Genomic DNA, 144,179 nt, shown 5'->3' on the forward strand with positions numbered 1-144,179 from the left:
TGTTGTTTTTTTTCATCTCAAGGGACCTGTACATTTTTAGCTTATAAATAAATACTTGTATGGTGAGGCTTTTGGTTGTTCATACCTGCACAAATAGGTCTTATTCTTATTTATGTACAATATGAATTTAATAGAGGTTTTACTCTGTAGCCAATACCTTCTTTCTCATCAATGACCAGACTGATTTTCTTTTTCTTTTGGAAAACTGCCTCCATTCTTTAAAAAGAAAATTGGTGTACAATCTATATTTATTTTTTAGTGTATCGTGAATAGGACAGATATAGGAAGTGTCAAAGTGACAAGGCCTGTGGTATTCGCCATGGGACCTGAGGCCAGGCTGAGATTTGGGGGTAGAGATGCTTAGTGCACACATGGCACTGGATTAAGCCTAATCACTCGCAAGCAGAAATCCCCCAAAATGGGGGATGGAGGTGAGGCAGTCCCCTGGGTGACTAATTTAGGCTTTGAACTAAACATTTTGTCTCTGTACACACCAGTAGGTTGCCTAGACACAAATTATAATATTTTGTTTTAAATGGGTATGCAAGGATGAGATTGAGAACAGGGCACCACCCACCTTTAGTTTGTCTGTTAACGCTTTGACCTGGTTGAGCTACCTTACAGTAAACCTAGTCATTTTTTCAATTCCTCCCATTTCCTAGTCCTGCAGTTTCTGGGGATTTCAGAGTTTTTCCATTGTTCAGTTTCCAGTGACTACACAATGATCTGGCACTCCCTTCCTTTCCCGTACAACTTGTTCCACAATTCTGTCAGTTGAAAGATATGCATTTTGCACATTCACATAAATTCTACTGAACAAGTACTACTCAATCAATTTCTATTTTTAGTAATGGGCCTGTTCATCATTTTATCAATGTTATAATTTTCATGATAACTCTAGCAGCTTCCTTTTTTGCCTAATAGATTAATCATCATAAAAATTGAACTTTCTGCAGACTAGTCTAAAAAACGTATTACCCCATTGGTTAAACTATCACTGTGCTGAAGAGAGAACAGCAGCATCCACAGAGTCAGCCAGAGGTCTGGATAGGACTGATAGTTGTTATTATATTTCCCTGAAAGCAAAATACACATTTCTGTGATCAATGTAATTGAATGAAGTGCACCTGCAAATATATTGGCATACAAATGTTAGTGTTGGATAGGTTTTGTCCTTCACAAGAAAATACACATTCAGCTCTTTAGCATCAATACCTTGAGAGGTTGGATCCCCAATGTTGTTTTCATCAAGTGGGCTTGCTATTTCTCCGACAACTGAAGGATGAATGCAATGTTTGTTCCAACGTTAACTAATTTGAATGTCCAGCATGAATACATTTTACAGTTCAGTAAATATTTAAACTCCTCTAGCTATCCTACATTCAATTATCACATTATTCAATCTTGAAATGAATAATGTGGTAATTGAGCAAGTTGAGGATGCCTAAACTACTTGGAGGGGGGCTCCAGAGTGACGTAGTGGTCTAAGGCACTGTGTCTCAGTGCTAGAGGCATCACTACAGACCCTGGTTCAATTCCAGGCTGTATCACAACCAGCTGTATTTGGGAGTCCCATAGGGCAGCGCACAATTGGCCCAGCGGGGCCAGGTTAGGGTTTGGCCGGGGTAGGCTGTCATCGTAAATAAGAATTTGTTCTTAACTGACATACCTAGTTAAATAAAGGTTAAATAAATACAATAAAAAATATAAAACTTTTGTAAACGATTATGGTCAAAACATATTAATACAACAGTAGCTAGGATGTGCAGAACTCTGTCCATAATAAAGTGCTGCTCTTCGTTCTTAACAGCACTATCAAAAAGGCAGGTCCTACAGGCCCTAGTTTTGTCACACCTGGACTACTGTTCAGTCATGTGGTCAGGTGCCACAAAGAGGGACAGGAAAATTACAATTGGCTCAGAACAGGGCAGCACAGCTGGCCCTTGGATTTACACAGAGAGCTAACATTAATCTCTCCTGGCTCAAAGCGGAGGAGAGATTGACTTCATCACTACTTCTATTTGTGAGAGGTCTTGACATGTTGAATGCACGAGCTGTCTGTTTGGCACTGGCACATAGCTCGGACACCCATGCATACCCCACAAGACATGCCACCAGAGGTCTCTTCACAGTCCCCAGAACAGACTATGGGAGGCACACAGTACTACATAGAGCCATGACTACATGGAACTCTATTCCACATCAAGTAACTCATGCAAGCAGTACAATTAGATGTAAAAAATTAAATAAAAATACACCTTATGGAACAGCGGGGACTGTGAAGAGACACACACATAGGCACAGACACATGCATACAAACCCACAATAACATACTCACTATGCACATGTAGACATGGATTTTGTGTTGTAGATATGTGGTAGTAGAGTAGTGGCATGAGGGTACACACTTAATATGTTGTGAAATCTGTTGTAAATGTATTGTAATGTTGATTTTTTTTTTAGAACTGCCTACATTTTGCTGGACCATAGGAAGAGTAGCTGCTGCCAATAATAAATATAAAATACAAATGTAGAACTACGTTTGCAGAGCAGAGACTGACAGAGCTTTGTTTATATGGACTATAGTTCAGCAGGTCCCGCATCGCTTGTACGTGGACAGTGCATTTGGGCAGGTCATGCCAGCACTGGCACAGAATAAATAGTGGGAAATTCGTCTTCTCTGAATTGGCTGAAGGATACAGGGGAGGAGGCAGAGAGTGAATGGATGGGACTGTGGACGATAAGGATATGCGGACCTAGTAGACAGCTTCGCTTTCTGGCCCCAATGGATCACTAGCGAAAGAGCAGCGGTTAATTTTACGTTCTTTATTCGTTTTAGTGGGCTACAGCCGGAGAGAACGCCGGTGGAATACTTTGTTTTTATCGCTGCCGGTAAAAAACCTTCTGTTCATACAAAAAGTTAAATTCGAACATAACGGCGGCAATAAAAAAAGGTAAGGAACTATCCAGTTTCTTTTCAAACGAATCAATCATGCTTTTGATGGTAACTGAAGCAATGTTTATCAAAAGCAATACTGATTGTGCTGGCAACCATCTGTAATTGTGCCATGCCAGTATCATATGATGTATGGTATAAGTTATATTTTCAACTGCATTGTAGGCTACATTATTTTTTTCTTCAACAATAAGTAAACCTATGTAAAACAAGCTCGTATTGCTAAATTGCTCTGTTATCTCACTCTGTTCTCATCCTTTATCTTGTTGCATTGTGCATTACTTGGCACATGTTATACACTTAAAACACGCTAGTAGCCAACCTATTGTACCTAGACACTTTATACAGTAATAAGTATTCCCCTAGTTTATAGGTTGTATTTAGTTTATGCCTTTTCATCATTGGAAGTAATGTTCATTTATTTGTTTATCTCAAGAAAGAGATAAGATCACCCAACAATATGAGAAAAAGAAGATAAGAATGCAATTCTTTCCATCACCTTCATTTACTTACTCCCACAGCTGCTATCAGGTGATGACCGACTGAGGTATCACACCAAAACATGTGTACGCTTGTTTTCTAATAGACATGCTGCTGTTAACATGCACACAGGGTGTTGATTATGTCAATACCATGTCCAGAGGGACAATAAAGACATAACAGACAACACACATTCACACACACACACACACACACACACACACACACACACACACACACACACACACACACACACACACACACACACACACACACACACACACACACACAGGCTGAGACACAAACAAACAGGTTTTAAAGTCACAGACTCACAACTTCTGCCTGAGTTTCCTGTTTCCTGGGAAAGACAAACAATGGGAGAAAGAATGTGATATCCTGTATGGGGTTTGTGTCACTCTGGACTCAAGTACCAAAATAGGCACATAAGAGGAATTAGACTGTAATGAATTGTAGGCTACAGATAGGCTACTCAAAGCATTAACTTTATAGGACAGAAAAGCCACAACTAACTGTAAACAAGATGGATAGGTAGCCTACAAAGTTTGATTAATAGACCTCGGTTTACCTCAGCAGCTCAGTTCACTCAGTTACCTCAGGTAGTTTAAATAGCTGTACATGCTGAGGACAGGCAGTGCTAATGTGCCTGTCCTGTCCCAGTCACTACACTGCATAGGTCTGGTTTGTAAAGGGGACAATATTAAATTAGAGGCTCATAAAAGAAGTGTCACACACAGATACACACAGACACACACGCACACACACGCACACATGCACACACACACGTACACACACACTACATTAGAGTACAAAAGCAGGACAGCATTTTGTTTACTTCAGTCTGGGATGTCCAGTTGGTTTTAATGGGGTCAGTGCTTCCAATTCAATAAAGCTATTAACCGTCACCTAAGATTCCATTGCTGGTGCTCCAACCTGGTCTCAGAGCATGTTGTATTATTCTGTACTTAAAATCTAAAACACTCCCTTTATTATTTTATGTTACATTTCGTATATTATGTATTAATTTGTGGATGTCCATCGCCCAATTCGTATTATATGTTACAAATTTGCAAAACGTACTATATGTTATGTATTTGCACAATGTACTATATGTTACGAATTTGCAAAACGTATGATATTTTACAAATTATAGCTAGGTGGCTACGTTAGCTAGGCTATGGGTTAGAGTTAGGGGTTAGGATTAAGGTTAAGTTTAGGAGTTAGGTTAAAGGGTTCAAGTTAGGGGAAGGGTTAGCTAAAATGGTTAAGGTTGGGGTTAGGGTAAGGGTTAGCTAACATGCTAAGTAGTTTTAAAGTAGCTCAAAAGTAGTAAGTAGTTGAAAAGTTGCTAATTAGCTAAAATTGTCAGTGATGAGATTCGAACTCGCAAACTGTGGGTTGATAGAAATTTGCGTTATACCACTTATCCACCCTGACCAACCATTTACTTTAGTTTTGCTTTAAGTAACCATCTGTCTTATGTAACCATACCAAACATAACATATCATACTGGTGGTTAGAGTGTTGGGCCAGTAACCGAAAGCTTGCTGGATCGAATCCCCGAGCTGACAAGGTAAAAATCTGTCATCTGCCCTGAGCAAGGCAGTTAACCCACTGTTCCCCGGGCGCCGAAGACGTGGATGTCGATTAAGGCAGCCCCTGCACCTCTCTGATTCAGAGGGGTTAAGTTAAATGCGGAAGACACATTTCAGTTGAATGCATTGTTGTACAACTGACAAGGTATCCCCCTTTCCCTAATTTCAGTGTCCGAATTTACATTTACCATGTTACATCTAGTCTATGAGACCAGGCTGGGTGCTCAGCCAGCACAGATAAGGTTTATTTGCTAATCAGAATACATTAATTCACGGAGCCATTCATACAAACCAGCCTTTCAGAGAGTAAACAGTAGAAACAGAGGGACCTTTTCTGTCTAGACGTAACTTAGCCTACAAAGGCAACACATGCAGAAACCTGGGTCTGAGAATAGTGTTATTATAATTTCCCACCTTTAGACCCAGCCTTTCTTTTGTCTTGAGATTTGGTTATCAGCATTTTCTGTTTTTCACACACATATCATTTGAACGTTTTTCATGCACAGAGCAGGAGGATTGGTAGTTATTAGATTCTGTGGTCATGCGGGTGTCGTCTGACAGAGTGAGCAGGTCCTGTGGAACAGGTTTTCCACCCAGGTCATTCCTCTAGTCTACAGGATATACTCTAAACCCCTTACTGTGTACAGATTTCCACAAAAAGACAAAATAGGAAAGAAAAGGAATAATGCAATAAATTGATGGCATCTCTCTCTTCGCAAAATTCTGTACATTCGTAGAGTTTGAAATAGTTTGTCTGTACTTCACTATGCTTACTTTTATGAATAGGCCTAATAGTGTGGCTACTCAACTTGATTATGGTGGGTTCTAATGTAAGTTTATGCCCCAAAGCAGTGCTGATCAATTCCACGGTAACAAAGTACATTTACATTTACATTTAAGTCATTTAGTAGACGCTCTTATCCAGAGCGACTTACAAATTGCTCTGTTATCTCACTCTGTTCTCTCACTCTGTTCTCAGTAATGCTGAGACTCCGATTTTTCACTTTAAAATGCATGCCAAACAAAAACCAATGATTGCAAAGTTAAAGAAACCATGCAACTCTATGGACAAGGATGCCTTTTAACAATTTCCACACGGTGCTCTACCCTGAACCTTAGTCACTGTTGCCCTATGTACAGTACATAGTCACTGAACACTGGCCACTTTAATCATGTTTACATACTGTTTTACCCACTTCATATACTCCCTAATGACAAAGTAAAAATTGTTTTTTGAAATTCTTGCAGATTTATTGAAAATGAAATACATAAATATCTAATTTACATACGTATTCACACCCCTGAGTCAATACTTTGTAGAAGCACCTTTGGCAGTGATTACAGCTGTGAGTGTTTCTGGGTAAGTCTCTAAGAGCTTTCCACACCTGGGTTGTGCAACATTTGCCCATAATTTTTTTCAAAATTCTTCAACCTCTGTCAAATTGATTGTTGTTCGTTGCTAGACAACAATTTTCAGGTCGTTCCATAGATTTTCAAGTTGATTTAAGTAAAAACTGTAACACTCAGGAACGTTCACTGTCTTCTTGGTAAGCAGTGTAGATTTGTGATTGTGTTTTAGGTTTTTGTCCTGTTGAAAGGTGATTTCATCTCCCAGTGTCTGTTGGAAAACAGTCTGAACCAGGTTTTCCTGTAGGATTTTGCTTGTACTTGGCTACATTCTGTTTCTTTTTTATCGTAAAAAATACCCCAGTCCTTAAAGATTACAAGCATACCCATAACATGCTTAAACATATGGTGAGTGGTACTCAGTAATGTGTTGTATTGGTTTTGCCCCAAACGTAACACTTTGTATTCAGGACAAAAATTGTTAATTGTTTTGCCAAATGTTTTGCTGTGTTACTTGTATTATTTGCCTTGTTGCAAACAAGATGCATGTTTTGTAATATTTGTATTCTGGGCAGGTTTCCTTCTTTTCACTCTGGCAATTAGGTTAGTATTGTGGAGTAACTACAATGTTATTGATCCATCCTCAGTTCTCTCCTGTCACAGCCATTGAACTCTGTAACTGTTTTAAAGTCACCATTGGCCTCATGGTGAAATCCCTGAGTGGTTTCCTTCTTCTCCAACAACTGAGTTAGGAAGGACGCCTGTATCTTTGTTGTGATTGGGTGTATTGATACAAAATCCAAAGTGTAATTAATGACTTCACCATGCTTAAAGGGATATTCAATGTCTTACTTTTTCTAGCAGTAGGTGCCCTTCTTGGTGACGCATACTAAAACCTCCCAGATATGCATCTGTTGGTCACAGATACCTTAAAATAAAAGTTATGGATGTGGATCAGAAAACCAGTCAGTATCTGGTGACCACCACTTACCTCATGCAGTGCGACATATCTCATTCACATAGAGTTGATCAGGCTGTTGATTGTGACCACCACTTACCTCATGCAGTGACCAAGATGCAGATCAGATCAAATTATATGACCAATTTCTGCAGAAATACAGGTATTTCCAAAGTTCGCATACTATTTCTTGCCACTGTACAATGCAAACAGAAAAATCTCAAATTATTTGTTCATATTGCCCTCTGTACTCCCAGTCTCTCAGAGAAGGCAACTGTCGCGAACATGGTTCACAATGTCAGTTGTGTAAACAGGAATATTTTCCTTGTTAGCGGTTTACAAGCAGTCCGCAGGCAGAGCATCTCTGGACCTTTTCCTTGTTGCCGGTTTACAAGCAGTCCCCAGGCAGAGCATCTCTGGACCTTTTCCTTGTTGCTGGTTTACAAGCAGTCCCCAGGCAGAGCATCTCTGGACCTTTTCCTTGTTGCCGGTTTACAAGCAGTCCGCTGGCAGAGCATCTCTGGACCTTTTCCTTGTTTTACGTCTGACATTTGTCCTTCCACAGGACATCCTGTGTAAAACAAATACTCTGTAACTTATTTTCACTTACAAAACCATGGACACACTGAACTGTCCCTTTGTCCATTTAGGCACAGTCTTTTGAAATACATGAATAAACAGAATGTTTTTGTTTGATTTAGCAGACATTTAGGAATTACATGTGTTTCTTTTTACTGGTTTCTTTTTTTTTGTGTTATGGTTTTTGAGTGACCGTACTCATCCTCATTCATTAGTGGAAGGTTTGAATACCTTGGCTTATTGACTGACGGTGACACACATTTCTTTCTCCTCTTTGACTACTCGTGTGTTTGGTGTTCAGTACGATGCAGAGAGCAGAAAGCAATGGGATTAGGCCAGACACGGGCTCCTCAGCTGGCAGGGAATTCCTCTGGGAGGCAGGGCCCATATAGTTTAGATCAGTGTTTCCCAACCTTTGTCGGTTACTGTACCACCAACTGAATTCTGCTCTGCCCGGAATACCCCTGAAGTACCCCCTCATTTGCATTTTACCAGTAAGGTAAGTTGGTCTCATGAGTTTTCTTAAGTACCCCCTGTGGATAGGCCAAGTACCCTTGGTTGGGAACCACTGATTTAGATTAAAGAGACTGTATTAGGACAACAAGCAATCTATTTAAGGAGGAGAGAGGATTTCCAGTTTGTTGACAAATTCCACCCAAAGTTGCCAGAGCACATGCACCTCCTTATAAATAATGTAAAAGATGAACATATGTTCATCTGTGTCAGTGGACATTGACTGAAGCACTCTACATTAAGTGCCCCTGTCTCATCGGAATAACGAGTAATGTCACAATTCCAAGCATCCAGATTCCAGACACTCATTCTTTGGGCATGGGCCCCAATTATAAACAAAATGGAAACAAAATTTGCTTGCTTTGGATATATCTTTAATTGGTCTATTTATGGGGAACTATGAGAATTATCAATGTAGCTAGCTTTGTTGACAAAACCATTATTTGTGTAAATTCTGGTCACTTTTCACCTCTCAGAGGATATTGTGTTGTATAGGAAGACTGTTTCTAGCAGATCATGGAGCCTGAGTCCCAGTGGGCAATGGTTGTGCAGTGAGGAATGCCCTGAGGCTGTAGCTACTGTAGTTCCCTTAAGAGCCACACCACAGTGTAGAAAGCACATTACCATCCTTTGGTTATTGTTGGTCTCTTCCTCTGCGTTGCAGACCAGCACTGAATTGCTCTGAGGCTTAGAAAATGAGAATAACAACAAAGCAGACCCCATCTTTAGCTTTTGCTCTGTGTCCGGTCTGCTGGCTGTGGATGCTATCCTGCTTGCCTGCAAGCTGTGGAAGCTGTCGATGATCCTTCCTGTAATTACCCTGTCTGTGTCTCTCCTCTTTATTACACAAACACACACACACACACACACACACACACACACACACACACACACACACACACACACACACACACACACACACACACACACACACACACACACACACACACACACACACACACACACACACACATCACAAACACACACACACAGTCACGTTACCCCTACCTACATGTACATGTATCTGTTATGATTAAACGTTGTTTATTTACTCCTTGTCCTATTCTTTTTTTCTATATTTTTCTCTCTACGTTGTTGGGAAGGGTCTGGAAGTATGCATTTCACTGTCTGTCTACACCTGTTGTTTACTAAGTGACAAAAACAATTTGATTTGATTTGACACACACATACACACCAGAGGAGCTGGAATGCACATTTAGGAGCTGTGTTTGAGGGCCTGAATGATAATGACCACTGAGAGGACTGTGCTGAACGGGGGGATGGTAATGAACGGATAGACCTGAGATGAGCAGCTATTATTCTCTCACTGAAGCAGCAATAGTGATGTGTGTGTAGAGCATGGAAGCAGCCGTGTTCAGGCAGCAGACATATCCCACAGCCTTGAGACCAGAGTAATCAATACTGCTCAGTGATTCAACCCCCAAGTGTGTGTTTCACAGAGCTACAGCTGGAGGGGATGGCTTGGTAAAGAGATGGTTAGCTCGCTAAAGAGCCCTCTGAACCTGTGATATATATATATTTATAACCTTGGTTTTTTGAGCCCTGAATGCTGATTGGCTGACAGCCGTGGTATATCAGACCGTATACCACAGGTATGAGAAAACATTTATTTTTACTGCTCTAATTACTTTGGGAACCAGTTTATAATAGCAATAAGGCACCTCGGGGGTTTGTTATATATCGCCAATATACCATAGCTAAGGGTTGTGTCCAGGCACTCCACGTTGCGTCGTGCGGAGAACAATCCTTAGCCGTGGTATATTGGCCATATACAGTACCACACCTCCTCGGGCCTTATTGCTGGTATATATATATATTAGTTTTCTCCTCAATATCTTGTCTAAAGCCTAAAGTGTGTTCTTTATTCTTATTTTCTATATTCTGTGTTTGCTCATATTGGCACTGTTCATTAAAGGTGTAGGCCATATGTTGTGGATTTAGAAGTAATTTCAGTGCTGTCTGGCAGATCGAAGACAATGTGTCATCCATGAGTGGATGAGCCCTGCATCATTAATGTTGTGTTATATGAGCCCTCCTCCCTCCCTCATTAGAGGCCATCTGTCCTGTTCCCCTCCACATAGCAAGCCACTGAGCAGGTAGCCAGCAGCAGTCAGTCACCTTCATAGCACCATGGCCTGTTATCACTCACCTCTTCCATCAGTGTGCATTGGTCTCTATATGGCAATACCCTTTAGTCACGTACAATAATTGGCTTGCAGTGTAAATGAATGTTTTCAGTCAATGTTGTTGAGTACAGCCCCTGATAATGTGACCTGGACATTGAAACAAACCTGATACAGTGGCAGTGTGCTCGGCTGTAAAGTTGGATCGTGCATAAGAGGTGAGGAAGACTGTTTCAGGCCTACCAGAGTTTCTCCTATAATCTGACAAGATAATGCTTATCTTTATGCAAAATATTCGGTTAGAAAATGTACAATTTACCCTCTTTCTGTACGTCTATCTGTAAAGCGGACACAAAAGCCATCTGACATAAAGAAATGCATGTCGATGTCTTAGCATGCCATTGGCATATACAGTATCTAATTAAAAGTAAAAGTATAAATCATGCACATTTGTGGCCTGCTGGAGGTCATTTTGCAGGGCTCTGGCAGTGCTCCTCCTTGCACAAAGGCGGAGGTAGCGGTCCTGCTGCTGGGTTGTTGCCCTCCTACGGCCTCCTCCACGTCTCCTGATGTACTGGCCTGTCTCCTGGTAGCGCTTCCATGCTCTGGACACTACGCTGACAGACACAGCAAACCTTCTTGCCACAGCTCGCAATGATGTGCCATCCTGGATGAGCTGCACTACCTGAGCCACTTGTGTGGGTTGTAGACTCCGTCTCATGCTACCACTAGAGTGAAAGCACCGCCAGCATTCAAAAGTGACCAAAACATCAGCCAGGAAGCATAGGAACTGAGAAGTGGTCTGTGGTCACCACCTGCAGAACCACTCCTTTATTGGGGGTGTCTTGCTAATTGCCTATAATTTCCACCTTTTGTCTATTCCATTTGCACAACAGCATGTGAAATTTATTGTCAATCACTGTTGCTTCCTAAGTGGACAGTTTGATTTCACAGAAGTGTGATTGACTTGGAGTTACATTGTGTTGTTTAAGTGTTCCCTTTATTTTTTTGAGCAGTGTATGTTTAGTTAATACACTGAAAACAAACTTAAAGATACCAAAATATCATGTGGCTGTCCATGGTACTTCTGTCTGTCTGTGTGTGCATGCTCGCGCAAGAAAATATATTTTTGGGGACTCACCCTACTTGTAGACTTGTTGAACACCAATTCTGTCCTAATTTCTTTCATGTTGGCAAATGGTCTATGTAAGCCTTTAGTTTTTGTTTTCATAGGCAATCTAGCTAAAATGTTTGCTAGCCTAACTTCCTCCCATGGGCAACAATGAACCAACTAGTTTAGCTAGCTAGCTAATGTGAGCCAACTAGGCTACATCTACAGTAGGCTACATATTGAACTTCAATCATCTCAGACCAGTGGCACAATATATTAAGTTATGGTTAAATCAGAATCACCATCATAATCATTGGCCTCTACTTAGAATTAAGTCATAACCACAATCCAAATCCCCATCACCGTCCATGGCTTAGGAAAGGGCCGATTTAGCAAGCTAGCTACTGCAGGACATCAACACAAGCAGACAAGAAACAGACATGTTTTTCTGACAATGATGGACGTTTTGCTCAGGATGTGATTTGATTGGTGGGAAGCCAAATCCAAACTGGCCTCCCTTGGTGGGTGTTTTGCTGCCCAGGACAACCCACAGTTGAGCTCAGCTGTCAACAGTTGATGCCACCAAATACTTGCTGGCATCAATTATTCAAATGCTACGGCGCCAACATGTCATACTCTTTTGTTCCATACAGCATCAGATACATGGTCTACACATACTAAGACAGAGGGGTGCTGTTTCCCTCGCTCTGATGATTTCTCAGGTGAGATTCAACCACTTGCGAATTTACAAAACAATTATGACAATCCAGAGAGACAAAAGATAAATCATTTTATACTTTAAATGTTTTTATTGGTCAAATATTTGGGGTAGCCTGGCTTCCTTTGGTATCCATGAATACACGCCATTGCATATGCACCCCCCACCAAAGCACAACTCAATGCCAAATCCTGACTTTCCATGAGCTCAGTTTGCCTCCTAAGTGGAATAGACAGACCCTGGCATAAGTGTTCACACTATGACAGATTGAGAGGTCCTCTGTCACATTGGTGGTTTGCTCCAATGGACCAATGGTGAGTAATCCACAGTGACTGCTGGGTATCCACTAGCCTTTTTCCCATAATGCCTCAGGGTCTGTTCTGTCTATAAAAACCACACATAGTGAAAAGTCCTTACTCTTTATCAAATTTGGAGTGGTAAAGTTCTGAGGTTTTCATTGCCCCTCTAAGTCGGGGAGGTCTTCCCTACACATGTTTTGCTGGCATGATAAAGCTGTGCAATTGTTCTGATTATGTAGTGTTAGAGGATTGTTTGACAGTGATAAGCTTAAGTCCCCATAGGGTCTCATTACATTATCCAGTAGTTATGGTAGTTATCAACTGACAAACACTCTCTAAAGGATGTACAAGAAAGAGCAGTGCATCAAATAAGTCAGTGAGTGATAAGACTGGGTTGTAGGATTTAACTGGAGCGAGATATTTGGTTATATAGGTCTTCGAAGTATAGATATTTTGCATTGATAATGCGACACATGTCCACTGTGTGTGTCTGCAACACTGAGTTCTCGACAGTTGGTTTAGCATTCAGAATAACCTTTTGACTGAGTCCCTATAGACCTTCCCCTGGGCACCATTCACATTACTGTGGAAATTGGATGCATGATGGTGGTAATTCATCTATATTTACTGAACAAGGACAATGTCATTGTCAAATATATAGCTTTAAATAAAACCAGGCAGCACAAACTTGTTTAACAAGGGCTGGCTCAAAGGAAAATAAAGTTTCTCCACAGATTTTTTTGTTTTTGTTTTTGTGTTGACTAAAATGAAAAAAGAAAAAAAGATTTTAAACACGACTGAACAGTGATGTGTTGTTGAACAGGCATAGCGTGACACTCATGTCATTTATAGAATAAAGTAAATTCCTCAATCATGAATATGTAAACAAAAACAGTACGTTAAAGGAGCTAGACAATCAAGCATGAGATATCAGCATACATGTTATATGAACCTCTCGCGCTCTCTCTCTCTCTCTCTCTCTCCCCCTTTCTTTATCTGTCTCTTAGGACCCCCGCAGCCATTCATGTCCTCCATCTCTTGCAAATCATATTAAAACCCTGCCGCTCCAGGTCATTTTTTCTCTCTCTAACAGCTCTGCCTTTCAGTGGTGTAAAGTACTTTGAAGTACGACTTAAGTACAGTACTACTTTAGATACTACTTTAGTACTACTATAGATTTTTTACAACTTTTACTTTTACTCCGCTACATTCCTAAAGAAAATAATGTACTTTTTACTCCATACATTTTCCCTGAAACTCAAAAGTATGATTCACATTTCGAATGCTTAGCAGACAGAATTTTTTCCATTCACACACTGATCTGGCGGACTCACTAAACACCAATTCTTAATTTGTCAATTATGTCATCAGTGTGCCCCTGACTATCCGTAAAATAATAAATCAAGAAAATTGTGTTGTCTGGTTTGCTTAATATAAGGAATGTGAAATTATTTACTTTTACTTTTGATACTTAAGAATATTTTAACAATTACATTTACTTTTGATACTTAACTATATTTAAACCAAATACTTTTAGACTTTTACTCAATTAATATTTTAGTGGGTGACTTTCACTTTTACTTGAGTCATTTTCCATTAGGGTATCTTTACTTTTACTCAAGTATGACAATTGGATACTTTTTCCACCACTGCTGCCTTTGCAAATCTCAGCAGCACCCACAATCCCTTGGGGCCGTGGGCTTATTTGATAGGGGCAGACAGTGTGCGACTGACACCATGGGCACTGTCTCACCCCCTCAGCCCCTTCAGCTCAGTGGCATCTGGGTTATGCACGCACAGTGTTTGTCACAGGCCAGGGCCTCCAGCAGGCCCCAGAGCAGTGTCCTAGGGTGCAGATAACCAGGCCCCACATCCCCAGCCATAACAGACATCTCAATGGGACGGTGGTGGCAGTTCAGACCCCCAGGCCCCTCTCCTCCAACCCCTGCCATGCTGCACAAAGCCGGGCTTGACTCTACCGCCCGGCTGCACACAAAAAGCTTTTCTCTCTCTCTCTCTCGACGTTCACCAACTAGAGCTTAATCACAATCGCTTTAATTGGGTATAACCGGGTATGTCCTGTGTGTGTATTACAATGATGTACTGACAACTTTCCTCAAGGAGTATAATGTGGACCTCTCATTCACAGACATGGTGGGGGGAGAAGATACATCCCTCTCAGAATCTATAGGTTCATCCCTGTTGATTAAATGCAGAATGTGTGCTTATGAAGCCACCCGTCTGAATAGGGAGAGCATATTAGAGCAGTGAGGAAGAGTAAAAGTAAGTGATCAAAATCCATTTAATTTGGTAAACACAAACACTACAACGTATGAGACGTAGCGTAATAATCAAGCAATCACTTATGCATAACTAGACTTGATTCTTTTACAGTTTTTATTTGATTTATTTTAATCCACTCATATTTGATTTATGACTACAAAATGCCACTACTGGAATGTGATATCCTGGAACAGAGGCAGCAGTCAGGAGGCTTTCCATGTAAAGCCATGGGACTGTCCCTGTCACTGAAGGCATGTCATGGGCGTCATCTCTGAGAATAAATGGAATGCTAACACTGTCCACCATGCGGCCCTTGCCTTGGACCTACTGTACTATATGTGTTTGTGTCCTAGCCTGCCTGCCTGCCTGACAGCTGTATCTCTGTATGTGGCATGGGGCTGTGCCCTGTCAGCCGTACTGTACTCTGTGTGTTCTTGTCCCAGCCTGCCTGCCTGTCAGCTGTAGCTGTGTGTTAACAGATGTTACCCTGCCCTGTGCTGGAGCTGTGTGTCTGCTATTGTGGGAGGCCATCCTCTTTTAGACAATTAACTGAGCGTTTACTGCACATGGTAATTGACATTCTAATGAAATTAGCTCAGGGACACAGACGTGTGATGATCTCGGTAGCACGGGCTGTACTGTCATGCCCTCATTATATTCTCTACAGACCCAAGCCTATTAAAACTGATGAGTTATGGAATTGGACTGAGAGGTATCTAAATTGAAACAGACATCCGCTGCCTCAGTACCAGAACCAGAGCATGCCTGTGGTGTGTAATCATCTCCTCAAAGGACTCACTAATCAGATGAGAATGCTATAGGAACATGAGAGGAGGATGGGCATGATTGTCATGAAGGTAACACCCAGGACATGATTGTCATAAAGGTAACACTCAGGACATGATTGTCATAAAGGTAACACCCAGAACATGATTGTCATAAAGGTAACACCCAGGACATGATTGGCTGAACATTCTCAGCACTAAATGTACTCCTTACAGATCAGGGGTCTCAAACACCTGTTCTAAAGAACGACAGGATGTGCAGGGGTTTGTTCCAGATCAGGACTAACAGTGGTCAAACTGTTTCCTGATTCAGTGGGCTAGAACAAAAGGACGAAAGTTGTAGACTGACCACTGCCGTATACATATTCAGTAGTGGAGTCTGGTCTAGTAGTGTGATGTTACTCTGCCTACTGGTGATGTCTGGCAACTGCCGTATGAATTACAAGTCAGCAGTGACTTGATTCTCCGCAATTGATTGTATTCTACTCATTAGGAGAAAAAAACACAATTGGTGGTAAAGCACACTCTTGATGTCATGGACAATAATCATCATGACAATAATCATCATTCAAATAAATTGATTATTCTGTGGAGCAGATGACTTGGAGGGGGCTTGTCAGTGCAGTGTTTACGAGAGTGACCTCAGAGAGGAGAGTGGGCCAGAGTGTGAGGTCATGCTGTTTACAGCTGAGAGCAGAGCTGCAGTCAGTGGTACCAGCCTCTCCAGCGGGTCTCTCATTATGGAAACAGATGGGTGAATCAGAGTGAGAGAGACAGCTTGAGCACCTGTGTCCACTCACAATGCATCAACAACCAGAGGAGTGAGAGGAGAGGATAGATCTATTCTTTCTTTCTCATCAGGGACAATAAGGAAATATTTAAGGTTTCACAGATCAGTGACAGAAAATATCCTACACACCTATGCATTGTATCACCGCCATTCTTCAAAAGGCCCAGATTAACTGACGGTTTGGATTTTGTGTGAGGGTAGTCTCATTCCCCTGCACTGCACTGTAAGATCGGCCAAGCAAGACTAGTGTGAGGGGAAATGTCAAACTGGCCTGGGGCATCCACTTACAGAGCTGAATAGAATATCCTCTTGAGACATGGACTCTTGCAGACAGTTGATTTTAGGAATAGATAAAGAGTGGTTCTCCCTATGAGAGGTGAGAGTGGTCGACGGTTCTCATTCCCCTGGGATCACCTGTCTGTAAATTCACAAACTGTTTCTTGTTTTGGTCTCACCCCTACCTCTACCCCACCGCCGCCCAATGAAACACATCACACATGGATATCAGCTGTGAATAGCAGGCACCTGCGGGCGGTGTGTGGGTGTGTGGGTGTGTGTGTGTGTGCGTTTCTGTGTTCTCGGGTTGCTGTGTGCACATGTGTGTGTTTTGGCTGTTCCTTTGTCTCTCTATGGAAGGCAGCCCCTGCATGTCCGTGTGTGTTATACAAGCAAACAGACCTTTACTCCTCTCACTGTGGAGGGAATCATCTGGCTACTGCCTGGTCCAATTCTCTGGATAGAATGGGACAGGAGATATGGCCAGAGGGAATGTGATATCACACTTTCATGTAATATTACAGGACACCTCCTCTCTATTTACAGTTAAGAATGCCATCTATAGCTTCTGCACTGGTTTTATATTGTAAGTGCTTGCTTCGTCTAGTGGACACAGGCAACAACTCTGTACTCTTTATTTTTTGTTGCTAAATATGGTGACATACAGTATGTTGGTGATAACGATGGTATTGTGTCCACCACAGCTGTGGTCTTCATAGTTGTTACCACTCAGACAGCTGTGTGTGTGTCATAAGCAACATGGTTAATTGAATATACCCCCCTCCCCCACTGCACTCTTGTATAGCTTCAATGTGGGCCTCTAATGAATTATATCTATCAAGGCTCAGGCTAAGAGCGAGATGCAGACACAGGAGGCAGATAGTACAAGTCTTAGAGATTATTACAGGGGCAGGCAAATAGTCGTAATCCAAATCACAGTCAGGCAGGTATAGGACAGCCAGCAGGGTCAGGACAGGCAGAAAGGTCAGAACTGGGAAGACTAGGAAAACCACAAACTGGAGCACAGGGAACACGCTGGTAGGACTTGACAAGACAAACTGGCAACAGACAAATAGAAAACGCAGGTATCAATACACAGGGATTAATGAGGGAAGATGGGAGACACCTGGTGGAAGGTGGAGACAAGCACAAAGACAGGTGAAACAGATCAGGGTGTGACAATATCACCCTGAAATGGATCTATCCAAATCCAGTCATCCCCTAATACACACATTAAATCATCAATATCTAGGTTTTGTCATTAGATGTTTTTATCAAACAACTTTTTGATTAAACTATTTGAAATCTTAAATACAAAATACTTTATGGTTGTCACCTCGAAATAGAATAATTGAATTCCTCCTGAAGGTCTTGTCATAATGGAGCTATATGTTAAAGCTAGACTGCAGTGCCATACTTTGTGTCTCATCTGCAATAGATATGTTAGTGCAAAAATGCCAGTTGGACTTTACCCTGGGTGATTGTTTAGTTCAATAAGTGTTTGTCTTTACTGCGCTAGGAAACTACCATAAATTATCAGACTATACACATGAAGTCCAAAAGATTCAACAATCATGCATGTCCTTCCAGTCAGGACAATTGGAAGTGGGCAGAGATGATACAAGATTAATTTTCCATAGATGAGATAATAGATGCCTGCTCTTGAACTATTTGTTATTTAAATGTTTTATTTTTTACTTATCTATTTTTACTTTACACTTATTTTTCTTCAAAACTAAATTGTTGGTTAAGGGCTTGTAAGTAAGCATTTCACTGTAAGGTCTACACCTGTTGTATTCAGCGCATGTGACAAATAAAATGTGGATTTTATTTGATTTTACTCTCACAGTAATCAGGCCTGTTACGAGTATTCTATGATTCAGCTTTGTTTCAGATGATCCCTCGGATGTTGTTCAGAGGGCTTTGCGACATGTTCTGTACGTGCTGACTGCAAACGTGTTAAGGTTTTATGAGACTCAGAACGCACAAACAAACAGCAAGCTATTGTTGCCAGATGAGACACCGCTAGTTTGACTCAACTAAAAACTTATAGGTCCACAGCCGAGAACACATTTTCTCTCTTTTCACTTGTTTTCTTCAGTTTCTGTCAGAATGGTGTATGGCTCTTTGGGGAAATATGCACATCCTTCTTTGCTAAAAGGAATGTAAAAATATTCAAAATAAACTAAAGAATATGAGTATGTTTGTTCCCACAGTATTTCAAATTTCAATGTTTGATATCAAAAGCAACTACACTATGGAAATCTTTCCCCAGTTTTCCTAAGCTATATCCGTTACATTCTGATGTCAGATGTAGGTTCCAACACTAAACAATTTCCAAAAAAAGACAGTTTCAGATTTAGTACTTTTAGTAGTGTAGAATATATGGAGTAGTGTGGAATATGATGGGTGTAGACGTCTACTGTCCTCGGGAAATTGCACCCGGAGTACTGTACAGAGAAAATTAATGACCTTCAGAAACCATCCTAAATCACTCAAATCTACACCCGCTATTTCACACTATTATATAGCAATATCTTATATCTAATGTGATATTATATATTTGAATACCATTATTAGATAAAGGATAGGAATTGGATGTTAGTGATTGATTAGTAATGCCTGCCGAGTGCCTATAAATTGGTGTGTGTCAAGCAAGATCATTGAGATGGTGGTTGCCTGTCAAGAAAAAAATCACATCTTCTAGAACTCCTGTATGCTGCCTCTATTTGGTCTTAACTGTCATATAGTTGACGTTCCACTCTCTGAACCTTCCAAATGGCGTGTAACACTAGCATTACAGTTGATCCATTTTCCTAATTTTGGAACAACTACAGTCTAAAATGAAGTTAACAACAGAGTGGAAAACCTCAAGAAAAAGACTAAGCTTTAAGTCAGAAAGAAATTAGAGTGTTTATGAGGCGGGGATGGAGTGACTGAGCTGTCCGTCAGTCTGCCTTGGAGTATAGGTACAGCATGTATATGTAAAGTGTGTTTATGTGGTGTGCACTGCAGACCAAGCTTCTTTAGGCTGATTCTCTGTGGCTCTGTCCAGCCCTTTGCCATGTGAGTGTCAGGCTGTCTTGGACCAGGGCCCAGGGCAGGAGGCTGGGAGCTCACCCTTTGGCGCGCCACTCCACTCCAGCACTACAACTCCAGCCTCTCTAGACCAGAGCTGTGACTCTCACAGATTACATCAGCAGGGAGACATAGTAAAGCGTGTGTGTAGTAGTAGACTGCTACTGATGTTCCTCCAGGGCGTTGACATTCTGAGTCACAACAGCCTCTAGATGCAGAGTGAAGTTGGTGTTTTACTCAGCAGCGTACATTCTCTTGGGCCAAGAAGACGGAGTAGTGTGCTTACCTTTCAAGCATCTCTCAAGCATCACAGACTTTCTACTTCATCAGTAGAGAGAGACTGTGCCGGGCACCGGGTATCTCAGTCTGGTCTCTGGGAGTGAGTGAGTGAGCGGTGAAGTGACAGCCATGGCTCTGGGGTTCATGTCTAGAGTGGAGGAGTTGCTGGCATCAAGCAGCAAGGTTGTGTGGAGCTTGGCAGAGCAGACCCTCAGAAGGTGGTCCTCTCAGGGGCTCATGCCAGCCCGCCGCTTCCTACAGACATGGTGGCAGCTCGGGGAGTTCTATCAGGTACGCTGGGACTGTGTTACCAATCAATCCCTTTACTCCAGGGGAAAAGTTGTACTGTACATGCTGCTCTAATCAATGTGGTTTTTATTGACTACTATGTTGACAGCTACTGTGCCAGCTGCCGACTGGGATGTACTGGTGGCTGGAGCAAGATCATGTCTAATATATATTCTAATTTGACCTGTCTTGTTGATACTGTTTTACACCTTGCTTTCTGTAAATGTATATATCTGTCAGGAGTTGTCTGGAGTCTGTAGAATAACCATCACATTATGGCTAACTATGAAGCATATCCAAAGGGTACTAGTTTTAATTTGACTTTTAGAATTGCATATTGTATTTGGTAGATTGTCTGTTGGGTGAAAGTTTACTGTTTGTGCCTGTGAGGACTCAGGACAGGGTGTTTCTTTATGAGTCACAGAGACAGGTTTAACATGGGTCTCATTGCACATACAGTATGGAAGTCATCAGGAAGCAGCACGGCCAGTCTTTTGATCTTTGAAGGTTGTCTTTGAAGTGCTGTCTTTTGTTGGAGCACCTGAATGGGATCTTGTTCATGAACAATTGAGACATCCTCTAACTATATACATTTCTGTTCCAAACGTAAAAAAATGTCAAGATTTCAAATTAGGAAAGGTTGTTAATGAACTACCATTAAAAGCTAAATTACATCGTCAGTGAAGATAGCTGGTGTTAGGAGATGGTAATCAGTGAGAATATGTCAATAAGCCTGATAAGCAGTCAATTACAGGCATGGCCTAATGCTGCAGGGTTGGAGCTAAGCCTATGTAGGTCAGTGGCTTGAGGTCGTGTGAAGAGGCCACGGCTGGAACGCCCCGCCCCAATGACAGGCCTTTAGGGGGATGACCTCTCTGGCATGGCTATTACACATCACATTATCTTTCTTTAAACCTGCGGGTCAACCTCTCTCTAAAGCCATGGCCTCTAGCCTTTCTGCCTTATGTGAGGGGCAGTCCATCTTGACACTTGGTAAAAAATTGTTAGGAAAAATTGTCAGAGTGAGGTGTTCTCTCATTTATGTCTGGAAGTTGCTAGCATGCTAGCTAACTTTAGCCAGTTAGATTGGGTGCTTGACTGCCGTTGTGAGGTCAGAACGCTCTAAATTAACGAACGGACAATCTGACAACACTCTGAATTCGTTCTCTGGCACTCCAGAGTGAATTTATGAACACACCCATAGTCTAGTGAACACCCATAGTCTAGTGAGCTGGTGAACACCCACAAAGTTTGAAGAGCTGCTGACTAATGGCGAATCAACAAATAAAGAGTTGCACGTTATATATAAGCTTCCAGTCATTTATTGGATCTTGTTCATGAACAAATGAGACATGTTCTAACTATGTATATTTCTGTCAAATTTGGAAAATGTTCCAAAACACTGCTTTCTTCAGCGGTCCATCCTGACACTTAGAGGTCGACCGATTATGATTTTCAACGTCGATACCGATTATTGGAGGACCAAAAAAAGCCGATACCGATTAATCGGCCGATTTTTATATATGTATTTGTAATAATGACAATTACAACACTACTGAATGAACAATGAAAACTTTTATTTTAACTTAATATAATACATATATAAAACCTATTTAGTCTCAAAAAAATAATGAAACATGTTCAATTTGGTTTAAATAATGCAAGAACACAGTGTTGGAGAAGAAAGTAAAAGTGAAATATGTGCCATGTGAAAAAGCTAATGTTTAAGTTCCTTGCTCAGAACAAAGAACATATGAAAGCTGGTGGTTCAATATTCCCAGTTCTTCAATATTCCCAGTTAAGAAGTTTTAGGTGGTAGTTATTATAGGAATTATGACGCGTCGACTATTTCTCTCTATACCATTTGTATTTCATATAACTTTGACTATTGAATGTTCTTATAGGCACTTTAGTATTGCCAGCCTAATCTCGGGAGTTGATAGGCTTGATGTCATAAACAGCGGTGTGGGTCAAGCATTGCTAAGAGCTGCTGGCAAACTCAGGAAAGTGCTGTTTGAATGAATGCTTACGAGCCTGCTGCTGCCTACCACCACTCAGTGAGACTGCTCTATCAAATATCAAATCATAGACTTAATTATAGTATAACACACAGAAATACGAGCCTTTGGTCATTAATATGGTCAAATCTGGAAACTATCATTTCGAAAACAAAACGTATATTCTTTCAGTGAAATACGGAACTGTTCCGTATTTTCTCGAACGGGTGGCAACCCTAAGTCTAAATATTGCTGTTACATTGCACAACCTTCAATGTTATGTCATCATTATGTAAAATTCTGGAAAATTAGTTCACAATTCGCACGAGCCAGGCGGCCCAAACTGTTGCATATACCCTGACTCTGCTTGCACTGAACGCAAGAGAAGTGACACAATTTCCCTAGTTAATATTGCCTGCAAACATGAATTTTTAAAAACTAAATATGCAGGTTTAAAAAAATATACTTCTGTGTATCGATTTTAAGAAAGGCATTGATGTTTATAGTTTGGGTACATTTTTCGCGAATGCGCTTTTGTTAAATCATCAGTCGTTTGGCGAAGTTGAAGTAGGCTGTGATTCGATGATAAATTAACAGGCACTGCATTGATTATATGCAACACAGGACAAGCTAGTTAACCTAGTAATATCATCAACCATGTGAAGTTAACTAGTGATTATGTGAAGATTGATTGTTTTTTATAAGATAAGTTTAATGCTAGCTAGCAACTTACAGCCACTTCCTGCAACTTCCTTGCAGCCACAAGGCCTTTTTGACGCTGCACTCGCATAACAGGTGGTCCAAAAAGGCTGATTACCGATTGTTATGAAAACTTGAAATCGGCCCTAACTAGAGGTCGACCTCTAGTTAGAGGTCGACCTCTAGTTAGGATAGATAGTCACCAACAAAACTTCCCAATTGGCACAGACAGGTTGAATTAACGTTGTTTCCACGACTTTACAATGAAATTACGTTGAACCAACGTGGGGATAGGTTTGAATTGATGTCTGTGCCCAGTGGGTCTTCTTTTACTGCCATGCTACTAAAGTAAGGAACATGAATTGTTGTGCAGTGAACTGTGGTGTAATGATTTTGGGATAGGGTTCAGACTGAGCAGTAGCTCATTAGATGTCTTGCTAAGGTATTTGAAATGGAGTTACTGTAGGTAAAGGGGGCTTTTGGGGTAGACAAAGACAGGCACAGAAAAGGAGCAGAAAAGCAGGGAGTGTGGGGAGCATGTTGGAGATACCTGATTTTTTAATACTTTAACTCAAAATTAGTACTAATATTGTCTCACTTCATCCCATGAAACAATGTTGGAAGACTAACACATTTTAGACCATGGAGCTACTGGCCTCTTTGTTTGTATGCTTGGATGTCATTTGTCCGTAACAATGCAGCATTGATAAATGCACCGTAGTGTGGATCATGCACTGGACAACCCCCACAATCACTATAGTGACTAATCCCTGTTTAGACAATGGAGATTGTGTAATGAACAGCTACAATAATTCTCTCTATTAATACAGATTACACACAATCCTATGTTGTTCTATGAAGACAGGTCTTATAGTTTTTTTCTCTCTGTGTTATAAAAACTTGTCATCTAGTAATCCATGCTTGTGTTTCTGATTAAGGTTCTTGGTCTTTGCTGTATAAGTGGGCTATTGAACCATTCAGAAAGGGCTTGAATTCTCAAGGGAATCATCTCTAGAAAGTCAACTTTGTTTTTTAAATGCCTAGAAACTACAGTTTGACTTCAGGAAAAGAGAGTTTACATAATAGAATAGAACAGAATTAAACTTTGTCCATCCAGGATGAACATTTTTCTTTGGCATCACCTTCCATTAAAAGGATCACATATGCAAACATTCTCACATCATACACATTTAAACCAGTCAGTCCATTATGTTGCATACACTAAAAACATAAAGGATATTGATACATTCACTCACAACCGACCGCTGTCCCAACTGCACTGGATAGATAAGTACATATACTGATACAATTTACTTTGCATTTAGTAGTCCAACAGCACAAGAAACGAATGAATGTTTGAACACATTCTTCTTGGCCAAGCGCATTCTGAAGTGCTGGCCAGAGGCAAGCCTCTCGAACTGAGGTGGAAGAGGGTGGGTGGGGTCGCCAATGACAGCCAGTGCCTTCTTTTTGGTTGCCTTGTGGAACAGACTGCTCAAATGTGCCTGTGGTCGATTACCAATTACTTTGGTCGACCACAGGCACTTGACCAGCACCATTTTTTAAGGTTGTTGGTCTGTTTAAAATAGCTGTCCCCATCTGACGTAGCATCTTTAAAAAAGAGTCCTACCAGAACCATGTCATCCGCTTCAGTGTTTGTATGACAATAAATAAAATACTTTGTCCAGAAATGCCCCTAAGTCAGTAATTTCATTTCGATATAATGTGTTCAAAAACAAAGCAAAAAAGTAGCCTGTATAACAGCTTAAAAGCAGCTCTGTTGTGGTGGTGGAGGGAACAATATCCTGGTAGACTGCAGTTAACACCAGCCCAGAACTTCTATTTCCACCCTGTGGTCACTTTCCACCACAGAGGCCAGGCCATCCTAACCAGTTGGGAGCCACATGTTTTTCACTCAACACAACCCTTCGCCATAATCAAGCAGCCTTGAGAGTCAACACTGATACGAATCCTGTGCAGCGTCTTTCCCTGGTGGGGGGGATTGATCCGCGGGCCTTCAAAAGGGGGGTATACCGCAAGTTGGCCATCTCTATTCCAGGGGATATCATCTTGTCTGTTCCCTTCCCACAGATGACAGAGGGCCGGCTGTGCCAGGTGCACCTCCTGGACAACAGGAAGCTGGACCTAATGGTCCAGGTACACACACCCTTCACACATCCTCAACCTCTGTACTTCTAATGTTGTTCACTGTGATGTTACACTCTAGTGTGGACACTTCATATATTTGTGTTCATTTATACTGGTTTCATTTTCCTAGCCGAAGCTCTTGTCCCGAGATCTGTTAGACTTGGTGTCCTCACACTTTAACCTGAAGGAGAAGGAGTATTTTGGAATATCCTTCATCGATGACACGTACGTACAACTCCTACAGATGTTCTATCTTAATTTGATCACTCTGTTGTCGCAGAGAATTTTCCTGCACTGCAGGAAATGCAAATTGTAGTGTATTCAAGGTTTAAAAAATGCTTCTAAAGTTTGTAATTTCTACTTTAAAATGTCAGACTTGATTCATGCTCACAAAAGATGTATCAACCCCTACATAAATATCCATTCATTATAATACACATAATAATTCACAACTCCTGTTGCTGAAGGATTATTTTCCTGCTGTGAGAAACTGATCAAATTAAGATAGTACATCTGTAACTACATTCTAGTTCATTGATGTATTTTCAATCTTGTGGTGTCAGGTACAAAATACTGTGAATGGGTACAAACCGGTTTAGCTGCCTTTTCCTGCTGCTATTTGCATGCATCTCCATGACACAAGTGAGACAACTCTGTATCAGTCTAGCAGTTGACATCACAGTTAACGGTGTAGCATCTGCTTGTATCCTTCCCCAGTGGTCAGAGTAAATGGCTCCAGCTGGATCGCAGGGTTCTGGATCATGACTTCACTAAAAAGACTGGTCCACTGGAGCTCAAGTTCCTGGTCAGGTGAGCGATCTCTCTCTCACTGCCTCTCAGCTGGTAGCCTACAGTATGGACCACCATACTATAGTAGCCGGCTACCCATAGTGTACTCTATCACAAACATAGCATCAGTCTGAGACGTTGACAGTGTATCTTACACACTTTAATGCATAGACTCCCCTTCCTCTTTGAGAGCTAGACTACATATAGTTTATTTGAAAATCCATCTGAAAATGTGAGGTATCTATCAATGTTGCCCAAGAGAAGGCTCAAAGAGCTACTACAGTGACAACCCCCAGTGTTAATCAGCGTTAATCGGAGGTACAGTTATTGTAGGGATGGCAGGTAGCCTAGTGGTTAGAGCAATGGACTAGTAACTGAAAGGTTGCAAGATTGAGTCCCTGAGCTGAGAAGGTAAAAAAAAAAAAAAACATTATAATAATCTGTCATTCTGCCCCTGAACTAGGCAGTTAATCGACTGTTCCTAGGCTGTTATTGAAAATAAGAATTTGTTCTTAACTGACTTGCCTAGTTAAACAAAATTAAACTTGTAACCTGGACCACATGTAGAGACTCATGTCCAGTAGATGGCACTAATGTGACAATCTGCAATAAGAAGATGTTCTGAAATTGGAAGGGGAGCACTATATACCCTTATTCAAGTACTCCATATGATTTACATTATGTGTTTTACAGGTTTTATATTGAGAAGATAACCTTTTTGAAAGAGAATACAACAGTGGAGCTGTTTTTCCTAAATGCCAAATCGTCAGTCTTCAATGTAAGTGGATGTAACTAATTTTCTACATTTGTTACTCAATATGATTGTATTGAGCATGCCACGAATCAGCCCTCCGTAGCCTGTCCTTCAATTTCCATGCCATTGCACAAATAATGTGCTTACCCTGTTTGGGCTCATCCACTGCATGCACAGACATAAACCAATTGTGTGACCTGTGATCATTTGGGTGAAAATATAATCCCATAAATGGAATTACAAGACAAAAGTTCCTGCTGTGGAATCATTGTGGGGCATTCTAGTTGGTAGGATGAGTTGCTGCTGGAACTGAAAGTTGGCTCCAGATGTCAACATCTTAAAACAAGCAAGGTGGGCCCAAAACACAGTTGGTGGCCAGAGTTATTTTGTCTACACATCATTTACAGAAGACAGCTGTTTAGTAAGGAGTGCCTGTTTGACTGGACACTATTAATTTGAAGGCCATTACTATTCATTATGTCAAGCTCTTTCAAAAACAGTCTTACGAGTAAATGTTCTGTACATAGTTCATTACTCATGGGGCTAAACTCACTTCACTTGCTGACTTCACAGAGACTTCCCGCTTTTGTTTTATGTACTCTAATACTACATTCTTCAACACAATGAGCATCAAATAGTTCCCTAATCCTCCAACATATAATTTGACTCAGGCCTTTCTTTTGGAAACGCTGCACTATAACAACATGAACAAGAACAATATCCTGATTCACTGCCTCCCCCTCTCAGAAACCTGTGTATATTTCCTATGCCACACACAGCCAGAGTAGCAGAAATGAACTGTATTGTTGTAAAATATTAGATAGCGTTTGGGATAATTAACAGGAGGAAATCATCTACCATACATGTTGGATGATGGAGCTGGAGAAACAGGTCTTATATTTCAAACACATACAGACACACATACATCACATATTAGCCTATACTTACACATACACGCACGCACGCTCGCTCGCACGCACCCAAACACACACACACACACACACACACACACACACACACACACACACACACACACACACACACACACACACACACACACACACACACACACACACACACACACACACACACACACACACACATACACACACACACACACACACACACACACACACACACACTGATTGATCAATGATCAATAGCACTCATATGGTTTGTCATTACATGAACATACATTTATATTTGTGTAATTACACAATTATACCCCAGGTGGTGAGGGTAGGCAACAACACATCCACCACGCTGACCCTCAACACGGGGGCCCCTCAGGGGTGTGTGCTTAGTCCCCTCCTGTACTCCCTCTTCACCCACAACTGCATGGCCACGTACGACTCCAACACCATCATTGAGTTTGCTGACGATACTACGTGGTAGACTGATCCCCGACGACAATGAGACAGCCTAAAGGGAGGAGGTCAGAGACCTGGCAGTGTGGTGCCAGGACAACAATCTCTCCCTCAACGTCAGCAAGGCAAAGGAGCTGATTGTGGACTACAGGAATCAGAGGACCGAGCACGGCCACTGTAGTTGAGCGAGTCGAGACCTTCAAGTTCCTCGGTGTCCACATCACTAAGGATCTATCATGGTCCACACACACCAACACAGTCGTGAAGAGGGCACGACAGCCCCTCTACCCCCTCAGGAGGCTGAACATATTTGGCATGGACCCTCTACAGCTGTACCATTGCGAGCATCTTGAATGGCTGCATCATCGTTTGGTATGGCAACTGCTTGGCATTCGACTGCAGGGCGCTACAGAGGGCAGTGTGTATGGCCCAGTACATCATGGGGGCCAAGCTCCCTACCATCCAGGACCTCTATACCAGGCATTGTCAGAGGAAGGCCCTTAAAATTGTCAAAGACTCAAGCTACCCAAGTCATAGACTGTTCTCTCTGCTACCGCACGTCAAGTGGTAACGATGCACCAAGTCTGGAACCAACAGGAGCCTGAACAGCTTCTACCCGCAAGCCAGAATACTGCTAAATAGCTTGTTAAATAGTTACACTAGCTACCCGGACTATCTGCATTGACCCTTTTTGCACTAACTAATTTGACTCGCTGTGTAACGAACGTTGTTTGTTCAAGTGCGAGGAGCTGGCACAGAACGCACCAGGCTGTGGAGGCGCACTGGAGACATGGTGCGTAGAACCGGAAAACATGGCACCTGAACGGTGACCAACTCCACACGGTGAGTACAGGGAGTTGGTTCTGGTTCCCACCTTGGCTCCGCCAATCACCCCGTGTGGGGGAGGCTGCCTCTCGGGCTTCCGTCGTGTCCGCGAACCCCGGTGTCGTTGTTGTTGCTCCCTCGCTGCCTCCGTCTGCTCCCATGGAAGGTGATCCTTTCCGGCCAGGATTTCCTCCCACGTCCAGGATCCCTTTCCGTCCAATATATCTTCCCACGTCCAGGATGTCTGCTCCTCCTGGGCAAGCTGCTTGGTCCTGGGGTGGTGGGATCTTCTGTAACGATCGATGTTTGAAGGATTGGACCAAGGTGCAGCATGGAAGGCGTTCATCATTTTTATTAATGTGAACCAGCAACAAAACAATAAAGAGTAACAAAACGAAACATTCAGCTTTGTAGGGCTAAAAAGCAACAATACAAAATCAAGATCCCACAAACAACAGGTGGGAAAAGGCTGCCTAAATATGATCCCCAATCAGAGACAATGATAGACAGCTGCCTCTGATTGGGAACCATACCAGGCCAACATAGAAATTAAAAAACTAGAGTACCCACCCTAGTCACACCCTGACCTAACCAAAATAGAGAATAAAAAGGCTCTCTAAGGTCAGGGCGTGACACGCTGCTGCTATTTAGGGGGTGGATCAGTTTTAATATAATAATAATATTAATAATATTTTTAATATATACTGTATTTAAAACATATATTTTCCCTCTTTATTATTTTCCCCTAACCCTACCTCCCCTCCCCCAATTGGAGTAAAATGAATGGACAACAATACTTAGGCTTCTACTTCCAGCTTACTATATACATTTTACTGACACAGTATATTTTACATTAGTTATCTTTTTTATTTGTTTTATTTGTTTTTAGTCCCAGCCGTTAGCTCCCCTCAATGCCTCCCATCTAAAGTACCAGTCAAAAGTTTGTACACACCTACTCATTCAAAGGTTTTTCTTTGTTTGTAATATTTTCTACATTGTATAATAATAGTGAAGACATCAAAGCTATTAAATAACACATATGGAATCATGTAGTAACCAAAAAGATTCTTCAAAGTAGCCACCCTTTGCTTTGAGGACAGCTTTGCACACTATTGGCATTCTCTCAACCAGCTTCATGAGGTAGTCAACTGGAATGCATTTCAATAACAGGTGTACCTTGTTAAAGGTTAATTTGTAGAATTTATTTCCTTAATGCGTTTGAGCCAATCAGTTGTGTTGTGACAAGGTAGGGTTGGTATTCAGAAAATAGCCCTATTTGGTAAATGACCAACATCTCAAATAAGCAAAGCGAAACGAAAGTCCATCATTACTTTAAGATATGAATGTCAGTCAATCCGGAAAATTAAGAACTTAGAAAGTTTCTTAAAGTGCAGTCGCAAAAACCATCAAGCGCTAAGCTGTTCCGGATGACTGTGTGATCACGCTCTCCGTAGCCGATGTGAGTAAGACCTTTAAACAGGTCAACATTCACAAGGCCGCAGGGCGGATGACCAGGACGTGTACTCTGAGCATGCGCTGACCAACTGGCAAGCGTGTTCACTGACATCTTCAACCTGTCCCTGACCGAGTCTGTAATACCAACATGTTTCAAGCAGACCACCATTGTCCCTGTGCCCAAGAACACCAAGGTAACCTGCCTAAATGACTACCGACCCGTAGCACTCACGTCTGTAGCCATGAAGTGCTTTGAAAGTCTGGTCATGGCTCACATCAACACCATTATCCCAGAAACCGTAGACCCACTCCAATTTGCATACCGCCCCAACAGATCCACAGATGATGCAATCTCTATTGCACTCTACACTGCCCTTTCCCACTTGGATAAAAGGAGCACCTACATGAGAATGCTATTCATTGACCACAGCTCAGCGTTCAACACCATAGTGCCCTCAAAGCTCATCACTAAGCTAAGGACCCTGGGACTAAACACCTCCCTCTGCAATTGGATCACGGACTTCCTGATGGGCCGCCCCTAGGTGGTAAGGGTAGGTAACAACACATCTGCCACGCTGATCCTCAACACTGGGGTGCATGATCAGTTCCTTCCTGTACTCCCTGTTCACCCATGACTGCATGGCCAGGCACGACTCCAACACCATCATTAAGTTTGCCGACGACACAACAGTGGTATGCCTGATCACCGACAACGATGAGACAGCCTATAGGGAGGAGGTCAGAGACCTGGCAGTGTGGTGCAAGGATAACAACCTTTCCCTCAACGTGGTCAAGACAAGGGAGATGATTGTGGACTACAGGAAAAGGAGGACCGAGCACGCCCCCATTCTCATCAACGGGGCTGTAGTAGAGCAGGATGAGAGCTTCAAGTTCCTTGGTGTCCACATCACCAACAAACTATTGTTGTCCAAACACACCAAGACAGTCGTGAAGAGGGCACGACAACACCTATTCCCGCTCAGGAAACTGAAAATATTTGGCATGGGTCCTCAGATCCTCAAACATATCTACAGCTGCACCATTGAGAGCATCCTGACTGCATCACCGCCTGGTATGGCAACTGCTCGGCTTCCGACCGCAAGGCACGACAGAGGGTAATGCGTACGGCCCAGTACATCACTCCTGCCATCCAGGACCTTGATTTGATTTGAAACTGGTTCTCATGAGGATTAGCCACGGGAAAGGAGGACGCAGAGTTACCTCTGCTGCAGAGGATAAGTTCATTAGAGTTACCAGCCTCAGAAATTGCAGCCCAAATAAATTCTTCACAGAGTTCAAGTAACAGACATATTTCAACATCAACTGTTCAGAGGAGACTGCGTGAATCAGGCCTTCATGGTTGAATTGTCACGACCGTCGTAGAAATAATTGGACCAAGGCGCAGCGTGAGTAGAGTTCCACATTTTGTTAATAGTGAAACTTCCAAAAACAACAAAGATATAATGAACGTGCAATACGTAGTGCACATAGGCACTAACACGTAACAATATCCCACATCGCAGGTGGGCAAAAGGACACACTAAGTATGATCCCCAATTAGAGGCAACGATAATCAGCTGCCTCCAATTGGGAACCATACTCACACACCAACATAGAAACACAATACCTAGAACACCCCTAGTCACGCCCTGACCTAAAACACCATAGAGAACCCCGAGGGCTCTCTATGGTCAGGGCGTGACATGATTTGCTGCAAAGAAACCACTACTAAAGGACACCAATAAGGAGAAGAGACTTGCTTTGGCCAAGGAACACGAGCAATGGACATTAAACCGGTGGAAACCTGTCCTTTGGTCTGATGAGTCCAAATGTGAGATTTTTGATTCCAACCGCCATGTCTTTGTGAGACACAGAGTAGGTGAACGGATGATCTCTGCGTGTGTGGTTCCCAACGTGAAGTATGGAGGAGGAGGTGTGATGGTGTGGGGGTGCTTTGCTGGTGACACTGTCAGTGATTTATTTAGAATTTAAGGCACACTTAACCAGCAAGTCTGGTTCATCTTTGGGAGCAATTTCCAAACGCCTTAAGGTACCACGTTCATCTGTACAAACAATAGTACACAAGTATAAACACCATGGGACCACGCAGCCGTCATACCGGTCAGGAAGGAGACACGTTCTGTCTCCTAGAGATGTGTGTACTTTGGTGCGAAAAGTGTGAATCAATCCCAGAACAACATCAAAGGACCTTGTGAAGATGGTGGAGGAAACAGGTACAAAAGTATCTACATCCACAGTAAAACAAGTCCTATATCGACATAACATGAAAGGTCGCTCAGCAAGGAAGAAGCCACTACTCCAAAACCGCCATAAAAAAAGCCAGACTGCGGTTTGCATCTGCACATGGGGACAAAGATCGTACTTTTTGGAGAAATGTCCTCTGGCCTGATGAAACAAAAATAGAACTGTTTGGCCATGGTCGCAAATGGGTCTTCCAGATGGACAATGACCCAAAGCATACTTCCAAAGTTGTGGCAAAATGGCTTAAGGACAACAAAGTCAAGGTATTGGAGTGGCCATCACAAAGCCCTGACCTCAATCCTATAGAAAATGAAAATGTGTGGGCAGAACTGAAAAAGCGTGTGCGAGCAAGGAGGCCTACAAACCTGACTCAGATACACCAGCTCTGTCAGGAGGAATGGGAAGCTTGTGGAAGTTTGACTCAAGTTAAACAATTTCAAGGCAATGCTACCAAATACTAATTGAGTGTATGTAAACTTCTGACCCACTGGGAATGTGATGAAAGAAATAAAAGCTGAAATAAATCATTCTCTCTACTATTATTCTGACATTCCTCATTCTTAAATAAAGTGGTGATCCTAACTGACCTAAGACAGGAAATTTTTACTCTGATTAAATGTCAGGAATTGTGAAAAACTGAGTTTAAATGTATTTGGCTACTTCAACTGTACTTAATGTTGATTGGTTTGGTTCTGCCCACTAGATTGCAGTCCGGTTAGAATATGATGTTGAGGCCCATCACTGTACTCTTGATTTGATAGTCACCACCACACACACACACACACACACACACACACACACACACACACACACACACACACACACACACACACACACACACACACACACACACACACACACACACACACACACACACACACACACACACACACACACACAGCTGTTTCCATTTGAAGATGTTTATATGATTGGGGTAATCTGAATGACTTGAAATCTTATTGTCATGTTTATTTCGATGCATGCACACCATTATGACATTCGTGTTACTGTCGATAATAAAAAGTACTCAGAAGCGTGCATCTTCTCTCTTCGGATGATGATAACACTCTGACCTGGGTGGGCGGGTGCAGTGTCCAGATGTGCATTTCCAAGCTCTTTGATTGGTTAGGAATAGCAGTGCTATGATGGGTGAGGTATAACTAAGGTAGGCTGAGCAGCCAAACGAATGGGACTTAAGTGAAACTGAAGGGACTGCGAGGGCAAGTTAGGTAGAGAGGAGAGAAGCAGGACATACTTTCTTTTACAATGACACCTGCACTATGGGGCTCTATCGCCACTTTCAACACAACTGGGAAGTGGGAAATCGCAGACTTCCAACTTCAGTGCATTCAAAACAACTGGGAACTCTGAAAAAAAACAAGCTCTGACTGGGAAATATCTATTTGAACGGTCACTGCAACTCGGGAACTCAGGCGTCTTTCTATATTTCCAACTTTCCGACCTGATATTTGTATTTATTTTTTATTTCACCTTTATTTAGCCAGGTAGGCCAGTTGAGAATAAGTTCACACTTACAACTGCGACCTGGCCAAGATAAAGAAAAGCAGTTCGACAAAAACAACAACACAGAGTTACTGTGATCACTAACGTTATGATTTGACCTCGTATTTTTCCATGTTCCCAGTTGTTTTGAACGCAGCGTAAGAACTAAGTAGACCAGACCCAGCTGCTATTGCATTGGTGTCTATGGGAGACACACCCGGTTAGGTAGACAGGAACTAACCATTTTCTTCTATGGTAAACGACCTGAGTGAATTATCTTAATTTATCCACCATCTTAGATACAATGCTGACAACTTGCCAGGGGTGCATTCATTTAGCTGATTCTGTTGAAAAACGGCGATGTACCTACCTGAATTTATCCAATATAAACTCTTGTTTTGCTCTGTTTGTTTCCGTTTTGGATCCCAGGGGTGTTTCTTAAACGGAAGCAAACAGAGCAAAACGAGAGATTCTGTTGGACAAATTCAGGTAGGTATCTCCTCGTTTCGTCCCGTTTGCTTCCGTTTAGGAAATGGTTTGAGACAGAATTGGCGTAATGAATACGCTCCAGGACCATATAGCTCAGTGCCCAAGACGATTTTTTTTTTCAACACTGGAGGAACGTGAACTTGCTCGTAGAATGTACCATTTTGATGATTAGGTTGTTAAAATTATAAATAACTGTGGTAATAGAGGCTTTGTGTAGCTATTGTATGTACTTTGTCGTTCCATGTTATTATGTAGTCTACGCAACAATATTTAGTTTCGAACGTCGATGAAGAATATTAATAACTTTTAAGATTCTGAATCAACCTTAAATACGTACAACCGTTTTTCATTGACATTGGTTCAGACGGTAACTGTGGCGTTGAGGTACATACTGGTGGGAATGATATTTATACTAAGTCAAGTGCTACTGTTCGAACGTGGTACCTTTGTTGTTTTTTTTACACTATAACACATTTTCTCATTTTTTAACGGCAGGAGATCATCGAAGTGGAGAGTGAAAATGTTTTCAAATTAGCTGCATATGCTTTGCAGGTAAGTGCATTTTTGTAGCTTGTGTGATTTGTAATTCATCAGGGATTTGAATATAAACTGAATCAACACTGTCATGCACGCTGTTAAAATAAATTCATTTCAGGAATCGTCTTGTGAGTGATGTACAGCTACGTTTTTACTTCAATATTGAAATCATTGTACTTCTTATAGTGTGCAATAAGATGTTTTGCTGTAAATACTATTCAAAACTGAGTAAGATTGAAAAGTGTTACCGTAGTCCTAAATATCGTTGAAGACTTATTAATGACTTATTAACAAGCATTTCGCTACACTCGCATTAACATCTGCTAACCAAGCGTATGTGACCAATACAATTTGATTTGATGACGTATTGATAATGTTTTAATAAGTCCTCCAGGCTAGTACTTGATGCATATTAATTATTCTAACTTGTAACGGTACTCTTTTGTTTCCCAGGAGGCCAAAGGAGACTACACAAGGTTAGTCACTCATGTCAACACTAATAGATTATTATTATTATTAGATCAAAATTATCACTAATCTGCATACATATTTTGTTAAATATCATAACAAATTGCTTCAGCTTACTGGGGCTAACTCATTAAAGATGTTTTTGTGAAAGTTTCAGGGTCATTCCAATTCAATTCAGCAAGCCATGTCACCCACCATCTCAAATTGTTTCTGTAGTTAGAAACCCATAAGAATAGCATTCCTGGAACATTATTTTGTTGAAATATCCTTTGCTCTCTGAGAAATTAAGCAAATTGATGTCACCCAAATTGGCCATTTTAATTCATAGGATTCTTATAATCTTCAATAAATGTAGTACCTAATGTATAAAGTATCAGCTCTCTGTCTGACAAGTAGTATTGAGCTGCTGCTTGGGGTATTGCTTCTTCAACCTTTGTAATGTATTCCCTGTAAATCTGGTGATGGTTTTCTTCCCCTGTACAAAGAAATCAGCCATTGAAGTCACTTACATTCTTTAGCCACTACAGCAAGGAAGTACAGATGTCCCCAACTTCGCTCCTGGGAAGCTGCAGGTGTGCTACCATAAATTAGTGTGAAAGTACCAAGTTCTGCCCACTAGATGCCACTGTTCCTGCTACTGCCACCACATGCTTTTATCCATTATGCTGATATCTTGTGTTTAATAAATAGGACTCAACGTTTTCTTTGCAACTTTTGGTAGAAATCCGATAGCTTTGCTCATGATGAAAATAAATAGTGTGGTCAAGCCAGTCCTCCATGAAAGCAATTAGGTTTGTTCTTCTCTTAGCAACCTAATGCTTCAAACCAACTCCTTGAATAGTCCCATATTTCAACAAAATAATGTTTCAGGAATGCTAATCTTATATGTTTCTAACTACAGAAGCGTTTTCAGAACAATCTGAAATGGGAGGTGTCGAAATCCTCTTTCTTCTGCTTTCTGAGGTGGAATGACCTTAAAAGCTTCTTCAGGGTCGGTGGGTCCCCTGCGGGACGTTGAGCTAACGTAGGCTAATGCGATTAGCATGAGGTTCCCAGGACATAGACATATCTGATATTGGCAGAAAGCTTAAATTCTTGTTAATCTAACTGCTGTTAATCTAACTACTGTTAATCTAACTGTCCAATTTACAGTAGCTATTACAGTGAAAGTTTACCATGTTATTGTTTGAGGAGAGTGCACAGATTTGTACATGAAAATGTATTAATAAACCAATTAGGCACATTTGGGTAGTCTTGACAGAATTTTTTTTACGGAAATGCAATGGTTCATTGGATCAGTCTAAAACTTTGCACATACACTGCTGCCATCTAGTGGCCAAAATCTAAATCGCAGCTGGCCTGGAATAATACATGATGGCCTTTCTCTTGCATTTCAAAGATGACGGTACAAAAAAAATACAAAATATATATATATATTTTTTTGTATTATCTTTTACCAGATCTATTGTGTTATATTCTCCTACATTTTTTTCACATTTCCACAAACTTCGACGTGTTTCCTTTAGAGGTCGACCAATTATGATTTTTCAACGCCGATACCGATTATTGGAGGACCAAAAATAGCTGATACTGATTAATCAGACGATTTATATATATATAATGACAATTACAACAATACTGAATGAACAATGAACACCTTTATTTTAACTTAATATAATACATGAATAAAATCTATTTAGTCTAAAATAAATAATGAAACATGTTCAATTTGGTTTAAATAATGCAAAAACACAGTGTTGGAGAAGAAAGTAAAACTGCAATATGTGCCACGTTTTGTAAAAAAGCTAACGTTCAAGTTCCGTGCTCACAACATGAAAACATATGAAAGCTGGTGGTTCCTTTTAACATGAGTCTTCAATATTTCCAATTAAGAAGTTTTAGGTTGAAGTCATTATAGGAATTATAGGACTATTTCTCTCTATACGATTTGTATTTCATATACCTTTGACTATTGGATGTTCTTATAGGCACTATAGTATTGCTAGCCTAATCTCGGGAGTTGATAGGCTTGAGTCATAAACAGCGCTGTGCTTCAAGCATTGCGAAGAGCTGCTGGCAAACTCAGGAAAGTGCTGTTTGAATGAATGCTTACGAGCCTGCTGCTGCCTACCACCGCTCAGTCAGACTACTCTATCAAATATCAAATCATAGACTTAATTATAGTATAACACACAGAAATACGAGCCTTTGGTCATTAATATGGTCAAATCGGGAAACTGTCATTTCACAAACAAAACGTTTTTTCTTTCAGGGAAATACGGAACTGTTCCGTATTTTCTCGAACGGGTGGCATCCATAAGTCTAAATATTGCTGTTACATTGCACAACCTTCAATGTTATCTCATAATTATGTAAAATTCTGGGAAATTAATGACGGTCTTTGTTAGGAAGAAATGGTCTTCACACAGTTCGCAACGAGCCAGGCTGCTCAAACTGCTGCATATACCCTGACTCTGCTTGCACAGAACGCAAGAGAAGTGACACAATTTCCCTAGTTAATATTGCCTGCTAACATGAATTTATTTTAACTAAATATGCAGGTTTAATATACTTGTGTATTGATTTTAAGAAAGGCATTGATGTTTATGGTTAGGTACGTTGGTGCAATGACAGTGCTTTTTTCGCAAATGCGCTTGTTAAATCATCACCCGTTTGGCGAAGTAGGCTGTGATTCGATGATAAATTAACAGGCACTGCATTGATTATATACAACGCAGGACAAGCTAGTTAAACTAGTAATTTCATCAACCATGTGTAGTTAACTAGTGATTATGTTAAGATTGATTGTTTTTTCTAAGATAAGTTTAATGCTAGCTAGCAATTTACCTTGGCTCCTTGCTGCACTCGCGTAACAGGTGGTTAGTCCTCGTGGAGTGCAATGTATTCGGCGTCCAAAAATGTAGATTACCGATTGTTATGAAAACTTGAAATCGGCCCTAATTAATCGGCCATGCCAATTAATCGGTCGACCTCTAGTTTCCTTTCAAATGGTACCAAGAATATGCATATCCTTGCTTCAGGGCCTGAGATACAGGAAGTTAGATTTGGGTATGCTAATTTAGGCGAAAATTGAAAAAAAGGGTTAAGATCCTAAAGGTTTTAATCACGTTGGCTCGTTTTTTGTTTTTTAATCTTAGTTTATCTTCTTTTTTATTTTAGTGGGCTCCCGAGTGGTGCAGCGGTCTAAGGCACTGCATGTTAGTGCAAGAGCCGTCACTACCTCCACTCATCTGTGATTGTGAGTCCCATAGGGCGGTGCACAATTGTCCCAGTGTTGTCTGGGGTAGGTTGTCATTGTTAATAAGAATTTGTTCCTAACTGACTTGCCTAGTTAAATTATAATTAAATGAGGGCCTTGATGTTGTTCTTTTGACATTGAACTGAGCTGGAATCTGATATTCAAAATCTCTACAGTGGTTGCTCCACTAAAAGTTTTGCGATTATGCTGCAGTACTTGGAGGTAATTTGTGGTTTAGTACGGTACCCTGCGTCACCACTTCATTGCTCCAGACCAGTGCAAGGGGGAGTTAGAGCACTGATTATGCTTTTGGGTCCTACTGTGTCTCTAACGGATAATGAATGGACGACATAAACCTAAATAGAAACTGATAATTGTGCACGACTTCAGTATTACTTACTAAAACTGTTGTTACACTAAGGTTTTTATTTTATTTTGTTAGGATTATTTTCCTCTTACTGTAGTACTGTAGGCCACTCCCGACCGGTCACATTGTACAGCACCTGAGTGGCGTAACGGTCTAAGACACTGCATAGCAGTGCAAGCTGTGTTGCTACAGGTGCAGGTTCTATACCTGTGCTGTCCTCAACTGGGAGACCCATGAGATGACTGTAGGTTTTTGGTTTCTCTCCTTCTAAAAACAGAAATGAATAATTCTAAATAACAAACTGGCTATAATTACAAATGAGTTACAATGTCTCACCCCATGTTCAAGAATTGCCTTTTTCTCGCTAATTTTACATTATCATCTCCAAAATATTGTTATTTTTTTAAACAAAGCGATTATTATTAATTTAGAATGATATAAAAGCCCCTTGAATATTCTCACATATATACTATTAACCCTGTTATTAGCAGGACAATATATATTGGTCATGGCTCCCGAGTGGAGCACAATGGGATTACCTTGCAGTTCTCAGCTGTATCCACAGAAAGCGCGCAAGGTTCAAGGCACGAGGGAAGGGGCACGGGATGGGCCGCAGAGCCGCGCACAGAAGACAGACCTAGCCCAGACCTAGGAAAGGGGGGTGGACCCCCCCACCACACTGGGCAGCACAGAGCAACAATTTAAGGGGTATTGCACTAATAATGGCGCTGACTAGGGAAACGTTCTAGCAGGTAGCTGGATAATAGACTTGCCTAGATGGAGGATAGGGGGAGAATTCTGTTGTCAAATGTAATTCTAATAAGTATTATTATTATTATGTCTCACATCCAACCATGATTGGGAGTCCCATAGGGTGGTGCACAATTTGCCCAGCGTTTCTCTCCCTCTAAAAACAGAAATCAATGTTTTGGCCTTTACAAATATTATTTTTGCCTTTATTCAGATTACAATCGCTGACTTTCATAACCTCCAAAATATCGTTATATATTATCAAGTTGATGGCACAGTCATATAGCCTCGGCACCTACGTACATAAAGCTGAGTAACTCACTCATTCATGGCTTCGGATCAAAATAAATAAGTACCAACATTCTTTCTGATGGTCTTTAATAAATACATGTTTTGGTTATCCTGACCTGGACACCGTGTACAGTATTATAATAGCCCGTTTATGAGCTATTATCAAGACAATATACCTTTACCAACACCTCTCTGTATTTTGATACTTTGTGGAAGGGCCTCCGCTGTGACGCAGCTGTCTAAGTCACCGCATCGCAATGCAAAATGCGTTGCTACAGATAGCCGGCCAACACCGGGAGACCCATGAGGCGGCTTATGGTTTAATTTAGAATCCTCCAATCCTCTATATGTAATTATTGTCGGAGAGTCACGTCATATTTTTCGATGTACTGTAGGCCTACCATAGGTGACATGAGTCTCACTAGTGTTGAGTAATGTGCTGTTAAAAGTGGTGTAGGTCTTATTTAAAGAGCATATTGAAGTTAGAAGCAATAGCCTTCAACTATTTTAGCACCGTTTCGTGCTGCTCTGAGACAAGCATGGGGACTGGTCTTGATAAATCAATTAGATATTTTTTTTGACTGAATCTCCGTTTGGGTATTGGCTAGACTAAAATGATGGTGTAGAAATGTTATGCGCTTAGTGTAACCTTTATTTAACTAGGCAAGTCAGTTAACAAAAAATATGATTTACAAGGACAGCCTACTCCTTCCTCCCCATCAGGGAATTGAACCCCGGTGTCCCGTGTGCCCGCACAACATGGGGATTCTTTAGCTAAATAGCCCAGCACTGTAGCCTACTCCCGACTGTCACGTTGTACAGCGCCATATTTTCCGTTCCATCCTAATGGAAACCCAGAGGGTTTTTAGTTTTTTTTTGGAATAGAAACACCATAATATGAATCAAATTAATTAAGCCAAATTTCTTAACCTCTCTGGGATATTCATGGACGGTAGCGTCCCACCTCAACAACAGCCAATGAAAGTGCAGGGCGCCAAATTCAAAACAGCAGAAATCCCTTAATTAAAATTCCTCAAACATACAAGTATTTCACACCATTTTAAAGATAAACTTGTTGTAAATCCAGCCACAGTGTCCGATTTCAAAAAGGCTTTACGACGAAAGCACACGAAACGATTATGTTAGGTCTGCACCTAGTCACAGAAAAACACAGCCATTTTTCCAGCCAAAGTGAGGAGTCACAAAAAGCAGAAATAGAGATAAAATTAATCACTAACCTTTGATGATCTTCATCAGATGACACTCATAGGACTTCATGTTACACAATACATGTATGTTTTGTTCGATAAAGTTCATATTTATATCCAAAAATCTCAGTTTACATTGGCGCGTTATGTTCAGTAGTTCCAAAACATCCGGTGATTTTGCAGAGAGCGACATCAATTTACAGAAATACTCATAATAAACATTACTAAAAGATACTAGTGTTATGCATGGAATTTTAGATCCACTTCTCCTTAATGCAACTGCTGTGTCAGATTTCAAAAAAGCTTTACCGAAAAAGCACACCATGCAATAATCTGAGTACAGTGCTCAGACAACAAAGCAAGCCATACAGATATCCGCCATGTTGTGGAGTCAACAAAGTCAGAAATAGCATAATAAATATTCACTTACCTTTGATGATCTTCATCAGAATGCACTCCCAGGAATCCCAGTTCCACAATAAATGTTTGATTTGTTCGATAAAGTCCATCATTTATGTCCAAATACCTCCTTTTTGTTCGCGCGTTTAGCCCAGTAATCCAAATTCATGAGGCGCGAGCAGACGAAAAGTCAAAAAGTTCCGTTACAGTCCGTAGAAACATGTCAAACTACGTATAGAATCAATCTTTAGGATGTTTTTATCATAAATCTTCAATAATGTTTCAACCGGAGAATTCCTTTGTCTGTAGAAATGCAATGGAACGCAAGCTAACTCTCACGTGAATGCGCGTGGTCAGCTCATGGCACTCTGCCAGACCTCTGACTCATTCAGCTCCCATTCCCTCCTCCTTCACAGTAGAAGCATCAAACAAGGTTCTAAAGACTGTTGACATCTAGTGGAAGCCGTAGGAAGTGCAATATGACCCCTTTTCCACTGTATCTTGGATAGGCAAAGAGTTGAAAACCTACAAACCTCAGATTTCCCACTTCCTGGTTGGATTTCTTCTCAGGTTTTCGCCTGCCATATGAGTTCTGTTATACTCACAGACATCATTCAAACAGTTTTAGAAACTTCAGAGTGTTTTCTATCCAAATCTACTAATGATATGCATATTCTAGCTTTTAGGACTGAGTAGCAGGCAGTTTACTCTGGGCACCTTTTTATCCAAGCTACTCAATACTGCCCCCCTGTCCCAAAGAAGTTAATCAGTCCCATATATTATGTTCTTACAAAAAAGGGGGTTAAATTCTCTATTACAGCCACTATTGAAGGCTATCAAATGCTTCTCAAAGATGCCCTCTGGTGGTCAAACTAGCACTAACTAGCATTAATGGTACCAGTGGTTTTAAATAACGTGCCATAGAATTCTGCTGTACCCCGCAAGCTGTGCTGCTGGACGCTGCAACTTTTTAAAGGACGAACCACTGTACATATCTGCTTTACCTGTGACTGTTTATATATTAAATAATTATGTATTACTCAACGATAAAGGCTTCTTTAGAACATACAACGTGATGTATCTAGATCCGGTTTTCCTGGTCAGTGTTTTATTGTTTTCAACTCCATTCCTCAGTGGCCAAAAGCTATAGGCTCTATACTCTGGCAAACCTGACCTCAATTGCTTTCTGTTTGACTTTGTGTCCTGGCTATTGAATTTCCTTTCCCCCTCTTGTTCAGTCTAAATATGTCTTGGATTAGATTGTTGTTGCCTGCACAAGATACAGATAACAATCATACATCTCCCCCAGAAATATAAATATGTATATGTATACACAAATACATATACATTTGAAGTCGGAAGTTTACATACACTTAGGTTGGAGTCATTAACTTGCTTTTCAACCACTCCACAAATTTCTTGTTAACAAACTATAGTTTTGGCAAGTCGGTTAGGACATCTACTTTGTGCATGACACAAGAAATTTTTCCAACAATTGTTTACGGACAGATTATTTCACTTATCATTCACTGTATCACAATTCCAGTGGGTCAGAAGTTTACATACACTAAGTTGAATGTGCCTTTAAACAGCTTGGAAAATTTCAGAAAATGATGTCATGGCTTTAGAAGCTTCTGATAGGCTAATTGACATCATTTGAGTCAATTGGAGGTGTACGTGTGGATGTATTTCAAGGCCTACATTCAAACTCAGTGCCTCTTTACTTGACATCATGTGAAGAAATCAGCCAAGACCTCAGAAAAAGAATTGTAGACTTCCACAAGTCTGGTTCATCCTTGGGAGCAATTTCCAAACGCCTGAAGTTACCACGTTCATCTGTACAAACAGATGTATAAACACGATGGGACCACGCAGCCGTCATACCGCTCAGGAAGGAGACGGATTCTGTCTCCTGGAGATGAACGTACATTGGTGTGAAAAGTGCAAATCAATCCCAGAACAACAGCAAAGGAACTTGTGAAGATGCTGGAGGAAACAGGTACAAAAGTATCTATATCCAGAGTAAAACGAGTCCTATATTGACATAACCTGAAAGGCCGCTCAGCAAGGAAGAAGCCACTGCTCCGAAACCGCCATGAAAAAGCCAGACTATGGTTTGCAACTGCACATGGGGACAAAGATCGTACTTTTTGGAGAAATGTCCTCTGGTCTGATGAAACAAAGTAGAACTGTTTGGCCATAATGACCATCGTTATGTTTGAAGGAAAAAGGGGGATGCTTGCAAGCCGAAGAACACCATCCCAACCGTGAAGCACGGGGGTGGCAGCATCATGTTGTGGGGGTGCTTTGCTGCAGAAGGGACTGGTGCACATCACAAAAAACTGGCATCATGAGGAAGGAAAATGATGTGGATACATTGAAGCTACATCTCAAGACATCAGTCAGGAAGTTAAAGCTTGGTCGCAAATGGGTCTTCCAAATGGACAATGACCCCAAGCATACTTCCAAAGTTGTGGCAAAATGGCTTAAGGACAACAAAGTCAAGGTATTGGAGTGGCCATCACAAAGCCCTGTCCTCAATCCTATAGAAAATGTGTGGGCAGAACTGAAAAAGCGTGTGCGAGCAAGCAGTGCTACAGACCTGACTCAGTTACACCAGCTCTGTCAGGAGGACTGGGCCAAAATTCACCCAACTTATTGTGGGAAGCTTGTGGAAGGCTACCTGAAACATTTGACCCAAGTTAAACAATATAAAGGCAATGCTACCAAATACTAATTGAGTGTATGTAATCTTCTGACCCACTGGGAATGTGATGAAAGAAATAAAAGCTGAAATAAATCATTCTCTCTGCTATTATTCTGACATTTCACATTCTTAAATAAAGTGGTGATCCTAACTGACCTAAGACAGGCAATTTTTACTAGGATTAAATGTCAGGAATTGTGAAAAACTGAGTTTAAATGTATTTGGCTAAGGTATATGTAAACTTCCGACTTCAACTGTGTATATATATATATATATTTTTTTTTTTACAAAGCCTAATGTGTTTTGGTGGAGAGATAAAGCACTGAAAGGCTTGGCCTGGTGATAAGGTTTGTTATTTTAGTCATCAGGTGGAAAAGAGAGGGCTGAGGTAATCAGGAAATATTGTCCTGTCCGTCAGAGTGGACGAGCACTGAGCAGGTTGTACCTGTGGGATGTTATCCCCAGCTTGGGTCTCCTAGAGACCGCTGGGCAACAGCCCTATCTGACCACAAAAGCTTTGCTCTGCTCTGTAAGAAATTGTATTGTGTGAATGCACACTGTGATATTTAATGCTTAAAATGCAGTTTGTTTCTACGTCAAGGTCTTATCTTTGTACTCGCAAAACTCTAATTTCAGCAGCACCTGTTTTTTAAAGCCCACTTCTCGGGCAAGCTTCAGTTCATTGTATAGTTTTCAGGATGCCCAGTGATGCCCTTCACGGCCTTGTGTTGCAGTATATTAAGGGTGCGTTTTCAGATTGTTTAGCCCTGAGGTGTCAGGCAGCTTCGTCAGTTAATGTTTCAGCTGCACTTTGTCCTGTCTGAAAGCACAATGAAACAGACCCTGCCAACAAAGTCTGTGAAATCAGTGTGGATGGGAGCCTGTCCAACTACATATCCCAGGAGAGAGTAGACTAATACATATTTTTCCTCTCTGATGGTTTTAATTTCTACCTTTTTGGATAAGGAATGTTGGCAAATCCTCTCATAAAACATGTGCAGCTCTAGACACAAATTGCAAAGGGCCCTGCAGCTCTGAGATTAGATGTGGAGGAGTTAGGGAGAACCCCCTCCTCCAATGTACTGCCTGTTCTAAAAGGGATGAGCTTCAGGAGTGCAGTCTTCACTGGCCCACGGTAGACTGCCGGGCGTCAAATACTTACCATTATGATGTCATTTCTCTGTAGTCAAAGCCGGCCCCCCTGCTGAGCAATCACTTTATAGTTTCCTGTTGTGCTTCTAGCCTTGGATTGACTTTGCATGTTCATTGGGATCATGTGCATATAGGGGAATAAAAACATGTAGCCTAAGGGTTATCATTTTACCTTTGATGTTATGCAGTGTTAATGTAGTAGCCTAGATGACATGCAGTGTAATATCACCATGTAATACTTTTCAGCTGATGACTGTCACATCCCAGTTAAACTTCATTAGTATAAACCATTATGCCTAAAGGCTACAGCACCCCTGACTCTGTCGATTTACTCACTCAAATGTAGACCCAACCTGCTTTTACTGGGAATTTCACAGCAATGGGGATCTCCTGGTCTCTTTCTTTGCATTTCCTTAACAGGGACTTACTATCAGCCCACTGAAATAGCTGACCTACTGTATGAGTGTTTAGCTGACACCCTTGCTGGCTGGCAGGGTGGAGGAGCTGCCCCCAGCCCACGTCACAGGACGTGTAATGAATTCCAGATTGCTGACAGCGCAATGTGGCTACATAGTAGATCACCCTAACAACACCAGCCTCAGCGCCCTATAAAATGTATGCCATCCAACTCCACAGCAGTGAACTAACTGCCATAGCAGCAGAGACTAGTGAACCTCCGAGAGGCAGCTAGCTAGGGAACAATGATTCAAGTGGCTTTCTCTCTGTAGTGTTTCACCTTTCTAGCAGGTTCATATTACTAGATCATTATGGCCTCTGCATTCTAAGGATTGTTTAGTTCTTTTCATTTCACTTTGGAGACCATTGAGAAACTGCAAGTGACATATTTGAAAATGTTCAGCTCATGCTTTGTAGTTTCTTTTGTTGATTTTCTTTAGTAGTTATTACATCAAATAGTTTCAATGAAAAAATACCAAAACATAAGTATACTATGTTGTCCCAGTAGTTTAGAACATGATACAGATATGAAGGATCTACTGGTCTGAGTCCTGTCTGAGAGGCCAAGTCCTATTTTTGAAAAGCTCTCCTCTGTGAGTTGTACAGTACCTTTCAACACTGCATGGGCTGCCAAAACTGGTGAATGGCTTTTGTTCCGGGCTCCAGTGCTCTGGCCTGCCAAGTCATAGCCCTCTTTGTCGATCAGTAATTGTAGAGCAAATGCTCCCCCATCATGTGTTGGAGTGACTCATCGTTCACTATCTCAGACCTTGACAGTGACATACAACACAGTTAATACAGAGAGGTACTTTTCTATTGCTGTGTATTAGATCACCTCCAGACTTGAGGTACCTGTGGCATTTATGATTAAATTAGGTCTTAATTGTGTGTTTATGAAATTGTATGGTAAATGACGTATGGTAGGACTATATCTCACTCTTTACACTGGCATGCAAAGATTGAGGTCAACGCCTGTACTGTACACACACACCTCAAAGAATGCACATGTGATAACATTGAAAAACATTTACTTGTGAGTCATAATTACCATCCCATTCTGGAACTGCGCCTTGACATGATAGAACTATATTTCAATTTCCTCTGTTAATTAAAAGGGCTTTTATCTGTTTCTATTGAGACACTTTGGCAAGACCTAAGTGGATATTAAGCCTAGTCTGTTGGAATGCATCAATAGCCTGCCAGATAGAAATATGAAAAATGTCCAGACATGACCACTTTTTATTTTGATTTGGTTATCACTTTCTTCCTATATGACGTGGGACTTTACCTGTTCTGTAAAACGCATCAATGACAATTTGTATAACATTTTAATGTTGATATTTCACATGATCTCTGTCCCCTGTGTTCTGCTCTGTAAAACTCATTTGGGGTTATTATTGGATATAGGGGTTTATTGAACTCAGAGATGGTCATCATGGAGTTCTAGAGTAGTAATTACACAGTGTAATGGCAGTATAATAGTGTAATGCCAGTATAATAGTGTAATGCCAGTATAATAGTGTAATGGCAGTATAATAGTGTAATGGCAGTATAATAGTGTAATGACAGTATAATAGTGTAATGCCAGTATAATAGTGTAATGGCAGTATAATAGTGTAATGCCAGTATAATAGTGTAATGACAGTATAATAGTGTAATGGCAGTATAATAGTGTAATGACAGTATAATAGTGTAATGACAGTATAATAGTGTAATGACAGTATAATAGTGTAATGCCAGTCTAATAGTGTAATGGCAGTATAATAGTGTAATGACAGTATAATAGTGTAATGACAGTATAATAGTGTAATGCCAGTCTAATAGTGTAATGGCAGTATAATAGTGTAATGGCAGTATAATAGTGTAATGCCAGTATAATAGTGTAATGACAGTATAATAGTGTAATGGCAGTATAATAGTGTAATGACAGTATAATAGTGTAATGACAGTATAATAGTGTAATGACAGTATAATAGTGTAATGCCAGTCTAATAGTGTAATGGCAGTATAATAGTGTAATGACAGTATAATAGTGTAATGACAGTATAATAGTGTAATGACAGTATAATAGTGTAATGACAGTATAATAGTGTAATGACAGTATAATAGTGTAATGACAGTATAATAGTGTAATGCCAGTATAATAGTGTAATGCCAGTATAATAGTGTAATGACAGTATAATAGTGTAATGGCAGTATAATAGTGTAATGGCAGTATAATAGTGTAATGACAGTATAATAGTGTAATGGCAGTATAATAGTGTAATGGCAGTATAATAGTGTAATGCCAGTATAATAGTGTAATGACAGTATAATAGTGTAATGGCAGTATAATAGTGTAATGGCAGTATAATAGTGTAATGACAGTATAATAGTGTAATGGCAGTATAATAGTGTAATGGCAGTATAATAGTGTAATGACACTATACTAGTGTAATGGCAGTATAACAGTGTTATGACAGTATAACAGTGTAATGCCAGTATAATAGTGTAATGCCAGTCTAATAGTGTAATGCCAGTTTAATAGTGTAATGCCAGTCTAATAGTGTAATGCCAGTATAATAGTGTAATGACAGTATAATAGTGTAATGGCAGTATAATATTGTAATGACAGTATAATAGTGTAATGCCAGTCTAATAGTGTAATGCCAGTCTAATAGTGTAATGCCAGTCTAATAGTGTAATGCCAGTATAATATTGTAATGACAGTCTAATAGTGTAATGCCAGTCTAATAGTGTAATGCCAGTCTAATAGTGTAATGCCAGTGTAATATTGTAATGACAGTATAATAGTGTAAGGACAGTATAATAGTGTAATGACAGTATAATAGTGTAATGGCAGTATAATAGTGTAATGCCAGTATAATAGTGTTATGACAGTATAACAGTGTAATGTCAGTCTAATAGTGTAATGACAGTCTAATAATGTAATGACAGTCTAATAGTGTAATGACAGTATAATAGTGTAATGACAGTATAATAGTGTAATGACAGTATAATAGTGTTATGACAGTATAACAGTGTAATGTCAGTCTAATAGTGTAATGACAGTCTAATAATGTAATGACAGTCTAATATTGTAATGACAGTCTAATAACGGCGTTTAAAAAAAAAACTTTTGATCAATCAGCAGTGTTATTATTATGGAGCCTTAAAATGCCCCCTGGCCCTATTGGAGATGTAAATGAGCCTTTTTAAGATACAACTGTTACTGTTCTTGTGAATTAATTCAGTTGATCATTATGTCTCAATCCTTCTGTATTTACAGTGTTGAAAGCTCCAGGTCGGACCTGAACAAGCTCCCGGTTTTACCCACTAGAATCCTGAGGGAGCACCCCTCCCTGGTATACTGGTAAGCAGTGCCACATTAACAACACTTTAACCACAAATGCACAAGGGGTATTAATCCAAGTGGATTACACACCGTCCCATAGATATCAGACCGCAGTCCTGTCAATACCAATCCTCCCCTCACCCCGTCCCTATCCCCATCAGTCGCTCTGGATAAGAGCGTCTGCTAAATGACTTAAATGTAAATGTAAATGTAAATGGCTTTTTAATTGTAGCTAACACCTGGATGCACAAAGCACTTATTTTCCCATGCAGATGAGCTGGTGTGGGCAGCGAGGTGGAGGTACACCCAGAGTCCTGCCAGGCTGTTTATCTCCGATGGGCTGTATTAATTAGTGCTCTGTGTTAATTACGTCTGGCTGCATCATGAACAGCCAGGGTGGTGCTGACTTCATCATGTCCTCATGGGAGCTGGGCTAGACAGGAGGGAGAGAGAACGAGACGGCCAGGCCAGCCGCTGGTTAACAGCTCCTGTGTCTGTCTGTGCATGCTGCTGCATCTTGTTCTTCTGCCTCAGCATTCATCTGTGGCTGCAGCCCAGCCCACTGATGAACAGCAGCTGTATGGATTAATGGGCAGATTGGAATTAAAGGGCCGTGTGTGTGTGAGCAGATGGGTCGTGTGTGTGAGCTGAGAGGAGATGAGAACCATGGTCAGGCCAGTAGGCCAGACAGAATTCTCTCCATGAACAGGAACAATGTGTGTCAGGGAAGGACTGTCTCACCACTTGTCTCTGTTTGGGGATATGTTACAATCAGTAATGGCTTATTCATTTCGGCTTTTATTTTTCTCTATTACAGTGAAGACCGAGTGATCGAGCACTATGAGAACCTGAAGGGCCTCAGCAGAGGGCAAGCAATTGTGCAGTAAGTCATGTAATAAATGGGCCTTTTTATGTTAATCTGGGTCAAGTGCATGGAGGAAATGAGCTGCTGTGTACCTCTAGTTCAGCACGTTCATCAGTCCAACACACTCTGCAGTCCTCTGTAGCGTCTACTCCTGTGTTTTTGTTTGAAAGGGGTTGCTGTCACACTGCCAGAATGTGTCATTAATTAGGGGACAGCGAACTTTTACTATGCTGTGGGCAGCCAGCAGTGTGTGACAGAGGTCCACTCTGTCTTAGCCTAGTGAGGTCGTTTACACACGGCTGTATGATTTGTGCCCTTGACTTGATCAATTGATTCTCCAAGGCCCTGTAAAGAAATCGATGGCTCCGCCACTGTAAATGACTGTGTCTGGTGAATGACTGACTGGGGCTTAAACCCCTTTCAAACTTCTGTAGAGCAGCGCCTCACAGACGTTGATGAAGTGTAACTGCCTGAATTACTGCTAACGTGTCCCTCTCCGTTTTGAAGGTATTTGGCCTTAGTGGAGTCCCTCCCTACATATGGAGTTCATTATTATCCAGTAAAGGTAAGAACAAAATCAACCCTGTATCTTACAGTAGGAAGCATCAAACATCTGTACATTTGTTTTCATGTTTGCTTTCCCATCTAGCTAACATTTTTTAAATATAAAAAAGTAGTGTGTTCAGATAGAAATACAGCCGTTTTCCCTCTGGAGTCTGGACAGGGACCTTAGCTGGCTGTTTTCTCAGGCTCAGTGCTTAGTTAACTAATGATTGAGTGATCCTTCTCTCAGCAACTCTCTCACTCCCAAAGCCTCAACCCCACCAGCCCCGCTCTCCTACCTCACTCATTAAAGCAGGGTGTCTGAGCACATCAAACGCTGCTGTTAAAATGACTCGGTCTGTGGCTTTTTAGGGCTGCTTCAATGCATTTGATCTCTCCTTGTGTTGCTAGTGCTGCTAGCCTAATGGGGTAATTGCCACAGTAATGGCCCGTTCTTCTTTTAAAAATGTACCACTTAAGCTGCTCCTAATGACTGGTGTGCCTTGCCTTGCCTTCCCAACAGGACAAGCAGGGCCTGCCGTGGTGGCTGGGAGTCAGCTATAAAGGCATTGGACAGTACGATTTACAGGACAAGTTGAAACCTCGGAAGGTAGGTTGGCCTTCTGTGACTTGTTTCTCCTTATGGTCTAACTGAACAACCAGCCCCACTCTGGTTAATAATCCACCAAACTGTAAATAATGGCAACAAAAAGCTTGTGTTCTTGGCCAGGGTAAAGGGAGGGAAAGTTGTTATCAACGTGGGTGTGATAGTATCTGGATTATGGCGATAAGATTGTGGCATTCCTCATTTAGGGTGTGATTGAAATAACCATGACTGTGATTCCAAATATGATACCTAAAGTTACAGTTTTGGCAAAAAAAAGTTACAATATATTCTTGTGTGTTTTCCTCCGCCAGTTTCATTACTATGTCTCTTACCTGTTCCCATGTTGGATCCCTGTTGACACAGCTGGGTTTGCTTAATGCCAAGGCATTAATGGGCGTGTCCCATGTATTAAACCCAGCGTATCCCAGTTCCTTTCTCAGCAGCCCTTCCAGTGGAAGGTGTAATTATGGTGCAGGATGGGGAGCAGGCAGGCAGGGCTCTGGGGCTGGATGAGCCGGCACCAAGCCAGCCTGGGCGGTCTCTGTGAGGGGCTCAGCTCTGAGAGAGAGCTATGCTCTACCCAGGCCAACCAACCACACATGGAGGGAGGGAGCACTCATGCCAAAACTCCTCCGTAGCAGACCCCTGGTGAAATGGTGGACTTTTGTAATATGCTTTTTTTTTAAGTGCACAACTCTTGTTGCTGTTCTAGAGGGGCCTGTCATCTGGTAGAATATTGATAGTGCTTCCTATCAAGGCTGGCGACCTTTGTATTCATCGCAGCCCCCCTCTGCCCTTCTCCAAGCATGCTGTGCTCATTATGCAAAGCTGCCTGTCATTGTGTGTGTGTGTTTCTCTCGGAGAGCAAACAATTGATCAAGCAATAAAACACAATCACCTTGGCAGGGGGGCTGTGAGAAGCTTGGAAGGGTGTGAGGGGCTTGGAACGGGGGTTGAGTGGGTCTTGAAGGGTGGGGGGGTTGAGGGGGTCTTGAAGGGTAGGGGGCTGAAGGGGTCTTGAAGGGGGGGCTGCAGAAAAGGAATCCCACTGCAGCACTCCAATCGTCCTGTGAGGAATCTTGGGAACTCGGGATGAAAAGGCTTTTGAAAGTGATGTTTTCCCAGACTTCAGTGACATGCGCTGAAAGAAGCTACTGTAGCCTTCTTATGGATGTCAGCTTTATCACAACTTAATGGATGGGATGAACCACAACTTCCTATCCCTGTCTGTTGGGTAAAAGAGAACTGGGGCTTTTTCCAAAATCTCAATAGTAACCAACACGTCGTTCTGAGTCTTCAGACATAGTCATAGATGGACCATGACTATGGAAGAAGGGAAGGGTAAGTATGTATTTGAATGGGTATAGGACACAAAACCATACAGGAGAATAAAATGTATGCTAGAGCACCACATTTTATACAAAGGCCGTACTTTAAATGAAAAGTTATTTCTAAGATGGTCTGAGGAGCAAATGGCTGTGATATAGAGAGCGCTCTCTCTCTCGCTCTGGCTCTCTGTGTGTGTTTCTGTCTATTTGTTTCAGTCTCTCGCTCTCTCTCTCCCAATTTCAATTCAAAGGGCTTTATCACTCTATCTCTCTTTCTCTCTCTCCGTGTCTGTCTGTTTCAGTCCATCTCTCTCTTCCTCTTATCAGCAAGTCATTTGACACTTACTTGTATTATAATCACTTGCAGGTCCAGTTATATGGTCAACCAATAAAACCAATGTAAGCACAGCTCAGTAAGGATAAAATAATTTCTGTAATGGTAATAATCATATATGATTAGACCCTTCATTTTTTATCTTGGAACAATAAAAGGCTGCTCAAATATTTATATGGGTGCTAAAATCCAAGGCTAGCTGTGTCAGTGGACCGTGCAGCTCCATTCCCTATAAGCCGTCTTTACACTTCTTTCACCTCAGTATATAATAGGTTAAAACCAGAGCCTTAATTAATGTGTGTTTGTAGTCGACTGTAGCATTCTCTCTCGTCATGCCTCTGCTGGAAATGTTCAGTGAACCAGCGTGCCATGTGACTGTATGAGAAGGGTGTGGTGGTTCTCTTCCTGCGTGTAAGTCCCAACCTTTGACACACATTATTTATCTTCCTCAGAGGATTCCTCCATCACGTCACAGGGCCTGGGGGAGTCTGGGGAGGTTGTTGTGGGTTCAGGGTTGGGTCTGCATCAGAATGTTCTGGGAATATCTCAAACCACAGGTATTTTGGCATGGGCTCTAATGAGAAGTGAAACCGCTAACATCTGAAATAAATGAGACTGAGATGGGGAACTACTGTTCTGTTCTCTAGATGACTGGACTGTCTCTCTACCATTCACCTCATGTTTAGTTTTGGTGGTAGTTTCTCTGCAATGCAGTTTGTCAGCACTGGCTTGGACTGTTTCCTCTGTCCAAATAGTAAGTGGGGTCTTGTGATCAGAGTTGAAGGTGTGTCACACATCCTTGATATATTTTGGCACTCACACTTGGTTGTGTGTGTGTGTGTGGTGTTTTGAAACTGTCTAATGATCTAGTTATGTAAATGTGTGTTATCTGTTTATTTTCTGAATGTGCTGTAGTAAGTATCCAGGGGGTTTGTGAATTAGAGAGGGGTATCCCACACAATGGGGTGAGTCTGTGGGAAGTGTGGAGCCTGCTGGTTCCCATTGTTCAGTAATTACCATGCTCCCAATCCACAGTTAGACTGGGGATCTAATTGATTAGGCTAGGCCTACAGTATTGGCTGGAGCAGCAATGGAGAAATGGTCTGGGTCACTTTACTTAAAGCATGAAGTAACATCTTATGAAATATTGACACCTAATACACTGTTATTGGCTACAGCATTTGCTTTGTGAGTTGCAGAAATTCAGTTTTACATTTTCCTTTGGTTTTAATAACTGACTTTAGAGGTCTAGTGAGAGATTCTTCCTTGTCAGCTTGGGCCCAGTTCTGAGAGCTGACCGAGAGCCGTCCTGTATTCACATGGAGGTGAAGAGGGGCCCGCTATTAATGATTAGACCAAAGTAGTAGATTCCTGAAATATTTGTCTTGGGGAGCGGTGGGAGGCTGGAGTTGATAGCACTCTGAACAACAGGGGTTGGCATGGTATGTAGAACCCAGATAACACATCACAAAGGGTAATAAAGGTACTAAGGGTTATGAATGTGGAGGGCTAATCTAAGATCTGTGGATGAAGGGAAACACACTGAAAGAAAGGGGGTCATGATGGTCTTTTCCCAGAAGAGGAGAGGAGGTTGAATACCTCTCTGTGCACAGCTTGTTCATCTGGTTTGACTGAGGAGGAAGATTGTGATAGAGGGAGAGAAGGAGTGAGTTACACAGAGCCAATTGATGAGGAAAGGAGAGAGAGCAGAGCAGTGCAAGGTGGGCGAGGTCAGAGTGAGGTGTCTGTGATGTCAGAGGGGATGGGGGGAGAGAGGCGGAGCATGCTCAGCTGACACTCTTGCAACACCTATCTGGCTGTCTGAGAACAGATGAATGTATTGTTTAAGGACGCTCTAGCCCTGTGGGAAACTTGGCCAAAGGATTCAATAACACCCTGATAATTCACCCGGGACTTAAAAAGCACATATACCTGCTCTGGTAAGCCCCCTTTTACCTGACTAGGTAGTTCAGGACACATTTAGTTGAGTTGCTGTTGTCATTCTGTTTTTGGGTTACCTGTAAGTAATTGTATGTTAATGTGCTGTACAATCCACAGTTGTAAAGCAGTGACTGCGGTGTATACTATACTGGAAACATGTAGAACCTGTTTAGAAGAATAAGATCCCTATTGTGTTATTAACATTTTTACCAAGACTTCAATGTACTAAAATCAGTTCTCAGGCTGGGTTGCTTGTGAGATCATTTAGATTTCTCGCTGAGGACTGTAGTCAAGGGTCATGTGTTCTATTATTTAGAGCTATGGCTATCTGCCTGGCTTGCCAGTACCTGGTAGAGAATGTTTATTAAATCCTCTGCCATAAATCTACACCCCAGACCCTGGTGCCAGTGCTGGATTCTCACACAGCCAGACCAGGGGAGAGTCCATCGCTCTCAGCGAAAAGAGCTCCAAATCTCTCTAAAGAAAGCTCGGTTTTGCTGTTTGCAGATGTTTCACCCCACTCCTCCTCCTGTTTTCAGCGCTCTCCCTCCAGGGCAGAATGAAATGAGAGGCTTCTTGCTAGGCAAGTCTTGCTCTCTACACTGGCTTAATTACTGAGTAGTAAGTAAATTCCACCTGACTGAGTGGCTGTCCTCTGTGCACTGCTGCTACTGTTATTGTTAACGTTGAGAAAGCCTGGTGTATCTGGGACTAAACTAGTGTCTTTCCATGCTAGTGGCATTGTGTTTGAGTTTAGATGGTCCACACATTGGATGCCTCAAGCCGCTTGGAATAAATACGGATGTATCAAAGCACATCTCTCTAGGTCTGCCACTCACTCAAACAGGGCATGGTCCAGTGGACTATTTACTAAGTGGTGTGTCCTGTTTTCTCTCTCTGTCTGCAGTTGTTTCAGTGGAAGCAGCTGGAGAATTTGTATTTCCGTGAGAAGAAATTTGCTGTAGAGGTGAACGACCCTGACAGGTGAGATGGAACAGACACTGGATGCATATAGTGATCCTGGGTTGTGTTCTGTAGCGTCAGGTTCAAACCTCAAAATGTTTGGTGCCTACTGAACTCAACCCAGGAATCTGTTGTCTTCTATTCTGATCCTAGCCTTTCTGAATCATAACAGGCGTAATTTCAGAGCCTAGTGTCAATGAGCTGTCTCCAATACAATATCTTGCTAGTGTCGAATGAAGGCCTTCCTTCTTGCTGTAAAGGACTGCTGCAGTCAGTGTTCTCAGGACATTGCAGCACTTCCAACCTCAGTGCTGTATCACATGTTTAATATGGTGCTGCTAGCCACCTTGGCTGGAATTAAAAATCTCTGTTCCAACACTGCATCTCTCTCCCATCAATGTATTGAATTACAGAACCAGTCATGAGATTAGTTTATGCAAGGAATTGTTTTCTAATCTCTGATTGTGTATGATTCTGATATCAGTACCCATCATGTTATTAAAAGTGTATCTATAGTTAGAAATCCAGGTATTCACTTGTTGTGTTGTCAGTCTGGATTAAAGAGATGAAATTACTCTTTTTTTATCCACAGAAGGATAGTTACCAGGCGTACATTCGGGCAGACTGGATTGGTCATTCACACGTGGTATGCCAGCCACTCTCTGATTAAGACCATCTGGGTGATGGCCATCAGTCAGCATCAGTTCTATTTGGACAGGAAGCAGAGCAAAGTGAGTGTGTCAGCAGCACAGCACTACTGCTCTTCTCCTACCCTCATCCCCATACCTGCATCTGTGCCTCTGTGCTGTTCCTAGCCTTATCAGGGCCTTGTCACCCCCACCATGCTCTTTCTCACTCCACTCCACATCTGAGTGCTCCTGTCCTTGTCTTAACCTTTACTCCTCTGTTTGCTAACATGTTTCTTATGGTTGACCCAATTTAGTCGACTGGACGATTGTTTGGTTGATAGGCTGTTGGTCGACCAAGATTTCTTTAGTCGAGCAGTAGCAAAAAATTGTTTTTGTTAAATCATGGTGTACAAGACACCTGTCTGATTCGTGCCTGTCTGAGTGGACTGATCCATTGTTGGGATGGCACAGTCCATCAGTGTAAGACATGCTACTGAAATCGTATATGGTTATATTATGTAAGAATAATGGTGCAAAACAAAAAATTATTGTATTTTATTTTTAAAAATGCGCTTTCTCCCACGTTGGATAGTGGTCGCTGTCCGTGGTTTTGAAAAATATCAGTGCGCTTCCTAGACGATGTTGCTGTGCGCATAATTGCAAGGTTAACCAGCATATTGGTGTTGAGAACAATGCGGCGGGAGGCAGCAGCGGAGTTAGGAGACCAGAAAACAGCCCGTGACTATAATCAATAGCCTAACTGTTAAATGTGCCTGGCTTTATAAATCATCCATATATATCTACAAAAATAAGACAGATCCTTCTTCTGTTGGATGTTTGTTTAATAGCCTACTGATTCTGTGTGCACCAAGCCTCACGCAACCACAACATGTTGGATAAACAATTTCACAAATTCTGCTTTTTTAAATCTTTGCTATGCTGTAATAAATGCTTTACAATATTTTTTTGTTTAGACCAGCTTCTGGTATTATTTATAACTTATTTCGTGTTGTTTACACTCTTCCAAATTGTCCCAAAATCAAGTCAAATTTATTCCACACGTCTGACTTTCCCTTTACCTCCTGAGCTATGAGGGAAAATTGCCTGGTATCGAGTTTATTTGTCACTTCCTCTGCATCCATTTTGTGTTAGGAGTTTGTTATAACCAATTTATTGATGTGATTATTTTGTATTTAACCTATATTTAGCTAGGCTTGTCAGTTAAGAACAAATTCTTATTTAAAATGACGGCCTACTACAATGACGGCCTACATATTATGATATGCTATAAGTCAGGCGCTATTGGTGCATGTGATGCATACGTGTCATGTAAGTAGAGCAAGGGTTGAGGGAATGGAGAATGTTTTTCCTAAACAAATGAGGGATTTCGAGAATATAACTTTTCAGTCAGAAATATCTGTAATTATGTTGCAGCGTCAGCAACATGGACAGTGCAATACACACTGTTGATGTTCTGTGGTGGTCTCTGCAGCATGGAGGAGAGGGAGACAACGGGTGCTAGTCAGTCACTCGCTGTTTTTTTAGTTTTTTTTAACACAGTGCAGCAAGTCTGAGCCAGGCCCAGCACAATCGATTGGTCGAAAGAATAGCCTACTGAATAGCCAATCGATTGGTCGAAAGAACAGACGACTCTTGATCGACCAAGATTTTTTTTGCAGGCCTAATGTCTCTGCCCCATTTTAATTGATGTATATTATAGTATTCTTAGAATAGCCTATGCATAGCTGTGGGGATTCTTGATTTAATGTCGACTTTCCTTGCTGCTCTATTTGATGAATCAACACAGAAGGACATTTTTTTACGTGTTTGTTTAGATGGTGCATATTTTGGTGGGTTATTTTGCATTACTGTCGTTACACAAGCTGAGTGTGAGTTATGATAGTTGCTCCGAGGGGTGAATGAGTGTGTGGCTGCAGTCAGATGGGTTTCAGCCTTTCAGAAGCAGATAGTGCTCATCCAGGAATAGTGTTGAGAGACAGGGCTCCGTTCCCAGCCTGGGCTGAAGCATGCAAATGGGGCTCTTATCTCGCTGCGCAGTCATTTAAGAATAAATACTGATGTGTGATTGTCACTGTCTCCCTCTTTTTCCTTCTTCCCCTCCCCCTCTCTCTCCAGTCCAAAGTTACCACGGCCAGAAGTTTGGGTGACATCGCCATGGACCTGACGGAGATTGGAGCACCCAGGATCAGTAAGCTGTCCAGCATGGAGAGTAAAGACCAGCTCATCATGGCCAGCAACGGATCCCTCATCTCAGCAGGTAGATAATGAGCTAACAACGGACAATGCTTGACGGACATATCGGTCCTATTGACTTCATTAAGACAAATGCTGATTAGATGAGATTGAAGTGGTCATAATGGTTTTAATAGAATGTCTGCCTGATGCAGGGTCAGGAGACTCTGATGTGAGCGAGGAGTTAAAGAAGGAGAAGATTGCTGACCTGAAGAATAAAGAGAAGGACTTACAGGACTCTCTGACTCAGAAACTAGAGGAGCTCAAGAAGATCTGCCTGCGAGAAGCTGTAAGCATCTTCATCAGTACTTGAATTAAATAATTTCAATTAGATTATATCACTGCTGATTGTTCTCTTTTTGTTTTTCCAGGAGCTAACAGGCAGGCTGCCTAAAGAGTACCCTCTGGACTCGGGTGAAAAGCCCCCTGCGGTTCGTCGGCGCATGGGGACAGCCTTCAAACTGGACGACCTCTTCCCTTATGATGCGGTTAGTATAGGAGTCACAGGATGGGAGCACTGGCTGTCATAAATATTATGTGTTCTTTTGGCTAATAAATCTTAGACTTGATTGACATTGTAATGCAACATTTTAATTGTGTGTGTGTGTGTGTGTGTGTGTGTGTGTGTGTGTGTGTGTGTGTGTGTGTGTGTGTGTGTGTGTGTGTGTGTGTGTGTGTGTGTGTGTGTGTGTGTGTGTGTGTGTGTGTGTGTGGAGTACATCCTCTATATATTCTCTATCTCAGGATAAGGAATTTCTAGTGATGAATATGCTTCTTTTATCCTGTGAAAATCCCCTTTGCACTGATCTGCATGCCTGTGTGCAAGTTACTCATCTCATCTGTTTCTACTGTGTCTTCTTGTCCTGCAGGATCCCCATCTCAGAAACCTGGAGAGCAGGTTTGCCCTGCAGCAGAAGATCGTGGAGGCGGCCAAGAAACTGGCCAACGAGGCTGAGCTCTGTAAGACGGTGAAGAAGAAGAGGAGGAGGAACTGCCTGGACGCCATGAGGAAGCTGCAGGAGATTGAGGAGGAGATCAACAAATACAGGATCCTGACGGGCAAAAAGCCCACCCAGAGAGCATCAATAATCATAGCAGGTAGCCTACACCACGCCATACCAACAGCCAGACATTGCATACAGTCACAGTGATAACACAGTTTAGATTGACTGTAGCATACTGAGGAATCACAAGTCCTGTCAACAGCACCTTGTCTGTACTAGTCTGAAAGAAAGAAGACTACAGGACATGGGTTTTTATCAGATGTGGCTTCTAATGAAAAGCCCAACACAAGCATGTGTTAACCTCCGTTTCTCCCCTTTTCTCAGATGATGTGAACCTTGCAGAACTCAGCTCACTGTCCGACAGTCTTACTCTGGACGATGGTGAGTGCTGCGGAGGTTATATCATACATACATTAGCTAAACTTCTCTGTTCACATCTGTAGCATCCCCATAGCTTTTAGCAGGCTGTGACAATGACAGTTCCTTCTGTTCACCTGTGTGTTTTAGACGAGGATCTGGGAGGCCAAAGGCAACAGTCCCATTCTGTGCAGTACTCTCCCCGGCCCCACCACTCAGAAACCCTGAGCCTCCACTACCAGTCTGACCGACTGGCCTCAGCCCACGACCAGTCCCAGGACCTCAGCCCCAACAGCAGGTAAGTGCTCTTGCATGGGCCTGGCCACTGGCTACAGCTCTCCTGGCTCTGGGTTGTTTTGTTACCCAGTCTGTTTCAGACTGTTATTCTTGGGGTCCAGGGAGCAGCAGCGAGTATAGACCTGTAGAGGAGAACCAGGGAAAGCTGCCTGCATTCCTACCAGCCTCTTCTCCTGCTGCCCCCACTACCTCCTCTTATCAGCCCGAACACGCTCCATGTAAAAAAAAAAATATAAAAAAAAAATAGACAGCAATAGGCATGTCTCTGCCTGCTAAGGAAGAAACCACAATCCCAAGGACGGGAAAATAGTCTGGGACCGGAAAGCTGCTCTGGAAACTCTGAATTTGAACGTATTCGCTCACTGCGTGAACATTTACCAAATTACTTGGATGATATGCTGCTGGGAGAGAGGAGAGCAGGAGTTCTACTGCTACTGTTTGGTAATGTTATTTGCTTACCGTTCCATGAAGAGAAAGATCAATGAGCTATGAAATGACAGTCATCCAGGTGAAAATTCTGACTGAAATCGCAGCACATGAGGATGCAGCTTTTATATTCATGTTTTGAGTGGCGAGGAGAGGGAGAGGCCGTGTAATCACGGTACAAGCTCCACCCTGAGGAAGTCAAGTCTGTGAAAAGCATGGTTCTTATCTGTGTTTCAGATTAAATTATGGCGAAGTCCAGGAACCTTTCCACTACAATCACCGAGATGCCTTATCGAGCCACAAGCCTGCCTCTGCACACAGCATGCCTCCTACCCCCCTCCTCACCCGCAATGCCTACAGCAGCATCCAGTTCAGGTAGGTCAGGCCCATATCCACAAAGCATCTCAGAAAGGTCCTAGGAATCCTATTCAAACCTGTTTTAAGACAAAGAATCTCTCAGCTCAGAGCAGATTTTAGGACAATGTTAAAAGACTGCTCAGACAAACTCTGAGCCAGGAGTAAAATCAACTTGTAAAAATTATTTTCGAGGTACCGCAGTTCGAGGTACCGCAAAGTAAAGATAGTGATGACGCTCATTGACATGTTGCAAATGATGGGGAATAGCCAATCGCGATGAGGCATAGTCCGCTGTGAACTACACTGCTCAAAAAAATAAAGGGAACACTTAAACAACACAATGTAACTCCAAGTCAATCACACTTCTGTGAAATCAAACTGTCCACTTAGGAAGCAACAGTGATTGACAATAAATTTCACATGCTGTTGTGCAAATGGAATAGACAACAGGTGGAAATTATAGGCAATTAGCAAGACACCCCCAATAAAGGAGTGGTTCTGCAGGTGGTGACCACAGACCACTTCTCAGTTCCTATGCTTCCTGGCTGATGTTTTGGTCACTTTTGAATGCTGGCGGTGCTTTCACTCTAGTGGTAGCATGAGACGGAGTCTACAACCCACACAAGTGGCTCAGGTAGTGCAGCTCATCCAGGATGGCACATCAATGCGAGCTGTGGCAAGAAGGTTTGCTGTGTCTGTCAGCGTAGTGTCCAGAGCATGGAGGCGCTACCAGGAGACAGGCCAGTACATCAGGAGACGTGGAGGAGGCCGTAGGAGGGCAACAACCCAGCAGCAGGACCGCTACCTCCGCCTTTGTGCAAGGAGGAGCAGGAGGAGCACTGCCAGAGCCCTGCAAAATGACCTCCAGCAGGCCACAAATGTGCATGTGTCTGCTCAAACTGTCAGAAACAGACTCCATGAGGGTGGTATGAGGGCCCGACGTCCACAGATGGGGGTTGTGCTTACAGCCCAACACCGTGCAGGACGTTTGGCATTTGCCAGAGAAATCCAAGATTGGCAAATTCGCCACTGGCGCCCTGTGCTCTTCACAGATGAAAGCAGGTTTACACTGAGCACATGTGACAGACGTGACAGAGTCTGGAGACGCCGTGGAGAACGTTCTGCTGCCTGCAACATCCTCCAGCATGACCGGTTTGGCGGTGGGTCAGTCATGGTGTGGGGTGGCATTTCTTTGGGGGGCCGCACAGCCCTCCATGTGCTCGCCAGAGGTAGCCTGACTGCCATTAGGTACCGAGATGAGATCCTCAGACCCCTTGTGAGACCATATGCTGGTGCGGTTGGCCCTGGGTTCCTCCTAATGCAAGACAATGCTAGACCTCATGTGGCTGGAGTGTGTCAGCAGTTCCTGCAAGAGGAAGGCATTGATGCTATGGACTGGCCCGCCCGTTCCCCAGACCTGAATCCAATTGAGCACATCTGGGACATCATGTCTCGCTCCATCCACCAACGCCACGTTGCACCACAGACTGTCCAGGAGTTGGCGGATGCTTTAGTCCAGGTCTGGGAGGAGATCCCTAAAGAGACCATCCGCCACCTCATCAGGAGCATGCCCAGGCGTTGTAGGGAGGTCATACAGGCACGTGGAGGCCACACACACTACTGAGCCTCATTTTGACTTGTTTTAAGGACATTACATCAAAGTTGGATCAGCCTGTAGTGTGGTTTTCCACTTTAATTTTGAGTGTGACTCCAAATCCAGACCTCCATGGGTTGATAAATTTTATTTCCATTGATAATTTTTGTGTGATTTTGTTGTCAGCACATTCAACTATGTAAAGAAAAAAGTATTTAATAAGAATATTTCATTCATTCAGATCTAGGATGTGTTATTTTAGTGTTCCCTTTATTTTTTTGAGCAGTGTATATAGCACCATTCAGACAACCACAGTGAATGTGACTGTACATCAAATTTTGCAATGGTCAAACTGCTTGTAATTTTAGCCTGACACGATCACTTTGTCTACTCTTTATTATTGCCTCATATGTTGGCATGCATACAGTTTTTTTAACTAATTCCGATTGTTGTTAACAGCTGCATGTTTGCAATAAAACTGTTTTATCAACACACTTGTCACTCCTGTCTAACAACTCTAAATCTTTTTGGCACAGTAGGGATCAAGTCACTTGCCGATAATGTCGCATACAGCGTTTAAAAGGTCTAACTTTCATCTAACACAATCAAGTTAACATAACCCTAAGATCAAGACGAATTCAACTGCCAAACGTTAAGGCATGCCCAATTTAGACATCTGTTTTAACAACGTGATGTTGCGCTCCAAAGGGATAACTTGAAATGACATAATGTAGGTAAGTCAATAAGCGAAAGAAAAACATTATTTATTTCGGTATATCATGTAAAATAGGCCTCATAAGAAATCATTATCAAAACTGCAAGAGGTACTGTTGCATGTAGGTCTAGATTATTTATGGGTTGATCATGTAGAAATATCAAAACCGGAACCACTGAGTTGCTGCATTTTTCTATTATCAAGACACCTGCTGGTAACTCTTAACTGGTTAGGACAGCTCATGAAGTGTCCTAAATATGTCGACTAGGTGGGACTCTTATTACTAAAGAGGCTTCATGCATAGCTTTTATTTTTACCCATAAGAGTAGGAGTAAAATGTTTGTTCTCAGCACCAATTTTTTACTCTGAGATGTTTTGTGAATACAGGCCTTGGCCTCCATGACCTCCCCTCACATACAAAGCTGCCTCTGATGTTCCTCAACACCGGCCAGGAGCCCCAATTAGACTAGCATCCTGTCGAGACCTTTGTTCTCTGTATAACTTCTGGATGGGATTTCTAACCCTATGTCAGATAGTGATCAATCTAATTCTGTATATAAGAAGGACAGAGGATTATGTTGTTCATCATGATGTTGTTCATTTCCAGGTCAGATGATGACCCCCAGAATTTCCGCCAGCGGAGTGGCAGTCTGGAGTCCCAGTCTCAAGAGACCACACCCCTGGCGCCAGCGTACGTCCCGTTCCGCCGCAGCAACAGCACAGAGGTCCTGGACGATGGCTCATCCTACACCAGCCAATCCAGCGCGGAGTATACAGTGCCTGGGAACCATACCCACCGCCCCAGGGACCGTCGGCGTGGCAGGAAGGGCAACATCTACGCCAACACGGGCAGTATGCCCAACTTGGCACAGGCTGATGCCTGCTACAACACATACCAGCCCCCCCGTGCACCACGACCCACCACCACAGCCTACTATGTGACGGGCTACCCCAGCTACACAGAGCCAGAGCCCTACTCTAACGGAGTCTACATGTACAACAACGAGTTAGAGGGTCACTACAACGTTAACCCTTCGTACCACGCCGCGCCGGCCTACCACGGACATGATGCGTACAGCAGTCGCTATGGTGACGACGAGATGGACGGTATGGCTCAGAACCCCTACGCCACCCTGAGGCCGCCCAGGAACCGTCAAGCTCTGCCCAGGACGGAACATTTGACCAAGAACATCCAGAAGGCGCTGGTGGCAGAGCACCTGAAAGGCTGGTACCACCGGAATGCAAGCCACAAGCAACCACAGGCCTACGACTACAACCAGAGGGGTTCCCAGCAGAGCCTGGGTTACCAGACCATGCCAGCTCCCTACAGCAGGAACACATCCTACTCCTCAGGTACAGACAGCCTGCAAACTCCCTCATCTCACATGCAAACAGAATGATATTCCAGTCTGTTAGTCAAAGGCAATTATTTGGTAACACTTTAATGGGCAATGCAAAACGACACGCATCAGCCAACTCTGCATTCAAGCATGTCAATGAATGCTAACATTCAGTCACTCGTATGCGTTCTATATCTCAGAGATAAATTGTCCTATTGTAACTTTTCTTTGTTGTGGTTTCTGTTCCAGTCTCGTCACAGCAGTCCTCCACAGCAGGAGGCTGGCGCGTTCACCTGGGAGGGGGTATGTCAGAGTTCCACATGCCCCTGCCGGTGCAGCAGCCTTACCCCTCCTACGGCACCGCTCACTACAGCCACCACGCTCACAACAGGTGAGAGAAGTAACTCTTAGTCCCAATTCAGCTCCTTATCTGATTGGCTGTCCCTGATCCTACTTAACAATGGAGCTAAACACCACTACTGTGTCATTGTGGAGAATGGATGCTCGCTGAAAAAAATGAAGCTTCTCTTTGATTTTATCGGCCACACACCATTATGACCTGTGTGTCTGACATTCCCTTGCTGATCATGATATGTCCCAGAAGTGTTGGAAACAGTTTGATAGTTGGTGCTCACTCACTTGCAGGCCAATTAGCATGGCTGCTTGATATGGATTATAGCGTCTGTCTGTGCAGCCAGTGGTTAGCTCATCTTACTGGCCTTAGGAATGGTTCTTCTTCTTCTCCTACTTTAACTGTCCACTGGGCTGCTCTCTTCATAGATATGGCTCATCTTGCTCCTCCTACCAGCACTCTAAGGGCTCTTGGTACAGCCCTGATGGCCAGAGGTGCTGTGCCTTTGTCCCTGCTAGCTCTTTATCCTCCACCACCTCTCCTCCTTTCCTTCCTCCTCCCCTGGCTGTGGGCTCTGGCTGGGCCCGGGGCCAGGGCAGGTGGGCCAGGGCTCCAGTCCCCTGCAGCAGCCCCACAGCTACAGAAGCCAGAGGCTTACTAAAGTCTCCTTTGCTAAGTGTAGCCCACGATAGTAGTAAGTAACCAGCTACCAGTCTGTCCTCAGCGTGACTTCATTGCTTGCTTGTTTTTTTAAAAGTGAGCTAAAACAATGTCCTGGTCTGTGCTTTGGGCTTCTCTTTTTCAATTAGTATCAAAGCTGTTTGTTTGGGCTGTCTCTCTCTCCCTCTCTATAAGGTAACTGCATGGCTTTTATGGTTGTTGTTCATTTCTGCCATCTCTTTCAGCTGCCATACCAAATTGTCATCCAGCGGTCACATTTCTCTTAAGGGGTGTGCATAGACATACACCACTTAAACTGTCAGTTACCCCTGCTGTCTCCTCTCCCTCCCCATTATCACTATCACTGACCTTTGACCCTCTCGTGCACAGATGTCCCCCAGCAGGGTATGGGTGGAGGAGCTGTGATAGACTGGTGCCGGGGCCAGCAGTGGCTACAGGGTCATTAGAGAGGTTTGATGCTGGTGCCTGTCATGGTACTGAGTTCTGACCACCGAAATTAAACACCCGCGCTAAAGAATGGGTGAGAGAAGAAACTAACTACCGCCACAGATTCTATGGTGTTGGTGGTGACTCATTTTGTACGTGGCAGTAAAAAAACAACAACACAAGACTGCTTTGGTTGTCCTAGTACTCTTTACTCTATGGTGGTGTACACTGGTGGTGGTGGGGGTGGTGGGGCAGCAGCTCTGGAAGTGGTGGTATCTGTGGAAGAAGGAAAGTGACCCTGCATTTTGGATATTTGAATGCTGCGTGTGTTTGATGCTTGTTGTTCATCTGTCCATCTGCTTTGTTTTAAGGTGTGTGAATAGTTTAATCCTGGTGGAACACACTAACTAACACCTGTCATTTTGAAACTGGGATAGAACTCTCTTAAAGGTGTTCCATTTCATTTCTCCAGTGCTGTATTCCAATGAAGTAACAACCCAGGGTTAAATTACTCAAATAACTTTTCACCAGTGGAGATGTCTCTTTTCTTGGATTGTATTATCAGTTTTTTGTTGCTAGCCTAACCTGTATACATCCTGTATGTGTTGCAGACCCAATGTAGATGTGAACCAAACAGAAACCTACATCAACAGCCAAACGAACTGCAGCTTGGATCCAGATGACCAGAGACTTTACTGGCATGAGGGCTCCTCCAAACCTGGAACTATAGTGTAGCAGTCAGGGCCATCAACTTTCTCAACTTCCACTTTGTGACGCTAACATGTGCCTTGGACTGCACTTACCTGCTTTTCTGGATGGAAAAAGGATCCAAAGAATCAAATATCAACCACTGTGGAATTCACACAGGGGAGGACCTTAAGTCTAAGTACAACTGATTTGAGTTCTCATACACGGAATTGCCAAAGTAGGTCCACCTGCGTACGTTCTCTGAAAGCAGAATTACAACACGGTCACCTGATCTGAATGTTCTGGATTGCTAGGGGGGTATGTGTCTGTGCACTGAGGTGCACTTGGTGCTGTGGCTGGTTGGGTTAGTCTGAGAGGCTGGCATGAGGATGGAGGATAATGAACATGACTTGTCCTGCAAGATTGATAATTGGGCAAGCTGTATGCTCACCATTACAATGACAGATCTCTCCAATATTGACACTTTTAAATGTTGAAATGAAGGATTGAAATTGGATTTTGAGTGTGAAGATGACTAGCAATGGCGACCTGCTGAAACGTTCTCCAGTCACTACTAATTTCTAGAGCCCATTCTATGATAGTGTTTGCAGATACTGTACAGCACTTTGTGCTATTTGTAGGTTGTCAGTCTTTTTGCACCAGCCATTTAACACAGTATTTGGACCTCTCTCTTGTTCTCAGTAATTTGATCGTCTTTACTGCCAAATGCTTCAGTCTAACCATTAAAGTCTAGACTCAACCATGTCAGCTTTTATACTTTCAAAGACCATGTTAACACTTTATCAGTGCCGGTTATGTAATACGTCCACTCTATTACATGGCTTCATTTTATTGCTCAGTGCAGTGAGACAAAATGTCAGTTTTAAGTGCTTATTGCATCCCATGCTGGAATCCATGGACTGGTGCTTTCCATTCCTCTCAAGAAGGAATTTGTATGTACATGTTGATAATGTAAATAGATTGTACAGAACTGTTTTTGGAGCATTTTTTATATATTTTAAGAAGCATGTTATGAATAGTAAACCATCACATTTGTCAAGCTGGTTCTTAGTCGTTTGTATAATTTGAAATGCGTTTGAATTAAAACAAACATTCTGAGCTATGTCCTCAGTTTATTCATGTTTTAGTCTATGGTTGTGATGACGTCTGTTGAGGATCTGAGAAGAACTGAAAAACAAATATCCAGTAACTGATTCAGTACAACACAGGATTTAAATCTAGATCCATTTAATCAATCACTTCAATTTGTCTCCTTTCAGCCAGTGTAATTAGTTAATTGGGTTTTACCGTAAAGAAAGTACAATGCTTTTTTTACTTAAAATAATGAACTTAAAGAGCTCAGGACGATAATGACTCTTTTACGTTGCTATAATCCCCCCCTAAATAAATCAGTTTCAGTAAAGTGTCGCATGAATGGCTTTGGATTGGGATGTTTTTCAATGTGACTGTGACAAACATTTTCAACCTCTTTCCCACCAGACTATGTAATTAGTACTTCTGTTCTAACCATCACCACAGTAACATATCTATCTCCCTGCACTTGCTAGGGACAAGTTAGAGGGATAAAATATGCCTGACACAGAAAATGAGCTTGTGCGGTGGAGGAGATCTTCGTGGGCTATACTCAGCCTTATCTCAGTCTGGTAGGTTGATGGTCTGTTGCGCCGAATAAAGGAAATAAAACGAATATTCAAAACTCCTTGCACACAGAACACCAAGCTGGTAATGGTGATATAACTGAGTAGAACAATCCTTCTACACCAGACTGACAACATTACCTACATCCTTCATTCACCTTACAGTGAAATTTTTACTTACAAGCCCCTAAACAACACTGCAGTTTCAAAAAATACGGATAAGAATAAGAGATTAAATTAACAAGTAATTAAAGAGCAGCAGTAAAAAATAACAATATATACAGTGGGTTGCCAGTACAGAGTCAATGTGCGGGGGCACCGGTTAGTTGAGGTAGTATGTACATGTAGGTTGTGTTAATTAAAGTGACTATACATAGATAACAACAGAGTGGCAGTGGTGTGGAGAGGGGGGGGGGGTTCAAAGCAAATAGTCTGGGTAGCCATTTGACTAGATGTTCAGGAGTCAAAGACCTTGGGGGTAAAAGCTGTTTAGAAGCATCTTGGACCAAGATGGCGCTCTGGTACCGCTTGCCATGTGGTAGCAGAGAGAACAGTCTATGACTAGGGTGGCTGGAGTCTTTGACAATTTTTAGGGCCTTCCTCTGACACCGCCTGGTATAGAGGCAGGAAGCTTGGCCCCAGGGATATACTGAGCCGTTCGCACTACCCTCTAGTGCCTTGCGGTCGGAGGCCAAGCAGTTGCCATACCAGGCAGTGATACAACCAGGCAGGATGCTCTCGATGGAGCAGCTGTAGAACCTTTTGAGGATCTGAGGACCTATGCCAAATCTTTTCAGTCTCCTGAGAGGGAATATGTTTTGTCGTGCCCCCTTCACGACTGTCTTGGTGTGCTTGGACCATGTTAGTTTGTTGGTGATGTGGACACCAAAGAACTTGAAGCTCTCAACCTGCTCCAATGCAGCCCCGTTGATGAGAATGGGGGCGTGCTCGGTCCTCCTTTTCCTGTAGTCCACAATCATCTCCTTTGTCTTGATCAGGTTGAGGGAGAGGTTGTTGTCCTGGCACCACACGGCCAGGTCTCTGACCTTCTCCCTATAGGCTGTCTCGTTGTTGTCGGTGATCAGGCCTACCACTGTTGTGTCGTCGGCAAATGTAATGATGGTGTTGGAGTCGTGCCTGGCCGTGCAGTCATGAGTGAACAGGGAGTACAGGAGGGGGCTGAGCACGCACCCCTGAGGGGCCCCTGTGTTGAGGATCAGTGTGGCGGATGTGTTGTTACCTACCCTCACCACCTGGGGATGGCCCGTCAGGAAGTCCAGGATCTGATATGCCCCCCCCCCCCCCGTCTCAGCCTTCAGTATCTATGCTGCAATAGTCTATGTGCTGGGGGGCTAGGGTCAGTCTGTTATGTCCGGTGTTATTCGCCTGTATTATCTGGTGTCCTGCGTGAACTTAAGTATGCCCCCTCTAATTCCTTCTCCTCTCGGACGACCTGAACCCTAGGACCATGCCTCAGGACATCCTGGCCTGATGACTCCTTGCTGTCCACAGTTCACCTGGTCGTGCTGCTGCTCCACTCTTCTGTCTGCGGCTATGGAACCCTGACCTCTTCACCGGACGTGCTACCTCTCTACCACACCTGCTATTTCAACCTCTGAATGCCTGGCTATGAAAAGCCAAGAGACATTTACTCCTGATGTTCTGACAGGGTGCCCCTCTACAACCACTGTGATTATTATTTGACAATGCTCGTCGTCTATGAAAGTTTGAACATCTTGGAGAACAATCTGGCCTTAATGGCCATGTACTGTTACAATCTCCACCCGGCACAGTCAGAAGGGGACTTGCCACCCCTCAGAGCCTGGTTCCTCGCTAGGTTTCTTCCTAGGTTCCTGCCTTTCTAAGTTTTTTTTCCTAGCCACCGTGCTCTTACATCTGCATTGCTTGCTGTTTGGGGTTTTAGGCTGGGTTTCTGTATAAAACTTTGTGACATCTGCTGATGTAAAAAGGGCTTTATAAATACATTTGATTGACCTATTTCAGAGTAGCAGAGTATAAAGTGTCATAGCTGTAAACAACTGTTGCTAGCCTCAGGTTTTGGCTCCATTTTCTCACCACTGTGTAGTCAAACTGGTTTTGTCACTGCATAAGCTGTAAACCAGACAAAACCAGTTTGTTTAAAGACAGACGCCCGCTCTGTCCTTCGCACGTATGACAAGCTAAAGTCAACCGCACTGAACCTGGGACCGTTTAGGAGGGTGCAACATTGAAGAACAGTCAGATAGAAATGTACATATGATTGTCATGCTCATTGGGAAATGAGGCAGGTTGACGTTTATTGGGATGAATCTGTACACAGCTAGAAACATAAGAGTTTCGCTGCACCTGTGATAAAATGTGCAAAACTGTACACGAACAGTAAACTTTAATTTGATTTGATCTTGTCCTGGAGGCTGAACTGAGCAATTTCCACTAGATGGGCCAGCTGCAAAGTCAAAATTGACTATATATTGTAAAAATGAATGAAAACAAAAAATTTATTTTTGGTCTTAATTTAAGATAAGGGTTAGGAATAAGGTTAGCAGTGTGGTTAGGTTTTAAATCATATTTTATGACTGTGGCAGCTAGTGACTACCTTGCAGAGCTACCTCCAGTACATGAGTTATTCCAACAATGCCAACCTGCGGAAATGTGTTGGTTCTATTTATCACATTTCTTTCTACATTCTGAAGGTTTCACCTCACTGGATAGTCAATACTCCATGTAGTGAGAGTGCGATGGAGCCTCCACTCTTCCGCGTGGACCAGTATGTGACCCCATGTCACGTTCTGACCATAGTTCTTGTGTGTTGTGCTTGTTTTAGTGTTGGTCAGGACGTGAGCTGGGTGGGCATTCTATGTTGTGTGTCTTGTTTGTCCGTTTCTATGTTTGGCCTAATATGGTTCTCAATCAGAGGCAGATGTTTTGTGTTGTCTCTGATTGGGAATCATATATATGTGGCTTGTTTTGTGTTGGGGATTGTGGGTGATTGTTTCCTGTCTCTGTGTTTTCTATGCACCAGCTAGGACTGTATCGGTTTGCCACATTTATTATTTTGTATTTGTTAAGTGTTCACGTTTATTGTTCGTATTAAACATGTTGAGCACTGGCTACGCTGCGTGTTGGTCTGATCCCTGTTCCACCCCCTCTTCTAGTGAAGAGAGGGAAGGCTGCCGCTACACCCCAAGGCAGCAGCTACTCTTACTGGAATCCAGCAAAAATGAAGGCAGTAATATACTGTTACAAGCATTGGTTTTTCCATTTATGTTTTGAAGTTGGACTTTAGCTCGTTAGCGTTAGCACGTATAGCTTGTTAGCACGTATAGCTCGTTAGCACGTAGGGCGCACCGATTGATGTCACCTTGTTAGTCAGTATGTGTTACGGTGTGTCATCTGTGCTGGCCCAGGTGCTATTTAAGTTGTCTTGATAGATGCGGAGGGTTAACACCTTTAGGTGGCTCGCCCTATTTTGATTTCTAGACAAACAATATTTTATCTGATTTTGTTTTGCTCCACCTTTTTGGTTTGTTTCTTGTCTTTAAGTTGTGGGTTTTTCTTTTGTTTGCCTCTTGGGCAAATTTAGTGGGCGCTCATGGTGGGTGTCTTTCAGGTTCCAGTTGTTGTTGCTAGTCAACTGTCAGTGGACAACCCCATGAGTGTCTTTTAGAACCCCTCCTAAAACTCCACCTGTTTTGTTTTGGTTGTTGTCAATGACTCTTTGTTAGTTCCCCCTTCTGTTTGAGTGACATTATTTGGTTTCTTGCTGGGGAACGTAACATATACATTATTTAAAAATAATAATGTAAACATACATTTTACAACAGATCTCACAATACATTAAGTGTGTGCCTTCTGGCCACTACTGTACTACAACACACAATCTAGGTGTACAGTACATGTATGTGTGACTCTTCACAGTCCTCGCTGTTCCATTAGGTGTATTTTTATAATTTTTATTTTACTGCTTGAGTGAGTTACTTGATGTGGAATAGAGTTCCATGTGTCCAGATGCCACTCCTGAGTTGTCTTGGCTGTGTGCTTAGGGTCGTTGTTCTGTTGGAAGGAGAACTTTCACCCCAGTCTGAAAACTTGCTCCAGAGCGTTCAGGACTTTGTGTACTTTGCTCCGTTCATCTTTGCCTCGATCCTTACTAGTCTCCTAGTCCCTACTGCTGAAAAATATCTCCACAGCATGATGCTGCTACCACCATGCATCACAATAGGGATTGTTCCAGGTTTCCTCCAGATGTGAGGTTAGGCATTCAGGCCAAAGAGTTCAATCTTGGTTTCATCAGACCAGAGAATACCAAGAGGGCTGTCATGTGCCTTTTACTGAGGAGTGGCTTCCGTCTGGTCACCTAACCATAAAGGCCTGATTGGTGGAGTGCTGCAAAGATGGTCGTCCTTCTGGAATGTTCTCCCATCTCTACAGAGGAACTCTAGAGCTCTGTCAGAGTGACCATCGGGTTATTGGTCACCTCCTTGACCAAGACCCTTCTTCCCCGATTGCTTAGTTTGGCCGGGCGGCCAACCCTAGGAAGAGTCTTGGTGGTTCCAAACTTCTTCCAATTAAGAATTATGGAGGCCACTGTGTTCTTGGGGACCTTCAATGCTGCAGAAATGTTTGGGTACCCTTCCCCAGATCTGTGCCTTGACACAATCCTGTTCGGGGCATTACAGACAATTCCTTTGACCTCATGGCTTGGTTTTTGCTCTGACATGCATTGTCAACTGTGGGACCTTATATAGACAGGTGTGTGCCTTTCCAAATCCTGTTCAATCAATTGAATTTACCACAAGTGGACTCCAATCAAGTTGTAGAAACATCTCAAGGATGATCAATAGAAACAGGATGCACTTGAGCTCAATTTCGAGTCTCATAGCAAAGGGTCTGAATACTTATGTAAAGAAGGTATTTCTTAAAACCTGTTTTTGCTTTGTCACTATTGGGTATTGTGTGTAGATTGCTAAGGATTTTTTTTTCAATTAATCAATTTTAGAATAAGGCTGTAACGTTATGAAATGTGGAAAAAGTCAAGGGGTCTGAATACTTTCCGAAGGCACTGTATAGCAGTGGGTGTCATAACATAACATATACATTTTTCCAGAAACATACTATGATCGATAATGTCAAAAGCCGCACTGAAGTCTAACAAAACAGCTCCCACAATCGTTTTATTATAATTTTCTCTCAGCCAATCATCAGTCATTTGTGTAAGTGCCGTGAATGTTTAATGAGCTTCCCTATAAGTGTGCTGAAAGTGTGTTGTTAATTTATTTACTGTAAAATTGTATTGTATCTGGTCAAACACAAATCTTCCAAAAGTTTACTAAAGGTTGATAACAGGCTGATTGGTCAGCTATTTGAGCCAGTAAAGGGGGCTTTACTATTCTTAGGTAGCAGAATTTATTTTGCTTCCCCCTAGGCCTGAGGGCAAACACTTTTTTGTAAGCTTAGATTGAAGATATGTTAGAAAGGAGTGGCAATATCGTCCGCTATCATCCTCAGTAATTTTCCATCCAAGTTGTCAGACCCAGGTGGCTTGTAATTATTGATAGAAAACAATAATGTTTTTACCTCTTCCACACTCACTTTACAGTATTCAAAATCACAATGTCTTTCTGTCTTTCATAATTTGGTCGGTTATACTTGGATGTGTTGGTTCCGTGTTTGTTGTTGGCATGTCATGCCTGAGTTTGCTAATCTTGCCAATGAAAAAATCAATAAAGTAGTTGGCAATATCAATTGGTATTGTGATGAATGAGCCATCTGATTCAATAAATGATGGAGCTGAGTTTGCCTTTTTGCCCAAAATGTAATTTAAGCTGCTCCAAAGCTTTTTACTATGCTACTAAACTCAGCAAAAAAAGAAACGTCCCTTTTTCAGGACCCTGTCTTTCAAAGATAATTCGTAAAAATCTAAATAACTTCACAGATCTTCATTGTAAAGGGTTAAAACACTGTTTCCCATGCTTGTTCAATGAACCATAAACAATGAATGAACATGCACCCGTGGAATGGTCATTAAGACACTAACAGCTTAACAGACGGTAGGCAATTAAGGTCACAGCTATGAAAACTTAAGACACGAAAGAGGCCTTTCTACTGACTCTGAAAAACACCAAAAGAAAGATGCCCAGGGTCCCTGCTCATCTGTGTGAACGTACGTTAGGCATGCTGCAAGGAAGCATGAGGACTTATCTGTCGTTCTGCCCCTGAACAAGGCAGTTAACCTACCGTTCCTAGACCGTCATTGAAAATAAGAATGTGTTCTTAACTGATTTAAATAAAGCCTATTTAAATAAAGGTGTAAAAAAAAAAACAGTCAAATCGGTGTCCAAAAATACCGATATCCAATTGTTATGACTACTTGAAATCTGCCCTAATTAATCGGCCATTCCGATTAATCGGTAGACCTCTAGTCCATACTGTGAGACGCCTAAGACAGCACTACAGGGAGACAGGACGGACATCTGATCGTCCTCGCAGTGGCAGACCACGTATAACAACACCTGCACAGGATCGGTACATCCGAACATCACACCTGCGGGACAGGTACAGGATGGCAACAACAACTGCCCGAGTTACACCAGGAACGCACAATCCCTCCATCAGTGCTCAGACTAACCACAATAGGCTGAGAGAGGCCGGACTGAGGGCTTGTAGGCCTGTTTTAAGGCAGGTCCTCACCAGACATCACCGGCAACAACGTTGCCTATGGGCACAAACCCACCGTCGCTGGACCAGACAGGACTGGCAAAAAGTGCTCTTCACTGACGAGTCGTGGTTTTGTCTCACCAGGGGTGATGGTCGGATTCGGGTTTATCGTCGAAGGAATGAGCGTTACACCGAGGCCTGTACTCTGGAGTGGGATCGATTTGGAGGTGGAGGGTCCGTCATGGTCTGGGGCGGTGTGTCACAGCATCATCGGACTGAGCTTGTTGTCATTGCAGGCAATCTCAATGCTGTGCGTTACACATGCGTTCCCTCGTGTGGTACTTTTCCTGCAGGTTCATCCTGACATGACCCTTCAGCATGACAATGCCACCAGCCATACTGCTCATTCTGTGTGTGATTTCCTGCAAGACAGGAATGTCAGTGTTCTGCCATGGCCAGCGAAGAGCCCGGATCTCAATCCCATTGAGCACGACTGGGACCTGTTGGATCGGAAGGTGAGGGATAGGGCCATTCCCCCCCAGAAATGTCCGGGAACTTGCAGGTGCCTTGGTGGAAGAGTGGGGTAACATCTCACAGCAAGGACTGGCAAATCTGGTGTAGTCCATGAGGAGGAGATGCACTGCAGTACTTAATGCAGCTGGTGGCCACACCAGATACTGACTGTTACTTTTAATTTTGACCCCCCCTTTGTTCAGGGACACATTATTCCATTTCTGTTAGTCACGTGTCTGTGTAACTTGTTCAGTTTATGTCTCAGTTGTTGAATCTTATGTTCATACAAATATTCACACATGTTAAGTTTGCTGAAAATAAACACAGTTGACAGTGACAGTTTCTTTTTTGCTGGGTTTATATACTGTATGATTTGTCTTTGTTACATAGTATAGTTTTTTCTTCTTTTTGTTCTGTTTAGTCACATGATTTCTCAATTTGCAGTAGGTTTGCCAATCGCTTATGCTGCCAGACTTATTTTCCATTCCTTTTGCCTCATCCCTCTCAACCACAACATTTTTCAATTCCTGAGCAATCCACAGGGATTTAACAGTTTTTACAGTCATATTCTTAATGGGTGAATGTTTATTAGTAACTGGAGTAAGCAATTTCATAAATGTGTCAAGTGCAGCGTCTGGTTGCTCTTAAATACACACCACAGACCAGCAAATATTATTTACATCATCAACATAGGAATCAGTACAAAACATCCTGCAGAACCTCTTATACACAATATTAGGTCCAGCCTTTTGAACTTTTGGTTTTCCTAGATATGGCTACCAAATTGTGATCACTACATCCGATGTATTTCGATACTGCTTTAAAGCAAAAGATGTGATCAATACATGTGGAGGATTTAATTCCTGTGCTGTTTGTAAATACCCTGGTTCAACAGCTTGGGTTGTATGTACAGTTGAAGTCAGAAGTTTACATACACCTTAGCCAAATACATTTAAACTCAGCTTTTCACAATTCCTGACATTTAATCCTCGTACAAATTCCCTGTCTTAGGTCAGTTAGGATCACCACTTTTTTTTAATAATGTGAAATGTCAGAATAATAGTAGAGAGAATTATTTATTTCAGCTTTTATTTCTTTCATCACATTCACAAGTTGGGTTTACATTTTGGCCCATTTCTCCTGACAGAGCTGGTGTAACTGAGTCAGGTTTGTAGGCCTCCTTGCTCGCACAAGCTTTTTCAGTTCTGCACACACTTTTTCTATAGGATTGAGGTCAGGGCTTTGTGATGGCCACTCCAATACCTTAACTTTGTTGTCCTTATGCCATTTTGCCACAACTTTGGAAGTATGCTTGGGGTCATTGTCCATTTGGAAGACCCATTTGCAACCAAGCTTTAAGTTCCTGACTGATGTCTTGAGATGTTGCTTCAATATATCCACATAATTTCCCTCCCTTATGATGCTATCTATTTTGTGAAGTAGACCTGTCCCTCCTGCAGCAAAGCACTCCCACAACATGATGCTGCCACCCCCGTGCTTCACGGTTGGGATGGTGTTCTTCGGCTTGCAAACCTCCCCCTTTTTCCTCCAAACATAACGATGGTCATTATGGCCAAACAATTCTATTTTTGTTTCATCAGACCAGAGGACATTTCTCCAAAAAGTACGATCTTTGTCCCTATGTGCAGTTGCAAACCGTAGTCTGGCTTTTTTATGGCTGTTTTGCAGCAGTGGCTTCTTCCTTGCCGAGCGGCCTTTCAGGTTATGTCGATATAGGACTCGTTTTACTGTAGATACTTTTGTACCTGTTTTCTTCCAGTATCTTCACAGGGTCCTTTGCTGTTGTTCTGGGATTGATTCGCACTTTTCGCACCAAAGTACGTTCATCTCTAGGAGACAGAACGCGTCTCCTTCCTGAGCGGTATGACAGCTGCGTGGTCCCATGGTGTTAATACTTGTGTACTATTGTTTGTACAGATGAACGTGGTACCTTCAGGCATTTGGAAATTGCTCCCAAGGATGAACCAGACTTGTGGAGGTCTACAATTTTCTTTCTGAGGTCTTGGCTGAGTTCTTGGCTGATTCCTTGAAATACATCCACAGATACACCTCCAATTGACTCAAATGATGTCAATTAGCCTATCAGAAGTTTCTGAAGCCATGACATTATTTTCTGGAATTTTCCAAGCTGTTTAAAGGCACAGTCAACTTAGTGAATGTAAACTCCTGACCCACTGGAATTGTGATACAGTGAATTATAAGTGAAATAATCTGTATGTAAACAATTGTTGGAAAAATTACGTGTCATGTCCTAACCGACTTGCCAAAACTATAGTTTGTTAACAAGAAATTTGTGGAGTCGTTGAAAAACGAGTTTTAATGAAGTGTATGTAAACTTCAGACTGCAACTCTATCTCCTCACAGTGTTATGCTTCTCAACTCCAGTGAACTCTGGGTAGGTCTCAGAGGTTTCCAAGTCCTTGAGTTTACCCTGGGCAGAGAGGGAGGAGGAGAAAGAGAAAGGGAGGGAGAGACATTCTTCTGCAGCTGTCTTCCCCAGTCTCTCTCCGCTTCCTCCCTAGACACCAGCTGCACTAGAATATCACTACTGCTGTTCCAGCTGACACACAACTACACAAACAATGGGCTCCCTATGTTCTGTATGTCTATACACCACAAACACACTCCCCTGATCTCAAATGCAGGTATCTGTCCCACGTGTGCTAGATCATGCCTGCTGCTAACCCTGCTCAGGTTAAAGCAACTGTAAGTCAGGATGGTAAGTCATCACGCCTCAGGGCAGCAGATCCTATCTCTGCTCAGGGAACAGTCCCGCTGGGCACAGACCTCAGTTCAACATGTAGTTTTGATTTGCATATGGTTGAGTTATCAACTAATGTGAATTCAATGTGAAATCATCAAAACAATGTTGGTTAAAAATTTGGTGAAAAAAAACGAAATTCCCTCACGTTGATGAATTTCTTTCAAATCCAATCTGTTTTTCACGTTGATTCATCATCACATTACATTTTTTTGTTGAAATAACATGGAAACAACATTGATTCAACCAGTTTTTGCCCAGTGGGATACTCATTATAGTTGATGAGTGGATAGCTGGAAACTTGGAGTACATTGTTCATGAGATCAGGTATAACCTTCCCATGAGTAATATAGGGTAGAGATATCTCCTCTGCAGGTTAAAGTGGTCTCATCAGGATATAATAGACTGACAGGATTGTTATGGTCATCATCTCTGTGTTGTACAGTGAACAGCACGCTTTACCTTGAGAGACCCCATAGCACAAAGCTGGTGAATGACAGATTGTTTGTTTGAGTGATGATGAGGCTAACCAGCTTAACCATCCCAAAGCCTCTCAGGCAAGCCAAGCATGCCGGGGGCATGATGGGTCAACGGATGCACAGCCATCTCACAGGGTTGAAGTGTGCCTGGATTAGCTGACACTTAATGAATGTTGCGTTATGCTGAATTACTACCTTTCATGCCAATGACTGAGTTGTTGCATCAAAGAGAACAAGAGACAGATGTAATCTTCAAACCAGTAACAGCACATGAGGAAAACACAGTGTGTCAAAATGCTAAATACAAACTACATGCCAGCCAACTGTGGTCAAATGTATTCATACAGGAAAGTAAAAGACACCTGTTGGTGTGGACAGTGATGACCAATTAGAAAACACTGTTGAATCCCAGTTGAAATTATTCATCCTTGTCTCAGAGTAGACATAACATAGTAAACGTAAATCCGGGACATTCAAATTAGTATGATATGTTACGTTTGGTATGGTTACATAAGACAGAAGGTTACTTTTCAAAAACCGAAAGTAGGGTGGTTGGTCGTGGTGGATGGATTGGTGGGCGTATAACGCGAACGTCACGCAACCCGAAGGTTGCGTGCTTGAATCTCATCATGGGTAACTAGCATTTTAGCTATTTAACTTAACTTAACTTTGCAACTACTTACTACTTTTTACCTACTTTGCAACTACTTAGCATGTTAGCTAACCCTTACCCTAACACTAACCCTGTAACCTAACTGCTAACCTAACCTTAACCCCTAACCCCTAGTCTAGCTAACATTAGCCACCGAGCTAGCGTTAGCCATCTAGCTAATATTAGCCACAAGAAATTCATAACAGATTGTAAGAATTGCAATTCGTAATATATCATACAAAATGGATGATGGAAATCCTCAAATGAATACATACCATATGAAGCGTAACATATCATTCTAATTGTGTCCCAGATTTACATTTAATATGTTACGTCTACCCTTAAGTCCAGGTTGAAATATTCCAAACACACTACAACAAAGATACATGTGTTTTTGAGAGTCTCTGCAGCACAAAGGATGTTTCCTCACCAGGCTCCTTGCCAGAGTAATGCGTCTGTTCTTAAAGCCTCACACTTCACGTCTGTTCAGATCAGGAGGCAATAGACCAAAGACACACGCCTGTTGGGTGAGCTGCTGCACACAACAGACACTTATGTTTGTGTGGATAAGTACAACAGCTGCAGGGGAGAGAGAGAGAACAAGGGCCTCCACTGTGTTTTCTGCTCTGAGACTAGACTTTACTTGAGTTTACTGCTGCTGGGCCGTGTGCGTTTGTGTGCTCCCAGGTTGATCAATGTAGTCTGCATGAAGGAAGAGTACTGCAGGAGGGGACATGAATCAGTTCTCTGAGAGCTCAAATAAGGCTTTGCAGCTGAACTTAAACTTAAAGCACTGCACCTGAGGTCATCAGCTCCTGCCCTCTACTTTGTCTTTATCTCTCTCTCTCCTCCATATGCACACACACTCCCAAAGACTATTGTTATGTAAATCAAAAACCTTTCTTAAAAACTTTATGTGCAAGACGTCTAAGTGGACAGTGCAATAGAGAGAGCCCACTTTGGGATTTGTAATACGTTTCCAATGTGAGCCTGGTTGAAGTAGCTGACACCGCAATCCAGAGAAGGTTTAGGGGTTGGGAAGTGAGTGACTGCAGATGAATCCACTCTGTCACTGACTGTGCAGTACTCTGCTCTTCACTATAATCTACTGCATCCTATTGATTAGCATTGGGACAAGTGGGGAGGGAGAATTAGGTCATCCATAACCTTGGAGGTACTATGGAGATGAAATAGTGTGAGGTGCTGAGTGAATGCTGATGGACATAGGTTAGTACCCCTTATTCCTTTGAAGTTCTAAATCATATACTTGTTTAAAGACCATTTGATTTGATTATGAAATACACCACATTAAAGTTCTACATCTCTCTCATATGCACCAGAACACAAAGCATTGGCTTGGTTCTTTAGTGTGGTTCTTATTTTATTAGAGTGAAATGTAGGGCTACTTTCCATCCAATGTTGTAGTTAAATACACCTTTGCATTTAGTGAGGAAAAACACCCTGTACAAAACAAAAGACTTGAAACTCTCTTGCCTTCAGAATAGTTTGGCAGTGATATATTTATTTTACACAATAGTTAATAATCCACAGTGATTTCACAACCTCTCATTCATAGGCAAGCGTCAGTTTCTCTTAATTGAAAATAACGAAGCATAAATTAAATAATTCAGATCTTTTGTTGAGGACGGTAACCAATAAAGTAGTAAAGCTTAGAAATAAAGGTAGTAAAGTTCTACTCTCCACAAATCAGCATTTTCACATTACAATGTTTGTATACACTTCAGAGAGAGAATCCACAGCATTTAAAAAACCTAATTCACTACTGCTTCATTTGTGAGATAACTGAATTCATTCATCGAACAACAAAACATAGTTCCGTTTGTTTATTTATTTTCTCAAACCAAGTGACCTCAATCTGTCAGGTCACAGATGTGCTTTGAACACCACAATGTTTTCACTCTTGTTATATTTACAAAAGTCACAAAGCATGAATAGGTTGTGTAAATATTGCATATGGGATTTGGAAACATTTGCCCACCTACACACACAAATACATTCAACAAGGAATACTAATTTGCAACTTGTTTGCAACATTGCATAGCAAGGATGTGAGCCAGTATCGAGATGCTGTCATCACTACTTGAAAGAAGTGGGTGGAGTAACAAATATTCTGAAGTTAAACTAAAGCTTGGGTTTTCAACACATGTTCTTTAGACTAAACCAACAAACACACATACACCTGCATGCGAGATAGGCTATACGGTTTGTAGCTGAAGTGTTCAAACATGTATTACAATGATTTCTATCCAACATTGACTGAATGCATTGAGACTGCACATTAAAGAGGGTGTGCAAAGGAACGCGTTCCCATTAATCAGAGGCCAGGGATGTTGATAGGGGACCTATGACAACACAGGGACTGTGGCGTGTGTGTTTGTTTTCTGTGTAGAGTTCATCCTTCCTTGGGTTTCCCCTCTAGGAACTCCTGGATCTTCTGCAGGCTCTCTTCCTGCTGGCCCAGCGCCTCCAGTAGAATACCCATTGGTGACTTCTTCAGCCCCGCCCCCTCTATCTTATTCTCCAGTTTATTTTTCATGTTGCGAAGGCGAAGTGAGGCGTGTGCAAAGATCACTGAAGTCAAAATATATAGAAGCAGATTAATACCCTTACTTTGCACTAATGTAAAAACACCAATGTAAGTAATACCTCCAGGATATTTTCAAATTGGAATAACTTAAATTCAAGTTTGCCTATTTATTTACCAATGGCATAATTGTGGTGTAGCTTGAAGAAACATTTAATACCAAACCGTTCAACTTACAGAGAATAGGAAATGTGATCCCAAACATGAAGACCATAACGCCATCGAAGAGAGACATAAGAAAGTAGCTGGCTACCATCACTGCCATGACAAATAATGTGGGGTTCTGCCTCTTAAAGTCTTTGATCATGGCCTTATTCTCTCCAGCCCAAACTGAGCCCAGGAAGACCAGCGACACCACTGCCATGCCCATGAACATCCCCATAGGGTTGAGGAACCTGCAGGGAAACACACACACCACAACATAATGAGACGGCTGGGTGGGTGGAACAGTTGATATTTCATGTAGTCATGGATACCATCTAGTGGTGATAGGTTGTCAACACATCAACATGACTTTTTAGCCCAAATGCAAATATTTATACAAAAGATGTTTCATTAACAACCACAATGAGAGCAATTTCAAAGATTATGATGACATGTTACAAAAGTGAATCTACAAAATAATAACCCACTGAAGGATGAGTGGGACATTTACACAGCAAGTAGTTTTGACATAGCCCTATGGTGCATTGTTAGGAATGTTATCATTTCCAATGGTTTGTCTCAAACTTCATTCAAGAGAGTTGTTTTAGATAATATGACTCCTGGACGTTATGTCTTCAGACTCCAATAGTGAACTTTGCCCAACCTCCAGTGAATAACAACAGATGTTTCTCATATCCCTGTTATCTAGAACAGCAGCTGATAAGTGAGCAGGAATTAGGGGCCTAGTAGTTGACCACCATAGCAGCGGTGTGTCATCATAACCAAGTAGGCCTAGCCAAAAGATGACAATTTTTAAAGTAAAAACCCTTCCGCCATAGTGATTTTGGTGATCAATTGTTAGTTATGCAGTCATGACAGGATACCACCATTTGTGAAATTTCACATTGTAAATCTGAGCAATTCTAGAAACAAATTAACGAATTAGACACTAGCAAGGGTTTATATGAATTTTCTAAAAGCATTGTGAAATGAAATAAATTAAATGTTAATGTGATAACATACATAGACAAGCATTGCATTATCTAGCTAAATGGCTGTTTGAATTTAAACAATGCAGCCCCGGCTTTCATCTGTCGGGAATAACTACAACAAGGACTGCATGCTGCATCCAGAGATGAACCACTGACAAGATGTGGTGGCTTTTTGTGTGCTTTTCAGCAGCCATTACATCACCCAGGTGGGTGCTACATGTTTGGCAATAGAGGACCAGCACCTACGGAGGAGCGACGTTTGGAGGAACTGACCGCCAAAGCAGGTGTGGTGCACTGATGAAGAGCTCTGGGCCTGTTTGTCAGACTGTCTTTGTTTCTCTCTGGCTGTACCATCGATGCCCCTTCCGCTGAAGCTACACTGCATTTCCAATCCAAGCTGCCTCAACTCCCAGCCTTTCCAACATCCGAAGCCAATTAGAGACATTCAATCTTCAACTTCATCATCTCAATTTCAAAGTGTTGTTTCTTCACTTTTTGTGCGCTTTTACATTATGTTCTGTAATGAAAAGTGCTCTACAAGTTAAATTACTATTATTATTTTCATGAAGAGCTTCAGCAGGATGCAAGACATGAGTCTCTCAACCTGTGAAGCGTGCCCACATCCTCTACGCTCAAAATTAGTCTGGAGGTTTCGGTTGACCAATCATGCGCTCTGTCTCCCTTGGCATTAGTCATAAATAGGCCTAGCAAGGTGCCAACCTTCAGATATGGCAATGGAAAGAGAAAGCTTATTTAGGTGAACTGTAAGACAGTATAAAGCATCAACATCATGCATAGTAGCCACATAGTGCCATAACAGCTGCTATGGGCAGCTCCTATGTTTAGACTTTAAAGTGAGTCCCTGCATCCATAATTAGCTAATGAGACCCAGCTTTAATTTCAGGCATTAGTTAAAGGTAAAATCTGGGATCTGAGAATCTGTTTAATGGCCATTGATAAAATTATTCTTTAAGAACTTATAAATGGCTCAGCTCAATAGCACAACTGTTTTACCCTATCATAACCCAAACTATACTCCATTGTTCATACACACAAACAAGAAAAACCTAACAATGTATAACAAAACAAGGAGCGGGCTGTCATTTAGCTGAAAAACGAATCCAAGATTGTAGTTTTAATTGATGTTAACTGTTATAACTAGTAATGGTGAACTACAGTAAATCAGATTTCCCAACACTTAAAGCTGCAATATGTAACTTTTTGAGCGACCGACCAGATTCACATAAAAATGTAAGTTATAGAGCAAGTCTAAAAAGCAGTATATCTATTAAATGTTCACTATTTATATGCTTCCCGTTCTTACGTTTAGTTTGTCTTTTTACTTTCGATTTTGTACACTAGTTCCAAACAGCTGAAAATACTATTTCCTGGTATTGAAAATATATTGTACTGCAGTTTTGAAGGTACAATGATTCTCGACACTATACATTGCTTGTTTAATCACATAAACTGAAATTAGGCAAACTATTAGAATTTTAGCAAACAGGAAATGGCTTAGTGATTTCTGCTTATTGCACATTTAATATACCACCCAGCCCATTTTAACCTAAGTGTAGTATGGCACACCAGATATTTTATGTTCTCGATACAAATTGTGGACAGTGTCTCATGCTACTTACCCAACAACAAGGAAAACAATGATAGCCATTGCAAAATAGTTTGTCTGATAGTAAAGCAAGTTGTTGACAACCCTGTTGTTCCATCTAGGTAAATCTCTCGCGTCTGGTTTAGCAAATCGGTCAGAACCTGGGAAGAAATCGTCCCAGGGTTTCAGCGGTGTGAGTTCTACCCTAGCCATGTGGCTACTATGTGAAGAGTGTAAAATATAATGACTCGGCTTGTTGTAGGCTACTGCAAACAGAAGCTCAGATTCAACAGTCACTAAATAAAAAAAAATCAGTTTCTCGCGATAGCTTTCGAAGTACCACCCTGAAGAACTCATAGATCAATGAATGGTCTGATCAAAGATGGAACAGAGGCTACGGAGTCATTTATCCAGCGTGCTGAAAATGCGTTTTATAATCTCTCTGATAACAGTTAATTGATTTTAGAGTAATCTATTGAATCAATTTAAAATAGTTATCAACCATACATATATTTACAGTATTTTCATCTCTCTCTCAAGTGGAATTATGGCATTAGTACTTAGTTTAGGGAAATGTTCTACGCTGCTAGACATTGCGCAACTGTAGTAACAAAGTGACTGAGGCCAACAGTGTCAAATAAATTGCAACAGAGTAACAGTAATTCAAAAAATTATTCGCATGAAATCGCGCGTTGTTTCTTCTGTACCCCGCCCTTTTTATGACGAATCACACTCTAATTGGTCACAGTCAGCGACTTCCTGCGGTGAAAGTAAGTACACTTCCTGCTGTCGCAGAACACGTATGGAACGGGAATAATGTTTCTACCAACATCCCCAAAGAAGGGAAATTATTCATAATTTATTGCAGGTCTGTCCATATGAGATTAATAGCCAGCTGCATGATGATACAATTGTACTTTACCATATGTACTTTTTAAATATATGTCGCTTACAAGAGCCAATATGATTGCTTCAGTTTGCTAAATTAACTAGCAATAGCTAGTGGAACATGGAATCCAATTTCTGTCCTAACTAGCTACTAGCTGTAATGATAATATTACGATAGTTGTTTTGTCTCTAAACTAGCTGAATGTGTGTGGCAACCCCCACAAGTTAAGCAATTGCACATCAATAGTTAACGTTAGCTAGCTAACCACAGCTAGCTATAGCTAACATTGACTTGCTCTGCTCAACGACAGTATCTAGATGTGGGGGAGAATCCTGAATCCTGTGGTGATTAGCGGAGTTCGTCTAACTTGGAGTGCCAGAAGTCTCTTCACCATGCAGCTGAAGACTACAGAGTTCAAGTCCTTATTCAGCGATGGACTGAATGGCATAGCAGGTGAGAGCAGGTACATTTTTGCTACCAACCAATTTGGCTATATCAAAGTCTAGGTCAGTGGCACTTAACCTCACAAGCAGAACGTGGAAGATGACAACAGCCCAGAATAAGTTTATCCTCGGGAGTTTAAAATATCCCAGTTCTCTACTTAGTGATTTGTAATATTATTAACCTTTATTTAAACAGGGACATTGAGAGAACAAGTTCACAAGGGAGCCCTGTATATGTTTACAAAAAACAATTCATCAATAAAACACAACAGCCCTACAAAACACACTATAACAAAACACATAATAAACAACATTAAACATATTTAAGAAAAGCAATCGCATTCTGTAACAGTCTCCAATCAATAATTGAAAATGCCTGAAAGGAATATTGAATAGTAAGGAATTGTTTGTGTATTGTTCCACACACAAGGGGCAACAAAAACTAAAAGCAGATTTTCCCAATTCTGTGAAGACCAAAAAGGATCTTCAGAGTTATCCATCCCTGAGAATGGGTTTGGTAATTTGTACATCTAAAATTAATCAATGAAGTAATGTACTGAGGAAGTTTCTGCAAGACTGCTTTGTATATAAATAAATGCAGTTCTCTTACACGTTTGTAAAGAATACAATGAGTCCTAAAACTGAACCCAGTCCAATGGTTTCAAAACAGAGGCTGCCACGTGCGTATAAATAATGTCACCCTAGTCTATTACAGGGAGAAGCATTGTTTGAACAGTCCTCCTTATAAATCCAGCCTCAGTTCTGAAAATATTTCTAAATAAAAAAAACAATCATAGATCTCAGCTTCTTTCTCAAGTTTTCAATGTGTGTTACAAAAGACAACTTGTCATCAATCCAGATACCATGAGGCTGGGACTTGAGAACCAGGTTTGGATCAGAATTTATTAATCAGTGTGTCTGCTTATATTATGATTAATGAATTAAGTGATGCAGGGGTATTCAATGCATGTCAACACTAGACATCTTATCAATTTATGCATGTACTTCTCCATAGAGATCTTTGAGAAGCACAAGTTTGAGCTGAGGATAGCAGGGGGTGCTGTGAGGGACCTCTTGTCTGGGAAGCGGCCAGAGGATGTGGACTTTGCGACCACAGCAACACCAGAGGAGATGAAGAGCATGTTCCAGAATGCAGGGATCAGGATGATCAACAATAAAGGGGAGAAGCATGGGACCATCACTGCTCGAGTAAGAGTACCCAAGATTGATGTGCAGTTTGACCAGCTATACACAAATATTCCACATCCAGAATGTGAGACTGATGTGATGTTGAAATGTTCTCTTACACCACATTTCTTTCTACAATCTGATTTTGTTACGATGTGGTGAAGTGTTAAAAGTCAATGTAGCGTGAATTCTGCTGTACAGTAGGCCTGTGTGTTTGTTGCTTTAAAACACATGACATTTGTCTTTTCATCTCTAGCTTCACAATGAGAACTTTGAAGTGACCACACTGCGCGTAGATGTTGAGACGGATGGACGTCATGCAGAGGTGGAGTTCACAACAGACTGGCAAAAAGACGCAGAGCGTAGAGACCTCACCATCAACTCAATGTTTTTAGGTGTGTTTATAGTATATTTTCAACCCTTCTGAAATGAATGCCAAACTTGACATTAGAAGGGGGGAAAATACATGTCTTCTTATTTGATTTCTGACCAAACAGGGTTAGATGGGACCCTATATGATTACTTCCAAGGATATGAGGACCTCAAGAACCGAAAGGTTCGGTTTGTTGGCAGAGCTGAGCAAAGGATTCAGGAGGACTACTTGAGAATATTACGATACTTCAGGTAATCTAGACTTGTCTGGGGTGTAAATGGGGCAGGTGTTTGTTGGACTTGGCTATGGCTATTAACAAATTAAACTTTAGTATGTGAGGGTTTCTGCATGTTATTTCTGTCTTTACTTGTGTATATCCCCCGGTCTGCCCCCAGGTTTTATGGCCGGGTGTCAGTAAAGGCAGCGGAACATGACCCTGTCACCTTGGAGGCCATCAGGGAAAACGCCCGTGGCCTGGCAGCCATATCAGGGGAGCGCATCTGGGTTGAGTTGAAGAAGATGGTGGTGGGAAACCATGCTGCCCACCTACTAAAGGTCATGTATGAGCTGGGCCTGGCTCAGTACATAGGTGAGGGAGAAAGCCCTGTTTGCTAGGAATAATGTTATGGGGAGTCATGCAACCATGCAACCAACTACATAAAGCATACCTCAAAGCACTATATTTAGGGCGTCCCGGTGACAGACCACTAGAAATGTTCTCAGCTAGAGCATAGGTATTTTTTAGATGTTATCGTAATTATAGTTGTGTAAGAGTTATACTTTTATTCCAAGGTTTACCTGCAGAGGGCGACGTGGAGGAGATGAAGCGGATCTGGCAGCATGTGAAGGACCATTCTCCCAAGCCCGTGACTGTTCTGTCGGCCCTGTTCCGCTGCTCCCAGGATGTGGAGAAGATGGACCTGAGGCTGAAGGTCTCCAGGGAGGAGAAGAACCTGGGTCTGTTCCTGGTCAAACACAGACGGGACCTCCATAAATCCCAGGATGATCCAGACAGCCTGAAGCCCTACACTGACTTTATCATAGATGTAAGCACAGTCAAAATGAGTTGATGTAACACCACTTACTCTATTTAAATTAAGACTGTCAAGATTGTGTCCTTTTTGGAACGGAGTGTATGAAGCCCAATCTGATAGAACCACATGGTCTGGTAGATAATTTCTATGTATCTTGTTTGCAGAGTCGGGAGGTAGATGCTCAGAGTAAAGTATGTGAACTGCTCAAGTACCAGGGAGAGGACAAGTTACTGGCAGAGATGGGCAGATGGTCCATTCCTCGCTTCCCCGTGAGTGGGCATGACTTGAGGAAGATGGGCATCACCTCAGGCAAGGAGATCGGTACTACCCTACAGAACCTACGAGACGTGTGGAAAAGGAGCCGTTACCAGATGGACAAAGACGAGCTGCTTTGTCATGTTAACAAGACATAATTCCAGTGTGTAGCAGGTGTTACCCCCCTCATACACCTCTGTTGTTTTCCAGACTGAGTGTTGAATATGAGAAAGAAACCCCACAAGGACTGAATCATATTTACTTTGTTTAACTAATTTAGCCCAGTGCAGCACTTAGAGTTTTGGTATTATGCTCTCAACTGCACAGCTGTCCTATGAAGAAAGTTTGTAATCAACCTAAGCCACTGCAGTATCTCAACATCTGTGGCATTATTGATATCAGAACTATTATTTTGTACATTTCCTGCCCCGAAATGCCTTTGAGATTGGCCAATCTGCTGTTGGGATTGTAGTTGGGATTCAGTCAAACTGGATATTTTGCCAATTCTCAATGGTGATTTGAGCAATGAAAGGCTAATGAGCAATGTGGAATTGTTTGGAATGCCCTATAATCATATCTCAGACAGCCGGTCTTTGACCAATATAGTGAACCGAATAAATCTGTATTTCATGGGCTGAGAAAAAACATGACTCCAGGAATTTAGAATTTTGTTTTGACAACTCATCAAATGGCTTGAGGGTGAAATCAGCTTGTGTATAGTGTGGTTTCTTTGTGTGTTTTCTCTTATTAAATATTTAGTCTATTTAATGTTTCATAGATAAAGCAGGTGGTGTGTAAAAAGTTAGACTATAGCCTAACTTTGAAAGGATGATACTTAAGTGACACAAATAATAAAGCACAAGCTTGACTTTAACAAAATACAAATGAACAAAATACAAATGGTATTCTACTTAATTTTGATATTCATATACAGTGGGGAGAACAAGTATTGGATACACTGCCGATTTTGCAGGTTTTCCTACTTACAAAGCATGTAGAGGTCTGTAATATTTATCATAGGTACACTTCAACTGTGAGAGATTGAGTGTGTGGACAATCTGTTTGATTGAGTGTGTGGACAGGTGTCTTTTATACAGGTAACGAGTTCAAACAGGTGCAGTTAATACAGGTAATGAGTGGAGAACAGGAGGGCTTCTTAAAGAAAAACTAACAGGTCTGTGAGAGTCGGAATTCTTACTGGTTGGTAGGTGATCAAATACTTATGTCATGCAATAAAATGGAAATGAATTACTTAAAAATCATACAATGTGATTTTCTGGATTTTTGTTTTAGATTCCGTCTCTCACAGTTGAAGTGTACCTATGATAAGAATTGCAGACCTCTACATGCTTTGTAAGTAGGAAAACCTGCAAAATCGGCAGTGTATCCAATACTTGTTCTCCCCACTGTATATATGCTACTTACTGTGTGATGCCTATGAGTCCTATCATGTTGTACTATTGCATGCCACTTTCTGCCTTTTGCAGTGAATCCTGAGTACCGGTATAACCTTTCCAGATGTATAATTTATTTATAAAATGTATAGAAGGCGTTGTTATTGTAAAGATGCAGAAGCATAGCCCCGCCCTCCTGCTGCGCATCCAATATATAAATAATTTGAGGCTGCCGACGCTCCTCTATTCACATCGTTGCACGCACTTGGTGACATCCATCTCCAAAGTTTTCGCGCGTCAAGGCGCTTTCTATGTCTATCCTTTAAACAATTGCTGTAGAACAGTTAACGTCTTTAGTCTTTAATAATTATGTGTACATTTTCATAAGGACATTTCTTTTTCAGTTGCATACATTTTCCAAGGCAGATTTGGGGGTTTGTGATATGCTGTGCAGTTGATAGGTTATATTTTAACTATTTGTGAACATTAGCTTAAGGACCGAATAATTTGAGTTTTTATCATAAAATTGTGTTATTTTGTAGCGAAATTATGACTTTCTTTACTTCAAATAATAGTAATATAAGTTTGAAAACGGAATTGGCAGAAGATGTGCCACGTGATGAGCGCTTGGCTCGAGTTGAAATAGCCCTTTTGAGCATCATATTTTTCAGTGCCGCAATGTTAAACTTTGTACTGCTATTGGTGTTGTGGAAGCAGAGGACGCAGCTGTCGAGGATGCGCGTCTTTGTTTTTCACCTTTGCCTGGCAGACCTGGTGGTCACCTTTTTCCAAGTTTGTCCGCAGCTGATGTGGGATGTAACGGACAGATTCATTGGTCCTGACATAATGTGCCGCCTGGTGAAATACATGCAGGTCGTTGGCATGTTTGCCTCCACTTACATGATTGTAGTGATGACCATTGATCGCTACCAAGCCATCTGTAACCCCATGGTGACTTTCCAAAGGCGCAGAGCGAGCTGGAACGTGCCTGTGTGCGTTGCATGGTCCGTGTCCCTCTTCGGCAGTCTCCCTCAACTGTTCATCTTCTCCCGAGTTCAAATTGCGCCTGGTGTCTATGACTGCTGGGCTGACTTCATCAAACCTTGGGGACTAAAAGCTTACGTGACCTGGACCACTCTGGTGATATATGTGTTGCCAATCTTAACTGTTATCGTTTGCCAGGTGCGTATTTGCCGAGCTGTTCAAATCAACTTTCACATGAAAACACATCAAGCATCGGAAATTGTCACCAAACCTCTACACTCCAGGACCAGTAGCGTTGCTGGAGTGTCCAAAGCCAGGATCAAGACCGTGAAGATGACCGTGGTCATTGTTCTTGTCTACATTATCTGTTGGACTCCTTTCTTCACTGTCCAGCTGTGGTCCGTCTGGGATGTCCACGCACCCACTGAGAGTAAGTGCTCTTCAATATTCAGAAACACTTAGAATTCAACTAGAATTCAATCATATTGTCAAATGTTTTAATGCCTGAATTAAAATTTTACAATGTAGGTTTAATTTATTTATCTTCTATTAGGGTAGGCCTGTGCTAAAATGTATAGAATTACATGGAATCAGGATGCTGCTACTTGATAATAATATTCTGTGTTTTAATATTGATTTCAGCTGCAACTTTCTCTATCCTGATGCTTCTGGCAAGTCTGAACAGCTGTGCAAACCCCTGCATCTACCTGCTCTTCAGCGGGAAGCTCCCCAAGAGACTCATGGCGGTGTGTGTTAGCCAGTCGGACATTAAGGACTCCATACAAGAAGAAGCCACTGTGGTCAGCTCCTTGTACATCAGTTTTAAGAGCCTTTCTGAATCCAGATGAAACAAGCGGCACAGCGCTCTCTCTGGCTGTTAGAGCTTGATGTATACAGTTGAAGTAGGAAGTTTACATACACTTAGGTTGGAGTCATTAAAACTCATTTTTCAACCACTCCACAAAATTCTTGTTAACAAACTCTAGTTTTGGCAAGCTGGATAGGACATCTACTTTCTGCATGACACAAGTCATTTTTCTCAACAATTGTTTACAGACAGATTATTTCACTTATAATTCACTGTATCACAATTACAGTGGGACAGAAGTTTACATACACTAAGGTGACTGTGCCTTTCAACAGCTTGGAAAATTCCATAAAATTATGTCATGGCTTTAGAAGCTTCTGACAGGCTAATTGACATCATTGAGTCAATTGGAGGTGTACCTGTGGATGTATTTCAAAGCCTACCTTCAAACTCAAAGCCTCTTTTGAGCTTGACATCATGGGAAAATCAAAAGAAATCAGACAGACCTCAGAAAAGGAATTGTAGACCTCCACAAGTCTGGTTCATCATTGGGAGCAATTTCCAAATGCCTGAAGGTACCACGTAAATCTGTACAAACAATAGTACGCAAGTATAAACACCATTGAACCACGCAGCCGTCATACCGATCAGGAAGGAGACACATTCTGTCTCCAAGAGATGAATGTACTTTGGTGCGAAAAGTGTGAATCAATCCCAGAACAACAGCAAAGGACCTTGTGAAGATGCTGGAGGAAATAGGTACAAAAGTATCTATATCCACAGTAAAACGAGTCCTATATCGACATAACCTGAAAGGCCGCTCAGCAAGGAAGAAGCCACTGCTCCAAAACCGCCATGAAAAAGCCAGACTATGGTTTGCAACTGCACATGGGGACAAAGATCGTACTTTTTGAAGAAATGTCCTCTGGTCTGATGAAACAAAAATAGAACTGTTTGGCAATAATGACCATCATTATGTTTGGAGGAAAAGGGGAGGCTTGCAAGCCGAAGAACACCATCCCAACCGTGAACCCCCGGGGTGGCAGCATCATGTTGTGGGAGTGCTTTGCTGCAGGAGGGACTGGTCTACTTCACAAAATAGATGGCGGATAGATGAGGGAGGAAAATTGTGTGGATACATTGAAGCATCATCTCAAGACATCAGTCAGGAAGTTAAAGCTTGGTCACAAATGGGTCTTCCAAATGGACAATGACCCCAAGCATACTTCCAAAGTTGTGGCAAAATGGCTTAAGGACAACAAAGTCAAGGTATTGGAGTGGCCATCACAAAGCCCTGACCTCAAGCCTATAGAACATTTGTGGGCAGAACTGAAAAAGCGTGTGTGAGCAAGGAGGCCTACAAACCTGACTCAGTTTCACCAGCTCTGTCAGTAGGAATGGGCCAAAATTCACCCAACTTATTGTCCCGGTCCCGTGTGGCTCAGTTGGTAGAGCATGGCGCTTGCAACGCCAGGGTTGTGGGTTCATTCCCCACGGGGGGACCAGGATGAATATGTATGAACTTTCCAATTTGTAAGTCGCTCTGGATAAGAGCGTCAGCTAAATGACTTAAATGTAAATGTAAATGTTATTGTGGGAAGCTTGTGGAAGGCTACCTGAAACATTTGACCCAAGTTAAACAATTTAAAGGCAATGCTATATAATACTAATTGAGTGTATGTACACTTCTGACCCACTGGGAATGTGATGAAAGAAATAAAAGCTGAAATAAATCATTCTCTCTGCTATTATTCTGACATTTCACATTCTTAAAATAAAGTGGTGATCCTAACTGACTTAAGACAGGGAATTTTTACTAGGATTAAATGTCAGGAATTGTGATAAACTGAGTTTAAATGTATTTGGCTAAGGCGTATGTAAACTTCCGACTTCGACTGTAGATATAAAGAACATATTCTGTATACAGGTCATTCTAAGATCATCTATATCATAGGGGAAAAAATGATAATTATTTTTGTACATGTCATACACATCACAATGTTATAGCACATTTGTTTGTTTGTTTTTACTCTGAAAATGAATATAGACTGGGAGCTGTGTACAAATATGTAAATATAAATGCACGTGTACATTTGAACATAGAGATAAGGCTAATGATGATTCAGAGATGTTCTACATCTCATGGCATGAATTTTAACATCCAAGCATTGAGCTGGTTACATGATATTTATACACAGTAAAATCAACATACACTACTGTTCAAAAGTTTGGGGTCACTTAGAAATGTCCTTGTTTTTGAAAGAAAAGCACTGTTTTTGTCCATTAAAATAACATCAAATTGATCAGAAATACAGTGTAGACATTGTTTATGTTGTACATGTCTATTTGGAGCTGGAAACGGCTGATTGTTAATGGAATATCTTCATAGGCGCAGATGCACATTATCAGCAACCATCACTCCTGTGTTCCAATGGCACGTTGTGTTAGCTAATCCAAGTTAATACTTTTAAAAGGCTAATTGATCATTAGAAAACCAATTTTGCAATTATGTTAGCACAGCTGAAAACTGTTGTTCTGATTAAAGAAGCAATCAAACTGGCCTTCTTTCGACTAGTTGAGTATCTGGAGCATCAGCATTTGTGGGTTCGATTACAGGCTCAAAATGGCCAGAAACAAATAACTTTCTTCTGAAACTCGTCAGTCTATTCTTGTTCTGAGAAATAGAAGGCTATTCCATGCGAGACATTGCCAAGAAACTGAAGATCTCGTACAACGCTGTGTACTACTCCCTTCAAAGAACAGCGCAAACTGTCTCTAACCAGAATAGAAAGGGGAGTGGGAGGCCCCAGTGCACAACTGAGCAAGTGGACAAGTACATTAGAGTGTCTAGTTTGAGAAACAGACACCTCACAACTTCTCAAATGGCAGCTTCATTAAATTGTACCCGCAAAACACCAGTTTCAATGTCAACAGTGAAGAGAGGCGACTCCGGGATGCTGGCCTTCTAGGCAGAGTTGCAAAGAAAAAGCCATATCTCAGACTGGCCAATAAAAATAAAAGATTACGATGGGCAAAAGAACACAGACACTGGACAGAGGAACTCTGCCTAGAAGGCCAGTTTGCGCTAACCCTAACACTTAGATGCAGTGCCTTAGACCGCTGCGCCACTCGGGATCCCCTTTGATGACGCTAAAACATTTAGAGTGGAAGCCATTGTGAAGTGGATTTACAAAAGATTTAAATGGACACATAATATCAGATTTACTGATGTATGAATAACTCAGCCATCTCTTAACCAATGCCTTAGCTCTTCTCAAACTAAGTTAAGCGATGTACCATGGGCTTAAGTACTGAATTCGGACTTAAGTTTGAATGAAATACGTTTATCCAAAATTACCAAGATTGAGGAAAATCTATACTGATGGAACTTTTGGGTCCTTGAGGCAAATTGGTTCAGCATGAAGAAAGACACATACAGTTGAAGTCGGCCGTTTACATACGCCTTAGCCAAATACACTCAAACTCAGTTTATCACAATTCCTGACATTTAATCCTAGTAAAAATTCCCTGTCTTAAGTCAGTTAGGATCACCACTTTATTTTAAGAATGTGAAATGTCAGAATAATAGTAGAGAGAATGATTTATGTCAGCTTTTATTTCTTTCATCAAACATTCCCAGTGGGTCAGAAGTGTACATACACTCAATTAGTATTATATAGCATTGCCTTTAAATTGTTTAACTTGGATCAAACGTTTCGGGTAGCCTTCCACAAGCTTCCCACAATAAGTTGGGTGAATTTTGGCCCATTCCTACTGACAGAGCTGGTGTAACAGAGTCAGGTTTGTAGGCCTCCTTGCTCACACACGCTTTTTCAGTTCTGCCCACAAATTTTCTATAGGATTGAGGTCAGGGCTTTGTGATGGCCACTCCAATACCTTGACTTTGTTGTCCTTAAGCCATTTTGCCACAATTTTGAAAGTATGCTTGGGGTCATTGTCCATTTGGAAGACCCATTTGCAACCAAGCTTTAACTTCCTGACTGATGTTTTGAATTGTTGCTTCAATATATCCACATAATTTTCCATCCTCATGATGCCATCTATTTTGTGAAGTGCACCAGTTCCTCCTGCAGCAAAGAAACCCTAAAACATGATGCTGCAACCCCCGTACTTCACAGTTGGGATGGTGTTCTTCGGCTTGCAAGCTTCCCCATTTTTACTCCAAACATAACGATGGTCATTATGGTCAAACAGTTCTATTTTTGTTTCATCAGACCAGAGGACATTTCTCCAAAAAAGTACAATATTTGTCCCCATGTGCAGTTGCAAACCGTAGTCTGGCTTTTTCATGGCGGTTTTGGAGCAGTGGCTTCTTCCTTGCTGAGCGGCCTTTCAGGTTATGTCGATATAGGATTAGTTTTACTGTGGATATTGTCAGGTTTTGGCCAAGACTGTTCGGGTTTTGGTCACTAGATGTCCCCATTGCACCTTTTTTGTACCTTTTGTTTTTCTTGCTCTAATTATTGTTTGCACCTGTAGGTCATTCCCTTGTTAGTATTTAAACCCTGTGTGTTCCTCAGTTCCTTGCTCAGTGTTTGTAAGTTAGCACCCAGCCCCAGCCCAAGCCTTGTTTTATACAGATATTTCTCTTGTTGGATTTTCCAGAGGTTCTCTGGTTTAGTTCTTGTGTATTATTTGAGTAGTCTTTTGAGGTTTGTTTTTCCCTGCTGTTTTTTACCACTTTGTGGAGTTTCTTTTGTATTTTGGAGGATTTCCATTTTGTGCCTCTTGGCTTTATTTTTGGACATTGTGGATTTAGTTTCTTTGCCTGAAGATTTTGTTCTTTAATTAAACCACCATCTCTAGTACTGCTGTGTCTGCCTCATCTTCTGGGTTCTGACGATTATTAGTGACTGTTTCTCGCACCGGGTCCTGACAGATATAGATACCTTTGTACCTATTTCCTCCAGTATCTTCACAAGGTCCTTTACTGTTGTTCTGGGATTGATTTGCACTTTTCTCACCAAAGTACGTTCATCTCTAGGAGACAGAACACGTCTCCTTCCTGAGCGGTATGACGGCTGCGTGGTCCCATGGTGTTTATACTTGCGTACTATTGCTTGTACAGATGAACGTGATACCTTCAGGTGTTTGGAAATTGCTCCCAAGGATGAACCAGACTTGTGGAGGTCTACAAATCTTTTCTGAGGTCTTGGCTGATTTCTTTAGATTTTCCCATGATGTCAAGCAAAGAGGCTTTGAGTTTGAAGGTAGGCCTTGAACTACATCCACAGATACACCTCCAATTGACTCAAATGATGTCAATTAGCCTGTTAGAAGCTTCTAAAGCCATGACATCATAACTGACTTGCCAAAACTATAGTTTGCTAACAAGAAATTTGTGGAGTGGTTGAAAAACCAGTTTTAATGACTCCAACCTAAGTGTATGTAAACCTCCGACTTCAACTGTACATACAAAGTTTCAAGTCTCTAGGTAAAATGGGATGGCGGATACAAGGGTCTAACTGAGAATGCTTATAACAGCGTCACCTATAGGCCATTACTTTTTACCAAGTTACTCATGGCCTCTTGTTTTTGTGTGCCTCCCATTACCATTATTACCAATCTACAGTTGAGTTATTTGACCATGTCAAGGGAAAAAAATCTAACAATAACAATAGGTTTCACAGCTTTACTGTGAACCATTAATAATTACTCAAAGGCATAGAAAATATAGTAAACGTTTCTGTAATGAGCTACAGAGGACATGGTTGAGACATGAATTGCCTATTCTGCCAAATCACGGTCTAATTGGAGTCCCTGCTGAGCATTCACATGGCATTTGAAAACCTAATATGGATTCAAACTAATCCTCAATTTAATGTCTGATCAGCTCTTTGGTTCCCATATTATTAAAATTGTGATGGACTTTGGCACTTAAACTTTCTTTCTCACTACGGCCCATCCACAATTCTATCTAGTTGATGGCTCTCTAATGAAACGGCTCTCATCATCAGCTGTTCAAAACGCTGCTATTTAGCAGTAAGCAGCAGATTTACCAACCTTTACTTCTGCACATCATGAGCGAAACTAAGAAATCGCGTTGCTTTGCTTTGCTTTGAATGTCACTCACCTGGCTTTATTAAAAAAAATAAAAAATAAAGATGTTGATGTATACATTGTTGGATTACTTCATGGAGCAAAATTTTATTTAATTTAATAACGAATCGGAGCATTTTCTAATTTTAAATGTTCCCCCTGCAACTAGCCACGAGAGTTTAGAAGACAACATTGACTTCTCAATTGAGAACGGATTGAGTATTGCCGAGCAAAGGTTTGGTCACATCTAATGATGAGAGCTGTTTGATTCCATCAGCTAAATCTGACCCTGACTCAGTAGGCCTAGTTTAATAAAAAAAAAAGGTTGTTGTTGTAGTCGTGCATTGAAGTTGTGTTGAAAATATAGTATGGTCCCTGGTCATGATTATAATATTCTGGAACTGTTATTTTACCATACCATGGTCCATTATCTGAAACATTTAGAAAATTTTCATGCACAGCACATTATAATCAAAATGAGAATGAGGTTCTTATAATGTTTCAATATCCTGAATTAATGATGCTCAATGAATCTAGTCCAGTCCCACTTAATAATACTGGAAGACTGGTGCATTCAAATCCTTTGAGCAGTAGTGTGTGTTGAGCCCAGTGTCCTGCGATCTGTTATCTTCTCCAGTGTGGCAGCTGTCTCAGGTCTCAGCTTTTAACTTTTCTGATAAAGCATTCACACTGTCCATCATCAGCCAGCTTCCTGACAAACAGACTACTTTGTCAATCAGTCTGTTCCTTCAGGAAGACGTCCTGGCGAGTGGGATCAAAGCTGTATTAGAAATCAAACCACACATACTGCAGTACACACATGTACGTTCGTAATGTTCTCTCTCTCTTTCTGTCTGTGTCTGTCTGTCTGTTGGTCTCTCTGACTTATTTACTCATTCACTCATTCACTCATTCACTCACTCACTCACTGACTCACTCACTCAATCACTCACTCACTCACTCACTCACTCACTCACTCACTCTCTCCCTCACACCAGCCACCTTACAAAAGTAAGCGTGTAAAAGGGATGACTCACACATTATGGTTGAAAGGTATTCCATTAAAACCTGCTGCACAGAATAGATTTGATTAGAAATACAAATGAAACCAATAATCACCCTTATTTGCTAAAATGCAATAGTAATTTGTAAATACCAATGATTGCATGTGCACAAAGGTTATTATAGATGGCTTAATTAACCCCAAACAAATATATTAGTCAACATAGTAAAGTAAGACTAGCTAGCTCTAATAAGTGCATTTAAACACAGTGTTTTAGATTTACTTTGTATTTAGGCTCCACTAATGTATCTCATTGCAATTCCAAAGAGGTGTATTTCCATGCTGTGATAACAATCACCAAAGTCGATCCATGAGTACCGAATGAAAACAAAACCAGTGGAGACGTGAGAACATGGGGAGTGTAGCACTGCCTGATAGGTAAAGAAAAGATAGATAGTGTTAGTGTTTAACGAGATGTATTCATTGCATTCGGTTTCATTTGAATAGTTTTGTTAGAGTATGTGATATAATGAAAGACAAAAATAATATAAAACAAACAAACATTTTCAGAATATTTGTAACATTAAATATCACACTGTCTAACACCCTTGTATCGAAGCTATATTGTCCTAAATATCTCCAACAAATTGTTATTTTCTCAATATCTTCTACCAATTCTATGACAAACTTGCTTTATCAAATACTTATGAACAGAGTATTGTGATAGGTAAATAACATCACTTTGGGCAATGTACAGGTCTCAATGTACAGTTAGGAGGTAATTGTTTAATCTGAAACTGAAAGTTCAAAGCTAAATCAATTACAGTGGACTGAACACAGTGGACTAAACACAGTGGACTGAACACAGTGGACTGAACACAGCTAAACACAATACAGTAGCTGACTGTACCATGAACTGTTGAGGTGATGGTTCGTATGATGCAATGAGATCATTATAAATTTAAGATCCTCCGGCAAGATAGGACAGCTCAAAGTGATTTATTTTTAGAAATACAATGTACAAAGACAAATAACATATGATCGATTCCATGGTTGTGTGACACAGACAAAGCACACAATGTCTTCAAAATGGCAGGGAATAGCAATCATGTCTTAATGTATGACATACGCAGGCTACTTTGTGAATCAGATTGGTTCATCAATGCTGGATGTCATCTGTTGGTGTTCCAATGTTCCCTTCTCCGTATTCAATCGGATCATTAATGAGATAGAAAGACATTGCTCATGTTGGGATCATTACCATCACACTGATATTTGTGAAATATATATTTTTTAACAACAACCACTTGACAGACAGGATTCTTTATAATAAGAAATGCCCCATGTTTACTATGTTCAAATTATGCCATGCATTGCATAAGGGTAAATATGAATATTACCAAGATGTAATGGAAATTTCACAGGAGAATTCAAGCATACAGTATTCCCACTCCTTGACTTTTTACACAATGCGTTTTGTTACAGCCTGAATTTAAAATTGATTAAATTGAGATTATTTTGGGTCACTGGCCTACAAACAATACCTCATAATGTCAAAGTGGAATTATGTTTTGAGAAATGTTTACAAATTAATAAAAAATGAAAAGCTGAAATGTCTTGAGTCAATAAGTATTCAAACCCTTTGTTATGGCAAGACTAAATATGTTCAGGAGTAAACATGTGCTTAACAAGTAACATAATAAGTTGCATGGACTCCGTGTGCAATAATTGTGTTTAGCATGATTATTGATTAACTACCTCATCTCTGTACCCCACACATATAATTATCTGTAAGGTCTCTCAGTCGAGCTGTGAATTTCAAACACAGATTCAACTACAAAGACCAGGTAGGCTTTCCAATGCCTCGCAAAGAAGGGTAAAAACAAATCAGACATTGAATATCCCTTTGAGCATGGTGAAGTTATTAATTACACTTTGGATGGTGTATCAATTCACCCAATCACTACAAAGATGCAGGCGTCCTTCCTAATTCAGTTGGCGGAGAGGAAGAAAACCAATCAGGGATTTCACCATGAGGCCAATGGTGACTTTTAAACAGTTACAGAGTTTAAAACTTCTTTGGGATAGGGGGCAGCATTTTCAATTTTGGATGAATTGGTGTCCATAGTGAACTCCCTCCTACTCTGTCCCAGATTATAATATATGCATATTATTACTATTGGATAGAAAACACTCTGAAGTTTCTAAAACTGTTTGAATTATGTCTGTGAGTGTAACAGAACTCATATGGCAGGCAAACTTCCAAACAGGAAGTGAGAATTCTGAGAAGGGTCGATGTGAAAGTCATCGCCTATTCAATGTGTTCAGGCGTCGGAAGTGCAAACAGATCCATATCTTACAGGGAGTAAGATATGGATCTGTTTGCACTTCCGACGCCTTCCACTAGATGTCAACAGTCAGTAGAACGTGGAATGAAGTCTCTAGTGTGATGTGGGGCCAGATGGGAGGGGAAGGAGTCAGTGGTCTGGCAGAATGCTAGTTCCTGGTCATGCGCGCTAGTCATGGAATGGCCATGTGTGCCATTACTTATACAGACATGAAGAAATGCTCCGGTTGGAACGTTATTGGATATATATGATAACAACATCCTGAAGATTGATTCTCTACTAAGTTTGACCAGTTTATTCGACTTGTAATATAACTTTTTGAAGTTTTTGTCCGACGTTTGCCTTCATCTGTGCCAGTGTTTGGACACGTGTACTACACATGCTAGCTAAAGTTGCTAATTTGACATAAGTAATGGACATTATCGAACAAAAAAACAATTTATTGTGGAAATAGGATTCCTGGCATTGCATTCTGATGAAGATAATCAAAGGTAAGAGAATATTTATGATGTAATTTCGTATTTCTGTTGACTCCAACATGGCGGAGAACTTTTGTTAAATCTGAGCGCCGTCTCAGATTATTGCATGGTGTGCTTTTTACTAAAGTTAAAAAAAAATCTGACACAGCGGTTGCATTAAGAACCAGTGTATCTTTAATTATATGTAAAACACGTATCTTTCATCAAAATTTATGATGAGTATTTGTGTTATTTGACGTGGCTCTCTGTAATTACTCCGGATATTTTGGAGGCATTTCTGAACATGGCGCCAATGTAAACCGAGATTTGTGGATATAAATATGCAAATTATCGAACAAAACATACATGTATTGTGTAACATGATGTCCTATGAGTGTCATCTGATGAAGATTATCAAAGGTTAGTGATTCATTTTATCTCTATTTATGCTTTTGTGTGACTATCTTTGGCTGGGAAAAATGGCTTTGTGTTTTTTGGATTTGGTGGTGATCTAACATAAATATATGTTGTGTTTTCGCTGAAAAACATTTAAAAAATCGGACACGATGGGTAAATTAACAAGATGTTTATCTTTCATTTGCTGTATTGGACTTGTTAATGTGTGAAAGTTACATATTACCTTTGATGATCTTCATCAGAATGCACTCCCAGGAATCCTAGTTCCACAATAAATCGTTCTTTTGTTCGATAATGTCCATTACTTATGTCCAAGTAGCTACTTTTGCTAGCATGTTTAGTACACATGTCCAAACGCTCGCCCAGATCCAGGCGAACGTCGGACGAAAACTTCAAAAAGTTATATTACAGGTCGAATAAACTTGTCAAACTAAGTAGAGAATCAATCTTCAGGTTGTTGTTATCATAAATATTAAATAACGTTCCAACCGGAGAATTCCTTTGTGTCTACAAAAGTAATGGAACGCAAGGCGATATCATTTGGAATGCGCTTGACCAAGAACTGGCACTCTGGCAGACCACTGACTGAAACAGCTCCCATCCGGCCCTACATCACAGTAGAGGCTTCATTCAACGTTCTACAGACTGTTGACATCTAGTGGAAGGCGTAGGAAGTGCAAACAGATCCATATCTTACTGGGATTTGAATAGGCGATGAGTTGAAAATCGACCAGCCTCAGAATTCTCACTTTCATTCTCAGGGTTTTGCCTGCCATATGAGTTCTGTTATACTCACAGACATAATTCAAACAGTTTTAGAAACTTCAGAGTGTTTTCTATCCAATAGTAATAATAATATGCATATATTAGCATCTGGGACAGAGTAGGAGGCAGTTCACTCTGGGCACGCTATTCATCCAAAAGTGAAAATGCTGCCCCCTATCACAAAGAAGTTTTAAGGAATGGGCAGTTTTTCAGGATAAAAAAGAAACAGAATGGAGCTAAGCACAGGCAAAATACTTGAAGAAAACCTGTTTCAGTCTGCTTTCCACCAGACACTGGGAGATTAATTCACCTTTCTACAGGACAATAACCTAAACACAAGGCAAAATCTACACTGGAGATGCTTACCAAGAAGACAGTGGCCGAGCTATAGTTTTGACTTAAATCGGCTTAAAAATCTATGGCAAGACTTGTAAATCTTTGGCTAGCATTGATCCACAACCAACTTGACAGAGCTTGAAGAATTTCGCAAAGAATAATCGGCAAATGTTGCACAATCCAGGTGTAGAAAGCTCTTAGAGAATTACCCAGAAAGACTCACAGCTGTAATTGCTGCCCAAGGTGATTCTAACATGTATTGAATACTTGGATTGAATACTTATCTACAGTGCATTCGGAAAGTATTCAGACCCATTCCTTGTTCCACATTTTGTTGTGTTACAGCCTTATTCTAAAATGGATGAAATATTTTTTTCCCCTCATCAATCTACACACAATACCCCATAATGACAAAGCGAAAACAGGTTTTTAGAAATGTTTGCAAATGTATTCAAAATAAAAACAGAAATGCCTTATTTACATAAGGATTCAGACCCTTTGCAATGAGACTCGAAATTGAGCTCAGGTGCATCCTGTTTCCTTTGATCATCCTTGAAATGTGTCTACAACTTGATTGGAGTCCACCTGTGGTAAAATCAATTGATTGGACATGATTTAGAAAGGCACACACCTGTTTATCTAAGGTCCCAAAGTTGACAGTGCATGTCAGATCAAAACCAAGCCTTGAGGTTGAAAGAATTGTCTGTAGAGCTCCGAGACAGTATTGTGTCGAGGCACAGATCTGGGGAAGGCTACTAAAACATTTCTGCAGCATTGAAGGTCCTCAAGAACACAGTGGCCTCCATCATTCTTAAATGGAAGAAGATTGCAACCATCGAGACTCTTCCTAGAGCTGGCCACCCAGGCCAAACTGAGCAATCGGTGGAGAAGGACTTTGGTCAGGGAGGTGAGCAAGAACCCAACGTTCACTCTGACAGAGCTCCATAGTTCCTCTGTGGAGATGAGAGATCCTTCCAGAAGGACAACCATCTCTGCAGCACCTAAAGACTTTCAGACCATGAGAAACAAGATCCTCTGGTCTGATGAAACCAAGATTGAACTCTTTGGCCTCAATGCCAAGCTTCACGTCTGGAGGAAACCTGGCACCATTCCTATGGTGAAGCATGGTGGTGGCAGCATGGCAGCATGGTGGCAGGGACTTAAAGGGTAAAGGGTCTGAATACTTATGTAAATGTGATATAAACGTTTTTTATACATTTACTTAAAATTAAAAAGCAAAAATACTTTTTTCTTTGTAATTATGGTGTATTGTATGTACATTGATGAGAGAAAAAAAACGATTTAATCAATGTTAAAATAAGGCTGTTACATGTCAAAATTTGGAAAACGTCAAGGGGTCTGAATACTTTCCGAATGCACTGTAATCAAAATATGTGATTTATTTTTCATTATCTTTTTTTTATTTTTTTTATTTTTTACAAATGTTAGAATTTATCTTCCACTTTGATATTACAGAATATTTTGTATCTAGTTGACAAAATAAATTACAATTAAATAAATTTGCATCCTACTTTGTAACACAACAAAACGTGTAAAAAGTCAAGGGGAATGAATACTTTCTGGAGGCACTTTAGCTATCTACTAAACCTAACCTTAACCCTAAACTTAACCCTTACCCTAGCCCCTTATTCTAAACATAACTGTAACATTAGCAAGCAGTTGCTTATCAACAGATAGTATGACCATTGTTGATATAGTCCCAAAATTGTTGCATGTCAGAAATCAAGTTTTCGAGATATATCACTTTCAAAATACAGAAATACAGTCAGTATGATGCATTTTGCTTTTTTATATTTCTGTATTTTGAAAGTTATATATCTTGAAAACATGATGGCTGACTTGCAAAACATTTTGGGACTATATCAACAATGAACTAATGAAACAAATACCAAAATATAGTTTTTGGTTGAAATGTTCCTATTAGTTGTCATGTAAACGTGTTATCACTGAGCTGTCAACAATTTAAAAGCACAAGAAAGTTCAAATGGGAATACAATGGCAGATATTTTGTACTTATACAACTGAATGTGTTATCACTGTGCTTCATCTAATAGCACAACCAAATTACCTTGATTGCAGTTGAGATTACATAAAAAATGTATGGTGCAAGTGATTCTGCACAGATTATTATAGCAATTGTGAAGATCTCCACAGACCTGCGACCTTTGCATGCTATCTTGAACATGCACACTTTCTATGATTACATAAGACATTTATAGTTACAGTAACCTCAAAATATGGCCATGGATGTGTTGCTCATTTTCAGGTTGAATAAGTACTCTTACATTAGTTTGTAAGATAGCCTTATTTCTTGTATTACACAAGTAATATTGAATTATGTTTGAATTGAATTGTGCAAATGAATTACTTAAAAATCATACAATGTGATTTTCTAGAATTTTGTTTTAGATTCCGTCTCTCACAGTTGAAGTGTACCAATGATAAAAATTACAGACCTCTACATGCTTTGTAAGTAGGAAAATCTGCAAAATTGGCAGTGTATCAAATATTTGTTCTCCCCTCTGTATATACTTGTGGTGGTAGAAACATGTTTTGTCTAATGCAGCTGTATCGATCCTCTGGGAAGAATAAACTTGGTTAAGCTTTCATAATGTGCGTTGAGTGTTTTACTTAACAGTTGGTGCTGCGAGCAGGGTTCACTACGATTTGTAGTCAAACCAGAGAGGCCAGATCAGTGGAGCTGGCAACAACAAGGTAGGCACAGTTCCTACACCTGTTTCCACTCATTTTGACGTTTTGGGGAGATGAGAATCGTAGGCTGAACATTTATAGGATATGGACCTAGAGCCTGAGTTTATTCGGTAGGCCCATTGTGTAACGACCAGTCATAAATATCTGGTGTAGGGAAGGTTCCATAAGGATAGGTCTGAGTGGACGTTTTCCTATGCGAGATCCAGGTAAAAAAAGGTGTAGGGTTGGTTCCTTCAAGGATAGGTCCCGAGTGGAGGTTTTCCTCTGCGAGATCCAGGAGTGACAATACAGTGTAGGGTAGGTTCCGTATTAGGATAGGTCCCTAGTGGGGGTATTCTTCTGCGAGATCTGTAAAAGGGACAAAAGTCCCAGCTGCAGTGAGTTTTTGTAAGACGAGAGTTCTAGAAGCTAGTGAGTTTTAGGAAGACGAGAGCTCCAGAAGCTAGAGAGGTCGGATTCAACGTATTATATACAAGGTTTGTCTATGTTGAAAATTGGTTACCATGATGACATAATGATGTGTGTTCATCCTCAAAACACCACCTATCTACAGCTATCCAGTTGATGACTTTTTGAAAATCCAATGTATTTTCCACATAGATCCCACGTCACCAATATCTTGACAAATGACATTGAAACAATGTTGATTCAACCTGTTTGTGCCCAGTGGGTTGTTACTATGTTCCAAATTATTATTATTTTTTCCCTTTATTTAACTAGGCAAGTCAGTGAAGAACAAATTCTTATTTTCAATGACGGCCTAGGTTAACTGCCTTGTTCAGGGGCAGAATGATTTTTACCTTGTCAGCTCGGGGATTCGATCTTCCAACCTTTTGGTTACTCGTCCAACACCCTAACCACTAGCAGGCTACCTGGCACCCCTCTCCCACCAAATTGAAATAAGTTAGCTAGTCCCCTACCATAACAATACAATCAAATCATCATACATTATCATAGGGGCTCTGGCGGATCGTGGTTGCCCAATGCCCTATTAAAACACTTTATGTTGGCGTTTCCAGGTGTGAGGGTTGAGATACGTCTGAGAGCTGTGCCCCTAGAGATTTGTTATAACTGCATAATACTGATAGTGATGGAAAAGTTAAAGTAACTGTAGTGTTTGCGAGATAAGCAGCATGTTATTATGCACACCTGGTTAAAATGGTATGCTGGTGTTCAGTGCGTGGTATTGGAAATATGTATCTGTTTGGATGTGCATAGCTTTATTGACAGGCCCTCATTGGTTGTTGACCACGGTATTCAAGTGTGCTACCTTTGAGCAGGTGCAGATGGACTCAGCTTGGAACCGGTAAGTTGTATCCGCTGTCATGTTGGAAATAAACCTTCTTTGTGATAATGCTTTATACTATCGAGTTTCTCTTTGCAATAACTAAACAGGGGATGCAACAGTAACAGAGTCATAGCTAAACTCACAAGGCACAATACAGATAAGTCACGGAGTGCATTGTTAATACATACGCTATCTCTGAGTACCACGCACTGAACGGTTGACAACTGTGTGACACTAAGAAGAGAAGAATCAAAACCGGTGCTGGAATCCTGTTGCCTCCTCTGCCTTATGGCTTCCACTCATTGTTAATTAGTGGTACACTGGCATCCTCAGGAGACAAACTAAAGAGACAAGCCCCCAAACTCAGGTGCAGACATGGGATTATGTGGGAGAAAGTTGTCAAGTTACTCTGCATTCTGTGTTTTTAAATAAGACGGTGCTTCTTCCAGAGAGCAGGTAGATAGCTAGTGCCTCTCTGATCATTGTTATTGAAGCAATCACTTGCGTTAAAGTCAGAGGAGCTGGAGGGGAGCGGAGGCAGCACAGATTGACAGGAAGGTTATTTGTTACTTAATAGTAGCCTAGACTATGGGAGCTCAGATTGTCTGGAAGGTTATTAGTTACTTAATAGTAGCCTAGACTATGGAAGCTCAGATTGTCAGGAAGGTTATTTGTTACTTAATAGACATGAGCTCTGTGACATGATTATACCACAAAGGTATCACATTGACATCGTTGATACTTCAGATCTGATATTGAGTGACTATACTGAGAGAGCAGGAGGAGAGAAGAATATGACCAGCTATCCCCAGAAATAACAAGTCAGTATCAGTGCATCCCAATGTGGGAGCGGGCAGTGACTAAGACCAGAATGGGACAATGGTAATGAAGGAAAGTTGTGTAAATATGTAGCTTACAAAATGTATTGTATTATCATACATAGCAAACACTCCCTATGAAAAATGCTAAATGAGGACTGTTCATTAAACCACAAGTGTCATGACTTACCTATGTTAATTGACCTGTATATATATAAGGACTGGAGAATTTAAATGATATAGTAGTGTGCAGGGTAAGTGTACCTATTAAGCCCACCAAAATATACTTTTAGACATTTCTAACATATACTGCCCTACTTTTTGGAGATCAAATGAGAGATGAATCTCTCATGTGAAATTTTATGACTAGACTTATGCCATATTTTTTATGTAAGAGAAAAATCTTTGATAAAATATGTGAAAATCCACATTGGACTTAATGGGTATTGAATGTACCCTTTAAGCCTATGGGTGTTACAAAGAAGCCCACCTCTTAAATGGCAACTTACCAGTTTGGTTAGGGCCAGCATGAGGGATAAAGTTTATCCTGTGTCGCTGAGTGTATCTATTAAGTTAAGTTTGAGCATATTAGCAAATACAATGTGTTCTATACAGCTGTCAACATTCTGCAAGGAAAGAGCCACTTAAAAGAGCCACTTCTATTATATAATCATTAACCAAATTACCCTGGATACCAGACTTGAGATAAGTGATAACTCAGTTCTAGAATATTTTCATTGATGAGAATTAATCAAAAAATATATTGACATTCAGAATTTTTGACTTTGTTTAGACATCCAGCCTGTATTGTAGTTACATGACCAGAGACAAATCTTCAATTGCACAGTATTTATTTATTTGGAGTGGTACATGAAGCCAGACAGTCTTCATGTATAGGATCCTTCAGACTATATGATTGCTATGTCAAGTGCTAAAAAAGTTATCAACTAAACGTTAATGGAAAAACTGTCCTCGTGAAAAATCGAGCTTATTAAATATTCTACAGCTGTAATGTCATCAATCAAATCAAACTTTATTTATATAGCACATTTCTAACAACAAATGCATTTCAAGGTGTTCAAAGTCATGCATTGAAAGGCATGTGGCACTTAACATCCTTCCTCTTGGCAGGTCTCTATAGGTGAACATGTGATTCCCTCTACTACATGCGAATGCCCCCATGGAGCTCATAAGTGTAGCTATACAACTGCATTGGCTATTTTTGCAGTTCCCAATATCGGCTGTACGGATGTGGAATGTGGGTGGAGGAAGCCAGCCGTGCCCAACCAGGTGCAGTCAGTGGAGGACCTGTACCCGGCCGAATACTACAAGTCTCTTCAGTGGCTAAGGATCTTCAGTGGCTAAGGAACCGTCTCCGGGGCAGGTTCAGTGGAACGGCATGTCTCCTTGAACCTGAGCCAGAACAACCGCTACCCTCCCTGTCATCCCTGTCTGTGGCACCTGTTGAATCCTGGCTGGCATGGCGCTGTTGGTGGAGCAGAAGGAGGCTATATGGCAGGCAACTGTTGGACAGCGCCCCAACCCAAACTGCCACACCATGAGGAGAGGGATGTTGACGGTTAGCAATTTTAGGGCCAAGTGCATTACTATGTACAGTGCCTTGCAAAAGTATTCATTCGCCTTGGCATTTTTCCTATTTTGTTGCATTACAACCTGTAATTTAAATTGATTTTTATTTGGAATTCATGTAATGGACATACACTAAATTGGTGAAGTGAAATGAAAAAAATAACTTCTTTAAACTTTTTATTTTATTTTAATGGAAAAGTGGTGCGTGTGTATGTATTCACCCCTTTGCTATGAAGCCCGTAAATAAGATCTGGTGCAACCAATTACCTTCAGAAGTCACATAATTAGTTAAATAAAGTCCACCTGTGTGCAATCTAAGTGTTGCATGATCTGTCATATGATCTCAGTATATATACATTTGTTACGAAGGGCCCCAGAGTCTGCAACACCACTAAGCAAGGGCCACCACCAAGCAAGCGGCACCATGAAGACCAAGGACATCTCCAAATAGGCCAGAGACAAAGTTGTGAAGTACAGATCAGGTTTGGGTTATAGAAAAATATCAGAAACTTTGAACATTCCACGGAGCACCATTAAATCCATTATTAAAAAATGGAAAGAATATGTTACCACAACAAACCTGCCAAGAGAGGGCCGCCCACCAAAACTCACAGACCAGGCAAGGAGGTCATTAATCAGAGAGGCAACAAAGAGACCAAAGATAACACTGAAGGAGCTGCAAAGCTCCACAGCGGAGATTGGAGTATCTGTCCATAGGACCACTTTAAGCCGTACACTCCACAGAGCTGGGCTTTAGGGAAGAGTGTCCAGAAAAAAGCCATTGCTTAAAGAAAAAAATAAGCAAACACGTTTGGTGTTCGCTAAAATGCTTGTGGGACTTTCCAAACATATGGAAGAATGTACTCTGGTTATAGACAAACATTTTGCTTTTTGGCCACCAAGGAAAACACCATATCTGGCGCAAACCCAACACCTCTCATCACCCCGAGAACACCATCACCCTGAGAACACCATGTTTTTCATCAGCAGGGACAGGGAAGCTGGTCAGAATTGAGGGAATGATGGATGGCGCTAAATAAAGGGAAATTCTTGAGGGAAAACAGTTTCAGTCTTCCAGAGATTTGAGACTGGGACGGAGGTTCATCTTCCAGCAGGACAATGACCCTAATTATACTACTAAAGCAACACTTGAGTGGTTTAAGGGGAAACATTTAAATGTCTTGGAATGACCTAGTTAAAGCCCAGACCTCATTCCAATTGAAAATCTGTGGTATGACTTAAAGATTGCTGTACACCAGCGGAACCCATCCAACTTGAAGGAGCTGGAGCAGTTTTGCCTTGAAGAATGGGCAAAAATCCCAGTGGCTAGATGTGCCAAGCTTGTAGAGACATACCCCAAGAGACTTGCAGCTGTAATTGCTGCAAAAAGGTGGCTCAACAAAGTATTGACTTTGGGTGGGTGAATAGTTATGCACGCTCAAGTTTTCCATTTTTTTGTGCTATTTCTTGTTTGTTTCACAAAAAAAAATATTTTGCATCTTCAAAGTGGTAGGCATGTTGTGTAAATCAAATTATACAAACCCCCCCAAAATCTATTTTAATTCCAGGTTGTAAGGCAACAGAATAGGAAAAATGCCAAGGGGGGTGAATACTTTCGCAAGCCACTGTAGCTGCTAAAAAGTCTCTGGATGGGGTGTTGTCTGTAAAGTGGTCTGGAGATAACGAAGAGGAGGGCATCAAGGCAGTCAAAATGGCTACAGGGATGGCTGTTTCAGGAGCAGGGCTTTGGGTAACGAGGTCTGGGATCCTGGGTGCCTCACTGGATGGTCTGGTGGGCACCACAGTAGTGGTGGTCAAGTGTCCCTGTGGTGCAAGGGACCTTACCATTGAAAGGGCAGTGAATTTGAAAGATTTCTATATCCAGGAAGAGGGACCGCCTCCGTGAAGACCATCCCTACCGGATCAGTGTTCTCGTCACTCCTGTCAGTACCTGTTTTCAGGGAAGCCAATGGTCCAAAAATATTTAGTTCATACACACAAAAGGCTCCCAGAATAGGTTGTATTAGATAGAACTAAAGTAATGTAGTTAACTTTACCATGGGCACAGTGTGAATTTATATCTGTGATGTTTCAAATAATTTCTTACCTGTGTCTTACTTGCTGAAGGCCCCAGTCATCCCTGCCTGTATCTGACATTGCTGAAAAACAAGTGAACAATGAATAAAAATCATACAAACAACAGGTTATATTACATTCAAGTTTTGGTCAAAGCAGCCAACTAAAGTAATGTAGTTCATCTCAGCACAGTATGTTAGTTTGTCAGCTAACTAGCCAGACAGTTTAACCTCCTGACGCTAGGGGTCAGATTTGTTGAATTTTTTAATATAATGTTCCCAAGGTAAACAGACTATTTCTCAGGTCCAGATCGTAGAATATGCATATAATTTACAGATTAGGATAGAAAACATTCCAAAGTTTCCAAAACTGTCAAAATATTGTCTGTGAGTATAACAAAACTGATTCTGCAGGCGAAAACCTGAGGAAATCTAACCCGGAAGTGATTTTTAAAATTTTTAAATCTGTGTTTCCTTGCCCGTCTTTCTTCCATTTAAAGGGGTATCAACCAGATTCCTTTTCCAATGGCTTCCTCGGGCTGTGACCAGGCTTCAGACATAGTTTCAGGCTTTTATTTTGAAAAATGATGCGAGATTTTTCAAAACGAGTCAGGTGTCCTTTGATTAGTTCCTGCGCGCGAGGGTTAGCTCTCCATTTTCTTTCTCTCTTTTATTGAATAGGTTACGGTCCGGTTGAAATATTATCGATTATGTATGTTAAAAACAACCTGAGGATTGATTATAAAAAACATTTGACATGTTTCTACGAACATTACGGATACTTTTTGGAATTTTCGTCGAACGGAACGAGGCTTTGGTTTTCTGAACATAACGTGCAACCCAAATGGCGTTTTTTTGTTATAAAAGTAATATTTATCGAACAAAAATAACATTTATTGTGTAACTGGGAGTCTCGTGAGTGCAAACTTCCGAAGATTATCAAAGGTAAGTGATTAACCTTTCCCCCACATTCCACTGAAAAGGCAGCGCGCGAAATTCAAAATTTTTTTTTTTAAATATTTAACTTTCACACATTAACAAGTCCAATACAGCAAATGAAAGATAAACATCTTGTGAATCCAGCTAACATGTCCGATTTTTTAAACGTTTTACAGCGAAAACACCACGTATATTTATGTTAGCTCACCACCAAATACAAAAAAGCACAGACATTTCTTTCACAGCACAGGTAGCTTGTACAAAACCCCCAAATAGAGATAGAATTAGTCACTAACCAAGAAACAACTTCATCAGATGACAGTCTTATAACATGTTATACAATAAATCTATGTTTTGTTCGAAAAATGTGCATATTTCAGGTATAAATCATAGTTTTACATTGCAGCTACAATCACAAATAGCACCGAAGCAGCTAGAACAATTACAGAGACCAACGTGAAATACCTAAATACTCATCATAAAACATTTATGAAAAATACATGGTGTACAGCAAATGAAAGACAAACATCTTGTGAATCCAGCCAATATTTCAGATTTTTTAAGTGTTTACAGCGAAAACACAATATAGCATTATATTAGCTTACCACAATAGCCAAAAACACAACCCATTTATCAGCAGCAAAAGTTAGCGATCGCAAAAAAACAGCAGAATATATATAATTTTTCACTAACCTTGACAACCTTCATCAGATGACAGTCCTATAACATCAGGTTATACAATACACTTATGCTTTGTTCGAAAATGTGCATATTTAGAGCTGAAATCTGTGGTTATACATTGTGAAAACGTAGCAACTTTTTCCCAGAATCTCCGGATATATTTCTGACACTCACCTAATCTGACCAAATAACTCATCATAAACTTTACTAAAAAATACATGTTGTACAGCAAATGAAAGATACACTAGTTCTTAATGCAATCACCGTGTTAGAATTCTAAAAATAACTTTAGTACGACATACAGCTTACGTTATAGCGAGACAGCGCCTGCAATGAGGGCGGAAAATAGTACTAAACATTTTCCACAGAAATACGAAATAACATCATAAATGGTTCCTACTTTTGCTGAGCTTCCATCAGAATCTTGTACAAGGGGTCCTTTGTCCAGAACAATCGTTGTTTGGTTTTAGAATGTCCTTTTCTCCTGTCGAATTAGCAACCAAAGCTAGCCAAGTGGCACGAAGCTGTCCATCTTCACCAAACGCAGAGAACGGAAACCGCCAAAACTCCCGATAAACTTTCAATAATCTGATAAAACTATATTGAAAAAACATACTTTACGATGATATTATCACATGTATCAAATAAAATCAAAGCCGGAGATATTAGCCGTCTATAACGAAAGCTTTTCAGAACGCAATCCAGGGTTCCTTCCCGCGCCTTGCTGAACAAAGGAAATAGTGGTCACGTCATTCCAAGAGCTCTTGTTCGACCTCAGATCAAGCTAGATACCCCATTCCACCTCTCACTGCCTCTTGACATCTAGTGGAAGGCGTATGAAGTGCATGTATATCCATAGATTTCAAGCAAATGAATAGGAAGGCCCTGGAACAGAGCCTCGATTTCAGATTTTTCACTTCCTAACAGGAAGTTTGCTGCCAAATGAGTTCTGTTTTACTCACAGATATAATTCAAACGGTTTTAGAAACTTGAGAGTATTTTCTATCCAATAGTAATAATAATATGCATATTGTACAAGCAAGAAATGAGTACGAGGCAGTTTAATTTGGGAACGATTTTTTACAAAGTGAAAACAGCGCCTCCATATCCCAAAGAGGTTTATTGCTTTTCTGACTTTCGTGACCATGCTAATTTGGGGCTAGCTGTTCTAGCATTGATTGATACACTCACAAAAGCTTGGATTGCTTTCGCTGCAAAGCATATTTTCCAAATCTGACACGATAGGTGGATTAACAACAAGCTAAGCTGTGTTTTGGTATATTTCACTTGTGATTGCATGATTATAAATATTTTTTGTAATATTTTTGAATCTGATACGTTTGGGAATTTTCTTCTGCCTTTCAGGACCGGAACGAGGCTGTAGTTTTCTGAACATAACGCGCAACCCAAATGGCATTTTTTTGTTATAAAAGTAATATTTATCAAACAAAAAGAACATTTATTGTGTAACTGGGAGTCTCGTGAGTGCAAACATCCGAAGATTATCAAAGGTAAGCGATTCATTTTATTGCTTTTCTGACTTTCGTGACCATGCTAATTTGGGGCTAGCTGTTCTAGCATTGATTGATACACTCACAAAAGCTTGGATTGCTTTCGCTGCAAAGCATATTTTCAAAATCTGACACGATAGGTGGATTAACAACAAGCTACGCTGTGTTTTGGTATATTTCACTTGTGATTGCATGATTATAAATATTTTTTGTAATATTTTGCGCCCTGCAATTCAGCGGTTGTTTAGGAAAATGATCCCGCTAAAGGGATCCGTAGCACAGAAAAGTTAAGTGTCTATAACTGTTTACATTGAACTCCAAATAAGAAGTAAGTAGAGTTTGATAGGACACACCCTACAAAAATCATGAGAGAGAGGGAGAGAGAAAGAGAGATATTCCAGCAGATCTCCTTGGTGAGGGTGGCGTGGATCATGCACTGCTTCTCCTGGGATGAGCATGATGTTCCGCATGTCACGCCTCATATCCCAAACATTGGGAAAAGGGGACATAAAGTCAAAATGTTGATGCATCTAGAATTTCAATGTTTTACACAATGTTATCATATTTGATGAGTTACTGACCTGTCTGTCCACAGGCTCGATGTGGTAGTCTCCACAACTGCACGCTTGTGCTTGGCTCACACTGGCACAGTATGTCCATGTACCAGATGGCCTGAGCGATGGACTCCTGAAAACAAAGAGACATTTGGTCAGTGATGGGTATTTTTCAATGCCGTATCTATCAAGTTTCAAGGTAAGACCCAGATGCAGACTGTGTCGAAGTAACAATGTTTATTGCAACAGGGGCAAAGGTACAGGACGGCAGGCGGGAAACAGGAGACAGGAGACAAAGGGCTGTAAGACAATATTTTAATTCTAAACACAGGAAAGTTAGGAGGAGGACGAACAGCAGAGAGGTTAATGATCTTTGAGCGGGGGGGAAAGGTCTCGGCTTCCGAGGGTGTAGCTGCGGGACTACAGCAGCGTGCCAGCGCATCTGGCTTGACTTCCTTGGATACCGATCGGTGCAGTGGAAGCGAAGTGGCCCAGGCCTTACTGAACCCCTCTGAGGTCCTGGTACTCCGGGGGCTGGCGGAGAGGTCCGGGGCAATTCCCAAGCCCCCAGGAAGATGTCCCTTGCAGGCAGAGCTGACTACAGGAATTGAGTGTGGCAGGACGGGCTCCAGCCCACGGTGGCACCAGTAGCCCAGTCAATAGAGAGATTGTGTCGCTGGAGCCAAGAGAATCTCAATACCACAGCAACCTGAGGAGACTCAACTAGCAGGAATTGGATCGTCTCGCTGTGGTTCCCTGACACTCGTAGGTTGATGGGGGTGGTATGGTGGGTGACCCGGCCTATAGAGCGCCCGTCCAGCGCTCTAACATCCATGGGAATGGAGAGGGGTTGAGTGGGGATGCCCAGCTCGGACGCCAGGGTAACGTCGGTAAGACTCACATTGGCCCCTGAGTCGATGAGTACCTGGAGAGACTTGGACTGGTCGCCCCACAGCAGGATGGCATGGAGAGGGGGGTGATGAAGGGGAGAAGAACAATTATCTTTAAGACCCACTAGAGTACTCACTCCAACGAATGAGCTAGGTCTCTTGAAGGGACTGGTAGACACATAATGACCAGCAGTACCGCAATACAGACAACTCTGGGTGTCAAATCTGCGTATGCGTTCGGCTGGGCTCTTGGAGGAACGCGGGTAAGCTTGGATCCTCTCGAGGACGTAGATGCCGGGGACTTCCGGAGTTCATCAGATGCAAGGTGGGATCCTTGAGTGAGCGATTGGGACCGCAATCAGACCTCTTCTCCCTCCTACGTTCCTGTAGCCGACCATCGATTCGGATGGTTAAAGCGATGAGTGAGTCGAGATCCATTGGTAGTTCCCGGGCTGCAAGCTCGTCCTTTACTTCCTCAGATAATCCGGGCAGGAACGTGTCGAACAGCGCTTATGGGTTCCAGGCACCCTTTGCTGCTAGCGTGCGGAAATCCACCGCATAGTCTGCCACACCGAGGGAGGTCTGCTGAAGCTGGAGTAGCTTCTGGGCAGCTTCTCTCCCGGACACCGGAGCCTCAAACTTTTTTCACATCCGCCACGAATCCCCCCGACTGAACCATACAGCCGACTGTTGTTCCCAAACAGCCGTAGCCCAGGTGAGGGCCCTCCCGGATATCAGCGTGATGGAGGAAGGCTGCAGCTCCATGACGAGGGAACACTGAGCAAGCCCCGAGTTCTGGACAATGGCTTTTTCCGACACAAATCCGACACAAGTACTTTATCAGACAGCTGTGATGCTGAGTACCTGTTGCGGGTATACAGGATTGTATACTGTAGAATTGTATACAGGATTGTATTCTGTATACGGGATTGTCCTGTAGAACCTTCAACTGTGCTGATGTTTCCTGAAGATGCACCTCAGTGAGAACATTCTGCAATGTGTAGACAGCAACCTCCTACATTCTTCAGCAGCCGAGGGGCCTGGAACTTCATCTGCCATGATTGATCTGTCTGGATATTTCTCTTCTGCCATGGTGGATGAGTCTGGATCTGTCTGGATCGTCCTCTTCTGCCATGGTGGATGAGCTACCTTCTCTGGTAAACATAGGGCCATTTCCCAACGGAAAATGGCAGCTGCAGACTCGAGTGTTGTCATTGATTTTCCGGTCCGCCCGTCTGAAAGATTAAAAAAAGTACATTTTACGAGCTAGATAGGTTGATTACTAAAATGGTAACATCTATATCTAAATAACATAACCCACAGACTTGACTGTAGTAATGGTAAAATAGACTTGGCTTTGGTCTATCTGCACATCTAAAATACTACTATGTGGATGGGACATTTCTGATGGGATGGAAGAATTATCTGGAATGATCAACTACAGTTGAGGTCAGAAGTTTACATACACTTAGGTTGGAGTCATTAAAACTTGTTTTCAACCACTCCACAAATTTCTTGTTAATAACAAACTATAGTTTTGGCAAGTCGGTTAGGACATCTACGTTGTGCATGACACAAGTAATTTTTCCAACAATTGTTTACAGACAGATTATTTAATCTATAATTCACTGTATCACAATTCCAGTGGGTCAGATAAATTATGTAAATTAGCCTGAGTCAATTGGAGGTGTACCTGTGGATGTAGTTCAAGGCCTACCTTCAACCTCAGTGCCTCTTTGCTTGACATCATGGGAAAATCAAAAAAAATCAGCCAAGACCTCAGAAAAAAATTGGAGACCTCCACAAGTCTGGTTCATCCTTGGGAGCAATTTCCAAATGCCTGAAGGTACCACGTTCATCTGTACAAACAATATTACGCAAGTATAAACACCATGGGACCACGCAGCCGTCATACCGCTCAGGAAGGAGACGTGTCCTGTCTCCCAGAGATGAACGTACTTTGGTGCGAAAAGTGCAAATCAATCCCAGAACAACAGCAAAGGACCTTGTGAAGATGCTGGAGGAAACAGGTACAAAAGTATCTATATCCACAGTAAAACAAGTCCTATATCGACCTAACCTGAAAGGCCGCTCAGCAAGGGAGAAGCCACTGTTCCAAAACCGCCATAAAAATGACAGACTACGGTTTGCAACTGCACATGGGGACAAAGATCGTACTTTTTGGAGAAATGTCCTCTGGTCTGATGAAACAAAAATTGAACTGTTTGGCCATAATGACCATCGTTATGTTTGGAGGAAAAAGGGGGAGGCTTGCAAGCCGAAGAACCCCATCCCAACCGTGAAGCATGGGGGTGGCAGCATTATGTTGTGGGGATGTTTTGCTGCAGGAGGGACTGGTGCACTTCACAAAATAGATGGCATCATGAGGAAGAGAAATGATGTGGGCATATTGAAGCAATATCTGAAGACATCAGTCAGGAAGTTAAAGCTTGGCCGCAAATGGGTCTTCCAAATGGACCATGACCCCAAGCATACTTCCAAAGTTATGGCAAAATGGCTTAAGAACAACAAAGTCAAGGTATTGGAATGGCCATCACAAAGCCCTGACCTCAATCCTATAGAAAATTTGTTGGCAGAACTGAAAAGCGTGTGCGAACAAGGAGGCCTACAACCCTGATTCAGTTACACCAGCTCTGTCAAGAGGAGTGGGCCGAAATTCACCCAACTTATTGTGGGAAGCTTGTGGAAGGCTGCCCGAAACGTTTGACCCAAGTTAAACAATTGAAAGGCAATGCTACCAAATAATAATTGAGTGCATGTAAACTTCTGACCCACTGGGAATGTGATGAAAGAAATAAAAGTTGAAATAAATCATTCTCTCTACTATTATTCTAAGATTTCACATTTAAAAAATAAAGTGGTGATCCTAACTGACCTAAAACAGGGAATTTTTATTGGGATTAAATGTCAGGAATTGTGAAAACTGAGTTTAAATGTATTTGAGATAAGTTAAAACCCTCAGCCTTGAGGTCACTGAGGTGGACCAACAGTGGTAAGGGGACTGACATGCAGGGTTGGAACATAAGGATTTTGGGCACTGGCCAGCAGATCACGATTTCTACTAGCCCGGGTAACATTCAGGTCCTAAATCTGTGGCGATCCCGAAGAAGTTAACCAAAGATGCATATGGGCTTAATCATGGATACGTGGGCTTAATAGGTACGCCTACCCTACAATAATATGAAGAGTAGACTCTGCCATAAGGAAAACCAGCAAGAAAATGAATAACCAATGCATGAAAAGCATGAGGAGCTTGGAAACATGGAGTCCACAAATGAAAGGAGAGGGAGAGCCGTGGGATGGCATTTGAATTGGACTGGAGATTATGCATGCTAAATGAGAATTCATGTTCATGTAGCATATTTTTATTATTCATGTGTCGACTGCTGAATCCCTCTTTAATGAGCGATTATTATCACAAAGCACAAGTCCACGTCAGTCATGTTCCTTGCCATTTATATATTTTCATTAAGTAAATGTGTTCAGAAAAAAATATATTAAAATTAAGAATTCAAATGAATGGAAAGGTTAACAAAAAATTTTTTTTCTATTATCATATGCAGATCATATATACTGAACAAAAATGTAAATACAACATGCAAAAATGTCAAAGTTTTTACTGACTTATAGTTCATATAAGGAAATCAGTCAATTTAAATTAATTCAGTTTAACATGACTGGGAATACAGATATTCATCTGTTGGTCACAAATACCGTGCCGGTCAAAAGTTTGGACACACCTACTCATTACAGGGTTTCTACAATGTTCTACAGACATGAAAACTATGAAATAACACAGGAGGTGTGATGGTTTGGGGGTGCTTTGCTAGTGACACTGTCTGTGATTTATTTAGAATTCAAGACACACTTAACCATTATGGCTACCACAGCATTCTGCAGCGATACGCCATCCAATCTGGTTTGCGCTTAGTGGGACTATCATAGTGGGACAATGACTCAAAACACACCTCCAAGCTGTGTAAGGGCTATTTGACCACGAAGGAGAGTGATGGAGTGCTGCATCAGATGACCTGGCCTACACAATCACCCGACCTCAACCCAATTGAGATGGTTTGGGATGAGTTGGACCGCAGAGTGAAGGAAAAGCAACCAACAAGTGCTCAGCATATGTGGAAACTCCTTCAGGACTGTTGGAAAAGCATTCCTCATGAAACTGGTTGAGAGAATGCAAAGAGTGTGCAAAGACGTCATCAACGCAAAGGGTGGCTACTTTGAAGAATCTCAAATCTCAAATATATTTAGATTTGTTAAAAAACAAATGTAGGTTACTATATGACTTCATATGTGTTATTTCATAGTTCTGATGTCTTCACTATTATTCTACAATGTAGAAAATAATACAAATAAAGAAAAACCCTTGAATGAGTAGGAGTGTCCAAACTTTTGACTGGTACTGTACTTACTACTAAATTACATACACACCACCTATTTCTATTCTGGATTGTGACACATGCTCACTCTAATATATCTACTCTGGAGTGTCTACTCTGGAATATGTTTTTGTTGTTGTCTATTTGTATTGTATTTGCGAGACATTCTACTGCACTACTCGAGCTAGTAACACAAGCATTTCGCTGCAATAAACTTTGATTTGATTTGTGAACTCCAGCCATCAGTGATCCACCTATAGCTAAATCTCCGTAGCTTCAGAGGTAAAGGTTGGGCATTATTGATGATTGGGATGAAAAAAGGGGATCCACACTTTGAGGCATTCTGTCATCAAGGCTACTTTTCAAAGACAATTGCATTGTTGTCTTAATGATCCATTGCTTTCAACACTCCTGTAAGGCTTTGATCTTGTATGGTATAGATGGAATGTTTTTTGGATGTTTTTTGGATGTTTTTTGAACTTCTTATGGCTGCAGGGGCAGTATTGAGTAGCTTGGATGAAAGGTGCACAGAGGTGCCCAGAGTAAACGGCCTGCTCCTCAGTCATAGTTGCTAATATATGCATATTATTATTAGTATTGGATAGAAAACACTCTGACGTTTCTAAAACTGTTTGAACTATGTCTGTGAGTATAACAGAACTCATATGGCAGGCAAAACCTGAGAAAAAACAGGAAGTGAGAAATCTGAGGTTGGTCGATTTTCAACTCATCGCCTATTGAAAACACTGTAGGATATGGATCTGTTTGCACTTCCTACGGCTTCCACTAGATGTCAACAGTCTGTAGAACCTTGTCTGATGCCTCTACTGTAAAGGGGGGCTGAATGAGAGGGGAATTAGTCAGGTCTGCCATGACCTGACCATGCTTTCACCATGCGCGTTCACATGAGAGGAAGCTCTGTTCCATCGCTCATCTGAAGTCAATGTGATTCTCCGGTTGGAACGTCATTCAAGATTTATGTTAAAAACATTCTAAAGATTGATTCAATACATCGTTTGACATGTTTCTACGGACTGTTACGGAACTTTTGGACATTTCGTCAGCTTTTAGTGAACGCGCTTCCTCACGTTGGATTTGTTTACCAAACACGCTAATGAAAATAGCTATTTGGACATAAATGATGGACATTACCGAACCAAACAAACATTTCTTGTGGGAGTCCTGGGAGTGCATTCGGACGAAGATCAGCAAAAGTAAGTGAAGATTTATAATGCTCTTTATGATTTTTGTTGACTGCACAATTTGGCGGGTAACTGTTTGGCTTGCTTTTGTGGCTGAACGCTGTCTTCAGATTATTGAATATTGTGTTTTGCCGTAAAGCTTTTTGAAATCTGACACAGCGGTTGCATTAAGAACAAGTGTATCTTTAAGTCTATGTAAAACATGTATCTTTCATCAAAGTTTATGATGAGTATTTCTGTTATTTGACGTGGCTCTCTGCAATTTCTCCGGATATTTTGGAAGGGCATTTCTGAACATGGCTCCAATGTAAACTGAGGTTTTTGGATATAAATATGAACTTAATCGAACAAGACATATATGTATTGTGTAACATGAAGTCCTATGAGTGTCATCTGATGAAGATCATCAAAGGTTAGTGATTCATTTTATCTCTATTTGTGCTTTTTGTGACTCCTCTCTTTGGCTGGAAAAATGGCAGAATTTTTCTGTGAGTTGGTGGTGACCTAACATAATCATTTGTGGTGCTTTCGCTGAAAAACCTATTTGAAATCGGACACTTTGGTGGGATTAACAACAAGAATACCTTTAAAATGGTATAAGATACATGTATGTTTGAGGAATTTTAATTATGAGATTTCTGTTGTTTGAATTTGGCGCCCTGCACTTTCACTGGCTGTTGTCATATCGATCCCGTTAACGGGATTTCAGCCTTAAGAAGTTTTAAAGACATGAACCTATCAAACAGGTAGACATACTGCAGCGTAATACATGATGAGTTTGTCCTGGCTCTTTCAAGACTCAACGACTGAAACATATATGGACTCTGTTCAGACTGCCCTTCAAATACGGATGTACCAAACATTTGACACAAAGGTTGTTTTTCAACATATGCTTTTGATGAGTGAGTCTGCAAGGAAATATTTCCACAATCGATGTTGTTAATGAAAATCCTCATTCTAGTGTAGAGACACTTGTCAAAAAGAAAATCAAGGACATTCAAAGAGAAAAAACATCTGACAGATGCTTTCCGAAGGAAACAATATGAGATGTGTACTTTTTTCTTACTTCTGCTGCTTCAATACAACGGGGTCGGCTCAAAAGACTAAAGCCAACTTTGTTCAAATGGCACCCAATAATTACCACACATTAAATGTCTGAAAGACTTTGAGGAAGAATGCAGTACCTCTCCTATAATCGTATTACTGTGGTAACCCATTGCAGTATTGTGAGAATTCATTCCTTAGGCTGAATTGTAAAGCTGAGAAATTAACTAATGATGTATTTCTCTTGAGCTTGAGGAGAGCTCTGCTCACATAAAATCGTGGCCACCTGCCACACAACCCGGGTTCGAACCCGGATCTGTAGTGACGCCTCAAGCACTGCAGTGCCTTAGACCTCTGCGCCACTCAGGAGGCCGAACATTCCCAGAAAGTTGTGAGAAGGTTGTATGCAAAATAACCATAGGACAACCACGCTCTCACCAAGCTCTAAGAAACATATGGTTCTCAGAACGTTATGTGCTAACTGGGATGCTTCTTCATTCATTTAGTTCAAATGTACAAACACCTACATAGCCCATTTAGCTTTTACCACACTTGTGCTCACTGAAAGTAATGGGTTTCTTGGCTGGACAGAAAACCATTTATCGAAGGTCTTGTCAAGACATGCAAAAATAAAATGCTTCACCTGAGGTGGAACTGGTTTGGTTGAAACTTGTGGCACCATCCATCTACCCAGTTTGTTGCTGGTTTTGTGATCTGATTTGTAAGTCGCTCTAGGTAAGAGCTTCTGCTAAATGGTGAAAATGTAAATGTAAATTTCCCTCTCCGAACAAACTGTCCCAGCACTTGTAGTAATGTGTAGTATTTGTACAGGCCAAAGCTTGTTGCTGGGCCAATGATATTGTTGACCTCATAAAGAATAAACATATAGATCTAGATGATAAACTGCCAAATCCTGATGGAAAACACTGACACATGTAAGACAGCTTTGTCAAGAAAGTACAATTGAGTCCAAGCTCCAATAACCCATTGTAAGGCTGAGGGTTAGAGCCGCTTTAATAAGAAATCGCACATTTTTTCCCCTCCAATTTACCTTAAGTTAGGATCTTTTTGTTTGGTGTTTTTTAGTATAGAAGATTGCTGATAATAGTTCTGTCCCCTTTTCAGTTTTATCGACAGAAAGAAAAGAAAGCAGATGGTTAGGTCTCAGACCATTTCATCAAATTCCACCAAGTCCTTTGCCACTGACCACTAAACAACGTCCGTTCGATCTTTCTTTAGTTTTGACTCAAATTCAAGTAAAACATTCAAGCTGAATTTACTTAGACATAGTTTTGACTTTTTTTTTTTTCCTTTTGCTTTTGCCCATTTAAAGTAATTGCAGGGGAGTCCTGAAGTACACTACATGGTTGAAAGTGAAGGAAGTGAAGATGGAGGAAGTAGTCTCTATTTATACCATTACAGGTACATTAGGCTTACCTCTGGTAAACGTTAATTGAAGGGAAGCAGGATATGGTCACATTGCGTCTGGTTAAGGTCAATTGTATCATTGAGAGCTGTTCCTATTGTACTGTGTTGTCTTACTTTGAACCTCTCCCCCACTTCTCCCAGCCCCTGTGGTCGACGATAATGAAATTACACATCCAGAATTATGATTTAGCGTAAACATATAGATCTAGATGATAGACTGCCAAATCCTGATGGAAAACACTGACACATGTAAGACAGCTAGGCCAAGAAAGTGCCATTAAGTCCAAACTACAATAACCCATTGTGAGGCTAAGGGGTAGAGCCGCTGCAAGTAAGCTGGCAGGGGGCAATATCGGATCTGATAATGTGTGAATACATCCAACGCATCTTATCAGCCCCTTAGGCCTGTCAGAAGGTGGCTTCAGTATGAATGGGAGAGAGGACAGGCCACTAAGGCCAGACCATAACAGACTATTCTGAGGCAGGTCAAAATGTGCTGCAGACATGCTGGAGACTTTAATGTCAGGATTAACAGCGATAGCCATGGCAGTCATTCTCTGGAACGTTTCTTGGGGCTATTAGGTTTAACCTGGCTTGAATCCTGAGGTGAAGCTACAGCGCCTCTGGAGATTTAGAGCAGTTCCCATATAAAAAGCAGTAACTAATTATACACTTACAGATGCATAATGTAATGTTTGTACACTGCATTTGGAATTGATTCAAACCCCTTTGACTTTTTGCACATTTTGTTACATTACAGCCTTATTATAAAATAAATAAAACATTTTCCTCATCGATCTACACACAATATGTCACGTAAGGAGTAGACCAAGGCGCAGCGTGAATAGAGTTCCACATATTTTAATAAACTGAAACTCACCAAAACAAACAAACAAACAATAAAGCACAAACGAAACGTGAAGCTACTGGTGTGCACACAGGCAACTAACTGTAGACAAGATCCCACAAACACAAATGAGGAAATGGGTACCTAAATATGATCCCCAATCAGAGACAACGATAAACAGCTGCCTCTGATTAGGAACCATATCAGGCCACCATAGAAATACAAAAACACCTAGATGACCCACCCAAGTCATTATCACGCCCCAACCAACACAGAGAATAAACAGCTTACTTGCTTACGGTCGGCTCCGGACCGCCGACCGTCTCAGGAGGTTCCGGACCGCCGACCGTCTCAGGAGGTTCCGGACCGCAGACCGTCTCAGGAGGTTCCGGACCGCAGACCGTCTCAGGAGGTTCCGGACCGTAGACCGTCTCAGGAGGTTCCGGACCGTAGACCGTCTCAGGAGGTTCCGGACCGTAGACCGTCTCAGGAGGTTCCGGACTGTAGACCATCGCTGGAAGCTCTGGACTGGGAACTGTCGCCGGAAGCTCTGGACTGGGAACTGTCACCGGAAGCTCTGGTCTGGGAACTGTCGCCGGAAGCTCTGGACTGTGGAAGCGCACTGGAGGCCTGATGCGTGGTGCCGGCACTGGTGGTACCGGGCTGGTGACACGCACCTCAGGGCGAGTGCGAGGAGGAGGCACAGGACGTACTGGACTATGGAGGCGCACTAGAGGCCTGATGCGTGGGACCGGCACTGGTGGTACCGGGCTGGTGACACGTACCTCAGGGCGAGTGCGGGGAGGAGGCACAGGACATACTGGACTGTGGAGGCACACTGGAGGCCTGATGCGTGGGACCGGTACAGGTGGCACCGGCCTGATGACACGCATCTCGGGGCGAGTGCGGGGAGCAGGAACAGGACGGACCTGACTGGGAAAGCGCACTTGAGGGAGAGTGCGAGGAGTTGGCACAGGACGCACTGTGTTGTGAAGGTACAGTGGAGACCTGGTGTGTATAGCCGGCAGCAATTGTTCCGGAACTTTAACACACCTTTCAGGACGAGTACGGGGAGCTGACTCAGGTGGCACCAAATTGACAACACGTTCCTTTATTCCAAATCCGTGCATCCTCCACCAACTCAACAACTCCCCCATTTCTCTCTCTTCCGAATTCTCCTTCTTCTCCCAGACTGGCTATGGTTTACTCCTCGGCTCCGCCGACTGCTCCATGTGCCCTCCCCCATAAATTTTCTTGGGGTTTCTGTGGCCTACCTCCCCGACTTTGTCGCTGTCCCTCCTTCGCTGCTTCCACCTGCCTCTATGGCACTCTTCTCTCCTGCTATAATGTCGTTCCAAGTCCAATATGTTCTCTCCCTAATCTCCTCTATCGACCAGGATGCCATTATCTCCCGGGCACGCTGCTTGGTCCGTTGTTGGTGGGATCTTCTGTCACGCTCGTCGTAAGGAGTAGACCAAGGCGCAGCGTGAATAGAGTTCCACATATTTTAATAAACTGAAACTCACCAAAACAAACAAACAATAAAGCACAAACAAAACGTGACGCTACTGGTGTGCAAACAGGCAACTAACTGTAGACAAGATTCCACAAACACAAATGAGGAAATGGCTACCTAAATATGACCCCCAATCAGAGACAACGATAAACAGCTGCCTCTGATTGGGAACCATATCAGGCCACCATAGAAATACAAAAACACCTAGATGACCGACCCAAGTCACTATCACGCCCCAACCAACACAGAGAATAAACAGCTTACTATGGTCAGGGCGTGACACAATAACCCATAATAACAATGCGAAAACAGGTTTTAAGAATTTTCTTGCAAATTAATAAACAAATAAAAAACAGAAATATCTTATTTATATAATTATTCAGACTCTTTGCTACGAGACTCGGAATTGAGCTCAGGTGCATCCTGTTTCCATTGATCATCCTTGAGATGTTTTTACAACTTGATTGAACTCCACCTGTGGTAAATTCAATTGATTGGACATGATTTGGAAAGGCACACACCTGTCTATATAAGGTCCCACAGTTGACAGTGCATGTCAAAGCAAAAAAAAAAGCCATGAGGTCGAAGGAATTGTCTGTAAAATTCCAAAACAGGATTGTGTCGAGGCACAGATCTGGGGAAGGGTAACAACAAATTCTGCAGCATTGAAGGTCCCCAAGAACACAGTGGCATCCATCATTCTTAAATGGAAGAAGTTTGGAACCACAAGAATCTTCCTGGAGCTGGCCGCCCGGGCCAAACTGAGCAATCGGGGGAGAAGGGCCTTGCTCAGGGAGTTGACCAAGAACCCAGTGGTCACTCTGACAGAGCGCCAGAGATTCTCTGTGGAGATGGGAGAACGTTCCAGAAGGACAACCATCTCTGCAGCACTCCACCAATCAGGCCATTATGGTAGAGTGGCCAGACGGAAGCCCCTCTTCAGTAAAAGGCACATTACAGCATGCCTGGAGTTTGCCAAAAGGCACCTAAAGACTCTCAGACCATGAAAATCAAGATTCCCTGGTCTAATGAAACCAATATTAAACTCTTTGGCCTGAATGCCAAGCGTCACATTTAGAGGAAACCTGGCACCATTCCTACGGTGAAGCATGGTGGTGGCAGCATCATGCTGTGGGGATATTCTTCAGCAGCAGGGACTGGGAGACTAGTCCGGATCAAGGGAAAGATGAACGGAGCAAAGTACAGAGAGATCCTTGATGAAAACCTGCTCCAGAGAGCTCAGGACGATCCTAAGCACACAGCCAAGACAACGCAGCAGTGGCTTCGGGACAAGTGTCTGAATGTCCTTGAGTGGTCCAGCCAAAGCCCGGACTTGAACCCGATCGAACATCTCTGGAGAGACCTGAAAATAGCTGTGCAGCGACACTCCCCATCCAACCTGACAGAGCTTGAGAGGATCTGCAGAGAAGAATGGGAGAAACTCCACAAATACAGGTGTGCCAAGCTTGTAGCGTCATACCCAAAAAGACTCAAGCCTGTAATCACTGCCAAAGTTGATTGAACAAAGTACTGAGTAAAGCGTCTGACTACTTCTTTTTGCAAAAATTTCCCCCCAAAATGTTTTTGCTTTGTCATTATGGGGTATTGTGTGTAGATTGGTGAGAAAAATAATTAATTAATACATTTTAGAATAAGGCTGTAAGGTAACAGAATGTGTAACATGTCAAGGGGTCTGAATACTTTCCGAATGCACTGTATATCTATGATCAGCCCCATGTCTTTTACTAGAACAACCCCAGAAGTGAGCCTTCCAGTATTTCAACTGTCCAGTATCTACAATAGAGCAGAATCCTCTATGACCTTTTTGATAATTGCAGGGGAGTTCTAAAGTAGACTACATATTTGAAAGTGAGGTAAGTGAAGATGGAGGAAGTAGTCTGTGTTTATACCATTACAGGTACATTAGGCTTACCTCTGCTAACCATTAATAGAAGGGAAGCAGGATATGGTCACATTGCATCTGGTAAAGGTCAATTATGTCTTTGAGAGCTGTTCGAACATATCAGTTTTGTCTGGGTGAAAAGTGTTTACACAACAACAACACTCTAAACAACAACTCTCCATGATGCGAACTGATACATTCAGGGAATTACAACAGAAACAGAAAGTGCCAGGAGTCATCATCAGAAGCACCATCAGGCTGCCTTGTCGCTCCAGCAGCCCTCATCAGTGCTTTCCTTTCCATCTTGGTTTACCCATGTGAGTCACAGACACCTGCCATGGGCTGCACTAAAGGCTTTCCACAAACACTTACAGTGCCTTCAGAAAGTATTCACACCCCTTGACTTTTTCCCCCCAAAAATTGTATAACAAGATGGTATTAAAATGGATTGAATTGTCATTTTTGTCAACTATTTACACAAAATACTCTGTAATGTCGAAGTGGAAGTAAAATTTGAACATTTGTAAAAATATATATGAAAATTAAAACACTAGTATACTGTATCTTGATTAATTAAGTATTCAACCCCCTGAGCCAATACATTGTATAGTCACCTTTGGCAGAGATTACAGCTGTGAGTCTTTCTGGGTAAGTCTCTAAGAGCTTTGCACACTGGGATTGTATATTATTCTTTTTTAAATTCTTCAAGCTTCGTCAAGTCAGTTGTTTATCATTGCTGAACAGACATGATCAAGTCTTGCCATAGATTTTCAAGACAATTTAAGTCAAAACAGCTTTGGTAAGCAACTGTGTATTTGGCCTTGTATTTTAGGTCCTTGTTCTGCTGAAAGGTACATTTGTCTCCCAGTGTCTGTTCGAAAGCAGACTGAACCAGATTTTCCTCTAGGATTTTGCCTGTGTTTAGCTCTATTTTGTTTATTTTTATCCTAAAAAACGTCCTAGTCATTGCCGATGACAAGCATACCCATAACATGATGCAGCCACCACCATGCTTGAAAATATAAAGAGAGGTACTCAGTGATTTTCCACAAACATAACAATTTGGATTCAGGACATAAAGTCAATTTCTTTGCCACGTTTGTTTTTGCAGTTTTACTTTTTTTAATGTTTTGGAATATTTGTATTATGTACAAGCTTCCTTCTTTTCACTGTCATTTAGGTTAATATTGTGGAGTAATTACAATGTTGTTAATCCATCCTCAGTTTTCTCCTATCATAGCCATTAAACTCTGTTACTGTTTTAAAGTCACCATTGGCCTCATGGTGAAATCCCTGGGCGGTTTCCTTGCTCTCCGGCAACTGAGTTAGGAAGGGCACCTGTATCTTTGTAGTGACTGGGTGTATTAATACACCATCTAAAGTGTAGTTAATAACTTCCTCATGCTCAAAGGGATATTCAATGTCTGTTTTTTACCCATCTACCAATAGGTGCCTTTCTTTTCAAGGCATTGGAAAACCTCCCTGGTCTTTGTAGTTGAATCTGTGTTTGAGATTCACTGCTTGATAGATGGACCTTACAGATAATTGTATGTGTGGGGTACAGAGATGAGGTAGTCATTCAAAAATAATGTTAAAAACTAATATTGTACACAGAGTGAGTCCATGTCCAACAAGTATTATATGACTTGTCAACCATATTTTACTCCTGAACTTATGTAGGCTTGCCATAACAAATGGGTTGAATACTTATTGACGAAAGACATTTTAGATTTTAATTTTTATTAATTTCCAAGAACATAATTCAACTTAGACATTATAGCGTTTTGTTGTGTATTGTAGGCCAATGAAACAAAATCTAAATGTAATCCATTTGAATTGCAGGCTGTAACACAACAACATTTGCAATAAGTCAAGGGGTGTGAATAATTTTTGAAGGCTCTGTAACTAGACCCAGTCATACAGCAGGACATAAATGGACTTTACATTACCTACATCATGTTAATGAATGTATATGGAGATAAAACTAATACCTTTCCTCCCTCTCATTACAGAAATACCATTGAAAATAATTAAGTTATGAATATGTGTGGCTGGTAAGATTACTTTTTCACACATAATATACAAGTATTTCCAGACTCAGAGCTCTTTTTCAACAAGTTCACGGGGAACCTGAGTGGCAAAATTACATGTTAGCAGAGTTGTCTCAGTCTATGTCCTTTTTCATCATTGTTCACATTTCTCAGAGTGTGTGGTGTCATAATAAACCTGAGAATCTTCACACATCCAGGACCTCTATACCAGGTGGTGTCAGAGGAAGGCCCTAAAAATTGTCAATGACTCCAGCCACCAAGTCATAGAATGTTCTCTCTGCTACCACACGGCAAGCGGTACTGGAGCGCCAAGTCTGGGAAGAAAGGCTCTTGAACAGCTTCTACCACCAAGCCACAAGAATGCTGAGCAGTTCATTAAATTGCTACCCTGACTATTTGCATTGACACCCTTTTTATTTGCACTGACTCTCTTTTACTGGCTCTATGCACACTCACTGGAATCTACCCAGACCCTCACACATACCACACTGACACTCCAGCACAAACATACACACGCACACACTACATATGCTCACACACAAAAAAAACACACACACATGCATATTGACGCCCCCCCCCCCCCCCCCCCCACACACACAAACACACACTTTCACACTCTCTCACACTCTTCACATACGCTGCTGTTAGTTGGTTTATTATCTATCCTGATTACCTAATAATTTGTATCCCTACCTACTGTACATGTATATATTACCTCAACTACCTCGTAACCCTGCACTTTCACTCAGTACCAGTACTTTTATATAGTCTCGTTAATATTTTCTTTGGTCTCAATATATTGTACTTTGACAAAAACTACCTCACTTGAGTAATAGCATTTATTAGGATAATTCTTGATGCATTAAGTTCAAATTCAATTTGTATTGTACTCTTAAGCATTATTCAAAAATAAGGTACCAGTTGAAGTGTACGAAAAATAGAGAATAGCCTAACATGGAAAGGGAAAGGAAAGGGGGATACCTGAATGCCTTCAGCTGAAATGTGTTTTCTGCATTTAACCCAACCCCTCTGAATCAGAGAGGTGCGCGGGGGGCTGCCTTAATCGCCCGGGGAACAGTGGAGCTATTATCCACTCTCTTTCAAAGCCTAAACGTTACCAAATCCTTATCAAATGTGAACATCCAGGGAGTCAAAGTACTACATTCTTTTTCAGCCTATGGCTGCTAAAGATGTTACTATTTCTACTGCTTTCCCTATTACTTTTCCACAGAGATGGCTCTCTCAAGGAAAAAGTAGGAGCTGAGCAATTCCTATATTCTGTACAGCTATGTGCCATCAAAGTCTGGTGAAGTCACAGAAGCCAAGAGCATTAAGATTGTTATTGTGGGGGAAATCACCTTTAAAGTGATACATAAGTGATCATTTAAAGTGATACTGAACTTAAAATCAAAGATGATGGCTGTTTCAAAACTCACATTTTGGAAGGAAAGCCTTCTGGTAAATACAAAGAAATGGGTATTGTCGTAGAAATTCAGTACTGAGAGAGACTTGGTCATTTCTTCAAACAAAAATCTTTATTTAATATCGATTAATTATTGCAATAATGAGGCTGGTCGACCCCCCACCCTTGAGTGTTGGACAGAGTAACCTAATCTTTACACAAATGCAGAGTACTATATACAGTTGAAGTCGGAAGTTTACATACACTTTTGTTGGAGTCATTAAAACTAGTTTTTCAACCATTCCACAAATTTCTTGTTAAGAAACTATAGTTTTGGCAAGTCGGTTAGGACATCTACTTCATGCATGACACAAGTCATTTTTCCAACAATTGTTTACAGACAGATTATTTCACTGTATCACAATTCCAGTGGGTCAGAAGTTTACATACACTAAGTTGACTTTGCCTTTAAACAGCTTGGAAAATTCCAGAAAATTATGTCATGGCTTTAGAAGCTTCTGATAGGCTATTTGACATCATTTGTGTCAATTGGAGGTGTACCTGTGGATGTATTTCAAGGCCTACCTTCAAACTCAGTGCCTCTGCTTGACATCATGGGAAAATCAAAAGAAAATCAGCCAAGACCTCAGAAAAAAGATTGTAGACCTCCACAAGTCTGGTTCATCCTTGGGAGCAATTTCCAAACGCCTAAAGGTACCACGTTCAACTGTACAAACAATAGTACGCAAGTATAAACACCATGGGACCACGCAGCCGTCATACCGCTCAGGAAGGAGACGTGTCCTGTCTCCCAGAGATGAACGTACTTTGGTGCGAAAAGTGCAAATCAATCCCAGAACAACAGTAAAGGACCTTGTGAAGATGCTGGAGGAAACAGGTACAAAAATATCTATATCCACAGTAAAACAAGTCCTATATCGACATAACCTGAAAGGCCGCTCAGCAAGGAAGAAGCCACTGCTCCAAAACCACCATAAAAAAGCCAGACTACGGTTTGCAACTGCACATGGGGCCAAAAATCTTACTTTTTGGAGAAATGTCCTCTGGTCTGATGAAACAAAAATAGAACTGTTTGGCCATAATGACCACCGTTATGTTTGGAGGAAAAAGTGGAGGCTTGCAAGCCGAAGAACATCATCCCAACGGTGAAGAACAGGGGTGGCAGCATCATGTTGTGGGGGTGCTTTGCTGCAGGAGAGACTGGTGCACTTCACAAATAAATGGCATCATGAGGATGGAAAATTATGTGGAAATATTGAAGCAACATCTCAAGACATCAGTCAGGAAGTTAAAGCTTGGTCGCAAATGGGTCTTCCAAATGAACAATGACCCCAATATACTTCCAAAGTAGTGGCAAAATGGCTTAAGGACAACAAAGTCAAGGTATTGGAGTGGCCATCACAAAGCCCTGACCTCAATCCTATAGAAAAAGTGTGGGCAGAACTGAAAAAGTGTGTGCGAGCAAGGAGGCCTACAAATCTGACTCAGTTACACCAGTAAGTATCCCCAAAACGTTTGACCCAAGTTAAACAATTTAAAGGCAATGCTACCAAATACTAATTGAGTGTATGTAAACTTCTGACCCACTGGGAATGTGATGAAAGAAACGAAAGCTGAAATAAATCCTTCTCTCTACCATTATTCTGACATTTCACATTTTTTAAATAAAGTGGTGATCCTAACTGACGTAAGACAGGGAATTGTTACTCGGATTAAATGTCAGGAATTGTGAAAAACTGAGTTTAAATGTATTTGGCTAAGGTGTATGTAAACTTCCGACTTCAACTGTATAGGTGACATTAACAATGCTCAGTCGTGGTTTGTTCAACCCCCCTCATGCAGACCAAGGAGCATCATAATCCACTCTGGGTTCATCCTGTCGTTATCTGCACGTGGGTTGTCGTCTTAACCCCAGCCTGGCTTAGTCTCCCAGATGCAAGGATTATTTAGAGACAATAAGAAATTGTTCTAAACTCATCCTGGCTATCTCTATCTCGGTTACACCCACCACATCTTGTCTATGTAATGCAGTCTTTAACTAATTTGTCAGCTCAAGCCATCTCTAATGACCATACGTCCAGATTAGCTGCAGGGAACTAGAATGGAGACCATAAAACAAAGCATTAGCAGGACAGAAATATGTTACTGTTTGTTAAGTAAATAATCGTTTACTTTTAATATCAAACAAATCAGGTAAGTATGTAATTTTTCTATCACAGTATCTAGCTATTTTCTTGCAATTTCAAGGAACCAATATGGATTGGTACATTCAAAAAGATTGCTTGCGGGAAAAAACACTTAAAAATGTATCAAAGATTAGGTCTTGCAATATTTTAAGAGGTACCTCTTCATATGAACAAGCACAGCATAGTTATTTTAGAGGAAGATAAAAAAGAAAAGAACACTTCTAGAAATCCTCTTACCCTACTTTTACTATAAATACATTCAAAATACATCAAGGAGGAGATTATGTTCTGCAGTGATGTAAAGTACTTAAGTAAAAATACTTTCAAGTACTACTTAAGACGTTTTTTGGGGTATCTATACTTAACTTTACTATTTATATTTTTGACAACATTTGCTTTTATTTCAATACATTCCTGAAGAAAAGAACATACTTTTTACTCCATACATTTTCCCTGACAACCAAAAGTACTTGTTACATTTTGAATGCTTAACAGGATAGGAAAATAGTCAAATTCACACACTTATCAAGAGAACATCCCTGGTCATCCCTACTGCCTCTGATCTGATGGCCTCACTAAACACAAATGCTTAATTTGTAAATATTTCCGAGTGTTGGAGTGTGCCCCTGGCTCTCTGTAATTTTTTTTTTACAAAAATGGTGCCGTGTGGTTTGCTTAATATAAGGGATTTGAAATGATTTATACTTTTACTTTTGATACTTAAGTATATTTTAGCAATTACATTTACTTTTGATACTTAAGTATATTTAAAACCAAATACTTCTAGACTTTTACTCAAGCAGTATTTTACTGGCTGACTTTCACTTTTACTTGAGTCATTTTCTATTAAGGTATCTTTACTTTTAAACAAGTATAACAATTGGGTACTTTTCCCACCACTGATGTTCTGTCCTTTCATCCACATCACTCAAATGTCTCAGATCTTTAATTGATTTACAAACAGTGACAGTCAATGTTTTTCAAGAGGTTGAAACCGAGGGTCTTTTTTCTTGTCTACTACTAAACACCCCAATCATGCAGATACTGTACAGCTCTCCCATGGCTTGTGAACCCAGGACAGGAGAATAGGCAACCTCATCATGAGAGCGTGATTCCTAATCACCTCCACCACACAGAGGCCAGGCTATTGAGTTCAAAGTACTTCAGCCCCCATAACAAATAGCTGGATAGGGAGTTTAGGGATTTGATAACTATCTGTTCAACATGCCGCCCACAATTACAAAATATGTGAGCTGGCCACTGCATAACCTATTCAAGGAATAGGAATAGGAAAACATAAATGCTTGTTTCAGGGTCAGATATATGTGCCCTCGTTGCCCCTCATACAACTAATGATGTGCACGTAGGAGGATCCATGGCACAACTTCGCTATACCAATGACACGACACACCAAAAGCAAAGAAAATGAATCAATCAACCACAAGTTAATAGCAGGGCAGAGCAGATATCTAGGTGGGTGGTAGCCTAATGTTTTATGCAAACAACATTTAAAATCAAATTAAGCCTTTGGCTTTCCTCTGGAGATAGAAGTGTGGGTTGAAGTGAGATCTGTTAATTATAGCAAGTTCACTTCAGGATAGACATCATTTGACCCGGTGAAAATCTGTTTGATAAACACTGAGAGGCTTTCTACAAAAGACGACACACTTGAGAAACTCGGGATGGTTTCTAGGATACTAACTACATCATTATGACAGTCCTCAAATAACAGCATTTGACTATTCAATGTTAGCTCCCCACAGGCTGTAAATGCTTGTGGGGAGCTATATAGTAAGTAATACCTGCATACAATCACAAAACGGCAGCAAAGAAAAAGGACACGAATCAATTTAGACTTTACAAAGCTGAGTAGCCAACGTAATATATTCCATAATAATATGCACTGTCAAAGACTAATTTGAATGGGAATCAGCATGACTAATACTGCTGTCATCAGAGTGAGTCTGCCTGGTGCAGATAGCCTGTGGGAGGGAAAATGATTGACTGTGGCCAAACCTGCAGGTCCGCTCTCTGGGAAAGTCAATCTGCCAGCCAGCCTCCCTTTCTAGGCTGATTGCATTCAAGCCTGCAATCTTATACCGGAGCGATGCCACAGAAAGTCAATAGAGGAACAATGGTGGTAGGCAGTGCCCCCCAACCTCCCATTCCCAAGATTTCGCATCACCCTGTTTTATGTAGGACAGTGGCAGTCGTGACATTTAAGATGAGGGAGGACAATATTTTTTAATGATCATGGTATTATTTCTATTACAGCATATTGGATGACTGTCATTCACAATCCATTCACCCAGCTGAATGTAACATTGATAGGTTAAGTGTACTTCATGATACTCACATTTTCACTACACCCATCATGAGGTTGCTACATCCTAGCCTATGAATTAAAGTTTACAACCTAAACTACCCGGGGAAAAGGTTTAGAACACCTACTTATTCAAGGGTTTTCTTTATTTTTACTATTTTCTACATTGTAGAATAATAGTGAGGACATCAAAACTATGAAATAACACATATAGAATCATGTAGTAACCTAAAAAGTGGTAAACAAATCTAAATATATTTTCTATTTGAGATTGTTCAAATAGCCACCCTTTGCATTGATGACAGCTTTGCACACTCTTGGCATTCTCTCAACCAGCTTCATGAGGATGAGGTAGTCACCTGGAATGCATTTCAATAACAGATGTTCCTTCTTAAAAGTACATTTGTGGAATTTCTTTCCTTCTTAATGCGTTTGACCCAATCAGTTCTGTTGTGACACACTGAGTGTGTGCCCTCAGGCCCATACTCCACTACCACATATCTACAACGCAAAATCCATGTCTACGTGTGTGTATAAAGTGTGTTATGTGTGTGTATGTATGTGTCTGTGCCTATGTTTGTGTTGTTTCACAGTCCCTGCTGTTCCATAGGTGTATTTTTACCTGCTTTTTTAAATCCTCTATACCAGGCGGTGTCAGAGGAAGGCCCTAAAAATTGTCAAAGACTCTAGCCACCCTAGTCATAGACTGTTCTCTCTGCTACCTCATGGCAAGCAATACCGGAGCACCAAGTCTACGTCCAAGAGGCTTCAAAACAGCTTCTACCCAGAGCCATAAGACTCCGGAACAGCTAATCAAATGGCTACCCAGACTATTTGCACCCACCCCCCTACGCTGCTGCTACTCTCTGTTATTATCTATGCATAGCCACTTTAATAACCCTACCTGCATGTACATAATTACCTCAATTACCTCGACAACGGTGCCCCCCACATTGACACATTGACTCTGTACCGGACACCCCTGTATATAGCCCCACTATTGTTATTTCCTGCTGCGGGATGACGGGACGCCTATGCAGCGCCTTGTGTCATGATCGCAGATTTTAGAGAAACAACAAATGTCGGCACATATAAGTGTCTTATATCGGCTGAAAGCTTAAATTCTTGTTAATATAACTGCACTGTCCAATTTACAGTAGCTATTACTGTGAAAAAAATGCCATGCTATTGTTTGAATAGAGCTCCTAACAACAAAACACTTTTTTCACCGCGATAGGTTTGATAAATTCACCTCTGAAGGTGAAATGTGTAACTTACTTACATCCTGAAATCTTGCTCTGATTTATCATCCAAAGGGTCCCAGAGATAACATGAAGTGTCGTTTTGTTAGATAAAATCCCTTTTCATATCCTAAAAAGGTCCATATAGCATGCACGATCGATTTTGTATTTCCACTCGTTCAGTTTGCAAAGAAAGGAATCTGTGAAAATCTAACCCTAAACAATGTTTCAACCAGTCAAATCACATTCATATTTCTTCCTCAGAGATCTTAGAACATAAACCAGACTTCACTTTATCATTAAGGGTGTAGTATATCCTATAGGACACCAAAGTTGGTCAGAGAGCCTTCATGGCACACCGATGACGCGGGCGTACTTCACTTGATCGACTGTAACTTTGTCAAATAAGCACCAATCTGGGTCAAACAAAGCTAGCTAGATAGCCAATGAGCGGGGCTTCACAGGAAACCCCATATCTGTCGCAAAATGTAGCTGCTAACCTTGTGCAACAGCAAGGCTTTTCCTTTTGGACAAAAATTATAAGAATATGGAGCATTATGAAGTCATGAAAACTGGTTGTTTGCAAATGTTGAACTTATAATATGGCTACTAATACTGGAAAATCTCAATCAAAGTCCAAGTATACAGATTTGTCGATATTCTTGCAGAAAAATGGAATGTGAATGTAAATGTCTCCTTTACAATTTGCCCAAATGTACCTGGGTGACTTCAAACTAAATGTCATGTAGTTTTCTCATACTTCAAGTTATTTGTCTTTGCACATACACTGCTGCCATCTTGTGGACACCATTGGAATTACAACCAGCTTGATGGCTAGATGTGGGACCTTTCTGTTGCCTTTCAAAGACAGTGGTAGAAAAAAAGAAAAAACGTTTTTATTTTTTTATTTTCTTCTACCAGATCTATTGTGTTATATTCTCCTACATTCAATTTACATTTCCACAAACTTGCCATACTTTTTTCACCTCTTCCACACTGATTTAACGGAATTCAAAAGTACAATTCTTGTCTTTCATAATTCGGTCAGATATATTTGGATGTGTAGTGTCAGCGTTTTTTGCTGGCATGTCATCCCTAAGTTTGCTAATCTTGCCAATGAAAAAGTCATTAAAGTAATTGGCAATATCAAATAGTACCAAGAATATGCATATCCTTGCTTTAGGGCCTGAGCGACAGGCAGTTCAATTTGGGTATGTCATTTTAGGCTAAAATTTAAAAAAAGGAGGCTATCCCTAGGAAGCTCTTTAATTATTCGTTTTTCTGACCTCTTACTTTTTTAAAGGTATTTTCTTGAAACTGCATTGTTGGTTAAGGGCTTGTAGTAAGCATTTCACTGTAAGGTCTACACCTTTTGTATTCGGCGCATGTGAAAAAATAAAATGTGATTTGATTCTACTGCTTGCATCAGTTACCTGATGTGGAATAGAGTTCCATGTAGTCATGGCTCTATGTAGTACTGTGCGCCTCCCATGGTCTGTTCTGGACTTGAGGACTGTGAAGAGACCTCTGGTGGTGTGTCTTGTGGGCTATGCATGGGTGTCCGAGCTGTGTGCTAGTATTTTAAACAGACAGCTCGGTACCTTCAGCTTGTCAACACCTCTTACAAAAACAAGTAATGATGAAGTCAATCTCTCTTCCACTTTGAGCCATGAGAGATTGACATGCATGTCATTAATGTTAGCTCTCCGTGTACTTTTAAGGGCCAGCCGTGCTACCCTGTTCTTAGCCAACTGCAATTTTCCCAAGTCCCTCTATTGTGGCACCTGACCACACGACTGAACAGTAGCTAGATGCGACAAAACCAGGGCCTGTAGGACCTGCTTTGTTGATAGTGTTGTTAAGAAGGCAGAGCAGCGCTTTATTATGGACAGACTACTCACCATCTTAGCTACTGTTGTATCAATATGTTTTGACCATGACAGTTTACAATCCAGGGTAACTCCAAGCAGTTTAGTTCCCTCAACTTGCTCAATTTCCACATTATTCATTACGAGATGTAGGGTTTAGTGAATGATTTGTCCCAAATACAATGCTTTTAGTTTTGGAAATATTTAGGACTAACTTATTCCATGCTACCCTTTCCGAAACTAACTGCAGCTCTTTGTTAAGTGTTGCAGTCATTTCAGTCGCTGTAGTAACTGACATGTATAGTGTTGAGTCATCTGCATACATAGACATACTGGCCTTACTCAAAGCCAGTGGCATGTCGTCAGTAAAGATTGAAAAAAGCAAGGGGCCTAAACAGCTACCCTGGGGAATTCCTGATTCTACCTGGATTATGTTTGAGAGGCTTCCATTAAAGAACACTCTCTGTGTTCCGTTAGACAATCCATAACACATACGTTTTCTCAGCAGCAGACTATGATCAATAATGTCAAAAGCTGCACTGAAGTCTAACAAGACATCCCCCACAATTATTTTATCATCAATTTATCTCAGCCAAGCATCAGTCATTTGTATAAGTGCCGTGCTTGTTGAGTGTCCTTCCCTATATGCATGCTGAAAGTCTGTTGTCAGTTTGTTTACTGTGAAATAGCATTGTATCTGGTCAAACACAATTTGTTCCAGAAGTTTACTAAGGGTTGGTAACAGGCTGATTGGTCGGCTTTTTGAGCCAGTAAAGGGGGTTTTACTATTCTTGGGTAGTGGAATGACTTTAGCTTCCCTCCAGGCCTGAGGTCAAACACTTTCTAGTAAGCTTAACTTCTTGGAACTATAGGGGGTGCTGTTCCGCATTAGCATATTTTGGTCTCCAAATTAAACTGCCTCGTGCTAAATTCTTGATCGTACAATATGCATATTATTGTTATTATTGGATAGAAAACACTTTCTAGTTTCTATAGCCGTTGGAATTTTGTCTCTGAGTGGTACAGAACTATATCTACAGCACTTTTCATGACAGGGGTCAGATTTCAGAAATTTCTACCCCTGATCTGGAGTCTGTTTTTAAGGTGACAGTGAATGCTATGAAGAAACCGACACTGCCTACGTCTTCCTCTGGGTGTCTGTACGTCATCACGTTTTGAATGGAGTCGATTGCACAATCACAGCCACTATAAAAGAAAAAAACGTGGAGGTACCTCCCTTTCTCGTCGCGCGCCTGAAGCGTGAAGGACATCGGACTTGCCTCATTCCAAATCGTTGTTTAGCCAGCAATATTTTTCTGGTCATGTTTTTACTCGTTATAGTTGTTAAAAACATCATAATGTAGTTAATTTGAACCGTTTTATAGCAATTTATATCCGTTTAGTGCGATTCTGAGGAATTTCTTTGTCGTGCACTTTCTAGCTTTGGGAACGTTTCGGGGTCTCGGTCGTTGTTAGTGGACATTTCGAAGGACAGAGGACATCTATCGACCAAAAGAAGATTACAACATAGAAAGGATACATTGCCCAAGAATCTGATGGAAGAACAGCTCAAAGTAAGCAATATTTAATATGATAAATCGTTGTTCTGTCGAAATATTTTAAACGCATATTTCGCCATTTTGTTTGTTATCGCGTCACTTGGCGAACCCTGTATTGAAAAGTAAGGATAATTTTAAAAATGTAAGTCAGCGGTTGCATTAAGAACTAATTTGTCTTTCGATTCCTGTCAACCCTGTATTTTTTAGTCAAGTATATGATTAGCTTTCGATTAAACTAGATCACTCTGAAAGCTGACGTCCCTCATTTTGATGCTTGAGTTGCTACTATTTTCATTGTATAACCACGGTTTTGTATGGCTAAATATGCACATTTTCGAACAAACTGTATATGTATGTTGTAAAATGATGTTACAGGAGTGTCATCGGAAGAATTCTGAGAAGGTTAGTGAAAAAATTAATATATTTTGGCGGTGATTACGTTATAGCGCTCTTTGGCTGGAATCGATGCTCTGGTAACGTTTTCACATGTGGTATGCTAACTTATCGATTTATTGTGTTTTCGCTGTAAAACGCTTAGAAAATCTGAAATATTGTCTGGAATCACAAGATCTGGGTCTTTCCATTGCTATGCTTTGTCTATTCTTATGAAATGTTTTATTAAGAGTAAATTGGTCATACACGTTGCTCTCTATAGTAATTCTAGTCGTCTTGTGATGGTCGGTGGAATTGTAAACTGTGATTTCTACCTGAAATATGCACTTTTTTTCTAACAAAACCTATCCTATACCATAAATATGTTATCAGACTGTCATCTGAAGAGGTTTTTTCTTGGTTAGTGGCTATCAATATCTTAGTTTAGCCGAATTGGTGATAGCACCTGAAGTAGTAAGAAACTGATGGAGTTAGAAAAGTGGTGTATTTTGCTAACGTGTTTAGCTAATAGATTTACATATTTTGTCTTCCCTGTAAAACATTTTAAAAATCTGAAATGGTGGCTTTATTCACAAGATCTGTATCTTTCATCTGGTGTCTTGGACTTGTGATTTAATGATATTTAGATGCTACTATCTACTTGTGAAGCTATGCTAATCAGTGTGTGGGGGGGGTGGGGGGTGATCCCGGACCCGGGGTAGAGGCTCGTTAGAGGTTAAACTGAAGATGCGGCAAATAGGAGTGGCAATATCGTCCACTATTATCCTCAGTAATTTTCCATCCATTTTGTCAGACCCCGTTAGCTTGTCATTGTTGACAGACAACAATACTTTTTTCACCTCTTCCACACTGACTTAACGGAATTCAAAAGTACAATTCTTGTCTTTCATAATTCGGTCAGATATATTTGGATGTGTAGTGTCAGCGTTTGTTGCTGGCATGTCATCCCTAAGTTTGTTAATCTTGCCAATGAAAAAGTCATTAAAGTATTTGGCAATATCAGTTGGTTTTGTGATGAATGAGCCATCTGATTAAATGAATGAGCTGAAGGTCACGATCGTGTGGAGAGACGGACCAAGGCGCAGCGTGATAGTGATACATCTTCTCTTTATTAACGAAGATGAAAGAACACGACACACTTTAACAAACTAACAAAAACAACAAACGATCGTGAAGCTAATACAAACTACGTGCACACATGCAACATAGACATAGACAATTACCCACAAACACCTAAAGCCTATGGCTACCTTAAATATGGCTCCCAATCAGAGACAACAATAACCAGCTGTCTCTGATTGAGAACCAAATCAGGCAACCATAGACTTTCCTAAACACCTACACTCAACCATAGACATACCTAGACACATACACTCAACCCAAACCCATACACTACAACCAACACCCCCTATACCATATAATCACCCAAAACACACACATACCCCATGT

The 144,179-nt window shown here is 41.4% G+C and overlaps 4 protein-coding genes across 10 annotated transcripts; 3 read left to right on the forward strand and 1 right to left on the reverse strand.

Moving 5' to 3' along the window:
• Positions 1–2,674: 2,674 nt before the first annotated feature.
• LOC139556169 (FERM domain-containing protein 4B-like) lies at positions 2,675–68,531 on the forward strand. 6 transcript variants are annotated; one of them, XM_071369799.1, is made up of 24 exons: positions 2,675–2,954; positions 25,285–25,350; positions 25,472–25,566; positions 26,059–26,151; positions 26,824–26,908; positions 35,281–35,337; positions 35,776–35,798; positions 49,648–49,731; positions 50,531–50,596; positions 51,086–51,143; positions 51,645–51,731; positions 56,239–56,315; positions 56,887–57,025; positions 59,060–59,201; positions 59,332–59,465; positions 59,548–59,664; positions 60,046–60,274; positions 60,505–60,561; positions 60,688–60,835; positions 61,498–61,635; positions 64,534–65,279; positions 65,516–65,657; positions 66,047–66,312; positions 67,337–68,531. In XM_071369799.1, the coding sequence occupies exons 2-24, from the start codon at positions 25,285–25,287 to the stop codon at positions 67,345–67,347; spliced, it is 3,060 nt and encodes a 1,019-aa protein (XP_071225900.1). In that variant the 5' UTR covers positions 2,675–2,954; the 3' UTR covers positions 67,348–68,531. The 6 variants fall into 6 exon arrangements, with proteins under 6 accessions (XP_071225900.1, XP_071225881.1, XP_071225910.1 ...); XM_071369770.1 differs by lacking the exon at positions 2,675–2,954 and adding an exon at positions 19,870–20,500 and having other exon boundaries at positions 56,890–57,025; XM_071369761.1 differs by lacking the exon at positions 2,675–2,954 and adding an exon at positions 19,873–20,500.
• A 13,124-nt stretch (positions 68,532–81,655) lies between these two features.
• LOC139556193 (PRA1 family protein 3-like) lies at positions 81,656–86,129 on the reverse strand. Its single transcript, XM_071369824.1, has 3 exons — positions 85,535–86,129; positions 82,936–83,153; positions 81,656–82,745 (listed from the first exon to the last, which is right to left on the reverse strand). The coding sequence occupies exons 1-3, from the start codon at positions 85,855–85,857 to the stop codon at positions 82,567–82,569; spliced, it is 720 nt and encodes a 239-aa protein (XP_071225925.1). The 5' UTR covers positions 85,858–86,129; the 3' UTR covers positions 81,656–82,566.
• A 134-nt stretch (positions 86,130–86,263) lies between these two features.
• On the forward strand, positions 86,264–90,576 carry trnt1 (tRNA nucleotidyl transferase, CCA-adding, 1). Of its 2 annotated transcripts, none has more exons than XM_071369835.1 (8): positions 86,264–86,368; positions 86,700–86,842; positions 87,848–88,041; positions 88,277–88,415; positions 88,518–88,644; positions 88,789–88,982; positions 89,186–89,439; positions 89,592–90,576. In XM_071369835.1, exons 2-8 carry the CDS (start codon positions 86,707–86,709, stop codon positions 89,838–89,840), a joined length of 1,293 nt encoding a protein of 430 aa, XP_071225936.1. In that variant the 5' UTR covers positions 86,264–86,368; positions 86,700–86,706; the 3' UTR covers positions 89,841–90,576. The 2 variants fall into 2 exon arrangements, with proteins under 2 accessions (XP_071225936.1, XP_071225943.1); XM_071369842.1 differs by having other exon boundaries at positions 86,267–86,368; positions 86,700–86,852.
• Positions 90,577–91,502: 926 nt separating this feature from the next.
• Positions 91,503–93,006, forward strand: LOC139556212 (oxytocin receptor-like). The gene is made up of 2 exons (XM_071369854.1): positions 91,503–92,490; positions 92,703–93,006. Exons 1-2 carry the CDS (start codon positions 91,626–91,628, stop codon positions 92,906–92,908), a joined length of 1,071 nt encoding a protein of 356 aa, XP_071225955.1. The 5' UTR covers positions 91,503–91,625; the 3' UTR covers positions 92,909–93,006.
• The last annotated feature ends 51,173 nt before the right edge of the window (positions 93,007–144,179 follow it).

Source organism: Salvelinus alpinus, chromosome 2, assembly GCF_045679555.1.
Source record: "Salvelinus alpinus chromosome 2, SLU_Salpinus.1, whole genome shotgun sequence".
In the NCBI taxonomy this organism is placed as follows: Eukaryota; Metazoa; Chordata; class Actinopteri; order Salmoniformes; family Salmonidae; genus Salvelinus; species Salvelinus alpinus.

Bases quoted from the DNA above. Each gene is read 5' to 3' on its own strand.
- LOC139556193 (XM_071369824.1), bottom strand. From the start codon at position 85,857: ATGAGTTCTTCAGGGTGGTACTTCGAAAGCTATCGCGAGAAACTGATT. The intron at 83,154-85,534 runs GTAAGTAGCATG...GTTTCCCTGCAG, and splicing joins ATTGTTTTCCTTGTTGTTGG to GTTCCTCAACCCTATGGGGA. The intron at 82,746-82,935 runs GTAAGTTGAACG...TTTTGACTTCAG, and splicing joins GATCACATTTCCTATTCTCT to TGATCTTTGCACACGCCTCA.
- LOC139556169 (XM_071369761.1), top strand. From the start codon at position 20,339: ATGGCTCTGGGGTTCATGTCTAGAGTGGAGGAGTTGCTGGCATCAAGC. The intron at 49,732-50,530 runs GTAAGCAGTGCC...TCTCTATTACAG, and splicing joins CACCCCTCCCTGGTATACTG to TGAAGACCGAGTGATCGAGC. The intron at 60,562-60,687 runs GTGAGTGCTGCG...TGTGTGTTTTAG, and splicing joins CAGTCTTACTCTGGACGATG to ACGAGGATCTGGGAGGCCAA.
- trnt1 (XM_071369835.1), top strand. From the start codon at position 86,707: ATGTGGGGGAGAATCCTGAATCCTGTGGTGATTAGCGGAGTTCGTCTA. The intron at 86,843-87,847 runs GTGAGAGCAGGT...ACTTCTCCATAG, and splicing joins TGGACTGAATGGCATAGCAG to AGATCTTTGAGAAGCACAAG. The intron at 88,645-88,788 runs GTAATCTAGACT...GTCTGCCCCCAG, and splicing joins AGAATATTACGATACTTCAG to GTTTTATGGCCGGGTGTCAG.
- LOC139556212 (XM_071369854.1), top strand. From the start codon at position 91,626: ATGACTTTCTTTACTTCAAATAATAGTAATATAAGTTTGAAAACGGAA. The intron at 92,491-92,702 runs GTAAGTGCTCTT...TATTGATTTCAG, and splicing joins TGTCCACGCACCCACTGAGA to CTGCAACTTTCTCTATCCTG.